The sequence below is a fragment of the Mytilus californianus genome, unplaced genomic scaffold (genome assembly GCF_021869535.1).
Source record: "Mytilus californianus isolate M0D057914Y unplaced genomic scaffold, xbMytCali1.0.p SCAF_52, whole genome shotgun sequence".
Lineage (NCBI taxonomy): Eukaryota > Metazoa > Mollusca > Bivalvia > Mytilida > Mytilidae > Mytilus > Mytilus californianus.
This window is the reverse complement of record NW_026262704.1, coordinates 967410-1111588: the sequence shown is the minus strand read 5'-3', so window position 1 is coordinate 1111588 and position 144179 is coordinate 967410. Positions and strand designations below refer to the sequence as shown.

The window sequence follows — 144179 nt, the reverse complement described above, 5'->3', positions numbered from 1 at the left end:
TACCTAATACCATTTTTCTTTAAAAAAGATAGAGTGATAAACCTCTTATAAAAAAGCAATCAAATGCAGCTGTCAGGTACACCCCCCCCCCCCCCCCCCCCACCAAAAAAAAAAAAACAAACAAAAAAACCTTAGGGTTAATATTATCTACCATTTGGCTATGAACCTTAAGCTTATTGTTTGTATCATGTGACAGCCATATGAACTTCTTTCATACCCCTTTTTTAAACTATAAAACATAAAATTATGTGAAGTTCTTTGAATCTTGTTTTTGAGAGACAAAAATTATAACATGAATGTTGTTTCACGTTTCCTTTCCTTTACCAGATTTGTAAGGTTTTGTACATGATAATCACATCATTTCATATCGGTCCTTATGAAATAAAAAATGTTGCAGCAACATTGCTGCAATGTTGCGGCTGTTGATCAGGTTGCCAGAAAATTGACAAGTGCTGAATGATGCCGCTAACATCATTCTGGCTACATTGCAGCGCTATTTCCTTTCATGACAAAAAGCGCCACAATGTTGCCATAAAGCACACATATAATTTTCTCATTCTTAATCTACTAAAATGATGCCAGAATAGAGCCAGAACATTGATAATGTCATTGATGATGTCACCAGTGTTTGAGCTTTTTACTGTGGTCATGGTGTTGTGATAGAAGTGGACCATATGTTGCTTGAGCTTATGATTTTAGTGAAGAATTGGGTGTTCTGTTATTGTGAAGACTTGTATGTAAACTTAGATTAACATGATTAATTAAATGCATTATATAAAAGTTCATTCTCTCATTTAATTAAATCAAGGAAATTGTCTTCTTCCTGATAGACCTGGAGAGGATTTTCAAAAAATAAGTAACAGGGACGAACTATCATCTAATGGGGCGAATTGGTACCTTCTGAAACATAATTCATGGTTTCTCTTCCCTTTCTCAATTTAACCCTTGCTAAAATTTTACAGAGCATGCTGAAAGAAGTTTGGTCAATTATGTCTTTGTAACCCTCTAAAGACGGCTTGAAAGTGCTATTTGTTTGGAAAAAAATGTAGTATAAACACGAATTTAGATTGCTTATCAGACAAAACACAACACCTTTGACTGAAGTGAAGGGGCTCCTGTTGGGATCATGGAAATTATGTTGGTGTTATTGAAGGTATAGATGTTGCATGTTGACAGTTCATGAGTTACACATTTTAACTTTCCTTTTCCTCAATGTGGGAAAATTAAGTACATTACATATAGGAATAACTTCTGAGGACAGAACTTTACTTTCTTTAAAAATAAAAGTTATAATAATTACCCTGAGCACACAAAAAATCATAACGTTAAATAAAGGAGTTAAAACTTTTTCTCGGTTATACTTAGCACTAAACTTGCTTGGTCAGATGTTACTTTACCTTTTTAGTCAATAATTAAAGGAAGCCAGAATTTAAAGGCATTAGTGGCGCAATAGTGCCAGAAAACTAATTTGCATACAAAATAAAAAAACAATATCTGCATTGAAGCCACAACATGTTGCGGCAACGAAGCCACAGCATTTTCTGGCACCAGTGCCAGAAAACTAATTTGCATATGAAATACGCTAATGCAGCATCATAGCCACAACATGTTGGAGCAATGAAGCCGCAACATAGCCCTAATGTTGTCACAACCACATGTATGCGCCAGAAGGCTTATATTCCGATAAGGGCGCGGCCAGCCTTCTTTTATTCATGTTTACTTGAGATACATGTATGTTTTAAAATTCATGTTTTTATGTACATACATGTACATGTATATAACCAAACAAAAAAGTATGTGGGTTTACTGTACACCTACCTACCCTAATTTCAGTATATGACCCAACAAAAAAGTATGTGGGTTTACTGTACCCCTACTTACCCTAATTTTTGTCCCCTACCCTAAAGTTTTTTTGACTATTATTACTGTTAAAGTCACAATGTTGCTCCCATATGCATAGACTCAATGTAAACAAAAACAAAAATCCCTACCTACCTACCCTTTTTTTTCAGCAAGTGACAGTAAACACACATATTTTTTTTGTTTGGCCTAAATAGTTTTGATAGTGATACACAGAATGAGATCAATTGTGTATGTATTTTCTTTTATATTACAGCAATTTGTAGACTGTGTAGAGAAAAACTATTTGGAAATAACAGTATTGAGCATGTTGAGGAGGTATGTCTTTTCATATACATGTACATGTATAAATATGATTCCCTGTACACATGTATACTCAATAGTCAATAGTGAGTTTATTGTTATGTCATGTATGTATGGGATCCATATTGTAACTACATGTCAAACTGCATATGTACTCAGTTTTACTATGACAAGAATAAGAAGATCTTTCAATTCAGAAATAACATTAAACTTTAAAGTTCCAATTTTGTCTTCATATTCACTAAGCTTTTGCACATTTTATTTGGTAAACTAGTTTCATTATTAAGCATTAGTAAAAAATCTATTAAAATAAAAACCAAGGTTTTAATTGATCTAATTTACATGTACACTTAGGGCCAATAGGGGTTAAACTATGCATTCATGCATGCATAATTGAGGGTAAATTAAGGGTAAATTTCTAAATCATTTGTGTATAAAACATACCTCAACTGAACCCTAACCCATTCATATATTACTAAACCCTCTTAGATAGGTTGGTTTTTGCTTCAATATTGTCATGTGTATTCCAGAATTCATTATTGTTCCAATTTCAATTAGTACCTTGTTTAAAATATTCTTAAAAAGTTTTTCTTTTCTTTTAATTTAGGAGAACACTATTGAGACAAATACAAAGAACAAGATTGCAGAAGCTGAAATACTACCTCCTTAAAGAAAGAGGGTAGGTATAACTGTATATAAAATAGTATCATTGCATACACTTTATAAGATGTCTCATAAATTTGACCTTATAAGATATCTTGTAAAAGTATTTAAGATATCTTGTATAATATCAGATTATTACATGGCATTTTTCATATCGCATGTATTATCAGCCCTAGGTTTAATATCAGCCCAAGAGCCGCATGGCTTGAGGGCTGATATTGGCCGAGGGCTGATAATACATGTGATATGAAAAATGACATGCTATGATCTTTTTATCATATGCTAACAACAATGGAGAAAAATAACAGATTAATATATTGATCTTTTTACGTGGTTCTTAAATAGCAGTTCAAAGAGTGAAATATTATATGTTATATAGTGTGCTAGTGACCTAATACGGTATATATGGGGTCAGTAAATTCCATATGGGGTGAGAGCAAAGCTATGGAATATGGAATATACGTAAATGTAATGCTATTATCATATGGTAATAAAATGCTTCGCTGGGCGCAGCTTGATACGACCGCAGAGGTCGAACCCTGAACAGTTGGGGCAAGTATGGACACAACATTCAAGCTTGATACAGCTCCGAATTTGGATTGTGATTAAATATTTGACACAGCATAGGTTTCTGACACAGAAAGAATGTGGTCTAAGAACTTCAATTTTTTTAATTTACCTATTATGGTCCAATGTCCAAAATCAAAATACATGGTTAGATTCAGCATATCAAAGAACCCCATATATTCAATTTTTGTTGAAATCAAACAAAGTTTAATTTTGGACCCCAACTTGGACAAACTTGAAAACTGGTCCCATAATCAAAAATCTAAACACATGTTTAGATTCAGCATATCAAAGTACCCTAAGAATTCAATTTTTGTTAAAATCAAACTAAGTTTAATTTTGGACCCTTTGGACCTTAATGTAGACCAATTTAAAAAACGGGACCCAAAATTAAAAATCTAAAAACACGGTTAGATTTGGCATATCAAAGAACCCCAATAATTCAATTTTTGATAAAATCAAACAAAGTATAATTTTGGACCCTTTTGACCTCAATATGAACCAATTTGATAGCAGGCCCACAAAATAAAAAATCTAAGTACATGGTAAGATTCAGCATATCAAAGAACCCCATATATTCAATTTTTGTTGAAATCAAACAAAGTTTAATTTTGGACCCCAACTTGGACCAACTTGAAAACTGGTCCCATAATCAAAAATCTAGACACATGTTTAGATTCAGCATATCAAAGAACCCCAAAAATTCAATTTTTGTTAAAATCAAACTAAGTTTAATTTTGGACCCTTTGGACCTTAATGTAGACCAATTTAAAAAACGGGACCCAAAATTAAAAATCTAAATACACGGTTAGATTTGGCATATCAAAGAACCACAATAATTAAATTTTTGATGAAATCAAACAAAGTTTAATTTTGGACCCTTTTGACCTCAATATGAACCAATTTGATAGCGGGCCCACAAATAAAAAATCTAAATACATGGTAAGATTCAGCATATCAAAGAACCCCATATATTCAATTTTTGTTGAAATCAAACAAAGTTTAATTTTGGACCCCAATGTAGACCAACTTGAAAACTGGGCCAAAAATCTAAAATCTAAATACATGTTTAGATTCAGCATATCAAAGAACCCCATATATTCAATTTTTGTTGAAATCAAACAAAGTTTAATTTTGGACCCCAACTTGGACCAACTTGAAAACTGGGCCCATAATCAAAAATCTAAACACATGTTTAGATTCAGCATATCAAAGAACCCCAAGAATTCAATTTTTGTTAAAATCAAACTAAGTTTAATTTTGGGCCCTTTGGACCTTAATGTAGACCAATTTAAAAACGGGACCCAAAATTAAAAATCTAAATACACGGTTAGACTTGGCATATCAAAGAACCCCAATAATTCAATTTTTGATGAAATCAAACAAAGTTTAATTTTGGACCCTTTTGACCTCAATATGAACCAATTTGATAGCGGGTCCACAAATAAAAAATCTAAATACATGGTTAGATTCAGCATATCAAAGAACCCCAAGAATTCAATTTTTGATGAAATCAAACAAAGTTTAATTTTGGACCCTTTTGACCTCAATGTGGACAAAGTTGATAACGGGGCCCAAAAATCAAAAATCTAAATACATGGTTAGATTCAGCATATCAAAGAACCCCATATATTCAATTTTTGTTGAAATCAAACAAAGTTTAATTTTGGACCCCGATTTGGACCAACTTGAAAACTGGGCCCATAATCAAAAATCTAAATACATGTTTAGATGCAGCATATCAAAGTACCCTAAAAATTCAATTTTTGTTAAAATCAAACTAAGTTTAATTTTGGACCCTTTTGACCTTAATGTAGACCAATTTGAAAACGGAACCAAAAATTAAGAATCTAAATACACGGTTAGATTCGGCATATCAAAGAACCCCAATAATTCAATTTTTGATGAAATCAAACAAAGTTAAATTTTGGACCCTTTAGACCTCAATGTGGACCAATTTAAAAACGGGGCCCAAAATCCAAAAACTTAATACACGGTTAGATTCAGCATATTAAAGAACCCCAAGAATTCAAGAATAAAACCCCATTGAAATTGATCAAGAAATAAGCAATTTATACGAAGTATCTTCTTTTGCACAATACTGTGCAATTGAATATTTCTTGCTATTGTGCAATACTGTACAATTGACAATTTCTTGCTATTGCGCAATATTGTGCTATTGGATATTTCTTGCTATTGCGCAATACTGTGCAATTGAATATTTCTTGCTATTGCGCAATACTGTGCAATTGAAGATTTCTTGCAATTGTGCAATACTGTGCAATTGAAAATTTCTTGCTATTGCACAATACTTATTATATAATAATTTACACATCCTGTTTGGTGTGTATCTCCTACCATATCATTATTATTTGCTTTTAAATATTAATCAGAAATAATCAACTTAAAATGGAAAATTTTAAAAGAAAAAAAAAAGGAAAAAAAGAAAAAAAAAGAAAAAACCCCCCCCCCCCCCCCCCAAATTTTTTGAACCCCCTTATGATTCATCACCCCCAAACTCAATCCCAGCCTTCCCTTTGTGGTATGGTACCTTGCAGTACAATTTCAGAGAGATCCATACACTTGAACACAAGTTATTGTCTGGAAACTAGAAAAATGCTTATTTTTGGCCCCTTTTTGGCCCCCAATTCCTAAACGTTTCAGGCAATTACCCCCAAACTCAATTCCAGCTTTCCCTTTGTGATATGGAACCTTGTAGTACAATTTCAGAAATATCCAAACACTTACACACAAGTTATTGTCATGAAACTAGAAAAATGCTTGTTTTTTGCCCCTTTTTTGGCCCCTAATTCCTAAAATTTTGAGGCAATTACCCCCAAAATCAATTACAGCCTTCCCTTTGTGATATGGAACCTTGTGGTACAATGTCAGAGAGATCCATACACTTACACACAAGTTATTGTCTGGAAGTTACAAAAATGCTTATTTTTGGCCCCTTTTTGGGACCTAATTCCTTAACTGTTGGTACCATAACCCCCAAAATCAATCCCCACCTTCCTTTCGTGGTATTGAACCTTATGGTAAAATTTCATGGAGATCCATTCACTTAAACTAAAGTTAGAGTGCGAAAACCAATGTGTCTTCGGACGACGCCGGACGACGCCAGACGACGACGACGACGACGACGACGACGACAACGACGACAACGACGACGCCAACGTCATACCAATATACGACCAAAAAATTTTCAATTTTTGCGGTCGTATAAAAATCATATGTTATTTAGTCTAAGTATATGATAATATATTTTATATCTTTCATGAGATATCTTATAAAGAAGTTTATAAAGATATCTCATAAACTTTAGAAGATATAAGATTTTCAAGATATAAAATTAGGAGCTAACTGTATTGAATTTGCAGATTTGGAGCCATCAATCATGGATTTGATGGTCGCAAATTGAGTTTACTAGTGACACGTTAGCGGAGCCAGTAAACGGATATTTGCGACCATCAAATCATAGATTGATGGCTCCAAATCTTCAGATTGATATATACCCTGAAAATTACGACTTTATCCAATGAAATTTGACATACGTACGTTACAACAAATGTTGCATTAGAATGAATGTTATAGGACATCTGATATAATTTCTAAGATATCTTATAAAACAATGTTATAAGATCTCTTATTGTCCCCCACCGGAGGGGACATAGAAATACCGGTGTCCGTGCAACCGTCCGTCCAAAATCAGTTTCTGGACTGTAACTTTTGAACACCTTCATATAATTTTTTCAAACTTACACAGTTGAATGTTTATTAGGTAAGGAAGATCCCTATTGATTTTGATGTTTATAGGTCAAAGGTCGAGGTCACAGATACTTAATGATGTTGAATTTTCAGCTGACAATCGGTTTCTGGACTGTTACTTTTGAACACCTTCATATTATTTCTTCAAACTTACACAGTTGAATGATATTAGGTAAGGAAGATCCCTATTGATTTTGATGTTTCTAGTCATTCAAAGGTCAAGGTCACAAGTGCTTTATGGAAATATTATATTTTAGCACCAGTGGGGGACCCCGGAGCATCCTCTTGTTTAGTTTATAAGATATCTTATTTATTTTATAAGATATCTCATAAATTAGATATAAGATATTTCATTAACTTTATTTGATATCTTATCTTTTTATTCAGACATAGGAGCCCTATAGTAATCAGCTTTCCGTCTGTCCGTCACAAACAGTTTTCACAAAATAAATCAAAAAGGCTATCACAAATCAATGTGAAAGTTTGATGGCTACCTATCAAAAAGCAGGGATATCACTAGTGAGCAATGACTCACAGCACATCTTGTTTTATATTGTGTCTATCAGAATTCATTTAGTATCCAATTTTTTGTAGGCTCTTGATAAAGTACCAGGGAAGCGTTACAGGGTGAAGGTTGTTGACACAATCCTTGATTTAGATGTAACCAAGAATAAAGAAACAATAACCAATATTACAAGTTTTTATAACTTCAGATTTGAGAGCAGTCATTTGAGAATGTGGCAGACATACAATATCGATGAAGGTATAACTTTTATATTCAACATAAAGAAAAAAACAGATTACAAATAACATATAGTTTTAAACATAACACAACCACTGAAAATACAGGGTCTGGCTTGTACACAGGTGGGTAAAAGAAGTCTATAAGTACTCAACTCTCCTCCTAAATCCTGGTTCAGAGGTTAAAAGTATATAAAGACAATTAAAAGCAATACCAATACTAAATTCAATAAGCTCAGCACTTCATCTTAAAACATAAAAAATTAAATCATCTTAATAAAAAGGTTGCATTGAGCCTATTGATAAAAAGACCACAAACTCCTAGACTAGAATGGATGCTATAAAAATTCACTTAACTTTATATTATAAAGACATAAAAAATCTATAGAGTTTATGATCTTGAAGTTGGTTATTTTTTTTAAACTTCCATATTGATCAATTTAACAAACAATAAAATGAATACAGGTTCTTTAATTACAATTTTCATTTCAGGAAAGCTTGTGACTTTAAAATCAACAAAGATCTGTGCAGTTAAAAGTACTCAATGACTGGACAGAGATGTCTTTTAATGACCTCATTACTGAAGGTAATTTTATAATTATTTCATTTACTAACTGTCATGTACAAAACTTAAGCACACTTGTGAGACAATGATCATTATTATATTTTGTCACAACAACCGAGAAAAACCAACACAAAACTCAATAAACATTGTTATGCATCATTTAAATTCCCTGCTTGTGGGTTACAGGATTATGGGTATGGACAGAATCTTATTATAGATAATCAGGCTGTCCATTGTTGAAAGAGAAATTTATACATGTTGTATCGTTGTCCTTTTTAGGTCACCTGGCCCATTTTGAGTCCGTCTGGCATAAACTTTTTCAAAAATCTTCTGATACAACTGGGCCAATTGGAACTGAACTTGGTTAATGTAGTAAATTTGAATTTTTCTATTTTTTTGGGAAACAATTTTTATTTTATTTATCCTCTTTTTAGGAACAGAACAGGCTTCAAAACAACAGAAGCAGACATTCATTTGTTCTATGGATGGCTGCATTCAAGAGTTCAAGAACCAGATTAGTCTTTATCAACACCTCCTTCAAGGCAGCTGTGAATATAAGCTAGAGAAAGGCCAATTAAAAGATCAGGCAAAAGTTCTATATGCCCAAAAGCTGTCAAATAATGTACATCATTGTCCTGATATGCAAGCAGTCTTACTAGAAAATGCATGTACTACAGACTTGAGTGCCAAAGAAATGTGATGGGTATTGAAAGTGAAAAAGAAAAAGATTTTCTTTAGCCTCAAACAGAAAGAATTCATGACGGATTTATTTTATTTATCTTGAAAGGACGCAAGAAGCAGCCATATTGGATTCAACGACATTATATTTTCCCAATAAAAAAGGCGAAATAGAAAAAAAACACCTACCTTAAACTACTTTTTAATAGCTTTTATCCAAATTTGAAGCATAAACAAAGCCCCAAAACATACTATGTTACAGTTTTACACTTGAAGTATTCATATGACGTCATGATGTTGCTATGAAGTTTATGTGCCAAAGAAGTCAACAACATTTTGTGGAATATTTATTTTAAGCAACTATATGTCCAAATAAAAAACAGAAACAATATCTTTATTGACTATTGCATTAGAATGGATATAACTGTATTGTATTTTAAGGTTTGTGGACGTAAATCGAGATTTTACTGTTGCAATTATCCGTTTACCTAGCTCTGCTAGAGGTCGCTAGGTAAACTCAATTTGCGACAGTAATATCTATGTTTTATGTCCGAAAAGGTTAAAATACAATACAGTTATCTCCTAAATTACCTACACATGATTGCACCAATATGAGTTTAATATAATGAAATTTGCATGTACTTAGAAGGTGTTTTACTTTATTTTAAATATTTAAGTCGGACCAGCATTTTACCCACATTGCTTTATAAATAGCAAACTTTGTTGATCTGTATCAGTTAAAAACTAATATGCACAATCAGTTCTTTCTTCCCTCTGTTTTCAATTACAAAATTAAATCTTTAAAAATGTAAAAATACATACTTAATTTTACAGTCAGAGATATAACTCTATAGGGTTATTACAGAAAATAACTTGCGTGTGTTATTACAGATACTTTCATGACTGGTCTACTCTTTATTCCTTAAATTTTCTAAATCTGTAATAACATATGTTTGTTATTTGTAAAATTATTTCATTTATAGTGGGCTCTAGGGAACTCTTGAGACTTTGGGCAGAAACTAAATGCATAGCCTTGATAACTAATTTTTTAATTAAATTAATTCATTTTTGATTAACCATAGTAAATCAATGAGACGAGGCTATTAAGGGATAAACTTAGCTGTGATAACAAGGCTAGGTTATTAAAGGAATGTAACTTATTATATAAGACACTTGGGAATTACTGAGAAACTTGCGCAGAACCTCATTACATGCTCTGGTCATTATTTCTTACAATAAATTAAAATACATTGTAATTAAGCATGATGTATGTCTGAGCAAATGCTTTGAAGTGATATAGAGAAGCTGTGATAACACCTTTTAGTTATTACAGGCATATTTTTTCTGTAATAACATATAGGTGTACTATGCAAAATTGGCAAACTATGAACTGTTATATCTTTCAATAGTTAAGTATACATATAGACAAAAGTAATATCAATAGAACTTTTATACATTTTAACTAAACTAATGATGTATATTGTCCCTTTGAAACATGTAACATACATATGTTATCACAGTTCTTTGATTTTTTAGTGCACAATAACAAATATATGTTATTTTTCTGTAATAACCCTATAGAGTTATATCCCTGACTGTTTTAGAAAGAAAAAAAAATTGTAAAATTTTCGAAATTCGGTTACCATAGCAACCATTTTTATTAAATTTCATTAAACAAAACTATTTTCTGGACTGAAAAATTTAACTGATGAATTTTGTTAAATTGTAAGAAATTTAATACCATTTTTGTATTGTTTAAATATGGAAATTACTTGGATCATTATTGACTTGTAGAAAAATACAATTTACAGAATTTGAAAATCTTGTGTTTTTCATTCATTAAGAATATTTTTTCAATTATTTGCCCATTGATTTTATTTTATATTCTGGAAGACCTATATTGGTTCTTTCTAAATATACCTAACATTTTACTAGGAGAAGCTGCATTCAAGAAAAAAATTCACTTGAATACCCTGTATTTACGCATTTTTCACTGAAATCCAAATTTGCCATTTTAGCATATCTTTACTAGCTGGTAGCAAAATAACTGATAGTGGTAAAAGTAAAACATATGTGAATTTCAAACAGCTTAAATGTCAGTTATATTATATTATTCAGAAAAAAGGATATGTTACACATAAATCAAGTACTAAACAGTGCAAAATGTCATTTTTTCACTTTTTCAAGAGTTAATTATGACCTTTTATTGCTAAAATCAACGTATGTGGTTTCCATGGCAACCGGAATATTCCGGAACAATTTGTTGCCTGTTATTGCATTTAGGTATGGTACTGACTATTATATAAAAGTTTCATCAAAATCTGAGACCATGTGTGCCAGACCCTATTAGAATTTCTTTGGTGGTTACAGATAATTGCTCTTAAATATTTTAAATTGGACATTCACCTATTATGGTCCAATATCCAAAATCTAAATACATGGTTAGATTCAGCATATCAAAGAACCCCAAGAATTCAATTTTTGATGAAATCAAACAAAGTTTAATTTTGGACCCTTTTGACCTCAATGTGGACAAAGTTGATAATGGGGCCCAAAAATCAAAAATCTAAATACATGGTTAGATTCAGCATATCAAAGAACCCCATATATTCAATTTTTGTTGAAATCAAACAAAGTTTAATTTTGGACCCCGATTTGGACCAACTTGAAAACTGGGCCCATAATCAAAAATCTAAATACATGTTTAGATTCAGCATATCAAAGAACCCTAAAAATTCAATTTTTGTTAAATCAAACTAAGTTTAATTTTGGACCCTTTGGACCTTAATGTAGACCAATTTGAAGACGGAACCAAAAATTAAGAATCTTAATACACGGTTAGATTCGGCATATCAAAGAACCCCAATAATTCAATTTTTAATGAAATCAAACAAAGTTAAATTTTGGACCCTTTGGACCTCAATGTGGACCAATTTAAAAACGGGGCCCAAAATCCAAAAACTTAATACACGGTTAGATTCAGCATATTAAAGAACCCCAAGAATTCAAGAATAAAACCCCATTGAAATTGATCAAGAAATAAGCAATTTATACGAAGTATCTTCTTTTGCACAATACTGTGCAATTGAATATTTCTTGCTATTGTGCAATACTGTACAATTGACAATTTCTTTATATTGCGCAATATTGTGCTATTGGATATTTCTTGCTATTGCACAATACTGTGCAATTGAAGATTTCTTGCTATTGCGCAATACTGTGCCATTGAAGATTTCTTGCTATTGTGCAATACTGTGCAATTGAAAATTTCTTGCTATTGCACAATACTTATTATATAATAATTTACACATCCTGTTTGGTGTGTATCTCCTACCATATCATTATTATTTGCTTTTAAATATTAATCAGAAATAACCAACTTAAAATGGAAAATTTTAAAAGAAAAAAAAAAGGAAAAAAGAAAAAAAAAAAATCCCCCCCCCCAAATTTTTTGAACCCCCTTATGATTCATCACCCCCAAACTCAATCCCAGCCTTCCCTTTGTGGTATGGTACCTTGCAGTACAATTTCAGAGAGATCCATACACTTGAACACAAGTTATTGTCTGGAAACTAGAAAAATGCTTATTTTTGGCCCCTTTTTGGCCCCCAATTCCTAAACGTTTCGGGCAATTACCCCCAAACTCAATTCCAGCTTTCCCTTTGTGATATGGAACCTTGTAGTACAATTTCAGAAATATCCAAACACTTACACACAAGTTATTGTCATGAAACTAGAAAAATGCTTGTTTTTTGCCCCTTTTTTGGCCCCTAATTCCTAAAATTTTGAGGCAATTACCCCCAAAATCAATTACAGCCTTCCCTTTGTGATATGGAACCTTGTGGTACAATGTCAGAGAGATCCATACACTTACATACAAGTTATTGTCTGGAAGTTACAAAAATGCTTATTTTTGGCCCCTTTTTGGCCCCTAATTCCTTAACTGTTGGTACCATAACCCCCAAAATCAATCCCAACCTTCCTTTCGTGGTATTGAACCTTATGGTAAAATTTCATGGAGATCCATTCACTTAAACTAAAGTTAGAGTGCGAAAACCAATGTGTCTTCGGACGACGCCGGACGACGACGACGACGACGACGCCAACGTCATACCAATATACGACCAAAAAATTTTTAATTTTTGCGGTCGTATAAAAATAAATGAAATTTATGCTATTATGTGTTGTTTTCTCTTCTTGTATATGAATTATCAACAACTACCTCATATATCTATATTGCAGTACCCTAGCTGGAGATATATGCCATCTAAAATGGATATCCAAATAAAGTGAAATAAAATGCTCCGCAGGGCGCAGCTTGATACGACCGCAGAGGTCGAACCCTGAACAGTTTGGGCAAGTATGGACACAACATTCAAGCTTGATAGAGCTTTGCATTTGGATTGTGATTAAATATTTGACACAGCATAGGTTTCTGACACAGAATGAATGTGGTCTAAGAACTTAAAAATTTTAAATTGGACATTCACTTATTATGGTCCAATATCCAAAATCTAAATACATGGTTCGATTCAGCATATCAAAGAACCCCAAGAATTCAATTTTTGATGAAATCAAACAAAGTTTAATTTTGGACCCTTTTGACCTCAATGTGGACAAAGTTGATAACGGGGCCCAAAAATCAAAAATCTAAATACATGGTTAGATTCAGCATATCAAAGAACCCCATATATTCCATTTTTGTTGAAATCAAACAAAGCTTAATTTTGGACCCCGATTTGGACCAACTTGAAAACTGGGCCCATAATCAAAAATATAAATACATGTTTAGATTCAGCATATCAAAGAACCCTAAGAATTCAATTTTTGTTAAAATCAAACTAAGTTTAATTTTGGACCCTTTGCCAGTTTGGACCTTAATGTAGACCAATTTGAAAATGGAACCAAAAATTAAGAATCTAAATACACGGTTAGATTCGGCATATCAAAGAACCCCAATAATTCAATTTTTGATGAAATCAAACAAAGTTTAATCTTGGACCCTTTGGACCTCAATGTGGACCAATTTAAAAACGGGGCCCAAAATCCAAAAACTAAATACACGGTTAGATTCAGCATATTAAAGAACCCCAAGAATTCAAGAATAAAACCCCATTGAAATTGGTCAAGAAATAAGCAATTTATACGAAGTATCTTCTTTTGTACAATACTGTGCAATTAAATATTTCTTGCTATTGCGCAATACTGTACAATTGACAATTTCTTGCTATTGCGCAATACTGTGCAATTGAAGATTTCTTGCTATTGCGCAATACTGTGCAATTGAAGATTTCTTGCTATTGTGCAATACTGTGCAATTGAAAATTTCTTGCTATTGCACAATACTTATTATATAATAATTTACACATCCTGTTTGGTGTGTATCTCCTACCATATTATTATTATTTGCTTTTAAATATAAATCAGAAATAACCAACTTAAAATGGAAAATTTTAAAAGAAAAAAAAAAGGAAAAAAAGAAAAAAAAAAGAAAAAAAAAAAATCCCCCCCCAAATTTTTGAACCCCCCTTATGATTCATCACCCCCAAACTCAATCCCAGCCTTCCCTTTGTGGTATGGTACCTTGCAGTACAATTTCAGAGAGATCCATACACTTGAACACAAGTTATTGTCTTGAAACTAGAAAAATGTGTTTTTTGGCCCCTTTTTGGCCCCAAATTCCTAAACGTTTAGAGCAATTACCCCCAAACTCAAACCCAGCTTTCCCTTTGTAATATGGAACCTTGTAGTACAATTTCAGAAAGATCCATACACTTACACACAAGTTATTGTTCTGAAACTAGAAAAATGTTTGTTTTTTGCCCCTTTTTGGCCCCTAATTCCTAAAATATTGAGGCAATTACCCCCAAACTCAATTCCAGCTTCCCCTTTGTGATATGGAACCTTGTAGTACAATTTCAGAAAGATCCATACACTTACACACAAGTTATTGTCATGAAACTAGAAAAATGCTTGTTTTTTGCCCCTTTTTTGGCCCCTAATTCCTAAAATTTTGAGGCAATTACCCCCAAAATCAATCCCAGCATTCCTTTTGTGATATGGAACCTTGTGGTAAAATGTCAGAGAGGTCCATACACTAACACACAAGTTATGTCTGGAAGTTACAAAAATGCTTTTTTTTGGCCCCTTTTTGGCCCCTAATTCCTTTACTGTTGGTACCATAACCCCCAAAATCAATCCCAACCTTCCTTTTGTGGTATTGAACCTTGTGATAAAATTTCATAGAGATCCATTCACTTAAACTAAAGTAAGAGTGCGAAAACCAATGTGTCTTCGGACGACGCCAGACGACGACGACGACGACGCCAACGTCATACCAATATACGACCACAAAAAATTTTTTGCGGTCGTATAAAAATGTCTTGTCCGTAGACATTGCAGGGGTTCAAATTAGCGGTGGTCCGAGGTCCGCGACCTTCCACTTTTGCAATCGGACTTTCGACTTGGTTACTAGCTACGCCCGACGGACCATCGACTTGAAAGAAAATAAAGAAATAACTTTGAAAACCTTTTTACCAAAGTCTCCAAATAAACCAGTGGCGGATCCAGAGGGGGGCGTAGAGGGGGTACGCCCCCCCTTTGCCTGCACTTTTTTTTTTTTTTTTTGTAAAATGATTAATCAGACTAGACTTCGCGAACTTTGCCATTTCCAGTGTATTTAATTTTTATGCGACAATTCTTTACTTATAAAGATATTTTTCGCTCGTATTTACTGTAATATATTATTGATTATGTCAAAGTCATGTGATTCGCTACGGTGGAGTTGACCAGTACGTCGAAAAAAACGTCACTCAGTCATTTTGAAATTCAAATAACAGTAACACATTGCTTAGGCTGAGGATGACAAGCATGACGCCTTCAAAGCGACAAAGTATCGAGCAAGAACGTATTGACTTCTATTTCATAATTCCACCCAACAGAAAGTAATACTCTATTACACTCTCATGAAAAAGAAATTTCCACAGCAATATTATTTACCTACGAAAACATGTTTAACCCCACACGTCCCAGCCCATTAATAATATTGCTGAATAGTGATCCCCAGTCAGTAAGCTCTAGATATAGATTTAAAGTCTAAGGTACGGACCATTTGATTTGAGGGGGCAGTCTGAGATATTTTAGAGACAAAATTCTGACCCTGATTTTTGCCTTAAACAAAAATACTGGCCGTATCTTGAATGAAAACAATAATCTTGTCCACTTTTTTGCAATTAGAAAAAAATATTTTCAACAAAATTATTTAGCATTAAATGAACATGATGAATAAAAAACGGGCGTAATTTATTTTTGGGGGGTTGCATGTGAATCCCATATCTGACCGGAATGTCTGTTTCGCCGAACTGATATACTGAATACTTTTTTCAAGGCCCGACTGCAACATGCCTGCTGGGTGTGGCCTATATGTCTCCATGTGTCGACCGTCATTCACAACTTCATTATCATTTCCGACTCATTCGTAGCCTTCGGTTGATTTAGAACCCCTCACTTCCCTTGTTGGTTAAAACATTTCAACCAAACATTTGGATAAAAAATTGCTTGTTTGTCTTTCTTCGTGTCGGTCGTATTGTAAATTTCATCGAATAGCCGTATATCTTGTTTACAACAAGAAATCTGTGAGGTTATGCTAACTAACCATACAACAAACGAGAATTTTTCATGTCCATTTTTTACTGACAAATACCACATCAAATATATTAATTAGTACATATCTTTAGATCCATCCAATCATTTTATAATAGACAATTAATGGAAAGAATACGGCACCAAAAATGTCCAACCCCTACACTTTAACTATAAAATGCATTTTACACTTATTTTATGTTTTTTAGCCAAAAAAAGGTCCAAAAAATTTTTCGCCTGTCTCCGCTTGCGAACTATAATACTACGCCCCCCCCCCCCCCCCTTTCCAAAATCCTGGATCCGCCCCTGTAAACAATCTCAAAACTTATATCATCTTTATTATTCATGACAGCGATGTTAATTTTGTTCAACCGCTAGCTTTATACAGAAAATCGCCGACAAGTAAGTTCAAGTAAGGTGTAAATTCGAGTAAAATCGTATCTGACTTGACAAAAACAACATTGAAAAACAATGGATGCCATGAAGACAATTACAATATCGGGTCCAATTCCGGAAGCGGATTAGGGTAATTCCGGATTTTGGCGATCAACTACATAAAAAAAAAATTCCAGGCAGGTGACAAAATATATCTATGATTATGAAACATAAACACTAGAATTGAAAACCAAAAGATATATATGGAAAAGAAAGAAAAAGCAGAAAATATTTTATACAGAAACTCAAAATAACTTTTTGGCAAATTTTAATGTCAAAATCCAATACAATGTGACAGTATAAATTTTCTTTATCAGTGATAAATGCTGATAATGCATGTAGATGTTTTTAAAGTGTAAACATATTACTGCAATTTCAAGGGGTAATTTTTTCTCAATTTAAATTTTGAAGGGCCTGTTAAAATAGCTGGAAGTTTCTTACTTTATTTTCACAGATAGTACAACTAGATATGATACCTGAATGTAAGCAAATCAGCATAAGCTCCAGTGGACTTTACAATCGAGCTGAAATAGGTGTGAGCCCTGAGATAATCATGGCATAATTAGCAATTTAATATCAATCGTTGAGACAACACACCCATCCACAGTGACACCTTATCCAATACCAAAAAAAAAGAAAGATTACTTGAATTAATTATATACAAGACAATTACATTTATCGTGAAAAACCGTGAAACAAACAACATGAACAATGAAATAAGCTAACCTTATACCAAAAGCACATTAATTTTGTATCTAACTGAGTTATGAAATATTTTAAGTAAAAGTAGGACCTGGAATTTAGGTTGTGGACCTTTCAGTTTGGAGAGTCAAAGGTCCTGGACCTTCCAGTACCAAATGTTAATTTGAACCCCTGCAGACATGCATTTCCTAGTAAACTGGAAGTGTAATAACATAAATGTTGCATTGATAAGTTCCTACTCTTTTGTAGATATGAAAACACTACAAACATTAATCATGTTAATTTCTACCATCTTTTAATAGAGGAAGAATTTGAAATAAATGTCAGAATGTCTTGTCCGTAGACACATGTCTTGTCCGTAGACATGACTTTATATCAATATTGCTTGGCTTTACGGATCTAAATTGTTCCTATGTGTTGTTTAAACTTAGAAATATATTATTTTTGATTAATTAATGGTTATTCAACTGTTCTCATTTTTTGTAAAATTACTTTACAGGAGTGGATTTTAAAAAGGGGCAAATTGTCAGTCATTAAAAGCATACCTTATTTTACTTCAATATTTTTATTCCAGTTGCTTCATAACTTAAAAGATAAACTTAATTATATCAAATGAAGAAATAGTATTTCTCTCTCTCTGACTTTATCTTTTGCATTTTAGGATTATCAGCAGATGAGGAAGTGTCTACGGACAAGACACTTGTACATAACAAGTATTAAATTCAATTATTTGTCTACTTTGGAACTTAAATCTAATTTATAGGTGATGAAAGTTCTTTGAACACATTAAAACTCAGTATTTTCAACATAAATATAATCAAAATTATTTCTAACAGATTGTTTATTTAACTGAAATTGTCTTGTCCATAGACATTACCACAATCCATTTGTTTCCAATTTCCTTGAGTTCAGCCTCATTTGATAGATAAAATGTATGTTATTTTTTTCAAGAGAACACATTCAACTTTGTCAAAATTGAGTTTTAATAAAAGTTTAATTGTTAAACATTCAGACTTATGGATTTCAGATGAAAGAATGTGTCTTCATTTTTGCTTAGTCAATAAAATTTTGAGATATGTAAAGAATCATGGGTACATTTTTATATTTTCCAAAAATTATAAAACACAGCTTAAAATTAAATGGGTAACTTAATCTTAATTTTAACAATTATCTTTTTAATGCATTTAATTAAATATCAATAAAATGTCTTGTCCGTAGACATTATCACAATGTAAAATGTATTTGTTTCAAATTTCCTCCAGGTTCAGCATCATTTGATAGATAAACATAATAAAATGTATGTTATTTTGTCAAGAGAACATATTCAACTATCAGTCAGGGGTGCTACTTAAACAAGTGATTTCATCATCACTTATTTCAGTGATTTGATAAATTCAGTTATCACCTATTTAAGTGATTTTAGTGTTTTCTTTGATCTTCAAATGCTAATTTCATTGATTTTCCATATTTTCACAATCTTTTCTATAATTTTCTTACATAAATCAATTATCCCTTTTTCTTTGTATATTAATTTCACCAGTGCGCTTGGGCAGTAAGTTAGTGCGCTAAAGCTTTTAAAAGTACCCTTGGGAATTTTTCTGTAATCAAATATTCATTAACTACTCTTACTATCAGACAAAGATCAACAATATTAGGTAACCTGATTGGTTTTCTTTAGAGTTAGAATGATCTACTTCAAGGTTATGACCTGATCTACAAACTATTCCAGTTTTTGCATATTTTAAAAAAACTGTAAAAGTGTCAGGCTTATCAAGCAAAAGACAATTTCTGCATATACATAGTTGTTTTTTCAATGGAATTGTTGTCTTTTTACCAATAAAAAAATCAAGCTTGTGGGAAAAATATCAAGAAAATGTTATAAACACTTATTAAAGTGATTACATTTTAACTTCTAAAATTACTTGTTTCAGTGATTTTAAAAAGTCTGTGTGAAAATTTTTAATATTTCACAGCCAAAATCACTCGAGGGAGTGATTCTGCAATCACTTGTTTAAGTAGTACCCCTGACTGACTATGTCAAAATTAAGTTTTAATGATGCATTTAATTAAATATCAATAAAAAGTCTTGTCCTTAGACAAAACATATAAATTGTATGGCTAACTTTGATTGTTTATTGTAAGAATATGCATCAAGTTATTTTAATGTTCTATACACCAAAAGAAAGGTTTTTTTTTAAGTTTTGTTATTAATAGATTATTTTAGAAATAGTTTGATCAGATCAGAGTAATGATCAAAGAAAGCTACTGTTGTTTGAAATAATTGTGAGTTAAACATGTTCTTGTCATTTTTTTTTTCGATTAAAATGTTTGATATTCAATAATTCTAAACATATTTTGTTGTCATTGTCATTGGCCAAAAATTTGAAACTGGTGACCATGTCTTGAAGGCAACCATTAAAGAAAATTAGACAGTTTTAAAACACCATTTATTTTAATAAAAATATTAAATATTTGATTTTTCTTCCCAAAACTGCATGTAATTATATAAATGCTTCAAGTGTTAGCCTTATGACGGCCATTTTTCATAATTAAAACCATTTCTGTACCAAAATATCAAAAGGGGTTTTGCCTGATGTGATCTTCATTTTTGACTTCATATGAAACACAAAATGTACATCTGATTGTGGCTAGGCCGCTAGAGATTTCCATTGAAAATGATTGGAATTCCTGAATCGTAACTAGCACATACAAGAGAGCAGTAAATATAAGGCTGTTTTTGTTGATAAAAATGCTGCTTTTAGTTTTGTTTACAAAAAAATATCATCGATCGTGGTTTTTAGACTTCGGGAGATGGTAGCTTTCCAGAATCCTAACTTGCTGACGTATTTATTTACTTACTATCTGGCAAATACAAACTTCCCCTGATATTCCAAAATTATAATTTAATGGGTTAAAAGCGTACTTCCGGTAAGCTATTGTTGACGTCGTCCCATAAATATCTCGGCCCAAAGTGGAATTTATTCGTTTACTTGGTGAATGGAATTGGCATGAACTTTTTGGAAACCAAGAATCTTTTCTGCTTCTGATTTTTGACTGCTTCAATTCAGTGGTGAAAACTTCAGTACAGAACAACCAACAGACATTACAAAAACTATCTAATGAATTATGTCATCAGCTAAAGAGATTAAAATTGTTGGAGGGACTCCGAAAACTTGTGTGACATCAACGACCTGTAGTAATTTTTCTTAGTGATCAGTAACTTCAAAACATATATATTATATCTTCAGTTATGAAGGGGATGGCAAGTTATTCTCCTCTTTTTATTCTATAAATTGTATGCCTATAGGACAGTCTGGATGTGGTATACATGGTCACGATACACATGATACAGAATAGAGAATAATGGCAGAAAATAAATGGAGAAAAATGTGCAAAAAATATAAAATATAGAGAATATTTGGGTGCTAAAGAACATGAAGAATACAGAATAACTGTCGAAAATGAAAAATTAGGTAATCAAAACTATTTACAGAAATGAACGAGGTACAGAATAAAGAAATCATATAATTACAGAAAAAAATACCGGTAATAGTAAAATCTCATTTAATCTGGTTCATGAGAATTTCACATCATAAGCGTTATGTTTTAAGATAAAGAAAAGTGCCCTAAAAATCTAAAGAATACAGAAACTAAGGATCCCCATCCAGACCCTCTTATGGTGGTGAGACCAGTTTTAGATTTTAAGGAATTATGGTATTGATCAAATTTGGAAATGAGTGTGTGACACTTGGGTCGTGTATAAATGTATCTCTGAGAGGACCTACGGAGAATCTGTAACTTAATTTTACTGATACAAGACATTTCTTGGTGTTCCTGACCTCAACGGAAGGTTATACAGACAGAAGAAATAGAAGGCAGATATTATGGGTAAAGCCACTCAACAACAGAATGCTTCAAAGCGCATTGGTTGCTATCTTACAAAATTATATAAATTGACCATTTTCAAACATTTATTTGATCCTTTGGCGTGGCATTTTTGCAACCGAAAAAAATACCCGCTGACTAGATTAGAAAAAAAATCAAGAAAGGGCCTAACAATTTATATATGAAGACTATGTCAGGTTGTATGACGAATTACTCATGTTACTTGTACGATCAAATTAAGGTTCCATGCATTAAAATTATAGAAGTATGCGTTACATAGCTATTGAATGTTTTAAAATCATAAATTGCCACCACCATGCATCAAGTACGTATCCAGGATTTTGAAAAGATGGAAGGCTGGAAAGCCAACGTTTGGAGTGATATTTGTGAAAAGTCTATGCATTTATCATATTATTATCATATGAAGCTCCATAAGGGGTTGGCCCCTGAAGAAGAAGAAGAAGAAGAAGAAGAAGAAGAAGAAGAAGAAGAAGAAGAAGAAGAAGAAGAAGAAGGCAACATGATTAAACAACCACACATCTTATTAAATTCATTATACTTCTTTCTGAATACGCATACATCTATATATAGCTCTATATTTTGATCATGCTGAAAGTCTGAGGTTTCCGTCGACAGTAATTTTGTGTAAAGGCTGCTAAAACTTCAACTATGCGTATATATGATTTTTAAAACTGGTAGTACTAGTTATTGAAGCCGTGTCTATCAACACAGTTTAGCTACCGATCTGCAATAATTGCAAAATACACAGACACATACATATCACAGCTATACGCGATGAAAGATACATAGTTTGGACGGGAGAAAGAATAGTATAGTGGTCACTATTAAAATGATCTTTATTTGCCCTTTTCCAAAAAAAAAAGACACTTTGGAGAGATTACCTTTTTTTATTGATAATTCGTACCCTTAGTTTTTTTTAAACCCCTCATTTTTGACTGTATCGTTTAGTACTTAATGACTTTTATGAACATTTTAGGGGTTTCATTGCCTTTTAAGACCAATTTAAAGGGCTGTCACCAGCTTCTTAAAGTACACATACCTTGTATAACAGATGGTCAGTTATGCTAAATCCTATTACAGGTTCGAGTCCCTTTAAGCCTAAACCGTTCTCAATACTAGTTAAAACAACCCAACGAATCTCTGCTTTCTGGTTCCTTCACGTTAAAGTAATAAAGTATGCCTGAGTTATTGTGTGTATGATGCTCTGAAATTAGGAGCACCGTGGTTATCTGCACGTACGACTTGCTATTTGAATATGACAGGAGAACCGGAGTAAGTGCGCAAAAAGGCACACCCCCTTTTTTACAACATACAATATTACAGACGAAAACTGAAAATAATAGAGGACAATGACTACCTATACTAGACTTTAAGACAATAGATTTTTTTTTTATTTGGGGAAAGGGGTGCTTTTCCCTTTCAGAAGTCCCCCCACACACACTTTTCGGTCTACTCCACTGCATGAAGAATAAATTCCTAAAGTTTCTATCCGCGATAAACGCCCACACTGTAAATATAAATAAGAAGATGTGGTATGAGTGCCAATGAGACAACTCTCCATCCAAGTCACTATGTGTAAAAAGTAAACAATTATAGGTTAAATAAAATTGAGAATGGTTATGGGGAATAAAGTACGGCCTTCAACACGGAGCGTTGGCTCACACCGAGTATAAGTATACATAAACTTAAAGAATTTCCGAAGGCAATACAGCTATGCAATTATTGACGCGAACTAAAAGTATACTAGACCGATACTCAAGCAAAACTATATGTGTGTACTTATTGTTTTTATATTATCGATCTATTGAGTTAAGCCATTTGCAACTGATTTCTATAGTTTGTACTTATGTTGTTCTGTTACACCACTGACCAGGTTAAGGGGAGTGTTGAGTGCTCACAAACATGTTTAATTTTTAAATGTCTTTTTGGTCGAGTTAAGCCATTTCAATTGATATTTTATAGTGTGTCCTTTTATGTTGTAATGTTGCACTACTGTCTTAGGTTAGGGTGAACATTGGCGACTGTTAAAACGTTTAAACCCGCTACATTTTTATGCACCTGTCCTAAGTCAGGAGCCTGTTGTTCAGTGATTGTCGTTTGTTGGTGTGGTTAATGGGTGTTTCTCGTTTTTTATATAGATTAGACCGTTGGTTTTCCTGTTTGAATTGTTTTACACTAGTCATTTTGGGGCCCTTCATAGCTTACTGTTCGGTGTGTAAAATTGTTTGTCTTTTCTAGAGCAATGGTGAATTGTATCGTGACATCTGTCCTTCTACTTCGACACATATTATTTTCCGCTTACGATTTCTAAAGTATAGTCGTCCTGAACATGCATGAAATATTTGGCACTGCACGTTCAGCAACTAACAATCAATCAATCTATAATATAATCCAAATATTTGTCAATGAATTTCAGACTGTTCATTTTATGGATAACAAAGAATATCGCTAATGTAACATACATTTTTTTTAACAACAGCTTACCACAATGACTGTAAATACATAATTATGTTTCTTAAATAACTAATTCAACAATTTTTCACGACAGAACACGTACAATTTAGGAAGATGCAATATCTTATTAGTTTCTAGGGATCGTTAGGTCACGATTTTGTTGTGACTAGAAGTTTATTCATTGATTATAATTTAAGTACATTACGGTGATTTATTCTGAAGGAATAGGTAATCATATTTTATATGGTTCTCAAAACAAACATTACAATCGGATCTTTTTGTAATGCCAGGCGCGTAGCTACGTTTACGTCAAAACGCCCGGGCGTACACATGAATTTAGGAGAAAAAATAATTTAATCTAAACAAATAAAAAAAAAAAGCTTAAACCACACGAGTCTTGTTATTCTTTCTTCAATAATAAATTTTAAAAGTCACGAAATTTACTGTTTAATGAAATAGTATCATATTACATTATTTGTTCATTTTCTGTCAAAGTCTGAATGTACTGTGAATTCTACTCAGTTTCCTATTGTTTAAAGCAATTCATTCGATATGTGGTTTGCATTTTTGACGAGCCTTCGACATTTATGTCGCGAAAACGAGACCATGGCTTAGCGTTCCTAGATTCTGTCGGCGTCGTCAACATTTAGGTTTAGTCTGTTGTTAAAGTTATTTTTGATTTTATCAATAACTTTGTCAGACATTCATGGAGTTCTACGGAAGTTAGACAGAATATTTTTATGACCAAATTTAAGACAGTATTCAGAGCAAAATTTTATGAATATTTCTTTTGATTTTTGTCTCGCCTTGACGCCGGGAGTCAAAAAGTGAGACATAGGTTATGTTGTTTCCTGCGTCGTTGTCGGCGGCGGAGTCAACAATTTATAAGTTTGTAATTAGGTCACTTAATGAGGAACCACTAGTGGTAGGCAAATAATATTTGATATGCAGTTGTATTAGCATTGGCACATTTCATTCCCATGGAGATTATTTGAATGTATGACAGAAAGTCACTGGACAAAAAGAAACGGACAAAAAGTCACGGACAAAAAGTCACAGGACAAAAAGTCAATATTCAGTTTTGAGATTATTTTTCTTTGAACAAGAAAATACTAATTTAAAAAGAAATATTTTGGTTTTTTTCTTAAACTATTATTTATAAAGCAACTTTGTAATTAAAATTTATGCAATAAATATTAATAATGATCAAATAATTGCTATGAAAACAAAATGTCAAAGAGGCTTTATCCTTAAATGGCTTCATGGTGCCAAGAAATATATCCTTTGCACGATAAAATTTAATAAATTTTCATTTATCAATGCTTATGAACAATTTCCTAAACTTAAAAATGAATATATGTAATAAAAAGAAAATATTTCAAGATCTTTCTCTTATATATTTAAACAATTGTCAACAAACTATTTTGACTTTTTGTCCTGACTTTTTGTCCTATCAAATTTGTGACTTTATGTCCTGGGACTTTTTGTCCTGTGACTTTCTCTCCGTTTACCGATTATTTGGCCCCGCCCCCTCAGTCATGGTCTATTGACTTTGAAACTTTTGCTTGGTTTACATGCATTAGTTTGTAATAAGTTTGTTTATGGGGAACCACTAGTGTTATGTCAACGATATTTTACTACTAGGGGGTGTTTAACGACCTTGACTACCAATGAGGATCTCGCACGGTCGACTAAAAAGACTTAGTTTTTGTTTACAGTTAATATTTAGATGCCGTACAAGGTTAAAGTGTTTTTCGGACATCAATTAATTTGTCAAACCTTCATGAAATTTTACCTAAGTTGGACACAAACTTTTTATGATCAAAAGTCAGTATCCAGAGCATAATGAAAATATATATTTTTTTTATTTTCCGTATTTTACTAATAAAAGGACTTTGTTGTTTTGTAGTTAATAAGTAGATACATTTTGAGGTTAATTGTTACACATCAATTACTTTGTCAAACTTTCATTCAATTTTATGAACATTTGGCAGAAGATTTTTAATGATTTTAAAAGAGATAATTTTGAATTTTTTTTTTTTTTTTTTTCAGTATTTTACTGACTTATTTTTTTTACAATTAACAGACGGTCTGTTTTTACATGATAAATTTGTAAACCTTCATAGATTGTTATGAACCTTGAAAATAAGCTTATCTTCAAGATAAAGTTTTTTGTCTTAAATCCTGTATTTCACTGATCAATAGATAACTTTTTATAGTCAACATTACACTTTTACACTGACAGAAGTAATCCCAGGCGAGACACAGGGTTCCACGGAACTCTTTACGAATTTTATATTTCATCTGAAAATCTATGAAAATTATTTATTTCATGTGTCTATTTACAGAATTTGCGCATAAAAATTGGTGAAAATTAAGATGAAGTCGAAATAATTAATAGAACAACAACATTGAAATGGAGACTTGCTTTTTTTATTATCTTGATATTTGTAGATCCCACATCTCCTTTTAAACATATTTTAAGTAACTGGTTTGGACATTTTTCTCTAAGACAAATGATCATTGGATTCAAAATCAACACAATGAATAAATAAACCTTAAAAAATAAATAAACTAGACTCTAAATATTAAGCTATTGATGAGTTTTTAATGACAGAAATGGTATCTTTTTCTCGTTAACGCGAGTATCTGGGGCTTCACCCCATCAACCCCCTACCAGGAGGTTCTCTGCCCTGGACCCGCTTTGGTCCCTCAGACACCTCGCCGAGTATCGGGCGTACACTTACAAATGGCCTAGCTACGCCACTGAATGCAGAGTAATAGTACCGTAAATTACAATTAACCTAAACAAGTTCAAGACAATCGATAACATTTCATCGATTACATTTTTTAATTTAAGGTCGATAAAATATGTAAATATATATTTTTTCCATCTAGCTGTTAACATATCAGGTGGTATACATGACTGTAAGTGCAATTCAGGACATTTCGGACAAAGATCACGTTCGGACCAAGCCGATCATTGCGCTCAACACAATCTGACGTATGCATGGCTGTTGAGATTCCCGAATTTAGACATAAAGTCACAATGAAAAATCGTATTGATATTAAAATTCATTACTCTGTATTGTCATTAAAGAACAAACACAAAACGTTTAAGCATTAAAAAAACCATTATGATAATGCATGTTTATTATATTAAACATGTTAAATCAAATCATTATATAAATAACACATAGCTGAAAGGGTGATAGAGCAGATTGTTACCCCGAGAAAACATTGTCAGCTGAGGCGAAGCCAAGGTTGACAATGTCTTTTCGAGGCGTAACAATCTGCTCTATCACCATCTCAGATATGTGTTATTTAATTTGTTATACTGAATGTTCTGTTATTACTGTATATTAAATTTCAAATTCAAAGTAATAAACTATGACGTCTTGTACATAACAACCATCCGTATATAATAAAGCGCACACTTGATCAAGCGTCTCCGTGAAGGGTAATAGAGTATTTACCATAGGATAGAGTAAATTGCCTCCCTCGTATTTACCAATCAAAATCTGGCATTTTGACATGAAGTATAATAAATAGAAAATATCCTATAACACATTTATTAACAGATTTAACACAATAAACATGATATCTGCAAAAGAAAAATCAACATGGGATTTGTAAATAAGTTTGTAACATTATTGCGTACTAACTGATTCTGGGGAAGATTGTTGTGCAACTTTTAGATAAAATCATTACAGTCTTTAATGTCAAGTCGACCCACTGCCTTAATTCGAATGATTCATTGTCAGATTTTTTCTGTTTGAAATATTTATTGATAGTATTCACGCTTGAAAATATTACTTTTAACTGTTATCAAAGAATAATAAACAAGAATGTGTCCATAGTACACGGATGCCCCACTCGCACTATCATTTTCTATGTTCAGTGGACCGTGAAATTGGGGTCAAAACTCTAATTTGGCACTAAAATTAGAAAGATCATATCATAGGGAACATGTGTACCAAGTTTCAAGTTGATTGGACTTCAACTTCATCAAAAACTACCTTAACCTGAAGCGGGACAGACGGACGAACGCACAGACCGAAAAACATAATGCCCCTCTACTATCGTAGGTGGGGCATAAGAAAGGGTTTTCACCTACTTTCGGGAATCTCGCGATCAGTGTCCGAATGGTCTTATTCATTTATCTGCATGGATCACTAGCCTATCAACTATGATGTTGTCAGTTCGAACCAAGGACCTGGACTTCGACCCAAACGGACAAGATTTCCTGACGAAATTTGATAGTTCTCTCTTCCAATATACACAACTAACAAGAATGATATATCCAATGCTATTGGAAGTGGTGTTGAACACCAAGAAACACAACATACAATCTTCTTACATATTTAATATATATGTTATAAGAAAAAAATAAGCATACTAACTACATGATGAACATAGATATGTGGTATAAAATGAAAAGACCAAATTGTTTGTTATACATGAAGGTCTTGATGGGCTTTACATAATAGAGAAGAATGTGCCGAATCTAAAGAAAAATGGATTTAAAAAAATACAGAATATAGAAAAAATAGGACCAAAAACAAAGAACAGAGAATAATGGGATGCCACAATGTAAAGAATAGAGAATTATAAAGGGAAAATACAAATAATAGAGAAAAATTACCTAAAAGATATAAGAAAACAAAAATGAAGGACCCCAACACCCATCCCATCAAATCAAATCAAAAATACAAAAGGTACCGAATGTTTAAGTTGACACTTTTGTTTCGTTGAATTCAGTATGAAAATCAAAGTACTGGCATCCATAAAACACACCCTTTTCTGTTATTGTGCGTTCTGTGTCATCTCCGTAATACAATATGGCAGTGAATGGAATGTTGATATTTCCTTGGGTTAATTTCGATGTCATCGAAACTCTACAATTATAGAAAAAGATATCAATTTCATACAAAAAGATTTGTTAAGCAGGTAAAATTTTAAAAGTTTCTTACTGGCTAAAATTGTGCATGCAGATAGATACTCATATTGAACCAATACCCAAAACTGCAGGCAGTTGTTACCAAAAACAAAAAAAAGTAATAACTTTTTTTATTTTGTTAAGATTTTCTCTTTTGATAGCTAGTCATGGAGAGAACCATTTTGAGATATGCTGTTTCGTACTGAGAACACCTGGACTCATATAAAAATATTTAGAGTACAATGGGAATTCAGACAAAACAAAAATGTTCATTTGCTAACAATTTTCAGCAATTGTCAATAAATTTTGGTATACTTGAATGGCTTTCTTGAAATATTACATCGAGTAAAGGTGTTCTTACGAGGCCCATAGAAAGAAGACGCAAATTAACATTCTATAATTGGGCATTTAATCTATATAGATAGAGCAAAATGGTAACTTCACTGTCAATACAAGGCTTAAGAGACAGTGGTGAATTGGAAAATATTTATATTTTCCATAAAATCGCCCAAAGATTTTTATTTCCGTTTTTTTGAATTAACCCTTGAGAGAATCTTAAATTTATACAAGATAAATTGTTTCAGTTTCACAACCGACACATATAAAATAATATACTTTATTTGTCTGATAAGTGTATCGAATACGATACCAAAAGATGTGAATGCTGTAAAATACTCGTGATGTAGCATACAAGTTACACATTAATTGGATTATAAGGTATACCGTTTGATATTAAACTGTGTCATATGTGAGATCGACTACTTTTACATTTCTGTGTTGAGCTGTGCTTTCTTAGATCAAAAGTAATGTATTGAAATGTTTTATTTTTATGTACTGTTGTGTATTGATTTGTGTGTTTTGTATAATTTATTGCACTTTATTTCATTGCACTTTGTGTAAATTAGTGTTGATGTTGTCTGTTATTCGTTCTTTTTTCATGTATCTTTGTTGATAACTTTGAATAATATAATTATATATGTATTTATTATATAATGATTATAATATACCCTTTTTGTATACTTTCACTGACCCATTCCTTCATACTTTCAACTATACGACTGTGGAATAACCTTAATGTGGTGACCCGCAATATTGACTCTTTATGTAAATTTAAAACCGAATGAAAAAATCTTAAAATGAATTCATATGCCCAAGTACCTAAACATTACCTGAATTTGGCAATCGTAAACTCAACATCATTTTGACTCAACTTAGATGCTCAGCCTCTTTTTTGAATTATGATCTTAACAGAATCTCCGTCTTGTAGCTGTGGTGCTAAGCGTTAAGATTCATATCACGTCTTTTTTGAATGTCCTAATTATGCGAATATAAGAATCAAACTATTTAATAATCTGAACTGGTTACCAGAAAACTCTCCACTAAATTTGAACATCTTAACCTCCGGTGATTCGTCATAAATTAATGATGAAAATTAAAGAATATTAAATAATGTATATGAATTTATTAAAGAGTCAAAGAGGTTTCTAATTGCGTAATATAGTACACTAAAGTGCATATACATGTGTATTGTGTACAACCATTCACATCATCACACATCATCTTTTTACATATCCACAATGTATTGTTTGCATGCATGCTTTGTAAAAATTCTATTGTTATAAATTGTACATGGGAGAAAACTTTATAAGTTTGATTAACTAGTGTCTCATCCCTTTTGCATATTTAAGCAAATAAAATAATAATTTTATGTTTAAACTATGTATTTATTATTCTAAAAGAGAGGCGAAAGATACCTAAGGAACATCCAAACTCATAAGTCGAAAATAAACTAGCAACGCCATGGCAAAAAAAAAGAAGAAAAAGGCCAAAAGACAAACAATAGTACACAAAAAACAACATAGAAAACTAAAGACTGAGCAACACGAACCCCACCAAAATCGGGTGTGATGTTTTACATCATCAAAACAGCCACAATATCTGCGTACGAGTAAATTCATGTTTATGTTAACTAAATTTATACTTTATTTATTGTGCCAACTTATTTATTATGTTTTTATATGCAAAGATGAAAAATTGAACATGAATGTTTATTATATATTATCATTTGTACCATGATATTTATGTATATTGGCTAATTGCGTACAGGAATAGGTAGACATACATTATTATTTTTTTTTATTAAATTATACATACGTGGAATACCGCGGGATTTTTGACGGATACTCTGCAACCCATTTTTCAGTTTTTGACTTTTTTGTTCCTGCAGTACTCCCCATACTAACAGACATCTCAGCGCTAATACTGACTTCTGTTTCACCAACAAACGGAATTCCAACCTTGCCCGTCATTGTTGCTGTAATGAGATATTGTTCCTTGTGCATAGCTCTGATTCCTTGTCCGGATTTTGCTGTCATCTGATCCTTTAGGGGTTTATCAGCTCTTCAATGATTGTATTAGGTTTTTGAAAACGAGCTTCATTGATGTGACATTTATTGTACAAATGTGCATCTAGTTCAATAATATTGGTTCTGTTGATGTTATTTGCATTTTTGTTATTTATCTCAAAATTATAACCAGAAAAATTTGACGAATTATATAACATCACATTGAAAGGTCCTCCTGTTACTGCACCTACTATTTTCTGCAGCTTTTGAAAAGGGCCGGGTAATTTCTTTTCTCAGAAGACACCCTTAGAGCAATTGGCTACGTTTTAAGGGCAGAACCAGAATCACATTTCGACAATCAAAGTTCCTTCAATGATGCTCGAGGTCAAAATATTTGAAAACAAAAGCCTAGTAGTAACGTTTAAGAGCTAAACTATTAGTATAATCGAAAAGGACCAACATAATTGACAAACCCTCACAAGAGATTAGAGCTATGCATTAGGGAGATACATTCAATAATGATTTACTTAGTTTTAAAACAGCAAATTGAAAAAAAAACAATTTTCGTGTTTAAACCAGTGCCGAAGTACCAAGCTGCATCCTTATACCAGGAATACAGGGGTCGTCCTAAATCACATGTATATATTTCCGTATTATCGTAACAGTAACGTTTACAGATTCACATATGATCAATTATCTTACCTCCGATACATTTCTAGGAATATCATGGTCATGGTTAGTAAAGTGGTGTTACGTACTTTTATAAAAACAACACGCCGTTGAGAAAAAATCTGAAACGTTTCGCCCAGACAATAGATGGAGAAATTGATGATGAACGATTAAAAATAAATGCAGAAGACACATCAAAAAAGCTAACAAGTTGTTATTGTTGGCGTTTGCATTTGTATAGACCAATGAAGTAGGTTCTTTATATTGAAATCTTGATATAATTGAAAGGACACTAGTCTAAATACCACATGTTAAGATAGTCGGTAAGATAAATTCGTTACACAGTGTGCTATTGACCTAATATATAAAGGGTCAGTAAATTCCATATGGGGTTCGAGCTTCGCTTCGCCCTTACCCCATATATATCGTATTAGGTCACTAGCACACTGTGTAACTAATATTATTCTGTCTAATTTGAGTTTTTAATCTTTTCATTTGATAGTACTATCTTCTTTTATAGCGATTATACTCGCAAACCTATCACGAGGTTTTTTATTAATTTTTTTTTATTTCCAAATCCCAAATTCCGATCGTCTGCCAGGACAGGTTCAATTTAGGCGACAAATTGTTTTGGCGACATTTTTTTACTATAATGAATATTGCTTTACGATTTTTTTCTTTTCAACAGTCAAACTTATAATTGATCTATCCATCATGCAAGTTCTGTCAATGAATTCTAAAAAATACTCTAATTTCTCTACTGATAAAGAGTCCCAACAATCTTGAGCAAAGTTGACAGTAGTTGTATTTGAATCTTCAATTTATGTCCATTTTGTCATACAGCCCTTCGAGTATTCAAGTATTATAGACTATTAGAAGCGCAACGACGCATCAAATTTATAAAGTGTATTTTTCTTATTTAGGCTGGTGCTCTCCCTTACAACATACGGGTATCTCAGAAACCTTTGTTGTCAGAGCCAAACAGATAAAGGACAGGGAACCAGTCTATTTCCTTATTAAGGATGTTCGGTACTCCTTTTTTCTTTCTTTTTTTCTATAATCGGAATCCTCTAGTTTTATCCATAGTGCCAATAACAATTTTTCCCGCTAACCCTACTTTTCTTTTCATATTTTGATTACATAGAGATTAAAAAGTCATTTTTGAAAATCTTATAAAATCCTTGTTATTTTTCATATTAAATGTATGAACAATCTAGAGAGAACCATTTCACACCAAATTTTTTCTATTGAATATGATTATGATTTTTGACACGGGCCCTTCATTTTTTTCCTGCTTTTTGAGTTTTGTTATTTATATACTATTAATCATGTGTTAATCTATAACAGTCTTTCAAGGCGCTTGTTATTTTGAAAAAGAGGAGCGAACATCCTTTCACTTATATCCTACTTGATACTTTAGCTGCTCTGTCCCATCTGAATTCATATGTATCTTCTCTTGTTATGGTTATTTCGTCTGTTTTTGTTACAGTCTGCTCTACTGAGGTATTATTCACTTGAGTCCAGCTGAACACGGATGTAGGGGTCCTGAGGATATGTGCTTTATCCAAGTCATAATCAATCTGCAGCAGCTTCATCTTAACCCCAGCTGCTGGTTTCTTTAACAATGAAAATGATTGCTAAGAAGTACATGTAACAATGAAGATGGCGAAAGCACCGAATATAAGTAGGTATTAAGAAATGAGTAATATGTTTTTGCATCAAAGTTGTGGAAGGATGTAGTATTTAGAATCAGTTTTGTAATTCTGTGTAATCTACCATATTGTTGGCACAATAGAGATTAATAATCGCGTAAACCAAGTATTCCCTGTTGTTATATTTAATGTTTAATACAATGGTTTCATATCAAGATAAAAAAAAAGAAGTATCGATACGAAACTCGTTCAATTTCACAAGCATTCATCCCGGTTTTTGATGTTTTGTATACTTTTGTTTTTCAGTTTGATTTTCGTTTTTTCTATAATATTGCATATTATCAAACAGTTGTTTTGCTACACAGTTAGCAGCGGAAACAGGTTTTTTTTTAAAGATGGAGAAAAAAAAAACATCTTGAAATTTTTATAATTGTTTATTTGTGACACAAAATACCTTTTTTTTTTTTAAATTTCAGCTCGTGGTTTTTGGTGTTTCTCAAAATGAACTTTTCTGTGTAGAGTTACGACTTGGTCTTTCCTGTATTTTTACGGTTGGTCGTTGTGTTGTCTGTAGTATTCGCGTTGAGTTTTCTTTAGTTTAAAAAAAATATTACTGCGTATAAATGATTGTTACTTTTAAGAATTGAATAAGATGAAACTAATCTAATCTGATAATTACCAAAATTATCTGGCTAAATGACGAAATCCTGTCATCCTTAAATCCGCCTACCTCATTTGGTTTATCAGAAGCTTCATATCTCCCTTTCAGAAACAGAGTTTGATCTCCCTTATAGTTAGGATGTTGATATCCAACCCACCTAGTGAAACAACCAATTATTTATAGACAATAATCATTGTATCATGATACATTTCTGTTGTCGGTAAATGCAGGCTACCTCTTCGGTTGCACCAAATTTATTAAGCATTATTTTCCTTTTGAACTTACTGTTACCTTTTTATCAAAATGATATCATTATTCCTAATTAGTGTTGTTTACCATTACAGAATGCCAATTATATTTTGAAACTGTAAGATCTACATCTTTCCTTACATTTATGTACTTAGGTATTCAACTTCATATACGTACAATTCCCCAAAATTTTATGCATGAAAAAGATAAACAGTAAAAGCCACAATGTGATATAGAGAACAACTTCATCAATGATACGTTTTTATTAACACTATATCGCAAGAGATATCAAGTAATGAATACAGCAAAATTCAAAGTAGAAGTCACAAATATCTTATTGAGCATGTGTCAAATATTTTCATGGGGGCAGTACTAATGGTCAAAGGTGATTACTCATAGTAGAACAGATACTTACGCGCCACTTTTCACCTCAATTGATGATATTTTGTTATCAAATTTGTACCATTTAAGGTTTTCTACATCATCAGTAAATGTCAGAGACCGTCCGCTAAAAGTGTCAGCATAGACTGTACACTCTGGCTCTTCAATGAAATCCTAAAAAAAAAGTATCTTCCATCACATATCTTATATGAGGGTCCGTTATTCTCTATTCTGTAAACCCCATCCAAATCTTCTGATATGACGTAACTATTGTGTCAAGTAATCAAGGTGTTCTACTTCGTCAGTGAAAGTCAGAGACCACCCGGAAAAAATGTATTTTCACTCCCTACACTCAAAGGTTCTTCGGTGAAACCATAAAACAGTAGATCAAATTAGTTATCGTTTGTGATACAACTCTTTTGTCTACTTGTTTATTTGTCTGCAACAGTGAAGTTCATGTACGTTTCAGACATTTTGTCTTTATAGTTTATATTACTCTTGCAATGATTAACGTTCTTTTTGTAATTCTAACACCTTTTTTTTACTCTAAAAACTGAGACGGGTTCATGCAAACTGTGTTTAAGGAATGCTTGTTGAATGTACATATCTTTCTAAAGTAGTTTTTCTGAACACTTGGATTTAGATAAAACAAGATGATTGTATTATCCTGGTATCTTTTTATTTCTTGTGAAACCTAGCTATAGCCATTGTAGCGATCCCCTTCTTCTTCTTGGTGATCTAAGGGATAAGGCAGGATATGCAGATCCTGCTATGGAACCCACATGTTGCACCCATTATTGTGATCATGGCAAGTACAAATTTGGAGAAATGTCTCTTCGGTGATGTCACTATCGAGGACAAGACAACGGATTTGTGGCTACCTCAATTGGAACAATTCCATGGTCATCTGAACAGTCTAGTCCTGATGACCACTTAATTGAACAAGGTGACATATAGTTGCTTAAATCAACGTCAATTTGTCTCCTGTAAAATTTGTGTCGCATTGGCAATCATACCACATCTTATGTTTATCAGGAGACCGCGCATAATTTGGAAAGAAGAGACCACAAATGATCGCTACTTCTAGAAGATAGCTATTATAGCTACTATACTGTTGTTAAATGAATACCACCGTTTGCGAAACGACACTTCTAATAGGTTTCGTGAATTTTCAGCATCTAATTTAATTGAAATCAACAGTATAAATGAGAGGCCAATATATTTTCATATAGTCAGATCATCGGAAGAGAGAACCATGTCAACTACATTAGTTATTTTATCAGGCATTTAGGCTTTGCTGTTAAATTTTGAATGTTTCAAAATATATGTTTATGCAGAGAACATACTGAGACTGTAAAAATGTTTGAAAATGTTCAAAAGTCTGCGTTATGTGTTACCCTGTCAAAGCACTCTCTATGTTAACATGGTTAAGGGGTCTCGGTGGCCGGCTGGTCTAAGTAGTTTAACTGCTGTATCAATAACCTGTCAACACTGAGGTTGTTTGTTTGAATCCCGCATGTGGCAGGTGCGCTCGACTCCAATCTTAATTAACAAGGGTTGTCAGTTTTCCTGTTGAAGGTCGATGATTCTCTCCGTGAACTCCGGCCTCCCTTAACAAATAAAACTGACCGCCACGAAATAGCCAATAGTGCTGCGACTGTAAAAATTTTCAAAAGTCTGCGTTATCAGTTACCCAGTAAAAGCACTGTCTATGTAAATGCATGATTTCACTCAATGAATTCATCCTTATTAGGACATATTCTAGCAAACCATATGTAAATGCCATGTAGGATGCAAAAAGAAAAACACCATATAAGTATTATATAACATATTAGGGAGATAGTGCATTGTAGTTTAACGTTCTTAGTAATCAATCGTGGATATCGTAGATATGATTATTTAAATTTTTGTTTAATATTGTTCAAATCATATAGAAAAATAAGTGTTTGTTGTGTAAAGTACTTAGTATACATACGTTGTCATCTAGCAATTTTAAAGATGACGATCGGTCTTGGAAATACTTTGAGAACTTATCGTAAACCTCTCCTTCTTCTATGACAAATATACGTCCTTTGTAGTTCTTAAACTGATACAGTATCCACCTTTAACATTTAAATAAAACAGAAGATTAATCGAAATTGTATACAAAAGTGGACTACACATCCGATATTTTCTATGTATTTGTGATCTTTTAGCTACAGGAACTAGGGCATATATAGACAATAACTGTTTAGTGTCTTTAAATATCAGCTGAGCCGAGTACAAATACAACTGATATTTAAAGACACTAAACAGTTATTGTCTTTATCCAGCAATCAATTTTGTACATTTTTTACCATAAAATTGAGAATGGAAATGGGGAATATGTCAAGGAGACAATCCCAATCGTTGAATTTGTTTTTGAAAGAAATCGACATGACTTAAACGCGGACCGCAATGACTTTGACGACCCCAAATTGAACTGTGACGTTAACAGTAATTTGACATAACCGTTCACTCGCAACAGAAGCAGGATACCAGAAGACTATATACGTCTAGAATACGTATATCGCTTAGTGTTATTTGTACACCTGTATTAGTAGAAAGGTCGATTGCAGGATGAATAAGTATAGTTTGTACTCTGGTAAAAGTTTGTCATCGCAAACATAGTTCCTTTGAAAAACTAGGTTTTTATTTTCCAGAAATATTTGGTTTATATTTATTGAGTGTTACTAATAATTGTAATCCAATTGACAAATGAAATTTGTATGTGAAAGTTCACTTCAAATATTCTCTGACTGACTTAATCTTTCTAATAGAATAGGCATCTATACATGCTATATATATATGTAAAACTAATACATAATTTGATAGTTAAACATACACTCCTCTTTCGCATTTAACACTCGACGTAATGTCATCGAAGCCAGCGTCAAGCAAATCTGGACATGATTTTGTAAATTCTTTGCTTCTTCCTCCAAATTTCTTGTTTTTGTACAGCGTTATCTACAAGGAAAACAAAAACAATAGTAGAATACTAATTAAGTCCAAACGAAACAAATAGTTTTACACCGTTTTTCATTGCAGCTACATTTTCAGCCGACTACCGTACTGAGTTGTCTAAAAAAAACCTTTACTCCATTACATACTGAAAAGCTACCTCATTCCTTGTTTTGCATACGACCCAACTTTCAAATCTTCACAAAAGTATCTACAATGACGATCAATACACGACTTGAAAAAATAATTTTGCAAAATCGTAGCATGGACATATGTAAAATCGAAAAAAAAGATATAATCCTAAAGAAACGATGGAGAAAAGGGTATCACCCTCACTTAAAAAAACCAACACGCATCCAGCTAAAGATCTGAACTCTCTAAACTCCACTAATTTGTATATGGAAAAGATTCCTTTTTCCCTGTTTTGCGCTTCAACATTACCCCCCCCCCCCCCAAAAAAAAAAAAAAAAAACACACACACACACTCTACTCAAAAGCTATTCCACCACCAATATTTCACCCATATCCGCGACAGTTTTGTCAGTTTGCGATACGCTAAAATGAATTCCTCTCATGTTTGAAGAAAGGGAATTTTTTTGTTTTTAAATGAAAATTTTGTCAATGGTATATAATTGGGCTATTTCGTGGAGGTCAAAGAAAATATGCAACACATTTATTGATTTTAACAAGATATTACAGTTAAACAAAATAAATGGATAAGTGAACTAGTGCTAAGTCAGGAGCCTGTTGTTCAGTGGTTTCGTTTGTTGGTGTGGTTCTTACGTGTTTCTCGTTTCTCGTTTTTTATATAGATTAGACCGTTGGTTTTCCTGTTTGAATTGTTTTACACTAGTCTTTTCGGGGCCCTTGATAACTTGCTGTTCGATGTGAGCCAAGGCTCCGTGTTGAAGGCCGTACTTTGACCTATTATTGTTTACTTTTTATTACACATTGTGACTTGGATGGATAGTTGTCTCATTGGCACTCATACCACATCTTCTTATTTATAGTAAACCCTATAATGTCAAATATAAAATGTGCATGTATTTTATTATTCTTTTACGTATTTTAACCATTTTAGTAATTAAAGTCATGCAGGTTTTTATAGCTATGCACAGTGCAAAAGCATTTTTAATTAAAAAATATATTGTGTATCATAAGCAACGTTATTTACTTCTATGTCCCTCAGACCATGCAAAATGTATTTTGATTTAATATATGATAATAAATATTCACCTTTGGTTCCATTTCACAGCTTCTAAAAAAAATTGAATAATTGCAATTGTGAGATTAAACGGAGCATAAGAACCAATATGTATTTGCTCCAAAATATTTCAAATAAAAATATGTCTAGAACAATGATGTCTTTAAAAACAAAATAATAAAATATATAGATAAGTAATCCATGAGTAAATAACAGTCTGTCGTACAGATGGTCGTGCAACAAATTGAACAAGAATGTGTCCATAGTAAACGGATGCCCCACTTGCACTATCATTTTCTATGTTCAGTGGACTGTAAAATTGGGGGTCAAAACTCTAATTTGGCATTTAAATTAGAAAGATCATACCATAGGGAACATGTGTACTAAGTTTCAAGTTGATTGGACTTCAACTTCATCAAAAACTACCTTGACCAAAAACTTTAACCTGAAGCGGGACAGACGGACGGACGGACGGACGGAAACACGGACGGACGGACGAACGAACGAACGAACGGACGCACAGACCAAAAAACATAATGCCCCTAGGTGGGGTATCAAAAAATTTAAACAAAGGATGTAGTGAGTTTTAACAGGTATTATCTGTCAATTGGCTGATGTTTATAAGTGAGGATGAATTTAAGATTAATTTTTCCTAATAACAAGTCAATAAAACACGAAACAAAATTGAGCTGCGTCGGATGGAAATCGACCTTATGCAAATATATCTGTTAACTTATTTCGGGTTGAAAAATATCTATGTAAAGTCTGTAAATATATGAATATTGAGTTGATATACATGATATAGTAACCCTACAAAACAGACCCAAATTAATCTTTTATTTCGTATTTGAATGTTCCAATATCAATCAAAGTCTTATACATGTACATGTATACGAACACTTGCATAAGGTCAATTTCTATCCGACGCAGCTCAAATATTATTATAATGTTTGAATACACTGATAAAATAGTCATGGTTTTAACGTTACACATGTTACAATGAGTATCATGATCTGACTGGGTATATAATTTTGGTTGGCATTTAAAACTAAATGCACATATTTACTTCTCAATATGGCAAATTATAATCACATAATTGTACAGCAACAATCATTAACATATCGATTCAGTTAATTATGTTAGAAAATAATAATTTGAATGTTATAAAGTTAACATTTAAATAACAGATGATATCATTGACATGTGAGAAATAAATGAAAATAACGTTACACATGGTTTCATTACCTACATTGATAATATTCTGAACATTATTTTCTAATTTTGAATAGGTTCATCTCTACTTGTGAGTAGTATGTCGTCTTTTTTCTACCATGGTGTTGTCCCAAGTCAGGAATATGACATTTGTTTTCCATTTGTTTGATGTGTTTGAGCTTTTGATTTTTTCCATTTGATAAGGGACTTTCCGTTTTGAATTTTTCTTGGAATTCAGTATTTTTGTTATTTCACTTTTTAAGATAAAACTCCCAACATATATTTCAGTATATTTGATTGAGATTAAAACTTATGTTTGTATGGTGTGTCGACTAATTTTAACATTTCAGTGTTTACCAAGGTTTCCAATACTATAGTTTCATCTTTGTATAATAATGTGGGGGCAAATAAAAACAAAAATATAACCCCCGCTCCCCAAAAAGCTTTATATAATACAACCCACCTTCTATACTAATGACATTTTTAATTCCTTAGCGATTAAGTTTCAATTCAAGAAGTATGACCGAAGTCGAGACTACAGAAGTCATTATCACGAATTGGCTGGTCGATACTATGTACGTGCGTCTTAACTCACTTGCGAAATGTTTTTGTGGTCTTAGAACTTTATTTTTGACATTTTTACCTATTATGTCTGTTTGTTTTGTTCACACATTGTTGTCAATATAATGGAATTTTATGCGACTGTTATACAAATGAGAGGTTTAGCTAGCTATACAACCAGGTTTAATCCACCATTTTCTACATAAGGAAATGGCTGTACCAAGTCAGGAATATGACAGTTGTTTTCCATTCGTTTGATGTATTTCAGCTTTTGATTTTGCCATTTGATAAGGGTTTTCCGTATTGAATTTTTCTTGGAGTTCGGTATTTTTGTTATTTTACTTTTTACATACCAAATAAGCATATGAACTGTAATTTAACCTATTGTGTCCTATTCCCGATTGTTACATTTTTTTTTTTTAACTTTTGATTTTTTTATTTCCAACAATTACAACATATACATGACATACATACAATATAATACATATAAGATATATACAATGTCATCTTAATTGGAAATATTTTACAATTTCTATTGAAAAGATAAAAAAAAAATTAAAAAAAAATATATAAAAATTAATAAATAAATAAATAAATAATGATAATTAACAGATTGGAGTTAAGAGTAAAAAAGGAGGGAAAAAAATAAAAATAAAAAAAAACAAAAGGATTATCCAGTTACATCCCTATCTATATTTTGTTACATTTTGACTGAGTGACGATCGTATGGAATAAATAGCAGCAGATGCTTACCCGGTCAGTGCACCCGGTGTCGCACCTTATGGAGTTCATGTGATTCCCTCAGTTTTTATTTGTTCAATTATCCTAATTTGTACTTTTTACATCGATCGATGAGATTTCAACATTGTTTAACTATTTTTGATTAAATTTAGTAAAGCCTTTAAATTCAAATGACGATTTTGCAAACTGAACTACAAAAACAATTAACAATTAGAAATTTGTATGCCGCTGGAATTTGTCTTCAATCTTTTCCCCCTTTTCTGTTGTCTTTTCGAATTTCCAAAGGAGGTATTTCTGACAATGGAACATAAACTGAACTTTGATAATTTGTAAACTATAACTAGTTAAAATCATAATCAGCTGAACAGATATTTTTCATGTTTTTGAATTTTTGCCAGATATTCGGAATCCTCTGGTTTTATCCATGTAGTGCCATTAAAAATTTTGCCCACTAACCCCTACTTTTTTCCATAATTTGATTACATATAGTATAAAAATATCATCTCTGAAAATCTTATAAAATCCTTGTTATTTTATCGTTTTTGAAAGAAAAAAGATGCGTATGTTAAATGTATGAAAAATCTAGAGACAATGATTTCCCGCAAAATTTTCAATGGCTTATATCTCAAAAACATGCACACGGACCTTCATTTTTTTCTTCTCTTTTAGTTTCTTTATCTATATACTATCAATTTATAACAGTCTTTTAAATAGCTTGTTATTTTGAAACAGAGTAGCGAACATCCTTAAAGAATAAAATACGATAGTTTGAAATAAACATTTTAAAGTACTTACATGCGTTTTCGAAAGTTTAACCTACAGTTTTCTAAGTGCTCTACTACTTAGGGTATTTATACAAATTATATTTATTAAATTAAGAAAAACACTATAACAACGCAGAAATAAACTTTGCACACGAAAGAGCAACATTACTTTATAATGATATGCAAATAATCTAGTAATGATAACCGGATCTTTATTGACGAAATAAATCATTTAACTATGTATCTGGGATAATATTACTTTATATGATACACTACAACATAAATATTTGTAAATATTTGTAAACAGTGATGTGTAAATCTGGTACATTGTTGTAATGTTCCAGTTTTGTTTCGTTACAATTTGGGGAAAAAATGTTTGTTTATTTTCCAGCCGCTATGACAGTCATGGAAGGATGATTGCTAAATCTGATAAATAAATTCATCATAGATACAAGGATTAAAATTTCGTACGCGAAAATACAATAGACTCAACAGTGACACTCAAATCATAAAAGTTTAAAAACGCCAAATAAAGCAAGAAGATGAAGAACGTTAAGGATCCACAATCACGAAAGGTTTTGCTAATTACAGCTAAGGTTATCTATTCATGGGGAAGAAAATCCTTTGTATTTCGAAAATCCAAGTTTTGTTAACAGTTAATTCAAATTTATGACCATATATGAATGTTAACTCATGTCGACACAGATTCTGAAGTGCTGACTACTGGGCTGATGATACCCTCGTAACTGTTAGACGTAAGAACAATTGGCATGGCATATGATAAGATTTTGCGGGGGAATTCGATGTTTGCTTAATTTACCATGGTTCACTTAAACGCACTTTATGACAATACCACTGAGTACATCAAAATGACGTTTTTACAGTATTTAAAATTAACAAAAAAAAAATGAGTTTGCTATATATCCGCGTATTATATGTTATAAATTAACACTTTAAGAAGGCGGATTTTCTGTATAAAATGAATAATTTTGTTGACTTTTGAAGCCCAAACTTTCTATTGCTTTAAATGCGCTAAAGATAGATCGAAAATCTATGCCAATTCTGACAAATAGGTTGCGGGAATTTCTCGCTGCATTGAAGACCTGTTGGTGACCTTCTGCTGTTGTCTGTTCTATGGTCGGGTTGTTGTCTCTTTGACACATTCCCCATTTCCATTCTCAATTTTATTTTCCTTCACCTTTATCTGTTTAGCAGTGTGTAATATGTCAGAACGTGAAATTTTATTACGTTACGATAAGAGTTTATGAAAACAGAAGTGACAACTCTTATTCAGAATTTAGAAATTCTATAAGAAATTCTAAAATTAATGTTATTTTGGATTAACAATTATAGTTAGGATTTGAGTCTGTCCTCATTCTATACTAAAATTGAAAGGCGATCACGTTTACTCATTGTTTTTTTTATAAATATGACCAAAAAAAACAATGTTCTTAAACGAGAGTCTGGATAGGGTTACAGACTAGAGAATAATGGAAAAAATAAACAAAGAAAATTTGGGAAACTCTACAGATGATACGTTTTCATTCTTTGAAAAAGTAATCATTTTGAAAAAAAAAACCATTGAAATATATTTGACGCACGTCTACGGAAGGTTAAAAGCTTGTGTGTCTTGACAGAAAATAGCATTTGTCAGTCTTAGTAATGGTTATCATTCCAATTTAATCCAAATAAAAGCCACGGGTAAAGGAAGTTATACTAAAAAAGTATGATCGATTTCCTTTTTAAGAACAGTGAGGACTCCCATTTTGTGGGAACCAACCTCCCTCTTATATGTAATCGGAGATAATGATAGACTAAATTTAAGTGACTTTATTTCAAACGTGTCTTTGTTGCATTTCGATCAATGTTGTTGATATTCTTCTTTTGATTTCTCTTAAGCTATTTAAATTTACGAAGGATATATATGCGTGTTCAAAAGAACAGCCAGTAGAAAAATAAATTGAAGTTGGTACGCGAGGAGTTTATACCAATGTTAATTCTGTTTTTATCTTAGTTTTTTTTTTGTTTCATTATAACTATTTTCCAGAACGCTTTATCTTGAACTTATAATCAATCCGCGCGCAGACATGCAAAACATGAATAGTTCCAATTCTCAGTGTTTATAAATAAAAAGATGTGGTATGAGTGCCAATGAGACAACTCTCCATCCATGTCATAATATATAAAAAGTAAACAGTTATGGGTGAAAGTACGGCCTTCAACACGGAGCCTTGGCTCACACCGAACAGCAAGCTATAAAGGGCCTCAAAATGACTAATGTAAAACAATTCAAATAGGAAAACCAACAGTCTAATCTATACAAAAAACGAGAAACGAGAAACACCTATGAACCACACCAACAAACGACAACCACTATACAACAGGCTCCTGATCGACTTAGGACAGGTGCAAAAAAATGCAGCACGGGATGAAACTGTTTGTTACTACATTATCCACTGGATGCTACAATAAACAATTAACCAAAAGCATATTCATTATTCATTGTTATGTATGGCCGGAAAAAAGAATTTTAGCAGAGAAAAGCTACTTCCGGTCAAGACATTTTTTGCTATTTTCCCGCTAGCTGGAAGAATAGCCACTGCCTATTTTTAAACACCGTGTAATTCCAAAATCCATAGTCTTCAAATTTGTATTCAGTAAACGTTTGATAACGTCTTGTCAGTCCGTCATCATTGTCTTCTAACTGACATCACTTTCGTGTAACTGTTATTGACTCAGCGAGTAGTTGGTCGAGGTCGGTTTCTTAATAAAAAATATTGATTTGTTTTAGGCATTATTGATCGGTTTGACATAATATGTAAATAAAGTCATGATAGATACCAGGATTAAAATTTTACACACATCATGTTCACACGCAGCGATGTTTATTTCAAGAATCATCACAAAAGTTGTTATACACCTTGTGATTCTGTGAAATGTCATCATATGTGATAATTAGCAGCCATAGTTTTAAGATTTACAAATTATTTTACTTATTTGAAAGATTTATTAACGACTTGTCCCATGTCGACTTGTTTGTCTATAGTCTTTTTTGCTTTAAAAGTCAATTGTATCGTCTCTCCTTCGGCATACTTGTTTGTATTTCCCATGACGCTTTTCTTTTTGTCCCTTTAAATTCTTATCCAATTTGCTGTCAATAGAATTCAGACTGTTCATTTTACTTGTTTTAAGGATAAAAAAAAAATATCACCAATATACCAATAAAATCTTTTTATGAATAAATTATCACAACAGTCGTAAATACATTTGTTATTTAATTTACTAAATCAACAATTAACCACAAGAGAACAATTTGTAGTTAGGTGTATTATTTCCTCTGTTTCTACTGTAGTTGTGAGGTTTTGAAACGGTTTTGTTGTGACTTGAAGTTGTAATTGGAACTTTTTGTAATGCAGGGTATTAAATAGTACGGTTAATTTAAATTTCATAATATTTTAACAATCACATGCCAATCAATACAGTAACATTTCATCAGATATTTTTTTTTCCATTCAAGATCAATACAATCTGTTTTTATCCAGGCATCTGTTGACATGTCAGGCAGGGGTACATAAAAAATGAAATTCAGTACAGTTCGGATAAAACCAGTCGGACCAAATCCATGGAGCTCAGTTTGTTCTCAACAAACATGTGAAAAAGTATGCGTGGGTGTAACTGGCTGCTTATTTTCCTGAATGTAGACACAGAGTCACAATCAAAAATCGTTATTGTCACTTAAGAAAAAACACAAGCTGTATTCATGAGGGTCTGGATGGGGTCCCTCATTTCTTTATTCTTTCATTTTTTATATCAGTTTTCTCTATTCTTTATTTATTTTGCTTTTTATTCTCTATTCTTTATTTTTATGTCACACTTTTCTCTATTCTTTATTATTTTGCTCTTTATTCTGCTATATTTGCCCATTATTTTTTATTCTGTAAACCCAATCAAGACCCTCCTATATATCACTCATTGACATCGGAATGTTGCTCGTACTGTTTGGATGCAGTAAAATGTGGTTTATGCCTTTATATTTTACAGGGTTTTGCATGAGAGAGCTGTCTACCGTTAGTTTATTTTATTTTATTTGTCCTATTCCCTTAAATTTATAAGCTTATTTTATCTTTGCCCGTAGTTTGGTTTTACTGATATTTTTCTGTGTTTGTCATATCTTTCATATGTTTTACTCAGGGAGATTTCATTTGATTTTTATGGTGGGGGGAGGGGGTAGTGGGGAAAGGGGGTTGGCTAGGATGAATAATGTTGTCCTGCTTTTTTTAAGTTGTAATCTCTGTCCTGCCTTTTTATTTTTCATTCTATTCGGTCCTGCCTTTTTTATTAGTTTTTTTTACATATATTGTCATCCTGCCTTTTTTTTTTTGCAAAGTTGCTCATCCTGTCTTTTTTCACTCAAAACTCCTGTCCTGCCTTTTTTTTCGAATTTCATCCTAGCCCTTTTCTATGTTCAGTGGACCGTGAAATTGGGGTCAATACTCTAATTTGGCATTAAAATTAGAAAGATCATATCATAGGGAACATGTGTACTAAGTTTCAAGTTGATCGGACTTCAACTTCACCAAAAACTACCTTGACCAAAAACTTTAACCTGAAGCGGAACATGCAGACGGACGAACGGAAGAACAGACGCACAGACCGAAAAACATAATGCCCCTAGGTGGGGCATACAAATACAAACACAATATTAAGTTTATTAAATTCCTGTCACGTGAAACAGTCCAGTAACAATCAAGACAATCAGATAAACAATTTGCTGTCTCTGATGTTGCGTTAGTAACTTGGTGTCTACTATAAAGGCTGTATGCAGTTGTCCGGTTTGAATGAGTACTATGTGTTTAAACTAGATATCATTGAGATGGGAGCCATCTCTGTGGGCCCCGGTGTGAATAACGTGTGGTAAAAAAATTGTATCTTTACCATAGGACATGGGGTTACTGAAACCCAAGTTTTTGACCTTTACCTTTGACCTAGGAAGTTGTACATACATTATGACACACCCTCTAGTGGTGGTTTATTACATGTCAAGTATAAACTTTGAAATCATAACGGTTCTCAAGATATAGAGCGGACACAATCTTTACCATAGGACATGGGTTTGTCAACTGAAACCAAAGTTTTTGACCTTTGACCTAGTAAGTTGTACATACATTATGACACACCCTCTGGTGTTGGTTAATATACATGTCAAGTATAAACTTTGAAATCATAACAGTTCTCAAGATATAAAGCGGACACAATCTTTACCACAGGACATGGGGTTGTCAACTGAAACCAAAGTTTTTGACCTTGACCTTTGACCTAGGAAGTTGTACATACATTATGACACACCCTCTGGTGTTGGTTAATATAACTGTCAAGTATAAACTTTGAAATCATAACGGTTCTCTAGATATAGAGCGGACACAATTTGTTATGGACGGACAGACAGATGTATGGACGGCCGGACGGACGTACAGACTGATCACTATAGGGTGACTCGCCATTCGGTGGCGCCCTAATTATCGGTTGTTGGAAAATTAGTTTACCATTAACGAGAAGCATATAGTACTCTATTTTACGCTGTGTTTGTAACTCATCGGAGAGTTGCTCATTGAATAGGTTAAGTAGCTCTAGGACTGTTTCCCAACAGGTGTATGCCATTCTTTAGAAACCATAGGTTTGATAAGTTGTTTGCACCAAGTTCTATGCAGAGATCTATCATGCTCTTGAAGGTATCAAGTGGTAAGTACTTGCTAATTTATGTGATACATAACCTTGAAAACATCAATAATGGCTTTCTGTGCTGAAGATGTAATGTTGATGGACATGTCATTGACAGCCTGGTTGAGTATTGTTGGTATGCCTAAGGGCACCAGTTGTATCCCTTAAATAGCAGGTTTGCTTCCGTTTTGCCATGAATTACAGTGTATGACCAAAATCAGTTAAGATTCGTCAAAATGGCAGATTTACAGATTACAGAGTCTATAATGTAGTGGCTGTCGTTTGTTAATATTTATCATATTTGTTTTTCGTTTAATCCCTTTATACATACATGATACTGTTAGTGTTTCTCGTTTGAATTGTTTTCCATTTGTCATGTCGGAGCCTTGTGAAGCTTGCTTAACGGTTTGTGTTTTGACCCATAGTTGTTAACTTCTACGCAATGGGTCTCTGATAGAAACATTTCTCATTGAGAGTCATACCACATCTTCTTATTTTAAAATCAATCATATTTAATTCATAAATTTAAAAACACTTACAGCTAACTTGATATTTTTGTTTGAAATAATAATTAATTGTCTAATTGTACTGTAGAAATTTACTCAAGGGAACTAACTTAAAACAACAACAATTGTTCTTTTATATTTAAATATTCCTGTTTCACAGAGGAACCTCTATACAAAAACTTGCGACAAGAGACGATATTTCATTCCCTATTGTGCATTCTAATTTGTTGGCCGATGATATTCTTTTAGTCCATTTTTTTAGTGTTTTTATTTTACAACTTGTTCACTATGCCTGTGTCTGCAATGAAATTGTAGATTTTAACGAACCTAATATATGTATAAATGTTAAGTTATCAAGTCAGAGATTTCATTACCACAGATGAATTCAAACTTCAAATTCTTTCATAGATACAAAGATGTGGGTTGGAAGTTTGGCTGTACCTGTATAATTCATATTATAAACAGGATATATATATCACACCCTAAGTTTTACAGTGATGTTGTTTATAGAGCCCGTAAAGTTAGATACTATCCATGTAAACTCATTGATCATTTAAATAAACTTATGCCAAATGGTTATCAATTTGAACTTTGTAGTGAAATATTTAAATACTGTTTCCATCGGTACTAGCATTTATATTGTTGATTTTTAAATTAAAACATAACTATATATATGTTTTACTATAAATGTACAATCATAAGAACTTATGTTTCTACATCCTGTTGATACTTTTTACTTATGTTTTGGAATTGCACACGGTAGTGTGTTTCTCAGACTGTTTATGTCGTATTTATACTAAATCCATTGGATGTGTACTGATTGATTATTTAGTCTAGGAGATCATGATTTATTTATTAGTTGTAATTGGCTTTGAACAAATTTTCACAACTTTCAGTAACTGCAAGTACTAAGAATAGAAAAATGCTTAGGAATAGTCAATTTCATTCATGGGTGGACCTGGGAGGAAATATTGAAATTCATCTAATTTTTGTGTCTTATGTTTTTAGTTAGTTGTATTTGTGCCTTGTACATGTACCACTCTATTGCATTAAGCCATTTGTATCTGATTGCTTTAATGTTGTGCTGTTACACCACCGTCCAGGTTAGGAAAGGGTTGAATACTCACAAGCATGTTTAATCCAATCACATTTGTTATGTGTCTGTCCCAAGTCAGGAGCCTATACTGATATGGTTGTTATTGGTTCTTGGACGTCATATTTGTTTTTCATAAATTGTATTGTTATACAGTAGGCTGTTAGATTTCTCGTTTGAATTGTTTCACATTTAGTCATATCATGTTTTGATTATTGTTGAAGGCCGTAAGGTGTCCTACAGTTGCTAAAATCCATGTCATTTGAACTCAGATGGATAGTTGTCTCATTGGCAACCATACCACATCTTCTTGTTTTTATACAAACTACTCCAACATTTATTAATCATTGTAATGATATAAGTTCATTAGAATTATATAAATAATTGCTTTCTTGCAGCTGTGTAAGCTACATGTGACTTACATATTTACTGAAGACGTTTTATAAAATTACAAAGAAAACACATATTGCCATTTCATGCACATATCCTTCATTCATACTTAAAAGTATTTTTTTGAAGTCTTTTGTCCTTAGAATGGAGTCATATGCAGTTCATTCTACAACATACAATTTCTTTAAATAAAAAAGATCAACACAAATCAAGATTATACACTGTCCACACTAGGGACTATATTCGTATATGATCAGATATAAGGTATAAAACGGACAGACAAGATTGTTTGCTATAAATATAACATTAAAAATAATACAGAAAATATGGATTGTTATGATGGCTTTGATAATTTTGTTTCGTTGAATTCAGTATGGAAATCAAAGTGCTGGCATCCATAAAACACGCCCTTTTCTGTTATCGTGCGTTCTTTGTCTCCTCTGTAATACAGTGTAGCTGTGAATGGAACGTTGATAGTTCCTTGTGTGAGTTTTGTTGTCATGGTAACTCTACAAGCATACAAAAGGATATAAATTTCATAAAAAAGTTAAGATTTTTAAAGTTTCTAATTGGCTTAAAAATGCGTTAAATCATTAAATAACTCCTTTAAAGAGAATGTTTACTCTACAAGCATATAAAAGGATATACATTTCATACAAAAAGTTAAGATTTTTAAAGTTTCTAATTAGCTTAGAAATGCGTAAAATCATTAAATAACTCCTTTAAAGAGAATTTTAACTCTACAAGTATATAAAAGGATATAAACTTCATACAAAAAGTTAAGATTTTTAAGGTTTCTAATTGGCTTAAAAATGCGTTAAATCATTAAATAACTCCTTTAAAGAGAATTTTAACTCTACAAGCATACAAAAGGATATAAATTTCATAAAAAAAGTTAAAGATTTTTAAAGTTTCTAATTGGCTTAAAAATGCGTTAAATCATTAAATAACTGCTTTAAAGAGAATTTTATTATTATTCAAACAATTTTTTGAAAAATTTTTAATAGATTTTTGTTTTTGCTATCTAGTAACGGAGAATATCGGTTCGAAATGAGCTTTGTTGCTTTGTTCTTGCATCGTAAAAAAAAAACTTGGTGAAAATTAAATAAACCAAACCTTTAACACAGACATATGTCTCGTCTTTTTGCTATTTTGACAGAAAAATGCATATGTTGATATCAAAAATAGCTATACTTCAACGTGAAAATTATGCAAAATATTCAAAGTTAATGAACCATGACTGAAAGTACAGGACCAAACAATCTCCATAGAAATGAGGCATGCCAATGTTAATACAATTGCATACCAAATATCATTGACCTACCACTAGTGGTTCCCCCTAAACTAACCTAATCACAAACGCATACATGTTCATATAAACTAAGCAAAAGTTTCAAAATAAATAGACCATGAATTAAGAGTCTGGGCTAGATAATCTTCATGGAAATGAGTTGTGCCAATGCTTATACAACTGCATACCAAATATCATTGACCTAACCATGTGGTTCTTCATAAAATGACCTAATCACAAACTCATACATCGTACATGTAAACTAATATTTGGCCATATTTGGCCCCTATTATTAAGTTCAATGTTTTAAGATAAAAAATGTTTTAAGTCAATTTAAATAGCATAGCACAAAATATAAATTTGTTATTGCTATTTTTTAAAGAATGGACAAAAATGCAAGATTAATTATTGCGATTTCAAGAAAATTTTATACAGATATATGTATCAGATATCAGAATGTGAGTTCTTATTTTTGGGATACTAAACCAGTAGTTAACATTTTTCACTTAAATAAAAACCACACAATGATTTCTGAATTTACAGTACATGTATTTTATACATACGTAGAATAGGATGGAATTTTTGACGGATACTTTGCAACCCACTTTTCATGTTTTGTCATTTTTGTTCCCACAGCACTCCCAACACTAACAGACATCTCAGCACTAATACTAGCTTCTTTTTTACCAACTAACGTAACTCCAACATTTGCTGTCATTGTTGCTGTAACGAGATATTATGCCATTTTTATGTTCTTGACCAAAATTATATATTAGCAGATAACATCACGATATATATAAAGCAGAGAAAATTGGTAGGGCAATCTTAAATGTGTTATTTGAGATTCTGAACTAATTTAAGATGGGTATAACCAGAGCGAATAAAATTACATCCCTGTATTGCAGAAATAAAGGGCTAGGGCTAATTCACATGTAGAAATTTTTCACGATCTGGATGACAATTAAACTTACTGATTCTATATGGGGATCTGGATGGGGTTTACAAATTTGTAAATAATGGACAAACATAAAGAATAGAGACAAACAGAAAAAAATAAGGATATCAAGGAAACAAGTAACCAAAATGATTGTTGTATGATATTCAAAGAATCATAATAATTGTTATTAATATAGTTTATTGGCTTCAAGCAACTGTGTTCTTGTACCTTAATGTGCATGAAGGAATGTCACAACAAATCACTAAACATTTAACGCTCTTAATTATATAATTCACTATAATAGTTATATTAATTTTGCATTAATTGGGTCAATATCCCTACTGCGCCTCAACTTGAGGAACACAAAAGTTGTGCATAAACAAAAAATCTCTGTGTAGTGATATTGGACGTGTTTCTATTTTTAACAAGTGACTGAGCTTAACCATTTGTGTTAATTTGAAAAGTAGAGGACCATAGAATAAATGTGTAAAAACTATGCAGTTATTAAATGCATGCAAAGTATTAAATTTTCAAAGAACTTATTATGTGAAAAAAAGAGATTTTTACCACCAGGAGCCACATCACGAAAGGATTTTCAGGGTGTGCTAATTTATGGAAAAATGAATAGCACTTCGTACCCCGAAAATTTAACCACATATGTAAAAATATCTCAGCTTCGAAATGAGCCATCATGCATATCAAAGTTTACGATATGGACTGTGCTACAGAGGAAACGTTACCATTACCGCCTATGTAAAATTAATTACGCATATTGCCCCAATTGTATGAAAATCAACTCTATGAAATTTCTAAACTGGACAGTAACAAGCCAATAACAACGCAATCCATTGTGAAATTACTGTCTGCTTAATTCTTTGAGATTCCCATAATGACACATACTGGAAAATATCTTATTTTTCGTGACTTTCCCCATAGAAAAGTAACGTGAATATCAATTGCTGCGATAATGTAAAAGTTGTGTTAATAAATAAATAAAATTTAAAAATTGTGAAAAAAAAAATCGCCACAAAATTGGCTAGAAATTACTAAATGCGAAATAAAGTACAAGTAAAAATAAGTCGGTTTTATAGTTGTTTTACCTGATACTTTGGTTCCTTTGTCCCACCTGAATTCATACGTATTTTCCCTTTGTATCGTTATTTCTTCCGTTTCTGACAGAGTCTGTTCTACTGAGGTATTATTGACCTGAGTCCAGCTGAAGACAGTTGAGGGGGTCCTACTTATTTGTTTCTTATCCAAGTCATAATCAATTTCAGCAACTTCATCTCTCCCGAAGGCTTTTTTAAAAAATGAAAATTATAACAATAAGAAAAATGATGAAAGGTTACAGATGATTGATTTTTGATTGCTTAATGTCCAGTGACAAATATTTCACGCATGTTCAGGACAAGATCAAATTAACAATTAAGATGATAGAAACAGTAAACATAAAAAACATAAGGGCTGTTCCATTAAAACATACATTGTACCCAGGGAAGGCACTTTGAAACTAGAGTGACCACCCATAGAAGCGATTTAAGAGTCCTGCATATATTAAAATCAGTACAACACAATATTTCATACCCACCCATAGTGGCAAATTTATTAAGTTGCCTTCCCTGGGTCCCATGTATACTTTTATGGAACAGCCCTAAGGAAAACACATTAAAAATGAGAATGGTTAAGTCTTACTGAAACATTCAAGTTACGAAAGGAGATATTAATATCTTTTGTCAATCTGTTTCTTTTTTTTTACCGTACTTTTTTTAACACCTTGCAGACATTAACTATTACTATAAGGAATGTAAATCAATGTTAAAAAACAAAATCTAACTTATACAGTGTCTTGTGGTTGCTACCATATTAACTTCAGGACAACACATCAAGACAATCAAAATAGATATTCCATCGACCTATAAAGTGTGCCAAATTACTAAGGGTTATCTTTTTTGACTTTGTGCACATTCTGAAACAATCTTTGTTTTGCCTAAATGTGAATGGTAATTTTGATTGATGAAAAAAATCATGCTGGAATTCATTATTATTATTTTGCAAACATTGCACAGTTCACGTTTTGCTAAATCATGTAAATATTCCTTTCACTTTGTTCTTACCAAGTGGCTGATCCAGGGGATGTTCCTGGTGTTGGAACCCTCCCTTTTCATTTGACAACTAATGCTTTTGTATGGGGATATTTGGTTGGAACCTTATTTTTTATAAGACTTGCATGTGTTAAAATTAGAACCCCCTTTTAAAAAATGGATGGACCCATATCAGTTTCCGCTTATAATGAACTAGTGATTTTGTCCACTTAATATGACATAAAAATACCCTTTCAAAAAGAAAAGACTATTCCATAAAGGAGTAAGTTCGGTAAGGGCCAAATTTGGCCGATTATTAAGTTTCAGGATAAAATGTGTTTTAAGTTGATGAAAAGACATGTGAGAAAGTTATATAGAACTATTTTTGCCAGAGTTTTAATTTTAAGCATTGATTTTGAATAGGTTAAAAATAGAGATTTTTGCGAAATTGGAAAAATCGTCCGGATTTCAACCAAATTAAGACCTAGGAAACATAGAGCGCAGGCGTCGACAAACAAAATATTCAAGTCAGATATGTTATATGTCATAACAAACATTAGGTTTAAATATCTTTGTTGTCAACGCATGCGCTCTATGTTTCCTCTCCAAAAAATCAACGTAAATTTACCCGTTTTCATCGAATTTTCGCGGAAAATTAAAATGAGTGCTATATATTTGTGACGTTATGAATAGAACGCAAAAACATAAATTTACAACATAAAGACGATTTTCCAATCTAGTCATTATATATTACCTATGTTTCCTTGTGACATTGGTCAATAAATCCTAATTTCAAATTTCAGCTAGAATTAGGGCCCATTTTAGGGCCTTATCGAACCTTATACTCCTTTTCAGCCCCAGGTTTGTTATTGTATCTATCCTTTTTTTGGTACAATTTTTTGTGCACTGATGTCTTTCTTTTTGTCTTTGCACTTTTGGTTGTAATGTTGTTGGGCACTCAGGCTTCCGCCACCAATAAAAACTGACAACCACAAAATAGCACAATAGTGCTGAAGGTGGCGTTTTACATCAATCAATGTAACGTTATCATTCTTAGTATCTTAGCTGTCAGTGACTTTTTTTTTATATCTCTTTACTATTTAAAGATATTTTATTTAAATAATTTATTATTCAAATTAGGCTCAGTACTAGATAATATATATATAAAAAAAAAATATTTCCCCCCATTATTTTTCGTAGCGAAGACAGACTGTCATTAATATCTCCACCTTCATCATTTGGAAGATCAGATATAATACAACCCCCACTCAGAAACAGACTTTGTTCTCCTTCATAGTCACAGTCTGTAAATCCAACCCATCTAGTGAGAAAAAAAAACCGTTTTATTTATTGATAAATAATTTAATTTTGGATGTAACACATCTTCTGATTGGCTGAAAGTTTTTTGTCTATCCGCTCACAGACACAATTTTGTCATTTGACCATAAATAATTCAATTTTGGATGTAACAAGTCTTCTCGTTGGCTGAAAGTCTTTTTGTCTATCAGCTCATGGATATAATTTTGTCATGTGACCGTGAGGTGATAAATTTTTTTTCATGATTTACTCTTCAAAAATGGAATTCAGAATTAAACTATAAGGAGAGTTTGTAATATTTTTCCTGTTTAATCAAAATAATTCATAAAATTGGGATGACAACTTAAATTAGGGTGGGGAAACTAAACAAGAGGCTCTCAAGAGCCTGAATCGCTCACCTGTAATTTTTTGCTTAAATCTTTCATCAATGATTATTTTTGCTTTTCAATATATATTAATGAGTGGCTTAAAAATGCCATTTAAATGTTCTTTGTATCTGTAATATTTTCTTCAAAAGCAAAACAATGCATTTTACCCCTATGTTCCATTTTAGCCACGATAGTGGCTATGTTTCTTGACGTACAAGTAAATAAAATACAGAATTTATACTAGATACTCTGAAACTCATTCAGCCCAGGTTTGGCTGAAATTGATTCAGCAGTTTCAAAGGGGGCTAGGATGAAATTTGAAAAAAAGGCAGGACAGGAGTTTTGGGTTAAAAAAAAAGGCACGATGAGCAACTTTGCAAGAAAGAAAAACCAGGATGACAATTTATATAAAAAAAAGTCAGGATAAACTAATAAAAAAAAGGCAGGACTGCACAGAGTTAAAAACAGGCAGGACAGAGATTACAACTAAATAAAAAATGCAGGACAGAATTTTTCATTCTCGCCCCCCCCCCCCCCCCCCCCACATAAAAATCAAATGGTAGCTCCCTAAGGGAAATATAAAAACTGTCATACAAGTGGGATGTTGAGTTAGGTATAAAACCAGTCTTTTCGTTATCGTTTGTTGCTGCGTTACATTATTTTGTGCATAAATTAGACTGTTAGTTTTTTCATTTGAATTGTTTTATATTTGTCATTTTGGGGCCTTTTATAAAGCTGGCTATGCGGTTGAGGGCTGTACGGTGACCTATAGTTGTTAATTTTTGTGTCATTTGGTCTCTTGTAGAGAGTTGTCTCATTGGCAATCAGACCACCAGACTGTACCAAGTTAGGAATATGGCAGTTGTTTTTCACTAGTTTGGTTGATTGATAGCATATGATTTTGTCAGTTTTTATGGACTTCCCATGAATTTGCCTAGGAGTTCGTTTTGCTTGTTGTACTTTTTTATCTGAAGGAGTTTAAACCTTAGTTTCTTATTAATTTCTAAATTTATCAACTAAGAATTTGAAACTTATCTTACCTAGATGTAAAAGAGAACGAGGTAAATATTACGCACACGTTTTCAGGTCAAAGGGTAGATTGATCATAGTACTAAAGATACTCACGCACCACTATAATTGTACAATTTCAGGTTTGGTACATCTTCACGTAAAGTCAGAGAACGCCCTAAAAAATTATTGTCTTTGTATATTGTACACTTCGACTCTTCAGTAAAATCCTAAAATAGAATCTTCAACTAGATATATTTATGGCATTATGTTATTTTCTACTCACATTCTATTTACTATTTAAGCTTTCAAGATGATATTTGTAAATGTTTTTCATCAATAAAAAAAAATGAATACAAAAAAAACCAAGCATTCTGAGAGTATTGCATGGCAATACATAGTCCCCTACCGGTCAAAAAATCATTGTACTGGAACAAAATGCTAACTTGATCTATAACTTGTCATGGTGTAAACTATAGACCAATTATCAAATCAATATCTTCAAGCATGACGAAAAAAAGAGCGGAAAACTGATTATATTTGAGTGAATTTTCTAAGTCTAAGGACCACAACTCTGCACAAAATCATCATACCGGAACAAAATTCGAACTTGATCTGTAACTTGTCATGATAAAACTATTTAACAAATATCAAGTCAATATCTTAAAGCATGACGAAAAAAGTGTGGAAAACTGATTATTTAAGTGAATTTTCCAAGTCCAAGGACCATAACTCTGCACAAAATCATCATACCGGAACAAAATTCGAACTTGATCTGTAACTTGTCATGATTAAACAATACACCAAATATCAAATCAATATATTCCATGGGACACAGATGATGCCCCTGCTTGCATATCATATAAAATTATAAACAGACATAACTGAAGAAAGGTAAAAGTGACCCTACCCAAATTTGAACTTGATCTGAGTTTTGTGGTAATAAGTATTGTGTATATTAAGCTTCATAACATTTAGTTGAGGCAAACTAAAGTTAGAGAACGGAAACAAAAAATTCAGCAATTTTTCCCTTTGTAAAGGGGCATAACTTTAGAACAGTTAAAGTGACACCACCATAATTCAAACTTGATCTGTATTTTGTTGTAATGAGCATTGTGTATAAGTTTCATAACATTTGGTTGAGGCAAACTAAAGTTAGAGAACGGAAACGAAAAATTCAGCAATTTTTCCATTTGTAAAGGGGCATAACCCTAGAAAGGTTAAAGTGACACCACTAAAATTCAAACTTGGTCTGTGTTTTGTAGTAATAAGCATTGTGTATAAGTTTCATAGCATTTGATTGGGGCAAACTAAAGTTAGAGAACGGAAACGAAAAATTCAGCAATTTTTCCCTTTGTAAAGGGGAATACTCTACAACGGTTAAAGTGACACCACTAAAATTCAAATTTGATCTGTATTTTGTGGTGATAAGCATTTTGTATAAGTTTCATAGCATTTGGTTGAGGCAAACTAAAGTTAAGAGAATGGAAATAAAAAATTCAGCAATTTTTCCATTTGTAAAGGGGCATAACTCTAGAATGGTTAAAGTGACGCCACCAAAATTCAAACTTGATCTGTGTTTTGTGGTAATAAGCATTTTGTATAAGTTTCATAACATTTGGTTGAGGCAAACTAAAGTTAGAGAATGGAAACCAACTTTGGGACGTACGTACGTACAGACGGACAAGGGTAAAACTTAATGCCCCCTCCGCTACGGTGGGGGCATAAAAAAGTGTGAAAAACTGATTTGACGGATTGACGGATGAACAGACAGATGGAGTGCAAACCTAAAGTCCCCTTCGACTTCGTCGGTAGGGGACTAATTAATCAGGTACTCCTTATCTTGTAAATGATGCAATCTCATTTAAGGGCTAAATACTGGTTTTCTTAAACAGTTAACTTGTCACATAGCAGCATAAACAGCATGAAAACACACAGTTAAAATTGAGAATGGAAATGGGGAATGTGTCAAAGAGACAACAACCCGACCATAGAGCAGACAACAGCTGAAGGCCACCAATGGGTCTTCAATGCAGCGAGAAACTCCCGCACCCGGAGGCGTCCTTCAGCTGGCCCCTAAACAAATATGTATACTAGTTCAGTGATAATGGACGTCATACTAAACTCCAAATTATACACAAGAAACTAAAATTAGAAATTATACAAGACTAACAAAGGCCAGAGGCTCCTGACTTGGGACAGGCGCAAAAATGCAGCGGGGTTAAACATGTTTTTTGAGATCTCAACCCCCCCTATACCTCTAGCCAATGTAGAAAAAAAAACGTACAACAGTACGCACAGTAAAACTCAGTTTAAGAGAAGTCCGAGTCCGATGTCAGAATAGGAAACAAAAGAAAATAAACAAAATAACAATAATACATAAATAACAACAGACTACTAGCAGTTACTGACATGCCAGCTCCAGACCTCAATTAAACTGATTGGAAGAATATGTCTTCATCATATGAATATCAGGTACAATCCCTCCTGTTAGGGGTTTAGTATTATACCGTCATAAAATATACGAGAAGAACATAACCCGTGTCATGCCAACAACTGGTTTTACAATAAATATGTTTAATTCCGATGCAAAGATCCTATAAGTGAATCAATATTAAAGCCAAAATATGCAATCTTTAATGACCTGACAACAGTATCGTAACTATATCCCTTCTTAATAAGTCTGTTTAAAGGTTTTGTTAGCTTTTGAGGTGAATACTGACATTTTTGTGCTTTGTAAAGAATATTACCATAAAAGATTGGATGTGAAATACCCGAACATATAAGATGTCTGCATGTTGAGTTATATTTACGAATGATGTCCTTATACCAATGATAAAATTTAGTAAAACCCTGGTGTAATAATTTTTCAGTAATATATAAATTTCTCTCGCTAAAATCTAATACGTTGTTATATACACGAGCGAATCGTACAAGTTGAGATATATAAACACCATAAGATGGTGACAAGGGAACGTCACCATCTAAAAATGGATAATTAACGATAGGAAATGAAAAATCATCTCTTTTATCATAAATTTTTGTATTAAGCTTCCCGTTAATGATATAGATATCAAGATCGAGGAAAGGACAGCGGTCATTGTTAGTATTAGCTTTATTTAAAGTAAGTTCAACAGGATAAATTTCTTTACTGAAGTTGTCATTATTGAGAGCCAATATATCATCCAAATATCTAAAAGTATTGTTAAATTTTTGTATCAGATGTTGTTTCGATGGGTCTTTGCTGATTTTAGTCATAAATTGTAACTCATAACAATACAAAAACAGGTCCGCAATAAGTGGTGCACAGTTAATCCCCATTGGAATTCCGATAACTTGACGATATACGGAATCTCCAAACAGTTGTTCAGATTTCGGTACAAATTTCTCTTCTGACAGCTATTGCAACAATTGGGAACAGATCTGATCATTTATCATATTATTATAATTCCGATAAGGACGACATTGTTATTATTTCATTTTCTAAAGCTTTGCATCTAATTTCTCAATATTATGAGTGTTACGGCGGATACCACATGTGGAGCGGGATCTGCTTACCCTTTCGGAGAACCCTAAGATCCCCCTTTTTGTGGAATTCATGTTGCTCTTTTGTTTTCTTAGTTGTGTTATGTATACTGTTGTTTGTGCTTTGGTCCATTTCTTTTTTTGCCATGGCATTGTCAGTTTATTTTTAGGCTTATGAGTTTGAATGTCCCTCTGGTATCTTTCGCCTCTCTTTTAAAAATTGTAGATAAAATAATTTCTGAACTCTAAACTTACAAAATTATCTAGCAATCTCAAAGATGATGCTTTGTCGTTGAAATTATCGCAGAGCTTCTCATTATAATCTTCGCCATCCTGTACGACGAATATTTTTCCTTGGTAATATTTTTCCGAGTAAAGTATCCACCTTAATAAACAGTGAATAGAAACTGACAAATAAAGGTAAATCAGAAAAACTCCTATGAGGAATGATTACATTGAATCATGTGATCCACAAACAACAAAACAAAACATATGGGATATATTGTCACGAAATAGAAGATCCTTTATAATATCAGTTTCAAATGGAAAAAGTATTCTGGAATATTATTTCCAGTGGAATAAATATTACGTACAGTATATGTTCCTAACGGAATAAATGGTATAGAATATTTGTTCCAACATTGAAACAGATATTATGACATTGTTTATAACAAAGTTTCTAGTGGAACATCTGTAAGGCGGAACAAATATACGTTGACACCATCCTATAACAAAACAAATTACAATTTTTTATTTAGAAATTTTTTTTCTATGACCAGTAAGTTTTTTTTATATAAGATTATAACTCATAATTGCTAATATAAAACTGTAATTCCATTAAAAATTATATGTGTTTAAAAATATTGTCTCTGTTTGTTTTGTTTTCTTTTCTTCACTGACTTCTCTCTAATTTATAAAATATACAGAAAAATCTGCATAAGAGATAATCTGTATTAAAAAAAGAAAGTTATACGCGCGGCCATAGTAAATATTGTGTCAAAATTTTATGAAAATTAAACGAGCTAAATTAATTTTAGTGAAGGTGTTTGGGACCACCTTAATAGACCATTAATTTAAGGTCCGTTTGTACGCATTTCATGTAGATTGAATCTGCATTAAGAGACATTAAGTGGTCTCTTTAAACAACTTTCTCTGTATTAGTCTTGGTATGGCATTTGAAAAATCAAACTGCTTGTGAGCAATGAAGTGTAAAGGTAATTGCTTTCATTTAGCAACTTTGTCAATTTAAAAATAAAACATTGAATTGTAATTATAAATTTATAAATTATAAAAATATGCAAATTATAAATTTTTATTTGAGTTGAAATTACCTCTCTTTGTTCATGATTGCACATTTGTAGTTGAGTCTTTTTCTATAACAGATTCGTTCACGCAATTTTCGATAAAAGTTTTGTTGACAATATAAAAAAGAAGATGTGGTATGATTGCCAATGAGACAATTCTTCACAAGAGACCGAATGACACAGAAATTAGCAACTATAGGTCACCGTACGGCCTTCAACAATGAGCAAAGCCCATACAGTATAGTCAGCTATAATAGGCACCGTATATTTGGTAATTCAACTACACATCATATTGTAACTTGAATATCTAAGTATAACATATCATTTATAAATTGCATGAAATTAACTGGATATTAAAGATTTAAAGAAGGATCACTTCACACTACTATTTTCTTTGAACTATCAAAGGTAGTACATAACAAACCTTAGGGGATTTAGATATCAAGTCCGTATCATAGGGTTATAGGGGCAGATCCTGCAATTTTTAAAAGAAGGGGGTTCCAAGCCCATGATAAAGGGGGGTTCCAACTATATTTCCCCTATCAAATGCATTGATCGTCAAAAAAAAGTGTGTGTGGCGGGGTTTAGGGGGTTGGATCCGCTACTGGGGTTTTCATGTAATCTTTACTCAAAAAACAAACTTGATTTTGAAAGCAATACTTACACCCCTTTTTTGCATTTGGCACTTGATGTGATGTCATCAAAGTCATACTCATCTAAATCCGGACAGGATTCTGTAAAATCTTGGCTTCTTCCACCATAACAGATGTGTTCGAACAGTGTTATCTTGTTGTACAATTTCAGGTTTGGTACATCATCACGGAAAGTCAGAGAGCGCCCTAAAAAATTTTTGTCTTTGTATATTGTGCACTTCGACTCTTCAGTAAAATCCTAAAAAAAGAAACTTCAACCAGATATATTTATGACATTATGTTATTTCCAGTCTACTCCCATTCTATTTATACTTGACCTGTTAGAATGTTAAAATCCTTGTTATAGGTACTTCTGATGGCAGTGGAAATTAACTATATTATGTACTATTAAAAGAAAGCCTGAGGCATATTATTAAGTATTACACGGATGTAAGTTGCAACAATCATAAATTTAGTTGATATATGATATCGAAAGACAAATTTGATAGTAAAAAAACACCAAAAGCAAAGCATAATGATTATAATTAATATGCTTCTATAAATGTCAGCTAGTCATAAAATAGACAACTTTCGAGTACGATGCATTTCCGTCAAAAACTTTGGTTTTAGTAAACATCATTTGTGCGTTTAGGGGCATCGTCACTTGCGTTCCCATGTTGAGCGAGTGGTTGGAAAAATATGATCCTATATTGCACGAATTATTTGGCAAATTAAATTCTTAAAATTGACAATCAGCACTGCTATCATTAGGGCAAGCATAATTGACGATTTTTTTTCGATGAAGGACATAACTCGAAAGTGGATATTCTTATCAGTAAATAGATGCCAACTTGACAAAAGCAGGAAGTCATGTACTACAGATAATTACTTATATGAGTTATGATGAGTGTTAGAACAGGTGCCACATGTGAAGCAGGATCTGCTTACCCTTTAAGATCACCTGAGATCACCACCCTTTTTTGTGGAGTTTGTGTTGCTCAGTCTATATGTGTCTATGTTGTGTTTTGTAAACTGTTGTTTGACTGTTTGTGTTTGGTCTTTTTCTTTTTTTGCCATGGGGTTGTCAGTTTATTTTCGGCCTATGAGGGTTATGAGTTTGAATGTCCCTCTTATCTTCTGCCTTTTTTTTTTTATTATTTATCTATAGATAAAACTATTTCAATCTTATTCTGGTTGAAAGTCTATATACTTACAAAGTTGTCTAGTAATTTCAAAGATGATGCTTTATCATTGAAATCATTGCAGAGCTTCTCACTATAATCTTCCCCATCCTGTACAACAAATACTTTTCCTTGATAATATTTTTTCGAGTAAAGCATCCATCTTAAAAATTGAATTAAAAACGGCAAATGAAGGTAAATCAGAAAACTCTAATGAAGATTGACTACATAGAATTACAGTGTGAGCCCTAAACAACAAAACTAATGGGATATATGCTATAACAAAACGATTTTTATATAACTAGTCAGTTTTTATATCCCACCTAGGGGCATTATGTTTTTCGGTCTGTGCATCAGTTCATCCGTCTGTCCCGCTTCAGGTTGAAGTTTTTGGTCTAGGTAGTTTTTGATGAAGTTGATGTCCCAATTTCACTGTCCACTGAGCATAGAAAATGATAGTGCGAGTGGGCCATCCGTGTTCTATGGACACATTCTTGTTTTATATAAAATTGTAAATTACATGTGTTTAAAAATATCATCTTTGTTCTTTTTTTTTCTTAACTTCTTCTTTCTAATTCATAACATATACAGTAAAATCTGCTTCTTTGTATAAGGCAATCGGCCTAAACATGCATGGAGTATTTGCCACTGGACATCAAGCAACCAGCAATCAATCATGTATTAAGCAAAAACTTTAAAACCTGTGTTATAAGACCATTAGTTTTACATCCATCTGTACTGTAGTGCATTTCATATAGACTGAACCTGTATTAAAAGACCACCTGTCTTATGAGACCACTAGTTTGTTCTCCATTAAGACGTCTCTTAAAACAGCTATAACTGTACATATTAATCTTGAAATGACTATTTGAAAAAAAATAAAATGCTCCGCTGGGCGCAGCTTGATACGACCGCAGAGGTCGAACCCTGAACAGTTGGGGCAAGTATGGATACAACATTCAAGCTTGATAAGCACTGAATTTGGATTGTGATTAAATATGTGACACAGCATAGGTTTCTGACACAGAATGAATGTGGTCTAAGAACTTAAAAATTTTTAATTTACCTATTCAAACCATATCATTATTATTTGCTTTTATATATAAATCAGAAATAACCAATTTAAAATGGAAAATTTTAAAGAAAAAAAAGGAAAAAAAGGAACCCCCCCCCCCCCAAATTTGTTGAACCCCCTTATGATTCATCACCCCAAAACTCAATTCCAGCCTTCCCTTTGTGGTATGGTATCTTGCAGTACAATTTCAGAGAGATCCATAAACTTGAACACAAGTTATTGTCTGGAAACTAGAAAAATGCTTATTTTTGGCCCCTTTTTGGCCCCTTGTTCCTAAACGTTTTGGGCAATTACCCCCAAACTCAAACCCAGCTTTCCCTTTGTGATATGGAACCTTGTAGTACAATTTCATAAAGATCCATACACTTACACACAACTTATTGTCCTGAAATTAGAAAAATGCTTGTTTTTTTCCCCTTTTTGGCCCCTAATTTCTAAAATTTTAAGGCAATTACCCCAAAATCAATCCCAGCCTTCCCTTTGTGGTATGGTACCTTGCAGTACAATTTCAGAGAGATCCATACACTTGAACACAAGTTATTGTCTGGAAACTAGAAAAATGAGTGTTTTTTTCCCCTTTTTGGCCCCTAATTTCTAAAATTTTAAGGCAATTACCCCAAAATCAATCCCAGCCTTCCCTTTGTGGTATGGTACCTTGCAGTACAATTTCAGAGAGATCCATACACTTGAACACAAGTTATTGTCTGGAAACTAGAAAAATGCGTGTTTTTTGCCCCTTTTTTGGCCCCTAATTCCTAAAGTTTTGAGACAATTACCCCCAAAATCAATTCCAGCATTCCCTTTGTGATATGGAACCTTGTGGTACAATGTCAGAGAGATCCATACACTAACACACAAGTTATGTCTGGAAGTTACAAAAATGCTTATTTTTGGCCCCTTTTGGGCCCCTAATTCCTTAACTGTTGGTACCATAACCCCTAAAATCAATCCCAACCTTCCTTTTGTGGTATTGAACCTTATGGTAAAATTTCATAGAGATCCATTCACTTAAACTAAAGTTAGAGTGCGAAAACCAATGTGTCTTCGGAGGACGACGACGACGCCAACGTCATACCAATATACGACCACAAAATTTTTTTTGCGGTCGTATAAAAATGGGGAATGTGTCCATGGGACACAGATGATGCCCCCACTTGCATTTAACATTAAAATTGGCATAACTCGAGAAAAGTAAAAGTGACGCCACCCAAATTCCAAATTGATCTGTGTTTTGTGGCAATATTAAGCATTGTGAATAAGTTTCATAACATTTGGTTGAGGCAAACTAAAGTTAGAGAATGGAAACCAATTACGGACGTAGACAGACAAAGGAGGGTTTACTTAATGCCCCTTTGCCAAGTGATGGGGGGGGGGGCATAAAAAACTTGATTTTGATAGCAATACTTACACCCCTTTTTGGCATTTGGCACTTGATGTGATGTCATCAAAGTCATACTCATCTAAATCTGGACAGGATTCTGTAAAATTTTGGCTCCTCCCACCATAACAAATGTGTTCGTACAGTGTTATCTTCAAAGAAAACAAAGACAAATAAATAGACATCTTTGAGATGGGAGCCATCTGTACAGGCCCTGCTGTAAATTACGTGTGGTAAACAATTTGTATGGATAAGCTGATATGAAGCACTTTTTCAGATATTAAAATTGAGAATGGAAATGGGGAATGTGTCAAAGAGACAACAACCCGACCATAGAACAGACAACAGCAGAAGGTTACCAACAGGTCTTCAATGCAGCGAGAAATTCCCGCACCCGAAGGCGTCCTTCTGCTGGCCCCTAAACAAATATATATACTAGTTCAGTGATAATGAACGCCATACTAAACTCCAAATTGTACACAAGAAACTAAAATTAAAAATAATACAAGACTAACAAAGGCTAGAGGCTCCTGACTTGGGACAGGCGCAAAAATGCGGCGGGGTTAAACATGTTTATGAGATCTCAACCCTCCCCCTATACCTCTAGCCAATGTAGAAAAGTAAACGCATAACAATACGCACATTAGAATTCAGTTCAAGAGAAGTCCGAGTCTGATGTCAGAAGATGTAACCAAAGAAAATAAACAAAATGACAATAATACATAAATAACAACAGACTACCAGCAGTTAACTGACATGCCAGCTCCAGACTTCAATTAAACTGATTGAAAGATTATGTCTTCATCATATGAATATCAGGTACAATCCTTCCCGTTAGGGGTTTAGTATCATACCATCATAACATATATGAGAAGAACATAACCCGTGTCATGCCAACAACTGGTTTTTAAATAAATGTGTTTAGTGCCGATGCAAAGACCCTATAAGTGAATCAATATTAACGCCAAAATATGCAATCTTAAATGACCTGACAACAGTATCGTAACTATATCCCTTCTTAATAAGTCTATTTAAAGGTTTTGTTAGCTTCAGAGGTGAATACTGACATTCTTGTGCTTTATAAAGAATATTTCCATAATAAATTGGATGTGAAATACCTGAACGTATAAGAAGTCTGCATGTTGAGCTATATTTACGAATGATGTCCTTATACCGATGATAAAATTTAGTAAATGTTTTGACTAGTTTGTGATATCGAAAACCCTGGTGTAATAATTTTTCAGTAATACATAAATTTCTCTCGTTAAAATCTAAAACATTGTTACATACACGAGCGAATCGTACAAGTTGAGATATATAAACACCGTAAGATGGTGACAAGGGAACGTCACCATCTAAAAATGGATAATTAACGATAGGAAATGAAAAATCATCTTTTTTATCATATATTTTAATATTAAGCTTTCCGTTAATGATATAGATATCAAGATCGAGGAAAGGGCAGTGGTCATTGTTAGTATTAGCTTTATTTAAAGTAAGTTCAACAGAATAAATTTCTTTAGTATACATACTGAAGTCGTCATTATTGAGAGCCAAAATATCATCCAAATATCTAAAAGTATTATTAAATTTGTGTATCAGATGTTGTTTCGATGGGTCTTTGCTGATTTTTGTCATAAATTGTAACTCATAGCAATACAAAAAAAGGTCCGCAATAAGTGGTGCACAGTTAGTCCCCATGTGAATTCCGATAACCTGACGATATACGGAATCTCCATTACATACATTGTTTGTTTTTTTGTTTTTTTTTTGTAAGTCTCGTTATGTGCTAAAAGAGATTTTAGTTGAAGTGTTATATTTGGCGTAGGAAGTTGTACGAGATATAGAGCAGACATGATCTGCACCATAGGACATGGGGTTGTCAACTGAAACCAAAGTTTTTGACCTTGACCTTTAACCTACGAAGTTGTACCTACATTATTACACACCCTCTGGTGTTGGTTAATATGCATGTCAAGTATAAAGTATGAAATCATAATGGTTCTCTAGATATAGAGCGGACACAATTGGTTACGGACGAACGGACAGACCAACTGAAACCAAAGTTTTTAACCATGAACTTTGACCTAGGAAGTTGTACAAAACATTATGACACACCCTCTGGTGTTGGTTAATATACATGTCAAGTATAAAGTATGAAGTCATAACGGTTCTTTTTACATAGAGCAAACACAATTTGTTACGGACGGATGGACGAACGGACGGACGGGCGGTCGGACAGACTGATCACTATAGGGAGACCCGCCACTAGGCGGGACCCTAATAAACAAGGGTGCACATGCTTAAACGTCTCGCCTACTTTTCTGAACATTGACTTTTGTCACAGGAGAGAACAAGCAGTTGTGTTCTTCATGTTCTTGTAAATTCTTAGTAAAACTTTCACTCCATGTGCCGTTGAAAGATGGGAAACAGGGCTTCATTCACTTAGGCGTCCTTCACGCACATACACTTTTACAAAAAAAACAAAAAACAAACAATTGATGCTGGCTTACGAATTCAGGTGTCTTTGCGAAAAAGCCACTTCTTTCCATATAGAAAACAGCTAGTTACATATTGCTTTCCTTATTTTGACCTTAACTTTCTTAAAAAGATTTTTTTTACCGTCAGTGATAATGACGGGGGGGGGGGGGGGGGGGGTGGGGGGGGGGGGGGGGAGGTTGGAGGGGGAGGGGGGTCCTTCAGTTTTGTATTTTTAGGCCATTTTCTCTATTCTTTATACTTTTTACCCATTATTCCCTATTCTTTATATTTTAGCTTCATATTCTATATTTTTTTCCATGGTTATGAAACCTATCAGTTTACAATATACACCTGTCATGCGATTCTATAGTTGAGGTAAATAAAATTAAAAATTAAAAAAATACACTTATAAAATCAGTCTATATTGACAAAAACATCTGGTGGTTTCATGATAGTGTGTTCCCCCCTAGTGCAGGAGGTTGCAAGTTTGATCTCTGATCCATTTAAAACTATTACTTGAAAATCAATTTTTGATGCTTCTCCACTAAACACAGGACATTTAGGGGTACGCCAAAAATACTAATAGACTCGGAGTCCTGAGGTAGGATAGCACTGATTCATGTTGAATGTTTAAAACCTTGGGAACTACTGTTAGCCCATTAAAATATCCGGCAAACAGTGTCTGTCTAGATAGTACAATCCACTGTTCATATTCAAATCGTATTATCATGTTTGCGCCCTTATACGCATGAAATATTTGCCACTGACCGTTAAACTACAATCTTCATCATCAACTATGAATGCGCTTTTTCTAATGTGTTGCATTGTCAAATGTTAATTGAAGGTTTAAATAGGTATGAAAGATGGTTATTAAAGATACTGTAAATTCAGAAATTATTGCGTGCATTTATAATTGCAATTTTGTCATTTTAGAGTAAAATGCGATTTTTATTTTTGCGATATTGAGAAAAATCAGGTTTAATTCATATAAAAATTTCAAAATTTTTTGCAATTATAACCCTCAGGGATTCAAATTAACATTTGGTACTGGAAGGTCCAGGACCTTTGACTCTCCAAACTGAAAGGTCCACAACCTTAATTCCAGGTCCTACTTTTACTTAAAATATTTCATAACTCAGTTAGATACAAAATTAATGTGCTTTTGGTATAAGGTTAGCTTATTTCATTGTTTGTTTCACGATAAATGTAATTGTCTTGTATATAATTAATTCAAGTAATCTTTTTTTTTTTTGGTATTGGGGAAGGTGTCACTGTGGATGGGTGTGTTGTCTCAACGATTGATATTAAATTGCTAATTATGCCATGATTATCTCAGGGCTCACACGTATTTCAGCTCGATTGTAAAGTCCACTGGAGCTTATGCTGATTTGCTTACATCCAGGTATCATATCTAGTTGTAATATCTGTTAAAATAAAGTAAGAAACTTCCAGCTATTTTAACAGGCCCTTCAAAATTTATATTGAGAAAAAATTACCCCTTGAAATTGCAGTAATATGTTTACACTTTAAAAACATCTACATGCATTATCAACATTTATCACTGATAAAGAAAATTTATACTGTCACATTGTATTGGATTTTGACATTAAAATTTGCCAAAAAGTTATTTTGAGTTTCTGTATAAAATATTTTCTGCTTTTTCTTTCTTTTCCATATATCTTTTGGTTTTCAATTCTAGTGTTTATATTTCATAATCATAGATATATTTTGTCACCTGCCTGGAATTTTTTTTTATGTAGTTGATCGCCAAAATCCGGAATTACCCTAATCCGCTTCCGGAATTGGACCCGATATTGCAATTGTCTTCATGGCATCCATTGTTTTTCAATGTTGTTTTTGTCAAGTCAGATACGATTTTACTCGAATTTACACCTTACTTGAACTTACTTGTCGGCGATTTTCTGTATAAAGCTAGCGGTTGAACAAAATTAACATCGCTGTCATGAATAATAAAGATGATATAAGTTTTGAGATCGTTTATTTGGAGACTTTGATAAAAAGGTTTTCAAAGTTATTTCTTTATTTATTTTTAAGTCGATGGTCCGTCGGGCGTAGCTAGTAACCAAGTCGAAAGTCCGATTGCAAAAGTGGAAGGTCGCGGACCTCGGACCACCGCTAATTTGAACCCCTGAACCCTGTCGATTTTTTCGCAATAATAAAAACATCGCAATAATTTCTGAATTTACAGTAGATCAGGAGTCTAAATGTTCCACGACAGATTTTTCTTAAACTTCTAGATGAGGGGGTGGACAGCTTTTGAGGGAGGTGGGAGACAAAAAATAGGTGGGAGAGAAAAAAAGATTCTAAAAGTGGGAGTGGGAGATAGGGGCGGAAGGTGGGAGAAGAGTACCTCCCTGTCTACCCCCTCCTAGATCTGTTAAAGACTTCTGGGTTAATGTACATTCAAAGTTCAATAGAAAAACTTGGGGTCACAGATATAGTTTTTTTTCGTTAAAATGGTATATTTGATAATATGGCCATCCTTAAAAAAACCTTTGTTTGATGTTGTCTACCCGTGGCTTTTTGAGGGTTTGGAAGGTACATGTAGGTAAGGATTTTATTATTTTAACAACAAAAGTTACACATTTTAGACAAGAAAACAATGTTAAATCAGGAAAAAATCTTTCAAAAGAAATTTTGAAGTGATTTTTTTCATAACATTTTTCGGGAAGACTGCTTTTTTAATAGGTGTTTAGGAAGGTTAAATCAAACAATACTAATTTCATTTTTGGTCTATCAAGTTTTAGCTTTTACTTTTGGTTCCATTTTTTCAGCTTCTGAAATGCAAAAGTAAACTATAGAATAATATGTCAGACAAGCAAGAACTGGCATTTATGTACTTAGATTATTTATAAAGCAATATCCGTCTGAAAAGATGTGGACCTAATAAAATAAGTCTATCTTCTTATAAATAATTGTCATTTAACTTTGTTTAAAGAAGCAGGAAGGATAGTCATATAGTATTTAAACTATCTATAAGCCACAAATAAACAAGGGTCTGGATGGGGGTCCTTTAATTCTGTATTCTTTATTCTTCTCTATTCTTTATAAATTTTACCTGTTATTCTCTATTCCTAATAGATTACAACATGTACAATATAGCACTCCATTATTCTCTATTCCTTATATTTTAGCACCCCATTATTCTCTATTCCTTTTAATTTAGTAACCCGTTATTCTCTATTCCTTATATTTTAGCACTCCCTTATTCTCTATTCCTTATAATTTAGCACCCCATTATTCTCTATTCCTTATATTTTAGCACTCCATTATTCTCTATTCCTTATATTTTAGCACTCCATTATTCTCTATTCCTTATAATTTAGCACTCCATTATTCTCTATTCCTTATATTTTAGCACTCCATTATTCTCTATTCCTTATATTTTAGCACTCCATTATTCTCTATTCCTTATAATTTAGCACCCCATTATTCTCTATTCCTTATAATTTAGCACGCCGTTATTCTCTATTCCTTATATTTTAGCACTCCATTATTCTCTATTCCTTATAATTGAGCACCCCATTATTCTCTATTCCTTATATTTTAGCACTCCATTATTCTCTATTCCTTATATGTTAGCACTCCATTATTCTCTATTCCTTATAATTTAGCACTCCATTATTCTCTATTCCTTATATTTTAGCACTCCATTATTCTCTATTCCTTATATTTTAGCACTCCATTATTCTCTATTCCTTATAATTTAGCACCCCATTATTCTCTATTCCTTATAATTTAGCACTCCATTATTCTCTATTCCTTTTAATTTAGCACACTGTTATTCTCCATTCCTTATACATGTTGAATGTCTGAAAGTACCTAACAGCCACGTTTGCCTATTCTCCAGGACCCAACACATCGTGTTTCTGCAGTACAGAATAGGACAAACTCTACAATATTCCGTGGCTCATATGAAGGGTGGGTGCTTCATCAGGGGTCCTGACCCAATCCTTGTATAGAAGTGACACCTAACATCCACGTATTCCAACATCAATCCGAATTCCGATAGCAAAAAATCTTATTCTGAAGACTCCGTATACATACTATAAGTATTTGATTGTAATTATATTACAAAATATTAATCACATGATGCTAGTATTACTAGACTTGCAATTGCTTTACATCAATCCGACACTAATTTAGTGTTTCGGCGGTTTTTGTATTATATGCTAATGATAAATGTATAACATTTATGAATGGGTTTAAGCATTGTAGGCCCGCCATCATCAGGGATTTACCTATCAATTTATTTTAATGTTGTCGCTGTCAATAGATCTGCTATATTTTTATGCTTTTTATAAGCTATTATTGGTTTGCTTGAAAATATTTCGTTGCAAACCGCATCCTGTTTTAGTAGATCCAAATGTTTACTAATGCATTGTTTTAATTTATGAATGCATTGATTGAATTTCGTTGCCAATACTAACGGAATTTCCTTTGTGTGTTTTGGGGCTTTTTTTCTGATTAAATCAGATCTATTACATGATGATGCCTCATTTAGGTACTTTTCGATTTCAATATCCTTGTATCCTCTATTTATTAAGTTCAATCTGAACTGTAACAAAATATATTGTAAATCAACATCATTATTTGTTGTTCTAATGTTTCTGATAACTTCGCCCTTGATAAACCCTGCAAACACGTGTTGACTGTGACAGCTTTTACGATCTAGATAAAGGAAGGCATTTGTCGGTTTAAATTGTGTTTTCACATCCAAGATATTTTCATTAGAAAACCTAGTTCCTTTGAAAATATTAACATCAAGAAATATTATTTCTTTAGATGAAAATTCTAGTGTGAATTTCAGGAACGAATGATGATTATTTGCTAACTCTAACAAATCCTTTATTTCCTTCAAATCGCCGTGATATATTAATATAATATCATCACGATACCTTCCATAGAAAAAGATATTTTTTCTATGTTCAAACTTAGAAATAATTTCTTTCATAATTTTATACATGAGTATATCACAGATTTCCGGGCTTGGCACTGCTCCTATCGCGGCTCCTATTTTTTGCCTATAAAGCTGTCCATTAAAATCAAAAATGTTGTTCTCTAAAATTGATCTGAGGAGATAGATTAAATCATCCGTAGGTGGGCATTTGATTTTGTAATCTGATTTATCAAACTGATCATACGAAATTCTAACTGCCGATAATAATTCATTAATCGGGCAATTAGTGTACATTGATACTACATCAACGCTACACAGCCAGCAATCTGGATTAGGCTTGATCCTTTCCAACTTGTATATTAGATCAGACGTATCCTTTATATGAGTGTGTTGTTTTGGTACCATAGGTACTAAAAAATAGTCGATATAGCGTCCAACAAATTCTGTGACAGTACCAATCTGAAAATGATTGGCCGACATGGCGGCATTATGTTATCAATGTTAAACCCATATTTATTGATTTTTACTAATTCCGATTCATTTAATCGGTGTATTTTAGGCAAGATCTACATATACCCAGGCCCATAATCAATTTGATTACCATTATTAAGGTAATTAAATGTGGAGTAATCTATAACACCTTTGGTGTACATGCCTTTGACATATGTATTGATATTACATCTAAGTGCTTTTAGGTAAAAGTTTTCCAATTTGGTGTAATGTTGTGTATTTAATTGGCGATCGCCTTCAAGAAGGTAATTGACCTTATCTAAAATAACAACATTATTACTTTTATCGGCTTTCTTAATGATTAGTGATTCATCATTTAACAGATGCCGGACCTCTGTGAAACACTTAGATTGTTTCGAAATTTTCGAATTTGCATTGAAGGTAGTTCGTGCTTTGTATTAAACAGGTAATTTTCAAGGGTGTTGCAGGTTAAAGGTGGCGTGTGTCCAGATTTAACTCTGAAGGGATGAATTTCATCCAAGTTACCATGATATAAGTAACGACATCTCATTTTTCTGGCTAATTCATCGAAATCAAGTAATAAATCCTGCTTTGCCCTTTTGACTGACGGTGAAGGAATGAATTTCAAACCTCTGGATAATACCAAATACTCGTCATCAGTTAATTTTCTATGCGAAAGATTAGCAACCTGTTTTCTAGCTTGTGATAGCATAAATTTTAGCTTACTTTGCTGCATTGCAGCTTTATTTTTCAGCCTTCGTTTATGTTTATTTCTTTTAGCATATTTCTTATAATGTCTAGCCATATCTGTGATCACAGAGACTAGTATCTGAAAGACTATTATCAATACAATATCAACAAAACGAAATGGTAGGAGGCGTGGTGTATTTGCCTAAACTGATTTTCATTGGCTCAGTTACTTCTGTAATTATGTTAAGAGTAATAAGTACTTCAATACATACCACTTTAATAAAAAATATAAATTCCAAAATTACATTATAAATAAAAACAATAAATATTATTGTTTTTCATCACTAGGTATCAAGTGCCAAGCAATAGTTATTTCAAATAAACCAATAAAATATTTATTGTTTTCCTAATTCTGATCACGAGAAAATGCAAAAATATCTTTCGATTTATATGTCCTAATCATCAAACGTTTCGTTGGAAAAAGTTTCCTGTGTGCTTTAGATTTCCAAAGATTTCACATGAGGAATATCCTCAGTGTTTCTCTTTAAACGTGATAATATATGCATTTTCTTCAGAATCTGTTTTCAACAACAATATGTTTGAAATACTAATGTTACAGTCAAACTTTGTATAAAAGTGACACCTAACATCCACGTATTCCAACATCAATCCGAATTCCGACAGCAAAAAATCTTATTCTGAAGACTCCGTATACATACTATAAGTATGTGATTGTAATTAAATTACAAAATATTAATCACATGATGCTAGTATTACTAGACTTGCAATTGCTTTACCCTTCTGTCACCTGAATATGAGATGCACCCCTGATCTGGGCAATGTTGAAATGAACAATTTGTTTAGGGATGAAATGAAGAACATCACAGAAGAAACAAGAAATACTTTCACGGACAGAATTATCCGAACATTAGACGGTTTCCTGGAAGAAAAAAAGGAAGCAATAACAACTATAAGAAGAGAGGCGAAGGAAAAAATTGGAATTACAAGTAAAAGTGCAGGTACAGCAAGGTCAATAATGTACAAAAAATTAGGAGAACTGAAAGACCATAATGACAGTAAGCTAGCCGAATTCAAAGCAGCAATCCGTTACAAACAATCCGAAAAACACAATGGGCCATATGACCAAAGGAAAAGACACAGAGACAATTCATATAATTACTAATTATAATACTATGGAAATTTTTTATGTTGTCATTGGATTTTTCTATTTCTTGTTTAATAAAACAAGTGTTAATCTGTCATCTTAATTGGATTTTAATGTTCTTAATACAGATAAGTGGAGTTATGCATGTTAATTAAGGTATCAATATATTGGATAAAATATGTTTACTTTCCAACCACTGACATATTGGGTCAGCTGAGGTCAACATCATGATTTATTATTAAATAGATGTACGATAAAATGTGTGCATTCAGTTTCCATTTGTCTGTGATTGCAGACAGCTGGTTTTCCCATTGTGGTTTGTTTTAGGCGTAAAGGTTATAACTGTGATCGCAATTATAACTATCAGAATTGCTATCGTCAATATTAAGAATGGCTCGCAGATTTAAAAAGAAAGTAAAAACTGTTAAACAAAAAATAAGAAAACTCGATCGGGTTTCTAGAAAGAAAAGACAAAAAAAAAACACAGGTATATAAAGCTAAACAATATGTATATAACTTAGCCAACTGTCAATTGACAGACGAACAATACATAGTTCTAGGTAGGGGTAAAAAATTTATACCTATGCCTAAGAAGTGTAATATAGGCAGAACTGTAATGGCAGATTTCAATGAATTTGCCAGAAAACTTAGATGTCGTTTTTATTTTGGCAATGCAGAAAGTCGGGGAATGCATCCGTTCCGACAGAAATCATTTTATGAACCAACACCTGCTTGCTTTGAACTTGAAAATTATCTAGATCTAACAAAGTTTGAATTATCTAATCTTGATTTACGAAATAACTACTACAATTTCACTAAAGAACAACAGCTAGGATTACGATCTTTGAGAAACATGCATGATATTATTTTCTCTAAAAGCGACAAGGGAGGCGCAATTGTAATATCTAAAAAGACACACTACATTAAAGAAGGGTTAAGGCAGTTAAACTCTATCCATTACACGGAGATACAAGAACCTAATCTATTACTGATTAAAAATAATATACAAACACAAATCAGCAGGATGTTTGACAATGGTGAGATTGATGTGATAACTCTTGATTTTCTCCGTGGCTCATCGAAAGAGGGACCCAGATTGGGTCGTCTTTTTCTCCTTCCTAAACTTCACAAATTAAGTGAACTTGTTATTCAAGGGATAAAAAAACAAACGATGGCAGTAAATGAATTGCCCCCAAGCAGACCAATTATTTCTCAATGTAACTCTGTCACCGAAAGGGTTAGCAAATTTATTGATTACTTTTTGATACCTATAGTTAAAAGACAGACCAGTTACATTAGAGATAGTGGGGATTTCATAAATAAAATAGAAAGTTTAAGGCCTGATCGGGATTGCCTTTTAATCTCTTTTGACTGCACCAGCATGTATACAAACATGGAGTTCAATGAACTCATTCAATCTGTTGGACGGGCTTATAGCAGTGCAGTAAAAGAAGATTATCCGATAAAATTACCTAGCTGTGAAACAATAAAATCGTTAGTAGCCACAGTGTTGAAAAACAATTATTTTGAATTTATAATGACCGATACTTTGTACAGAAAATAGGCGCTAGTATGGGAAGTAAATGCAGCCCAGAAATTTGTGATATTAGAGCATTCGAAGTTATCAATGAAATTATTGAAAAATATAAGTATAAAAATAAGATCTTATTTTACGGAAGGTATAGAGATGATGCGTTTATAATAGCTCATTCATCACGAGAAGAAGTTGAGGAGTTTTTTAAAAAAGCAAATGATCATCACCCTTTATTAAAGTTTACTTATGAAATTTCAAACGAAGAAATTATTTTTCTCGATACAGTCGTACATAAAGGGTTGAGGTTCAGGAACACAGGTATCCTTGATATAAAGAGCTACATCAAACCTACTAATACATTTCAATATTTAGATAGGACGTCTATGCATAACCCGACAGTCTTCTCTGGATTTATAAAAGGGGAAGCTATTCGCCACCACCGAAACAACAGCAACACGCAGAATTTAAAAGATACAATTTGTAAATTCAAAGGCCATCTTAAGCAAAGGGGATACAAGGAGCATGAAATACATCATAACTGTGAATCGGCTCTCAATATTGAACGATCAGAGTTACTCCGCTTTAAACAAGAATCTGACAAGCAGATACCACTAGTATTTGAAACTAAATATCACTTTTCGTTAGGAAATATAAATAAAGCTTTGCGAAAACATTATAAAAAACTACTTTGCAATGCGAAATGTAGGGAGCTATTTCCAAAACCACCAATGGTGGCGTATAGTAGACATCGGAACCTAAAAGAAATACTGACTAGCTCGATAGCCAAAGCTTAGTACAACATGAAGGATTGGGTCAGGACCCCTGATGAAGCACCCACCCTTCATATGAGCCACGGAATATTGTAGAGTTTGTCCAATTCTGTACTGAAGAAACACGATGTGTTGGGTCCTGGAGAATAGGCAAACGTGGCTGTTAGGTACTTTCAGACATTCAACATGTTATATTTTAGCACTCCATTATTCTCTATTCCTTATAATTTAGCACCCCATTATTCTCTATTCCTTATAATTGAGCACCCCATTATTCTCTATTCCTTATATTTTAGCACTCCATTATTCTCTATTCCTTATATGTTAGCACTCCATTATTCTCTTTTCCTTATAATTTAGCACTCCATTATTCTCTATTCCTTATATTTTAGCACTCCATTATTCTCTATTCCTTATATTTTAGCACTCCATTATTCTCTATTCCTTATAATTTAGCACCCCATTATTTTCTATTCCTTTTAATTTAGCACCCCATTATTCTCTATTCCTTTTAATTTAGCACGCCGTTATTCTCTATTCCTTATATTTTAGCACTCCATTATTCTCTATTCCTTATATTTTAGCACCCCTTTATTCTCTATTCCTTATATTTTAGCACTCAATTATTCTCTATTCTTTATATTCTAGCACCCTATAATTCTCTATTCCTTATATTTTAGCACCCCATTATTCTCTATTCCTTATAATTTAGCACCCCATTATTCTCTATTCCTTATATTTTAGCACCCCTTTATTCTCTATTCCTTATATTTTAGCACTCCATTATTCTCTATTCCTTATAATTTAGCACCCCATTATTCTCTATTCCTTATAATTTAGCACTCCATTATTCTCTATACCTTTTAATTTAGCACGCCGTTATTCTCTATTCCTTATATTTTAGCACTCCATTATTCTCTATTCCTTATATTTTAGCACTCCATTATTCTCTATTCCTTACAATTTAGCACCCCATTATTCTCTATTCCTTATAATTTAGCACTTCATTATTCTCTCTTCCTTATAATTTAGCACGCCGTTATTCTCTATTCCTTATATTTTAGCACTCCATTATTCTCTATTCCTTATATTTTAGCACTCCATTATTCTCTATTCCTTATAATTTAGCACCCCATTATTCTCTATTCCTTATATTTTAGCACTCCATTATTCTCTATTCCTTATATTTTAGCACTCCATTATTCTCTATTCCTTATAATTTAGCACCCCATTATTCTCTATTCCTTATAATTTAGCACTCCATTATTCTCTATTCCTTTTAAATTAGGTAGCACCCCTTTATTCTCGATTCCTTATATTTTAGCACTCCATTATTCTCTATTCCTTATATTTTAGCACCCCATTATTCCCTATTCCTTATAATTTAGCACCCCATTATTCTCTATTCCTTATATTTTAGCACCCCATTATTCTCTGTTCCTTATATTTTAGCACTCCATTATTCTCTATTCCTTATAATTTAGCACCCCATTATTCTTTATTCCTTATATTTTAGCACCCCATTATTCTCTATTCCTTATAATGTAGCACCCCATTATTCTCTATTCCTTATAATTTAGCACCTCATTATTCTCTATTCCTTATATTTACGCACCCCATTATTCTCTATTCCTTATAATTTAGCACCCCATTGTTCTCTATTCCTTATAATTTAGCACGCCGTTATTCTCTATTCCTTTTAATTTAGCACCCCTTTATTCTCTATTCCTTATATTTTAGCACTCAATTATTCTCTATTCCTTATAATTTAGCACCCCATCATTCTCTATTTTTTTTTTTTACCTACTTTCCTCTATTCTTTGGGTTTTTTTGCCCTTAGATAATAGGCTTTATCATGTTTATTCTGCATGTTTTGTCCATTATTTTCTACTCTATAAACCTCACCCAGACCCTCATAAACTGCATGTTTGAAACTCAATGACTTAATTTGCTTAAATTAGGAATGCTCTGTAAGTTAACTTTGCTCAACGGAAGAAAGTAGGGAAACCACTCTTTGTTCATCTAAACAACAAGTTCTCGAACAATATTTAAAATACGTGAATACACAGTAAACATGGTAAAGATAGCAGCTGTTTTTATAGTAAATATATGTGTCAAAAAAAAACTGCCACTACAATTTGTATCTAATCATGCTAATTTTGAACATACATTCATATCTGGTTTTTAAGGATGTACTTAGGTGAAATTTAAAAAATCTAGAATTTAAAATTGATACTTTAAGTCAGAAGAGCATTAGTTAAGGAACAAAATAAGCTAAAAATATTGATAGGTTATGGAGCTCCTTTTAGAGAATTTTTTTTTTTTAAATGGCGGGAAAAGGCTGACTCTGACTTATACCTTATATTTGCATTGGTATTATTTGGGTCTCAAATCTAAAGAAAAGAAATCTAGAACCTGCTTAAATTTTGATACGTGACCTTTTATGAGCTATTGAAGTTTTATATGAAAAGAAAAATGGGTGTTTTACCCTGTATCGTAGGAAAAAAACAAGGAGTCCGAACATTTGACAAAAATTCCTAAACCTCACCTAAGTACATCCTTAAAACCATATATTCGCATTCATGTTTTGATTCCAATCGTTTTGATATTGTGAAGCTTTTTTTTTTACGATGAACTTTTTCAAGCATGTGTTTGCCATGACATCTACGTTGAGAAATGGGAGGGATATCTTTATTGGAATAATTCACATACTGCGATTGAGATAAAAGTGATAAATGTGGCGTTGAATAATATGCATAAGGAGCATGTTGGACTTTCTCTGTGTGTTGAAGACCCATTCAAGGCACGGCATAATGTATTTTATGGAGTGGAGTGTTAGAGTGGAGTATTGAAGTGGAGTGTTGGAGTGAAATTTTGGAGTGATATGTTGGAGTTAATTTTTGGAGAATATAGTTTAGTATTTCAGCACGTGTAGAATGTTAGGGAGTTGAATGTTTTGTTTAGTCAGTATCTTGGCATATTTGTATCTTATCTGAAAAGCTACAGAAAAAAGTGTAAAGTAGATGTTATTTATTTGGAAAATACAAATATGGCCACAAACAGAGGAAAGAAAGCCTCTAAAGCTACACAAGGAATGAAGGGTGTTGCAAATAAAAGCAGTACTGAACTACATGAATATGTTGAAAAAGAACCTTCAACTCAGGATCAACCATTTCATCTGACATTTTATGCTGCTTTGATTCGTAAATGTTATGTTTGTAACCAAGAATTCTAAAAAAAGCATAGAAAGTCGCCACATGATTTTATTTTAAAAAGGTACAACTTCAGATTATACTTCAGCCCCAAGTCGAATTGTCAAATAAACTGTTGACACAGAGATATGTCTCGTCTGTCGGCATAAAATTAAAAAAAAGACGATCTGATGGACAACAATATTGCTAATTAATTCAAAGTCGCTGGACCAACTAGTGGGTAATGCTTTGAAATGGTTGACAAACTGAGATGTACAAACTGTGAAACAGCATTGTAACTTTATAGAAACTATTGCTTATTGTAAGTAGTTCCTATCAAACTAACTTAATTATAAAATTTAACATAGATTAACGCAGGAGCTTAAAATAGTCGTCAAACTGATATGTACTGATAGTAATGCAACTTTATAGAAAATATCATTGATCTATCACAAGTAGTTCATATCAAACTATAAACTTAAGCAGAAAACTTATCATTGAAAATGGCTAATTAATTGAAAGTCACTGAACCATCCCTAAGGGGCAGGGGCTCAAAATATTCATCAAACTTATATGTACTGATAGTAATGCAACTTCATACAAAATATCATTGATCCATGCAAAAGTTCTTCATACCAAACTTACTTAAGCAGAAAACTTAACATTGAAAATGGCTAATTAAATCAAAGTCACTGGACCATGGCCTAGGGAGCAGGTCCTCAAAATTGTTGTCAAACTGATATGTAATGATAGTAATACAACTTCATACAACATATCATTGATCTATCACAAGTAGTTCCTATCAAACTAGCTTAAGCAGAAAACTTAACATTTGTCGACGCCGTCATCACAGCCGTCACCCTAAAAGCAACCCCTATCTCTCGCTTTCCGAGACTTTAGTCATAGGCGAGACAAAAAACTCTAAGAACATGCATACATACGTTCACCTTAGTGCAGAATGTGCACGTCGACTTGTAGCAAGTTTCGAAATGAAGCATATTATTGTACACGACGAAATTAAAGACCAATTGAAAGAAGGCCACAAAGAAATTCTAGATCAGCATGATCAGTACAGCATTAAATACTAACATTTTTTTACAATCCCTTTTCTTGGGTAGACAAACATTGATAGCAAACAAATTTTAACATATCCTATCATAGTTTTTCTTTTAGGTGCTACATCAAAAGTTATATGTAGGATTAAAAAAAATCGAACCCGACCCAACCCACTACAAAAAAGTTTATTGCCAGAGGGCTAATCTAGAAATAAATGTAATGGATGATTGGAAGGCATTTTTTGCATAAATTAGTCATGTGTTAGTGATGATAGGTCCACAAATTTGTTTGTGCCGAAGTTACACTTTCGTGCAATTAAAAAACAATCTGCAAGGAACAATCACAACCCCATTTTTGTATCTGAAATCAAACTCCCCATCATGGTGAGGATGCACTTTTCAATGAGACTGGGAAATCACAATGCTGTCCGTAAAAGTAATAATAAAGTATGCCAAACTCTTAGTTATGCATCAGTAGATCAGGGGAATTAAAAATTGTTGTAAAGGACTTGGTTGATATGAGGTCATTCACTTCACAGTTTGCGTATTAAGGTTCACTGCATGTAGATTTTTTTTATTTCCATTGCAGTATAGTTTGCAGGTAAAGTGCATTATTCACTCCAAAATCTCACTCCAACACTCCACTCCAATACTCCACTCTAACACTCCACTCCATAAAATACATTATGCCTCAAGGCATTGGTGGACTTGGGCTGTTTTCTACTCTTTGGTCAGGCTGTTGTCTCTTTGACTCATTCCCATTTTCTTTTCTCTATTCTTGAAGTAGCCTGTAATTCGGTGGTTGTTGTTTTTGCTGTGTATTGTAGTCACAGTGTTTTCCACCATTTGACAGAACGTATTTATATAACAATTCTTAATGTCTCAAGTAGTGGTCAATAACATGTGAAATAAACAATTAATTACAATTAATTACTTTTCTGAACTACTGCTACTAAAGACACTAAAATCAGCATCTGCTGTTTACTACTAAAATCTAAACATGCAAATTCTTATCTTTATAAACTCTCATCATTTAAATAAAGAACATACTGGAAATTATTTAAAATATTACTTTTCAAATTGTCATGTAAATTTACTCTACTATTGTATCATATTTGTTTATCGTCTACTGTTTTACACTTAATTCATACTGTCATGACTGTGTCATTATCTTACTGAATTGTTTTCCATAAAATTTGTCAATTCAGGGCCTTCTATAGCTTACTATGTGATATGGGTTTTTCGCTATTCTTTATATTGATGTATCCCATTACTTTCTATTCTTTATTTTTTTCTCTATTCTTTATATGTTTTGCCCTTGATTCTGCACTTTTTACCAATTATTCTCTGTTTTGTAAACCCCATCAAGACCCTTGAAAAAGAGTTTTTTTGGTAAATGATATGAATCAAGCATTTTATCATTACATTAAGGATGTTTGCTACTCTTGTTTTGACTTTTTTTTGTCAGATTTTTGGAATCCTCGAGTTTCATCAATGTAGTGCCATTAAAATATTTTGCCCTTCAACCCCTACTTTTCTTTCCATAATTTTATTGCTCATAATAGTTTAAAAAAAGCCGTTTTTGAAGACCTTATAAAATCCTCAATATTTGTTCATAGTTTTTGAAAGAAAAAAATGCTAATGCAAATCTTGAGAGAATCATTTCTTGCCAAATTTTCAATTGCATATATCTTAAAAAAAAAGGACAGTGAGCTTTCACTTTTTCTGCTTTCTAAGAACTTTCTGTTATTTATATGTTATCAATTTAAAATAGCCTTTAAAAAAGCTTGTTTATTTGAAACAGAGGAGCACACATTCTTAATAGCATAAAAGAATTACATTGATTCATAGAAGTTTAAATTTTCTAGAATTAAACAGGCAAATGCAGTACATGTGTAATCAAACTGAAGACTACCGGTATAAACATTTTTTTCTAGAATGTCAATTTTAAATAAAATTGAGAATGGAAATGGGAAATGTGTCAAAGAGACAACAACCCGACCAAATGGTCTTCAACACTAGAAAATTCCGCACCCGGAGGCCCCTAAACAAAAGTAAAGTCTTTTGGGAAAAAATAAAAACACTGTTAAAAAAGCTAAAATTGGTCAGCATGATATCTTAACATTCAGAAATCTTATAATAGGTTTTAAAATTTGGTACAGCACCTACATGTATTACGATATCAATCTGTTGATCTTTTAATATAAACAATTGTTTGGTTCATATGTTGTGGCTTATCATTTGATCCCTTGATTTTGTGATGTTGCGTTCTTCATGATCACAGGTATTTAGTGTTGGACCTCCCTTTTTGGGCCTCAATGAAAAAAAAATAAAAAAAATTTTCTCTTTTAAATTGCTGTTAATATCATATTTGTTTTTTATACATTGTTTTGTACATAAATCAGGCCGTTAGTTGTCTCTTTTGTTTTATATTTGTCATTTCAGGGCCTTTTATAGCTGACTATGGCATATTGTATGTGTCTCACTCATTGTTGAAGGACGTATTTGACCTATAGTTAACTTCTATATGTCATTTGGTCACTTGTCATGCTTGTGGAGTTGACTCATTGGAAATCATATCATACCACATCTTTTTTTTAGATGCATAACAAGTCTCAAAGACCCATAACTAGCCCATTACAATAGCCTGTCTTCTATTATATAACACGTTCACCAAGTTCAGGGGTAATACTTACACAAGTCATGTTTATTTACTTGAAGATGTAAGTAATATTTACCATGTTTACTTTTATTCATAAATCATGTAAATATATAAAAGTAAAATTTTTTAAAAGAATTTTACTTTATTTTCAAGGTTGGAATAATCTCCCCTTAAACTTTGTTTTTATACAACTCCTTATAGTCTTGAGTTTGGATGTTCAAAACATGCTGTAAAAAATTTTGCTGGTTTGCTTAAATTTTATTTTTTAATTTAGATTTCAACCTTTAATCAGATAATGTCTCGAAAAGTAAACACAGAGATCTATTGCACACAGATGTTAAGTAACTGGTAACTGTACAAGGTTTTCACAATGTTTCAGAAATTGCTCCATGGAGGCATGTAAATGAGCAGTATTTTTGAAGATTTTCATTTGTTAATGAAGTTATACTTTTATGAAAGAAAACTATTAATGACCAAAGGCGGATTTAGAGGGGGTTGGAGTGCCGGCCCCCACCTTATGGGGCTACATTTATGGTGAATCAAAACCTCTCTAAACTTTGTCTAGTTTGGAGGCCCCCGGTCCCCCCTCAACCCCTTTTTTCAATATCCTGGATCCGTATCTGATGACAGACAATAAAACACTCTATTATGCAATATAATCAAAAGAAATTCAAGAAAAGAATAAAATAAGACTGATTTACATACATTTTTTTGTACATAGTAAAAAGAATCTGAATGTCTCAGATATATAACTCCACCTCCCAAATAATGTGCCTGTCATGTCTGTATCAGTAAATAAAAAATACTTGTATATTTAAAGTATTACACCTGACTGATCATCTGATAGTAGAAAAGGTATTGTAATTTGCTAGTAATGGCTTTACCAGACTTGTTATGTGTCTAAACAATTTAAAAAAAAAACTAGAGGCTCTAAAGAGCCTGTGTCGCTCACCTTGGTCTATGTGCATATTAAACAAAGGACACAGATGGGTTCATGACAAAATTGTGTTTTGGTGATGGTGATGTGTTTGTAGATTTTACTTTACTGAACATTCTTGCTGCTTACAATTATCTCTATCTATAATGAACTTGGCCCAATAGTTACAGTGGAAAATTGTAAAAAATTGACTATAAAGGGCAATAACTCCTTAAGGGGTCAATTGACAATTTTGGTCATGTTGACTTATTTGTAGATCTTACTTTGCTGTACATTATTGCTTATTACAGTTTATCTCTATCTATAATAATATTCAAGATAATAACCAAAAGCTGCAAAATTTTCTTAAAATTACCAATTCAGGGGCAGCAACCCAACAACGTGTTGCCTGATTGGTCTGAACATTTCAGGGCAGATAGATCTTGACCTAACGAACAATTTTATCATCGTCAGATTTGCTCTAAATGCTTTGGTTTCAGAGATATGAGCCAAAAACTGCATTTTACCCTATGTACTATTTTTTAGCCATGTCCGCCATCTTGGTTCGCGGGCGGGGTCATCGGACACATTTTTTAAACTAGATATCCTAATGATGATTGTGGACAAGTTTGGTTAAATTTGTCTTAGTAGTTTCAAAGGAGAAGATTTTTGTAAAAGATTACAAAAATTTACGAAAAATGGTTAAAAATTGAATATAAAGGGCAATAACTCCTTAAGGGGTCAACTGACCATTTTGGTTAAGTTGACTTATTTGTAGATCTTACTTTGCTGAACATTATTGCTGTTTACAGTTTATCTCTATCTACAATAATATTCAAGATAATAACCAAAAACGGCAAAATTTCCTTAAAATTACCAATTCAGGGGCAGCCAAACCAACAATGGGTTGTCTGATTCATCTGAAAATTTCAGGGCAGATAGATCTTGACCTGATAAACAATTTTACCCATGTCAGATTTGCTCTAAATGCTTTGGTTTCAGAGATATAAGCCAAAATCTACAGTTTACCCCTATGTTCTATTTTTAGCTATGGTGGCCATCTTGATTGGTTGGCCGGGTCACCGGACACATTTTTAAACTAGATACCCCAATGATGATTGTGGCCAAGTTTGGTTAAATTTAGCCAAGTAGTTTCAGAGGAGAAGATTTTTGTAAAAGTTAACGACGACGGATGACGGATGCCAAGTGATGAGAAAAGCTCACTTGGCCCTTTGGGCCAGGTGAGCTAAAAAATACATTGGAGCACAAAAAGGACAAATGAAGGAGGAGAAGGTGTCACTGTCCATGTGCCATGACATGTTCGATTATAAAATATTAAACCCTACATATCTAAACATCTTTCTTTTGATCACCTAAATAAAAAAAAAATATATGCATATAAACTTTAAAATTCACATTAACGTACAAATACTTACAACAAAAATTGCCTCGATAATATCGTATGTAGTCTGTATAATAAGTACGTTTGTACTACCAGTCAGCCAGGGGGCATCTAGGGCCATGACCAGGTCAACTATTCTACGTTTTTACAATAGATAAATTCTTGTCAAATTGCCAAATGATTGGATGGAGGGTCGTGACCAGATCAACTAACAGTAAATTTATAATATACACTGGTCACTGTAAAGTTTAGTGTGGCGTTCATTTCGCTGAACTACGTATTATATATTATTGCTAAGGGCCAGCTGAAGTCCACCTCCGGGTGCGGGATCTTCTCGATGCGTTGAAGACCCATTGGAGGCCTTGAGCTTTTTTCTGCTCCTTTGTTTTTTTCCATTCCCCGTTCCCATTCTCTATTCTAAAGTCAAATCGGTGAAAGTATTTTTTTTCCGGAAAATACATTCCGTAGTAATGAGAGGGGCAAGGGGGTTCCAATAACAGCAAAACAGCAAATTGATTTGGCTTATAACTGATAACAAGGAATTGAAAAGGAATAAAAACAGATAACAGTAAATGAATGATTAAAATCAGTCGGGTCCAGGACAAATCCAGTATATATCTTATTATAATCCATTGTAATGAATTCCATTTTCTATGAACATGTTTTTAGAGTGTTATATATCTAGAATTGGTTTACTCAATGTATGATAATATTTTTTTGTTATGGAATACTTTTTTCAGCATTTATTTTTGTACTTTTAAAGAAGCTCACACATGCTTGTAATTTAAATAGCGAGTGTATTCTTAGAAAAGAATCACAGAGCTGAGTCTGTGTTCCTTATTATATAAAAAGTGTTTAGGTTAACTGGTCGTATGGAACTAGGACTTAATTGCCATCCTCATCAGGTTTCCCTGGCCATATGTTTTCCTTTTTGTCGAGTCTGCGACTTTTGTCGCAAAAGCGAGACCTAGCAGGGGCGTAGCTAGACCTAAATGATGTGTACGCCTACAAATGTATCTACCGAAATTTTTTGGACCATGTTATGCAGAAAATAATATTGTTTTTGGTTTTCGGTCATAGGCGGGTTAAAAGAGGTGCTCAGTGACATAAAACTTATAGACAATTCATGAATGCAAAACTATTCAGAATTCTTTTGAATAGGGTAAATCATGTTAAATTGAATACATAAGCAAAACATTTTTGTTAGACAGAATTTACTCAAAATTGTCCAAAATCTGCTCATCGGGTCTTAGCAGAAACGAGATTCTCCTTTACTTTGTCAATATTCACACTGAAATCCCGATGAATATGCATTATTGCAAGCGATGAAAACCTATCGTTATTCATGGTTGATCGTACATATGTTTTCAACCGACGTAGTACACTGATAGTTCTCTCCGCGGTAGCACTTGTTATCGGCATTGTCAACATAATACTCAAAAGAGTATCTACAGAAGGATACAGCACTCTGGGTTACGATAAATTTGGGTTCAAACGTTGTAATTTACACAATCTATAGTATAATAATAATTTGGGTCTGTTATTAACAATTTAATTTAGGACGTGTGTACTTTTCCAAAGGGTAGGGATTTTCATAAACACATTTTTTTTTTGCCGGTATACTTTTGACTCAGACATGATTTCTACTAATGAATTGGACACAATTTTAAAGTCATTTCCGCATACCCCATTAATCCAAAGTTTTCGCCTGGCATATGCTATTCCATGATTTTGGGAAACGTTATACACACTTAAAGTGACTTCGGTGTTCCTGTTGTTCATTTGTTTTCCTCTTATAGTTGATGTGTTTCCCTCGGTTTTGGTTTGTAACCCGGATTTGTTTTCTCTCAATCGATTTATGACTTTTGAACACCGGTATACTACTGTTGCCTTCATTTGGAAGAATTAAAAAAAAGATACCTCGCCGGGAAGTCAAAATTACTGACATCTCTCCAGTTGGATGTAAGTAATTGCATCTTAACATCTGTCATCTGCAAATTGGAATCGTGCAGACTTGACATGTCTAGGTACAGAGGGGTGTTGGCTTTGGAGGTGCATGACGATCGAAACTGGTCTGGAGCTTGCGGTTGCATTTTCACAATCATGATTTATTTTCTCAGACTTTGGCAAGGATTGTTGGGAAATGGGTTCCTCTTAAGAACCTTTCGTTTCTGTTGAAAACGGGTTTAGTAAAAAAAAAAAAACTGTCAATAGTTTTCCATTCAGCCTTTTCACCTTTTTCGTTACGTTTCGACGTCGTGTCGTGTTCATCGCCGGACATGTTATGTGTGTATACATACATATCAGAAACGTCATGATTTAAATAAAACTTTCAATTTGAAACCAAATGCCGTTATTTATTGACATTTCATCAATTAAAAAAGCGACAACATATATGTGTTTCATTTAAACATTTTATTCATATATTTTTTCCCCTTTTAATTTTTTTTTCTGCATGCCGAAGTGCACGTAGCTGCGTGTTGGCGTATAGGGAGCTACGCGCCTGCCTAGTGATCACACATTCCGCCGGCGGCGTCGTCGTCAGGGGCATCCACACATATTCACTCTGTGGTTAATGTTTTTAAAATTTGAATAACTTTCTTAAAATATCCAGGATTTCTACCAAACTTTGACAGAAGCTTGTTTATGATCATAAAATAGTATCCAGAAGTAAATTTTGTAAAAAAAATAATCCTATTGATCCGTATTTTACTTATAAATGGACTTTTTCTGCCAGTTTACATTACATTCACTCTGTGGTTTTTAAAGTTTTAAAAATTTTAATAACTTTCTTAAACTATCCTGGATTTTTACCAAACTTGGACCAAAGCTTGTTTAATATGATCAAAAGCTAGTATCTAGAAAGAAATTTTGTAAAAATGTATTTCTTGTATTCCCATATTTTACTTATAACATGAATGTATAAATGGACTTTAATAAGTTTTTCTTTCTGTTAACATTACACAGAGTCTGCAGTTAAAGTTTTTAAAATATTTATTAGATTCATAAACCATCCTGGATTTTTACCAAACTTGGACAGAAGCTTCTTACAATCAAAAGATAGTATCTAGAGGAAATTTGTATGCTCCCGCCGTAGCTGAGGGGGCATTAAGTTTTACCCTTGTCCGTCTGTACATACGTCCGTCCGTCGCAAAGTTGGTTTCCGTTCTGTAACTTCAGTTTGCCTCAACCAAATGTAATGAAACATATACAAAATGCGTATTACTAAAAAATACAGATCAAGTTTGAATATTTGGGGCGTCACTTTAACCGTTCTAAAGTTAACTTATGCCTCTTCACAAATGGAAAAATTGCTGAATTTTTTATTTCCGTTCTCTAACTTTAGTTTGCCTCAACCAAATGCTATGAAACTTGTACACAATGCTTATTACCACAAAAAACAGCTCAAGTTTGAATTTTGGGGTTGTCACTAAATTTTTTACAGTTACGCCCCTTTACAAAGGGAAAAAATTGATGAATTTTTCGTTTCCGTTCTCCAAGGAAATTAAGTTTGCATCAACCAAATTTTATGAAACTTATACACAATACGTATTACCACAAAACTCAGATCAAGTACAAATGTGGGTAGGGTCACTTTTACTGTTCTTCGGTTATGTCCCTTTATAACTGTATATGATATATGCAAGCGGGGGCATCATCTGTGTCCCATGGACACATTCCCCATTTACTTAATAACTTTTTACCCATTTTGTTGAGCCTGCGACTAACATCAAAAGTAGGCGAGACACTAGTACTGGTTTTCCGCGGAACCTTTACGAATTTTTGTAATATTTTAAAAGAATTCTTCGAATTTAATATGCACATACAGGGAAACAAGGATCGTTATCCCTATACGTAAAAATCAAGATAATTCTTAATACATGTTCAATGAAAAAGGAATTTATTACAAAGGATAATGTAATGGTCCTGAACCCAACTAATATCAAAATGTTTATGTGATGATCTGTGATTAAATATAAGAAGATGTGGTATGAGTGCCAATGAGACAACTCTCCATCGAAGTCAGAATTTGTAAAAGTAAACCATTAATATAGGTCAAAGTACGGTCTTCAACACGGAGCCTTGGCTCACACCGAACAGCAAGCCATAAAGGGCCCCAGAAATGACTCGTGTACTGTAAACCCATTCAAATGTCTATATGTTAATTGAATCCTTCTCCGAATATACGGGACCACCATGTTACTAGTGGAAAGATCCCAATTCAATTTTTACTGAAGATTGGCTGTCAAAATGCTATCATTCCAATTTTCAATAACAGTTAACAGCAAATACATTCTCACAATAACAGATAACAAAAATACTAATAGTTCAATAACAGCTAACAAGGAATAAGACAATAACAGCTAACAGCAAACAAATTTTCAGAATAACAGATAACAAAGAATTAAATTGTCCCAAAACAGCATAACAGTTAAACCCCTTGCCCCCCTCAGTAATAAGTACCAGATATGATCGAGGGTCTGAATGGGGGTTACAGAATAGAGAAACAAGACCAAAAAATCATGAATAGAGAATAATGTGGTGCTAAATCATAAGGTATAGAGAAAAAAAGCTAAATGATAATTATAAAGAATCAGTAGAGAATAATCAGCAAAAATATAAATTGAGAAAAATCGTCTATATAAATTAAAGAATAGAGAAATGAAAGACCATCCATCCAGACCCCAGACATCTATACCACTTAAATAATGAGTTCCAATTTGTTAGCCGGCATGACACAAAAACGTTCGATAAAGAAAGATTTTGATAGCAGGGAAAACTGTACGTGCACCTTATAATCAGCATGACTTTATCAAATGACAATACGAATAATAAATATCCCGGCTAAAAATAAGGCGTAGGTACTTTAATTCAGTCACAGACCCGCGCGAGTGTGTTCTAGAATATGTGTAAAACTAACTCCTGATCGTTGTTTACTAAACAATTTCCCTGTTTGTTCAGCAGAAAAGCCCTAAAAATTTAAAGAATACAGAATTTATGGACCCTGTCACGAAATAGAAGTTCCTTCATAATATAGGCTCCAAATGGAAAAAAATATTCTGGAATATTATTTCCACAGGAATAAGTATTACAGTATAATTATGTTCCTAACGGAATAAATAGTATAGAATACACCTTCATAAAGTGCAATAAACTCGGTTTTAGAGAGAGAAATAAATAACTGAGCATGAAATTCCTTTCACTGAGATTTCGTGCAAATTTTGAAATCTTGTGGAAACCAGAATTAGCAGTTGTTGAAATTTATTCATAGTCGTCGTCAAATAGTGGAAAGTCGAGGGTCTGGATGGGGGTCCTTCATTTCTATATTCTTTAATCATGTTAATAGTAACTGTTGAAAGTCGATATACTTACTTTGCAATCCTTGTTACAAGTTGTTCAATGAATGTTTCATTGAAGTCTTTAACTACATTAACGATTGATTGATTGATTGTTGGTTGCTTAACGTCCAGTGGCAAATATTTCAAGCATGTTCAGGACGAGAACAAGTTAACAATAAATACAAATGGTTAGGTCTTACAATAGAGGCCGTCCGGGATGAAGGTCGGGGAAATTGCGACTGCCACGGGAAAATGAGGGCATATTGGATATGGACAGAAATTTTACCTTGCAACAGGCCACCTACGGACCACTCAAAGAGTTGTTGCAAGGGTTCTTAACGTGCAAAAAGCGTGGCACTCTCTCTACACGAGGCATCGGATTTAACGTCCCCATTCTAACCGGACGTGGCTGCAAACTTAATACATCCCGCACAGCCAAACGGACGCCCCACTTTGGCAAGGGTTTTACTGCCGGTCGGAGGAAGACCAATGGGGACCATATTTCTATTCCCCAGTCACCCTTGGGGGTCCGGCAATTAACGATTGAATAACTGGGTCAATTTAGTTCAGTCAGCGTCACATTAGCCTGCCATCCTGACCCAATCTAATACTTCGTCGATAGGGCCAGGCGTAATACAATCCACGTGACCAACAAGATGCATCATTCTAACATCCAATTGACGGAACCATGTTGTTGTATTCCACCTGGCTCTACTGTCAAGCAGTTGGCCAGGATCCCAGGCTAAGCGTCACATATCAAACTTAGTAAGACATCACGTGACTTTGGTGACGTATAGCGAGCCGCCATTATTTTGTCCCATTTAAATTGCATAGGTGCTTCAATATAGTTCAATTTTCTCATTAATCTGACCCTTTTTTTAACTTTTGCAAATCAATTCTTGATATTCAAACATATTTCTACCAAACAATGTTGGTCCTGACAGTTTAATTTTTTTTAATTAAATTACGTCCCTGGAGAATCGTAAAAAATGCACTTTTGTTGTCATTTCCCCGTTGACTCAATGTTAAATCTACCGATACCCATGTCTACTTAAAAATTGTACATCAAATTAAGAAATTCCGTAAATAAAAGTCAAACTTTGCAAATCGATTGAGTATATTTAAACATATATCTAGCGAAATATTCTAATTAAAAAAACAGTTTAATTTTAGAGCAAATTATGTCCCACATCGATTTAAAAAAGTGATTTTTCGGGATTTTTCAAAATGGCGGATGTGTTTGGAAATGTCGCATTAATTTCATCGTGTATTTTTATGCAGAATCTGTGCTGTTTCTGTCATTTTCCTTAATGATATTTCGATATGATTGATTTCAAAATTTCTTGATGAAAAATAAATTATTTCAAGTGTGAAGTGTAAAAAATAACACGGGAACATTTATTTTGACAGATATCCAAGATATACTGTTCCCAGAAAGTAATTAACACTGAAATTTATAATAAAATTATTTTTCGCTCCCTTTTTTAAGGTATTTTCCCTGTTTTATGTTTAACTTATCTTTATTTAGAAATATATCTATATATTCCTTTTAGAAAAAAAAATGTTTTTGTCACAAGAGAAATAAATAATGCCCAACAATTATTAAAGATAAATATTGTGTACCTTTAAAAACTAATGTCCCTTGACGAACACGTGAACTCTGACTTAGGTTATAATGTTACATAACAATATAAATCCGGTAGTGTAAAAGAATCGTGTCAAACCAAAAGCTACCAGGTGACATTAACATCCTGTGTACACATGTATTTCCAGAGTTTAGATTTTGTGATATACAAAAGTTTTCATAATCGTACAAATAAATATTTTCTCTTCCCATGTACACAACAGAAGAAATATATATCATAAAGAACTTTATGAAAATATGAATATTATGAAAAATTCTTTGATAAGTTGATTTTTGCTTTAAAAAATTAGCAAATATTAATGTTTCACGATAATTTTTATAAAGAAATATTCTGATTCAAATCTTTTATTAAATAGATTTTTTTTTATTTCATAGAAAATTATACGAGATTTCATTTATTTTATTAATTCAATATTTTAAGCAAAATCCAGGCACTAAAAAAATCGATATTGAAATATTAACTTGTGTACAAAAAGATGTTATTGTATACATTTCAACAACATTATTTACCCGCCAATATTTATCGTCAGAGTTATCGGTCCTGAGCAGAGCACATGGATGTTGTCACAATCAATTCTTTTTCCGTCGTCTTTAATCTTAAACTATAAACGTGTGTAACTGTTTGAAAACTTCCTTTGGCTATTTACAAATATGTGGTGTAATTTTAGGGGAAAATGCGTAAAATTTGACGAAATGGGAAGGTTGAAATCATCATGTTTTTAAAACAATTTGACTGAAAACTCTAGTAAATTGATGAGATAAAAGTTATTTACCCTGAAAATTCAACATGCAAGGTGTTTCTCTCTATATATGGTAGTGTGTAAATTTTGATATTTTTAATTTTGTGATGTTGTGATATTATATATTTGATGAGTGTAATAGTTTTAATTTTAAGTACTTATTGAGTGGTTATGCTTTAGTGGTTATGTTTATGGTAAGATTTCTTCATGGCTCAGTGAGTTTTGATATATTGGTTATTTATTTACTCTCTGGGTTTTACTAGTTTGTGTTCTGAAAACTTTCTCTTCTAGTGTTTTACTCGTGCATTGGGATAAAATAGTAATTTGCATGTTAAATCATATTCTAGAATATTCATTGATTGGAAAATTCAATACGATAAAATATAAACACAAATGGTTATGTTAATATTTTTATGACAGATGTTGAACCATATACTGTTCGAATATTACGTAGAAGTAGGACGGTACCATAGATTCCATATATAGTTGTTTTGTATACTATAATTCCATATATAGCTGTTTTGAGGTACATAGGTCCTGAAGTTCATGACCTATGTACCTCATACATGGTAGGTTTTGTATTATGTTTGTATGTGTGTTTTTGTGATTAACATATGTTTTAAGAATGGCTATGATATATGTTTAACAAACTTACTGTGTTATGTTACTGTACGCTTTGCTTTATGTGAACTAATATAATGTTGTTATTAATTTTATGGGAATGATTTGTAAATGACTATAAGAAGAATATTTGATAAAATTCAATAAATTAAATACCAAGATGTGTAATTTATAATGTGAACATTATTTCTCTGTATAGATTAATAAGTCAACTTCATGGAAATCCATAGTTGTCCAGTAGGAAATATTTGAGTACTGTATTTTGGATATTGTCATCTAAAGTGAATAGAGTTATCTTTCTTTGTACTGACTATTTGTATAAATTTGTATTGCAGGGTCAAAGCTAATACTTACAATGAACACTGCCCTTTCCTGGATCTTGATATCTTGATCTTTAACGGGAAGCTTAATACCAAAATTTACGATAAAAGAGATGATTTTTCATTTCCTATTGTTAATTATCCATTTTTAGATGGTGACGTTCCCTTGTCGCCATCTTATGGTGTTTATATATCTCAACTTGTTCGATTCGCCCGTGTATGTAACAACGTATTTGATTTCAACGAAAGAAATCTCTGTATTACTGAAAAATTATTACACCATGGTTTTCGATATCACAAACTAGTCAAAATATTTACTAAATTTTATCATCGGTACAAGGACATCATTCGTAAATATAAATCAACATGCAGACATTTTATACGTTCAGGTATTTCACATCCAATATTTTATGGTAATATTCTTTACAAAGAACAAAAATGTCGGCATTCACCTCAAAAGCTAACCAAACCTTTAAACAGACTTATTCGGAAAGGATATAGTTACGATACTGTTGTCAAGTCATTAAGGATTGCATATTTTGGTATTAATATTGATTCACTCATAGGGTCTTTGCATCGGAAATAAACACATTTATTCTAAAACCAGTTGTTGGCATGATACGGGTTATGTTCTTCTCATATATTTTATGATGGTATGATACTAAACCCCTAACGGGAGGGATTGTACTTGATTTTCATATGATGAAGACATAATCTTTCAATCAGTTTAATTGAGGTCTGGAGCTGGCATGTCAGTAAATGCTAGTAGTCCTTTGTTCATTTATGTATCATTGTCATTTTGCTTAGTTTCTTTTGTTACCTATTCTGACATCAGACTCGGACTTCTTTTAAACTGAGTTTCACTGTTCGTATTGCTATGTGTTTCTTTATTCTACATTGGCTAGAAGTATAGGGGAGGGTTGAGATCTCACTAAACATGTTTAACCCCGCCGCATTTTTGCGCCTGTCCCAAGTCAGGAGCCTCTGGCCTTTGTTAGTCTTGTATGTTTTTTAATTTTAGTTCATTTATATGTTTTGGAGTTTAGTGTGACGTCCATTTTCACTGAACAAGTACACAATTTTATCTAGGGGCCAGCTGAGGACCACCTCCAGGTGCGGGATTTTCTCGCTGTGTTGAAGACCCATTGGTGACTGTTGTCTGCTCTTTGGTCGGGTTGTTGTCTCTATGACATATTCCCCATTTCCATTCTCAATTTTAGCATTTTAATATATCAGTATTACTTATCCATTGACCATATGGTGTTTATTTTAATATATGACCTGAACAACCTAGTTACACCCATATAAGAACAAACCATGACAAATCCCTTCTTGTATCTTCATTTCTAGTTTGACGAGAGGGACAGGGGAATGAGGGGCGGTAAACTAGAGTCAGGTAGTGGGAACAGGGGTGAAAAGGGGGAGTAAACATAGGGACATTTTTGGAAAAAAAATGTTGACTGATTTTCGTCTAGGAGAAGGGGGAGAGGGAATAGGGAGTAGAGGAGGGAAATGGGAGTTGAGGGGTATGGAAGTGGGAATCAGATACCCCCTGTTTGTCGCCTCTATTACAGCAATTAAACAACGGTTATTTCTGTTTTCAAACTGTGACTTAAGAATTGGCATATTTGCATATTCATTTTTGGGGCATGTATACTCGTATTGTAATGATATAGTACTAGTAGTCAAGATAAGATAATATGGCCGCTATGCAACTAAGCAAAACACTCCACATTTTGCCATTATGCAGACAAACTCATTCTAAATTTTTATTTCTAAATTGGGCTTTGAGTAGGTTTTTGTCAAGTTTGTTGCCGGAATAGATCATAAGTGTTCTTTGAACATATTTATGTCCAATCAAATTTAAACATACACCTTTATCTGATACTTTTTAACGTGTTTTCTGTTTTATATAATTATTGGGGTTGTTTTAACCAGAAAACATTTGACCTACTTGAACTTGAAATTCAAACTGTTTTGTAGTAGTCAACCTTTTCCGTATTACAAAATGTAATTATGATGTTCTGCTCTTTTATAAGACATTAAGAAATTCCATAACGAAATTAAAGATATTTAACTGGCTAGTCTTTAGTAATGGTCGACATTAATTGTTGTCACTTCGATAATATCATTCTATATTTTCGGAAAATGTAAGGACTCTACTTTATTTGGCCTTTATTTAAATGTTTTGATTCGAACATCGATGTTCAAATCTCGTAAATCGAATTTAACCAAACTTGGCCACAATCATCATTAGGGTATCAACATTTTAAAATGTGTGAGATGACCCTTCATGCTAACGAACCTGGCCGATATGGCTAAAATAGAACATAGCGGTAAAAAGCAAGTTTCGTCTATTATCTTAAAAACCGCTTTAAATATAAAAAATCTGACAGGGACAAAATGGTAAAAATGTTGTCCATGTATTTCCTTTGAAACTGTCAAACGACTTCGTATTGGAGTTAATACCCTTAACTGCCGAAATTTACCAATTGTTTTCATTTTTGCCAATTATCTTGAAAACTATAATAAATGGAGAGAAACGTTAATTGGCAAAACTAATAAGCAACAAGATCCACAAATAAGCTAACATGGCCGAAATTGTCAGCTGACTGCTTATTGGTGTTTTTTTACCCTTTCAAAAAAATTTTACCAAATTTTTGCATTTTTTGTCCAACTAATAAAAAGTATAATAGATAGCTAGAAATTAAAAAAAGCAAAAATGACCAGCAAGACAATACCTACAAATAAGACAACACTGCTGAAATCGTCCGAAGACTCAAATCGATAAAAATACTAGGTTAATTGAAAGAATATCTTTTTTTATTGTTTTTGTCCTTTTTTTCCGTTTCGAGAGTACCCAATTTCTGATGGCGATGATACACAGTGTATATGGTTGATGTATAGACTTTTAACACGTTCCACTCCTTACACTGTCTTTCTGGGGAGGCAACTTCAAAATCATGGAGCTGCACCTAATAGTAATTGCCGTATATGAATATTACTACATGTGTATATAGTAGTTCATTGGATTGATAAAAACTATTGTCTGTATGTTTGTTATACTAACCACATTAATGTGGCACATAACACTACAGGGAAATAACTCTGTAAAAATAAGCTAAACGTTTTAATCACGTTCTATTGTTAAGTAAATATTAAGCTTCTCAATGATCAAAATTAGTGTTTGTCAAACTGGTATATATCCAATGAATTTTTACCAATGAATTGTGTGGTTCAAGTTTTTGGAAATTTGTATATTTTTGTCAATGGGTCAAAGTAAATAATTTGTTAAAATTCTATGAAAATTAAACGAGCCAAAATAATTTAGTGTTTTTTTGGTACCATCTTTAAAAACGACATTTTTCTTACTGTGAATGTAAATCATTGGTAAATAAACTCATCATAAATTAACTTTAATTTTTGATTTGACTTTCATCCTTTATTTCATCTTTTTAGACGGAGAGATTCTAGCTTCTTTGGTGAAATTGGGGAAATAACGCCTGTATTCTATTATTGAATGTTTATTCAAACAATTTGTATGTCTGATGACAAGGGCGGCACATGTCTCTTCAATGTCTGTTAATTTTTTTTCTCGGATGCCTCCGTAATGTACTCATTTATTTATAGTTTTTAATCAATCAATCAATGTTTTCACTTAAAGTACTAGGCTGGATTTGGCCATGCTGACTATAGTCTGTAGAGGATAAATGGATGTCTATTTAATATCCAGTGGCAAATCAAATGCATATTGAGGACGAGAACATGTTAATTTAAGATGAATATTAACCCTGCTTTGTACTAGACCGACACGCTGAGTTGGATTTTTAACGTGCTAATTCAAAAGGCATCGTTCCATAGGAAGACATATCACCCTACCCGGACACATTATTTTGACTCCAAGCCGACCAGTCTTTGTTCTTACTCCTTAAGGCTTTATGCCGCGTCCTTAGCAGAAGCAGCAGATACCAATTTTAAAGTCTTTCGTTTGACTCGGACTGGGTTTGAACTCATGAACTCCCGTACTCGAGGCGAACACACTACCACAAGACCATGCACAGAGTCGGTTCCCAGAGAAATTATTATGTATCTGATATGGAAGGTATCATAAAAAAAAGTCATTGTTATGTGTTTTTTTAAACAGATTAGATGAAAGCTGTTTAAATGACTGCACCTCATATTTCTTTCAAGTGCAACGAAATAACCGTTAAACTAGGACCATAAATACAATACATTTCTCACATTTTTGCTATGTAAGTGTACAGTGTTAAAGAATGAGCAATACACGTGAATATATATAATTTTATTTGTGAACTACACCCAAATGAGCCAAGCAAAAACACAAAATATAAGCATAGAAACTCAAACATATGAAATATCAAAACGTTAAAATTTTTCAGATTGAAAGTCAGTATTACACTTATACAAGGTTTTTAAATGGCTATAAAACATTTTTTTGCGCATAAATTATAATACGAAAAGGAGATATTTTAAATTAAAATTTATCAAATAAAGGAGGAAATCATGTTGCCAAATTGTAGTTTCTATAGTTACTGAATGAATGCATTTCTTATATAAAAAAAAAAAACAAAACAAAACAAAACAAATCAACATGTGCTTTTACTATAGTTTTCCCTTCGAAATCCTGTAATTCTCTCTTCCAATATATAATTGATGTATCCAATGACGTTAAAATTGGTGTTGAACACCAGGAAAACAAACAAACAAACTTCTACCTGCAAGTAGCTTTATCCTTTATGTCCTACATACAAGATTGATTGATTGATTGGTGTTTTAACGCCACTTCCAACACTACTGTGCTATTTCGTGGTATTCGCTTTTTATTGGTGGGGAAGCCGGAGTGCCGAGAAAAAAATACATAAAAGTTATATGAACATAGATATGTGGTATTAAATGAAAAGATTAAATTGTTTGCTATACATGTACCATTTCAAAAATACAGAAGATACGGAATTTTTATGTTGGCTTCGGCAGTTTTGTTTCGTTGAATTCGGTATGGAAATCAAAGTATTGACATCCATAAAACACACCCTTTTCTGTAACTGTGTGTTCTGTGTCGTCTCCGTAACACAATATGGCTGTGAATGGCATGTTAAACTTTCCTTGTGTAAGTTTTGATGTCACCGTAACTCTACAATTATATAAAAGAATAATAATTTCACACGAAAATTTTAAATGTTTTTAATAAGCTCGACAATGCGTCAAATCGGAAAATAACTCCTTAAAAGTAAATGTTACTATAAGAATTTAAAAAAAATTGTATAGATTTTGTTTTTTAATTGCGAGTAAAGTAGAATATTGGTTTGTTATGAGCTATGTCTGACAACACTCTTTATTATAAAAAAAAGATAGCTAGGTGAAATGATAAATTTCTAAGTATTGTCAACAAATATTAAAAGACTTGACTGTCTTGCGATTCTACAACTGACAAACTTCTTGATGTATCTTGAGTGTATTCACAGGTGTAATTCGGTATATCGAGAACAATGATCGCAAAAAAATAACTAACGGTGATCAAGCATCTTGAAAGATCTGGTATCGGATCGTGAGAGCAATTAAGTGTAAACTACTTCAAGATCTGCGAAAAATCTGCTGTAATTTAAAAAGGTGGAACAAATCAGAAAAAAGAAATATGCCTGTCAAAATGATTCATCTTCCTTAATTATACTGTGCACTGAGTTAAGGAAAAAAAGGAGCGTAAATTGTCGAAAGTAAATATTTTTGTATAAATAATGCTAAATGCATCCACGAATGAGTGAAACGAGAAGGGGTCTGTTGGTCTTCCCCTGGAAATATCTTGATGTGTACTTTTTCGTAATGGTTAGATCAAAGAAGCTATATCATTTACATTTACATACACATTATACAGGTGTATTTGAGATGTTCTTTCCATTAACAATACAAAATTTTCTGATTAAGTCCCATTAATAATTAATGAAACAGATGCTACAAAAAAAACATATACAGCTTCCTAAGCCTCATTTTAGACATATAACACGAATTTGACTATCCCAATACTAGAGTCTAAGACAAACGAAATGATTTTAATTTTGAAATTATGAATTTTCATCACCTGAGCAGCATATTACTAACTGCATCCGCGTATTGAGTATACATTTCTCAACTCATACGATTTTCAGGAGCTTGCCGCTGCTACTCAGAGTTTGTAAAACGTCATCAGTGTCTGAGCAAAAACGTAATGAACCAGGGTTGTGTGCTGAACGTCTCGTCCTTTTACCCCTCTAAAGTTCATTGGAAAGTACCAAGACCTGATAGATACAGATTCAGTGTCTACTTATCAAATAATACAGGATGGTCTTGAGTTATAGATTGAAGGTGCTGACCTTGTATAGAATTTTATCTACTTTACAGTTTTTTTGTCTTTGTTCTATTATGTTACATTTCAATCGTAAGCTTTCGGGTTTTTGGCTGTGGTCGTTCGTTATGTGGGTGGGTCCAGACATGCGATTCGGTCACATGAGGTTTTTATAGTGTAGTTTTCATTTTGTATACTCTTGTATTTATAATTTACTTATTTTATTTTGTATTTTATCAAGAATGTGTATCTTTCATTATGTACGAAGCCTCTTAAGTGCTATGTAAATATATTTCGTTTGGCTGAGATTTAATCTGGTGCGCGCTAGTTTGAAAAGTCGTGCACGCCTTGGAAACTCATGCGCAGGAATTTTAATCTAATGCGTACGACTTTTAATCTCCTGCGCACGACATTTAAAAACAGACGCGCACGACATTCAAAAACAGGTGCGCACGACTTTTAAACCATGATATCACATTATACATACGTAGAATACGGTGGAATTTTTGACGGATACTCAGCAACCCATTTCTCAGTTTTTGACGTTTTTGTGCCTGCAGTACTCCCCATACTAGCGGATATCTCAGCACTAATACTGACTTTTGCTCCAGTAACTAATGGAAGTCCAACATTTGCTGTCATTGTTGCTGTAATGATATATTTTTCACTTGTTTCGCATATGTATAACCAGTACTGTTGACCAATAAGAATGCATCCTAAGTGTAGATATAATGAGGTCTTGATAATTCACATGTAGTCATTGTAGTATTAGAATGATAGTTAAACTTATAGATTCGGTGTAGACAGACTTGTGAATAATGAATTATATATAAAGAATATAGAAAAATGAGCAAAAATAAGGAAACTGAATTATGGAGTTCTATGATAGAGAAAATTGGCAAACAATATAATTAAAGAAGAAAAATTGACAACCCCCCCCCCCCCCCCCCCCCCCCCCCCCCCCCCCCCCTCCCCCCGAAAGCATGCAGAAATGAATACCCTGAATCATGAACCGTCGCATATTTATAATTTGATGTTCTTCATCATGACAATTGCTGATAATAGTGTATCAGTCAATTTACGTCTTCTTTTAGCAGACCTTTTTCCCCAGGTCTAATTTTTGGCTTCTCTTGTCCCTATTTCTGACCGTCAAATTTAACCGAAGAGGTATTTTCCGATCTTTACCGAAAATAAATCCAGCAAATATTGTTTCGTCTATTTTAAATAAAAAGAAACCATAATGGTAGCTGTATAATATTTAAAGAATCCAAGTCATAGTTACCAATAGTCAATAAATATCAAACAAGTGTGTTTTTGTACCTAAATATGCAATATGAGGTGTTAAGGTAAGATTTGCCCCCCCCCCCCCCCCCCCTCACGACTTTTATCATTATAATATTGTGGTAATTTGATATATCAATTTGTTCACCATGAGGACCTCTAAAATCGCTCGTCCAGTTTTTTGGTAAGAGATTCTAAAAATTTTGATTTTTGATAGTTTTATCAAAACCTATTCATTCAACTATTTTTTAATGAATAATTATTCATTAGAAAATAGTTGAATAAATAATTTATGTAAATATCAAAACTATTTATTTTTTGAATGAAAATTGTTCAAATGATTATGTTCTAAACAGTGACTATAAAACTTGCCGGAAAAGTTATGAAAAAATCACGAAAACACAAGATTTTATCATTTCCTTACCAAAATAGAAACGTTTCCACAAAAATGTCCTGTTTCCAGGTCCAACGATTTCAAGAAAAAGTGAGAATCCATTGATGATATATTTCCATTATTTCAAAAATGATAAAATTCGTATGTCCCCTTTCTCGTTTCTATGGAAATGGATGCTACATTTACCCCTCTTACACACATACGTACAGTATTTTTCACGTTTTATAAGAAAACCAATCTAGAAGTTCTTTTGAGTGCATAATTATTTCCCTCCAATGCACATTTGATATATGATCATAAGGTAAAGGAGGAACCAGTGTTTTACAAATATTACAATTCCTTGTATGCTTTATCTAGCGGAGGCTGGGAGGACACATGATATAGTTTGCATTAATTCGGACAACTCCAAGAACATGACGAAATTTGTACATCAGATTAATGAGCCAACAGTAAATTGATGCGTCGTGAAATTACTGTTTTGTTAATTCTTTAAAATTCATATAACTAAACATAGTTTTTTACCTGACACTTTAGCTCCTACGTCCCATCTGAATTCATATGTATCTTCTCTTGTTATATTTACTTCGTCCGTTTTTGATCGAGACTGCTCTACTGAGGTATTATTCACCTGAGCCCAGCTGAAGACAGATGAGGGGATCGTGAGGATGTTTTTCTTACCCAAGTCATAATAAATACTTAGCAACTTTATCTGACCGACAGGTTTCTTCAACAATGAAAAGATAGCAGTGAGGGTATGGTTGAAGAGTATATAAGAATATAAATAAATATGAAAATTATGTAGTCTGAATTGGTTTCAATAAATTAATCATTTTGGCTAATAGTCACGCAACTTTTTTTTTTAAAGCAATGGAGACTACTAAATAAAATTTTAATCTCAGGTTTTTAATGTGTTTCAATAGTTTTATGCGTACTCTTTTGTGCATGGTCTGTTTTAGTACTGTTAATAACTTTTTAAGTTTTTGAACATATATCTGTATGAAAATAATGGTTAACAATAAGTATTAGACAAAGTAAAACAAAAATATTTACCATCACGATTTTGCTAAACGATGACATCTGGTCATTTTCAAATCCACCTTCATCATGTGGATTATCAGAAAATTTGTAAGTCCCTTTCAGAAACAGACTTTGTATCCTTCGTAATCTGGATCTGTATATCCAACCCACCTATTGCAATAACATTTTTTGAATTTGTTAATAAACTATCGAGGCTTTATGATAGAGAATTAAATGTTTAACACCGTTACTGTCAAAAAAAAAAAGAAACGCATAGCTTGAATTTTTCAAAATGAAATATATATATATTTATTTTACAAGGTAAAACGAGACAGTAAATTGTCAGAGAACGCCCAGAATAAAAGTCTTTGTATACTGTACACACCGGCTCTTCATAGAAATCCTTAAAAAAGAGCTTATATCAGATATCATTGAACAGGCGTTATAACTCTTGTCCAATAATCACTTGTCCAATAATCACTTGTCCAATAATCACTTGTCCAATAATCACTTGTCCAATAATCACTTGTCCAATAATCACTTGTCCAATAATCACTTGTCCAATAATCACTTGTCCAATAATCACTTTCCAATAATCACTTGTCCAATAATCACTTGTCCAATAATCACTTGTCCAATAATCACTTGTCCAATAATCACTTTCCAATAATCACTTGTCCAATAATCACTTGTCCAATAATCACTTGTCCAATAATCACTTGTCCAATAATCACTTGTCCAATAATCACTTGTCCAATAATCACTTGTCCAATAATCATAATAATCTTTTTTTAAACGATGTACATGTAGTTGATCTGTTTGAATTGAAATTGAATTTACACATATTATTTTCATCGTTTCATAATTTTGTTCTTAAACCCTATACAGAACAGAGCCCACTTTGCTTTACATTGCCATCTTATGATCATGACCTTTTCACTCTTTATACTACACTTCCACACACTCTTGTCAAACTAAAGATTTACTATTTAATCAATTGGTCGTTTTAATCTAATTGCAAATGTATTTGCTGCTACTCATATAAATTTTTTTTCTCAAATTTTATATACTCCAGAACTATCTAAATATACTGCTGAAATTCACCCAAAAAGAACTTACTTTAATTGAATATAATATTAACAGCAATAACTGTCCTTTCCTGGATTAGAATATTTCAGTGTTACAGCAAAAAGTCTCTACAAAAAATTACGACAAGAGGGATGAGTTTTCGTTACCTATTGTTAATTTTCCTTTTTTGAACGTTGATGATCCTTTGTCAATAAAAAAAAAAGTTAATTCACAAAAATACCGAACTCCGAGGAAAATTCAAAACGGAAAGTCTCTTATCAAATGTCAAAAATCAAAAGCTCAAACACATCAAATGAGCGTTTTACTATTAAGATTTTTGATATATATATATATTTGATTCACACATATGTACTTTCACGGTACTACAATCTGTCGATAGCTATATTTTTGCATTGCGCAATGTCATGTTTCTATCTGACTGCTCATGATGTCTTTATACTAAATCCGTTGGGTGTCGGATGCGTACTGATTGATATTTTCGTGTTTGATACACGATTTTATTTATTGGTTGTTATTGGCTTTGAACTAGCTGTCAGTAACTGCAAGTACTCTCAGAATTGTACTTGGCTTCTTTCTTGTTGTTAAAGATGAGGGATGGAAAAATACCCTGCCTCGTCAAATTTTTTATGTGCCTTTAGCTCAGTGGTTGTCGTCGGATCATGTCTGTCATATTTGTTTTGTTATGAATTAGGCTGTTAGTTTTCTCAATTTAATTGTTTCATATTTTTCATGTCGGGGCCATTTATAGCCGACTATACGGGATGAGGTTTTTCTCATTGTTGAAGGCCGTAAGGTACCCTATAGTTGGTTACATCCACATCATTTGAAATTTAGTGGATACTGGTAGCATTGACAATCATACCACATCTCCTTTTTTTATATAACATGCTTTAGTGGAGTTTTCAATGAAAGTTTGGAGATTGAATATTTTATCGAAACTTTGAGAACACCACGTCTTTGATGTTGTTTTTGTTAACATATTTTTCAGTTAAGTTGAAACGAAATAATTTTTAAAATGAATTTAATGATAATTTCTTTCAAATGTAAGGAACATTTTAGAATGATTGATTGTTTTGGTCATTTACAGGAATAACAATTACATAACTCCATCAACGTTTATGGATAGGCGACATACTCAAATAAACTAAAATAAAAAAGACAACACCATGATCAGAAAAAAACGAGCAACATGAACAAAACCACATTGCACATATCGATTACTCAAGGTTGGCTGACAGCTATCGTGTTAACGTTTGTAGACAAACAACATATGATGTCATAATCATGATCTAGACGACATTGTTATAACAGATTTTTAATCATGTTTTTTGTATCAATTTATATATATCAGCTGATTGGCATAAGCATTAACTGTGGTATATAAAGTTAATACACCGACGTTATTCAATTTATTTTCAATTAAGGTATTAATAAACAAATGTAGTTGTAGAAACCAAACGACACTATCATTGATTTTGTTTTGTGTTATTCAATCCATAACAAAAAATGTGTTCATATACAGTTATGAACACGATCCTTCTTCCTGTCGATACTTGCGAAATTCGTTTTTTTCCGTATACGTCATTGGGTCTTTGATAGAGTTGTCTCATGGGTAATCATACACCATATTATTTTATACAGAACAACGGTAACGTATGCATGTAAACAATTCATAGACCTACCCCGTAGCAGATGAAACTAGACAGAAAGTGGCATTTCTGTCACATGAACCATAGCAATATGATCTGTAACTGATTAAATATTAGTGTACCTGGTTTTTGCTGCTTAAGAGCATCGACGGTCACAAATTTGGTAAAACGTTTTTTATATTACAGTTTTCAATATTCTACAACTCCATACTTGATTTAATTTTTCACCTGTTTTGATATGATCGTCACTGATGACGAAATGATTCCTGCAATCAATATAATTATTTGGCAGGTGTTATTGGTAACACATTTCTTGTGTTTTTTTTCCAATTTGTATTGATTTAATTGATTTTAAACTTTATTTAGATTAAGAAAAGTAAAATTTATAATGAATATAAACGAAGATTTATTAGTATAATTCCTTCATGGCTGAAAGGTATATAGTAAAATAAAGTTCGAAATGAATACATATATTATATTTGCCTTTGGGTTTATATGATCCGTTCATCATATTTCGACTCTTTAAAATTCAAGAGTCTATCTTAAATTGAGGTAAATTATATAGCGATTCCTAACAACACAGAAGAGACATTAATTATCCGGATATGTTGTACAAAAAATTGATTCTGAATGAACATTACTCTATACTTACACTGCAGCGGAGCAATTTCAAAGAAGACACTGGTCTAGGTAGGGCTATAATAGATATATCTATGGACGGCAACTTAACAAGCTTATAATATTCACCATCCTCTATGACTTTTATCAATCCTTTGTATTCTTTGTGACTGTATAGTATCCAACTTAAACATTAACAAATGAAAATGAGCAACGATTTGATTCATGTATTTATGATCCCCAAACATCAATTTTTTTTAAAGCTTGTACACTTTTCTGATCATCCTTAATTTTTTTTTCACGATAATATCCTATGAGATTTTTTTCCCACAGATTTGCTTTATTTTATTTATATATACATGTACAAGTGTCATACAATTGAAATATATATAGAACGTATATCTAATCTATCAAATATGCTAGAGGTATAGGTGCAGGGTTGAGATCTCAAAACACATGTTCAACCCCGCCACATTTTTGCGCCTGTCCCAAGTCAGGAGCCTCTGGCCTTTGTTAGTCTTGTATGATTTTAAATTTTAGTTTCTTTTATATATTTCGGAGTTTAGTATGACGTCCGTTATCACTGAACTAGTATACATTTTTATTTAGGGGCCATCTGAAGGACGCCTCCGGGTGCGGGATTATCTCGTTGCATTGAAGGACCATTGGTGGCCTTCGGCTGTTGTGTGCTCGTTGGTCGGGTTGTTGTCTCTTTGACACATTCCCTATTTCTATTCTCAATTTTATTTCTTTTTTAACAAGTTTTCTTTGAATTAGAATTTAAAAAAATATACAGGATTTGGATAACTATACATACACCTCTCTTTTGCTTTCTACACTCAATTCATACATGGTCGAACTATCGAAGCCAGCGTCAAGTAAATTTGGACAGGAATTTGTAAAGTCTTTGCTTCTGCCTTTGAAGTTAGGATGTTCGTACAAAGTCATCTTCAACAAATACGAAAAAATATTCAAATATTCAAATAACATTCACATGTTCCCTTCCTGATATGCATATTATTAATTACATAGTGTGCTAGTGACCTAATACGGTATATATGGGGTCAGTAAATTCCATATGGAATTTACTGACCCCATATATACCGTATTAGGTCACTAGCACACTATGTAACGAATTTATCTTACCGACTTTCTTAACGTGTGAAATTTAGACTAGTGACCTATCAAATGAGCAAGTCTTCAATACTGTTAGCATTAAGAAACTACTTCCATAGATCATACAAAAACAGATACCAACAATAACAACTTGTTAGGTTTAAATGAGTTTTATGAATTAATTTCAATCTTAATCATCACTTTCTTCGTCTGTTGAAACCTTTACAATTTTTTCTCAGTACCGTTTTGTTTTTATAAAGGGACGTAACACCACTACTAACCGTGTATGAGATAAGCCCCGCCTCCCTACTAACCTAATATGAAATATACACGGTCTCCACGAGGGCGCTTTTAACCAATCACATTCCTAGAAATGTATAGGAGGTAAGATAAACTATATTCTTCATCATCAACACTCTCATTGAATTTAAAAATAAGAAGATATTACTGCTAATGACACAACTTATTGAATGATTTTGTTAATTGTGTTAAAGATACAATTCGATCAGAATATGAAAAAGAGATATAATTGCATGCTTATGTCCTTGCACTGTAAAATATTGATTAATAATTTAAATAGTTATGCATGTTGCAAAAGCTTTTAATATCTCTAAGACTCAATATAAAAATAAGAAGATGTGCTATTACTGTCATCGAGACAAACATTCCACCAGAGATCAAATGATAAATAATTTTAAAACAACTATAAGTCACCGTACTGCACTCAACAATGATCAAAACAAGTACCGCACAGTCAATAAAAAAGGCCCCGAATTTCGAAATGTAAAACAATTCGAACGTGAAAAAAGAAGAATATTTATAGAGTTAAAACGGTTATATACTTATTTACGTCTTGCATCATACACAATCAACATTTATTTTTATAATATGAAAGTTTACCTTTGATTCCATTTTGATGGCTTCTGAAATTAAATATGAACCAATCATAGTTATTTGATCATATGGCGAACAAGAACTAAGTACATATATTAAAAGCATAATATGTCGAGAAAATGAAAATAAAAATAAATTAATTTCGTGAAACCCGTAACTCTTTTCTTGGTAAACCTTCATCTGGAACACTAACAACCAAAATTTTTAAACACCTACGATGATAAATACTTAAGGACGCCAAGTGACAAGGATAAATTTTTATATACCCGTATATACGTGTATATGTAAAAAAGACAAAGTAAGATGTGGTCATACTACTATATTTTTAAATTTAAGTCTACAAATTCTTATATCAATTATTTTGAATTATGATGAAGTTAAAGATGCACTTCATATTGGTTATAAAACGATTTAGTTGCTTAAATTAAGATTGGTACTAAAGAATAACACATAAACGCAGTAAATGATTCAATATATTAAAATTGTTCTCCCAGATAATATCATTAAAACATTAACGAGAGGCTTTAAACATCATTTTTTGACAAAGCATGCAATATTATCATTTTGGTAACGTTGTTGTTCTTATAGTTTTCGACTTTTCATTCGACCTTTCAACTGTTGTTTTCGAACGTCACCAGTGAGTCTTTGTAGACATTAAAGATTTAAGAGTTCCGCACTTAAAACTGGGCACACACACTTCTGACCATTGTCATTGTTTTCATATCTTAAAAAGTCATCAGTTTTTTATTGCTTTAACAAATCAGAAACTATGGTTTACTTTCTCTTAATGTTGGCTCTTCATATCCGAAAGTTCTTGAAAACATATGCTAAATATCCAACTGTTGCCGCTAAACGAAAATCCACTAGTTGCGTCATATGTGATGTATTTCTGACATCTCAAATGTTAGGGAATTTCGTTAAAGCCGGATTTGTTGCATTATGTGGTATAAATAAAAACACAGTAGTGCTGTCTCTTCTCTTCAAAATATATATGCTGAAATATTATGCCATATTTTTTACTTATTAAATCGAAATGTCAGTGGGCGAGTGGTGACCCCACATACCAAATCATGACAAAAGGTGAAAAAGGTGACAATTATCTATACTAATGGTCTAAAATGAAACATACATATTCAGTTTCTTTTTTATGCTTTCAAAAGTAAAACATTTTAGCATACATACAATATAAATTTCTAAAACAACTATTTAATTGATTGATTGATTAAAAGTATTTAACTTCTCTTTTAGTACTATTAGCTAATTCGTAGCCGTCAGTTGGTATTGGTGGAGGAAGCTTGTGTGCACGGAGTTATCAACGACCTTCGGCAGGAAACTGACAATCGAAGTCATTTAAGATTGGAGTCGGCCGCACCTGCCGCGGACGGGATTCTTAATTTATTTTTCTTGCTACAAACACGCATGATTCCAATCGTTTTCATTCGAGATAGATGTAACTGCAATGTTTCCTTGTTATCATCGTCTTTTTTTTAATTCCATTGATGATTCGGTTTACAGAAGAATTATAAACAGACAACTGAAGCTCAACTATTTTAACTAGTAAAACGAACCAAAGTAAACATTAAAACTATTGAAAAATGTGAGTATTCATTTAGTTATAGCAGATACACATTTGCAATGTACTTACATGCTTTATGATAGTTCAGAGTTCTGTTTTTTAAATGCTTTATTGATGAGTATGTTTATTTTATAAATGGTTTTAGTTCCCAGGGAAGAGTTATATTACAACGGATAAACAAACAGCACAAATATATTTATATATATATATATATATATATATATATATATATATATATAAGCGCTTCCTTGACTTTAAATTACGTGTTTTATTAGAATAATTCAGAAATGTATATTTAACCTGTGCTGCTTTCTTGAACAAATACACACTACAATTGTTCCATGACACTGAGTTATTAGCTGTGAAAGGATATAATACCTGGGACAACGATTACAGCTTTTAATCATTTAAACAAATATCGTTAAAGAGGGCCAGTTTAGAAAAAAATATATATAATAGAGTTTCCTTGTGTATTACTGATATTTTTTCCTGATGATAAATCAGAAATGGTATCCGGATCTGTGTTGCTTTGTTGAACACAATACTATCATTGTACCATTTAATTAAGTAAATAAAAACAAAATGATATACTTCAATATAACTTGCATACTACTCGGTAATTAATCTCGATGCACCCTTTATGTACATATTTATCCGTCTGATCGGTTAAGAAACGTAACACGTTAACAATTGAGTAAATTATTATGACAATAATACGTCATCCCGGTTCCTGTGTCATCTTTTATCCGGATGCAGATGAGATGTTTGTGCGAATGGGTATCTTCAGTGAGAAGCTTTATTTTAGAGAGGGCGGACGTTGTCTGTCTTGTACATCAAGCTATAAATATGCAATGAATTATTAAAATAACTATAAGGAAATTTATTTTTGTTAAGTTTATTAAATCGAGGGTTTTTTAATCTTATTTTACGTATGTTGTTCATTTGCTGGTATTTTTTAAAATATATTTTTTAAGAGGCATTAGCTGTCAAAATCATATTCACCGATTTGAATCAAATTATCATATTTGATTGATAATGTAATAAAACAAACGTATATCCAAATTATAATCAGTCTGAAATGAACAGTTAACATTACATGTCTTTGATTAAACATATAAGAACTTCGTGTGCATTTTAATATGGACGACATGTAATTAACTATCGAGATGACCCCGAAGACTGCCGGCGGTTGCAAAACCCGATATAAACATAAATATGAGTAAGATAGCGACCTCGTGAAATTTGATTTTTCCATGTCTGTCTGATTTCATGTTAGAGGTAAAAAAAACTGTATAAGAATTTTGTTTGTGGATCGATTCACCTTTGTTTCACTTTCAATGTTGACATTATTTACCTTTTAATGACTGAACATGACTAATACATAAGTAACCAATCTCTAGCTAATTGATTAAATGGAAGGGCAACATGAATACAGTTTTAATGTGGTCGAATTATGCACTTGCAAGTGAATAATTTATCAGCGATGTTTCTTCGCCTATTTTGACAAAATTGAACCAAATAAGATGCTAAAAGCGAATTATTTTTTCATTATTTCACTTTTATTAATGATTGAACCAAACTAAAATATATTTTATTTTTTTCATATCTCGAAGCTAATGCTCCTTTAGATGGGATTTTTGTTATGGTTTTCATGCAAACTGTTGCATCAAAACCGCCATGTCAACAACCTGATCAACATCATTGTTTTTTTAAATTGGTCTGTCAGAATTAATGATTGCCTGATCTGTTTTGAATAACTTTTTAAAACACTGTTATAATCTGATAGTATATAAACATGATAAATAACGAAACTAAAAGAGCAGAAAAGAAAGGCAAGTGTCTTTGTTTAAGAAATATAAACCATTGAAAACTTGGCGACAAATTATTCTTTCTGGATTTTCCCCACATTTCACATTGCCAGCCTGTCTTTCAAAAACTATGTCAGAACAAAAATCCAAGACTTTATAAAAGTTTAAAAAAATGCTTGTTTAACTATTTGTAATAAAATTATAAAAAAAGCAAATTAAGGGCTACATGGCATAATTGTAAATGACACTACATGGAATATAAAACAAGAAGATTCCGAAAATATCTGACAAAAAGTCAAAATCATGATCAGCGGACATCGTTTATCCATATCCAAAATAATCTCTCCATATATTTTCTATAAAATTTAAATAAAGAAAAGATAATTTTCAAGATAGAGTGCAAATTATTAATAATCATGAAATTGAAATCAGAAAAGCTGATTCAAAATATGAATTTCTATTGGGGTTAGAAGTAAGCTTTGTGGCATCTAGGCCGAAATGTTGGAAACTCGTGTTTCCATACAGCATTTCTGTCAAAGATGGGTAATAATGGCTGTGTAGTATCAGATGAAAGATTCCAATATGTAATTTCTCAGAGGGTTTCATGCCAAACTATAGCTATGCGTATACAATGCTATCATATTTGGGGCCCAGATGAAAATGAAATGAAGATCGTCGTCATGGTTGTAGAGTATGGTTTGTACAGTATCCACGCTCAAAATATATCGCCTCGAAGTTTCACATATTGTAAGATTTAATAAACTAGCTTAAAAAGAATCAAAAGTGGTTTTGTCAGAAAGGGAGCATATAGTTTATCAAGGAAGTACATTGTACCGTACATCAATTCTGCCAAATTTGAAAAAAAATATTTGATTATAAAAAATTAAAAAAAAAATGAATGATTTTCGGACGACAACTTCCGCCAAGTGATTGCAATCAAAAAGATAAATGATGTTAAAAGGAGCGGTTTGTAAAAATACAAGTATCAGAGGTAGACAAAGAGTGGCATACGTGTATTTTTCTTTGTTAATGTTTATAACGGTCTAGTGCATGAAGACTTTTTCTCTTTTTTTTTACCTTGATGAAATCTAGCAAAAACTATTAGTTGTTAGTGCATTGGGTTATTTTGGGATAAAAACAATACATCGTCACTCATACTAGTTAAGTGGTTAGGTAATCGCCCCAAATGATGTCGGCTGTGTGTTCGATCATCGAATGGGCCGACCGGACTCAAAATTAGTTGCTCCCGGCTGGAATCTAAATTCAAATTTAAAAGAGGTCGTCTCGGAGTCAGAAGAAATGAGCCATCACGACTAGGGCGACATGTCCTTTCGGAATGTTACAGTTGATCAAACAAGTTAATAATTAGATTTAGTATGTCAATCTTAAACACTACATGGTAAATTCATATCGCATTGTCATCGAGTCTGCCTGGATATACATGTAATATTAGCCAGTTCGTGTTAAGGATGTTCACCTCTGAGAAGCCAACAATTTCTAGAATTAAACCTTTTTTCTTAACCTGATTTCTTGATTTCAAAGTCTGTTAAAAATATAATTGGTGAAGAAAAATAATATAGTGGTGCACTTCATTTGCTGCTACGGTCATTTGAAATTTCCAAATTCTGATGATTTCCCCATTTTGGGGCTATTTTCATGAAAAAATATCAGTTTGACAGTTAAACTTTTTATCATACTTTTAATAATGACGAAGTGAACTAATCTAAAAAAACTTAAACTTAAAAAAAATATATAGGTAGGTCTTAATATAAAACAGCTATATAAAATTCTGTTGCTTTTGCATGTCAAATTTAAAAGGCTTTAAATTTTGTAAATTTGGGATTTTTCTGAATAAAATAAGAGCGAAAGCATATCATTTCAACTTTTTTGTTATAAATGATAAAAAATTACATATCTAAGAAATTTGAAAAAAAAATAAGATGGGATGCACAAGTTTCTGGTAGAATCATTTCTTCTAGCCCCCCCCCCCCCCCCCCCCCCCCCCCCCCCCCCCCGAATAAAATGTAATAAATACAGAAACTCAAAAAGAGGCAAAAAAGCTCAGAATGTGAAGGTTATTTTCAATTTAGAAGATTCCTTAATAGATTTATTGACATTTAACTATATGATAAAATGTTCGTGAAACAGCAGCTCACAATAAAACACTAACACAAATACAGATGAACTTATTGCTGTTCCATTGACCTATTCGCCAAATCACCTTGATGCATACCTTATAAGATTTTGTTAGACATTTCTTTGTCAGTTTTAATTAGAATGTATTATAGAAAATTCCGAATGATGGGTCGTTTTAGTTTCAGCAACTTGATTTTCGAATTCTTTTAGGAAGATGATATATAAATGCAAACATGAGACAATTTCAAATAATTTATATCTAATAGATGTGAAAGTCTTTTCCTTTAAATCAGTCTGACAAAAAATTCAGGGTGTGTACTTATAGATGTTATGTTTTGACATGGCACAATACAATGTTTTGACGTCTTAATGCAAAATTGTCGGAATTGTACTAATTGATATTTTGATATGGGATAAACATGAATTTTCATTTAGTAAAAAATTGTTTTTGAACTATCTGTATGCAGTTGTAAATACTCTTACGTTGATAGGTTAATTCTTTTGTCGTGCTATTTGTTGTTTTTGTGTCTAGTACCTTTAAAATGAATCTATCCTTTATAAACAAAGTTTATTTGTTGTTATAGTGTACTAGTACCCACAACCTTCTTATGTAAAAAGAGAAAGATTTGACTTCTAACAAACATGTTGAACATCGCATTATTGCTTATAGACTTGTTCCAAACCGTGAACCAGTAGTTCTGTGATTTTTGTTGGGTACTTCCCGCCATAATTGGTTTTGGTTAATTTTCTAGGCGTTTATTATGTTTTTTAATCAATTTTTATAGCCATACGATAATTTGCAGATGTAAACATCCTTATCATTTAAACTTTGGAGGATATTTGATATATTTTTAGTACCGACATCTATGGCAAGGTTTTACTATTTATTCGAGCTGCAAAATATCTCATATAACATACATGATATCTTATAAAATATATATGATATCTCTAATGATATATACCATATCTTATATAATCTAGTTTTTATAAAACACCTTATAAACTTCATAAGATATGTTATAAACTTTATAAGATATCTAATAAACTTTATCAGATATATCGTATACTTTATAAGATATCTGATTAACGTTGTTAGATATCTTCTAAAGCACATAATATATCTTATAAACAATTCTAATATAAGATATCTTATATACTATTTTTTACAAATCTTATTCAGGTATTGACCAAGAGCGCTCTAAGAAATTATGAAAACAAAACGAAAAAGAACAAAATGTGTGTACTTATTTATTTGTAATAAGATTTTACAGCTACATATACAATTTTTGGAATCTGACGTCATGTATAAACAAGTTTCAGAGTTAGTTGACAGTTTAAAAACATCTGGCTCATTTTTGACATTGGATTTTAACTGGACCAAACTATTTTTTAAACAGATATTCACAACATAGATTTTTCAAGTAGTGTTTTTTTAAAAATTCAGTACTTGCTATTTTAATGATAAAAGTTAGTCCTCTAAGAACAACTATGAACAAACAAACAAAACTCAAAATACTTTATTTCATTCGCAAAGGAGTGCATGTTGTGTTCTCGGCACGACTATTTATTTTGGTACCTAGCTAACACTTGACTAAAATTAATTCGGCTCGTTTAATTTTCATAATATTTTTACAAAATATTTGGTTTGAACCTTTGACAAAAATATCAAAATTTCAAAAAACTTGAACCAGACACATTATCAGAAAAACATGGTTGGTTATATTTGACATACACTAATTTTGATCATTGAGAAGCTTAATATTCCCTTAACAAAACAACGTGATTAAAACGTTTAGCTGATTTTACAGAGTTATCTCCCTGTAGTGGTAGGTACCACCTTATATAACATGTACGTACATATAACTATATGATTATATATAACTACTCTTTTATAATATATAAACATGATAAAACGAAGAGGTAACATTGTTTCATTTATAAAAATATGCACATAAAAACACCATACTATATTAACTATTTATGCTTGCTATGGCAGTTTTGTTTCGTTGAAATCAATATGGAAATCAAAGTACTGGCATCCATAAAACACACCCTTTTCTGTTATTGTGCGTTCTGTGTCGTTTCTATAACACAGTATAGCAATGAATGGGATACTGATATTTCCTTGAGTAAATTTTGATGTCATAGTCACTCTACAATTGTACCAAAAAAATCTAATATACTGTGGATTCATTTATTTTCGTGGACCACCAATTTTCGTGGATAGATGAAAACTTGCATATTCGTGGATAGTTGAATTCGTGGTTTTGGCATGCATACTTTCTATGTAGAAAACTTGTATTTTGTTGAACATTTAAGTTCGAGGTTCCCCAGTACCCACGAAATCCACGAAAATTGGTATCCAACGAATACTAATGAATCCACAGTATTATATTCTGTAGCAGATGTCAACATACAATTATTATAATCGATTTTTTTTTCAAATGTCTAACTGGCTATAAAAAATGCCAGAAATGATAAATGTCTGCATTAAAACAGTGAATAACTCGAAAATATGTTATTATTAGAAAGTTATTACATTTTATGATTACACATGATGTAAACACAAAGCTACTACAATCAAACTATATGATATAATCATATCGATTTCGAGTTACCACTAGTCTTTACATCTAGAAATTGACAATTAGGGTAGGATGAAAACAAAACATTACGACAAAAGAAATGATTTCAGCTTCCCAATTGTGAACTTTCCATTTCTATGTAGCCACATTCCAGCAATGCCTGCATACGGAGTATATATCTCCCAATTGATACGATACTCTCGGACTTGTATTCCTATCATGATTTCCTTGATAGAGGGTTGATGCTCTCAAGGAAGTTACTAAAAGAAAAGTGTCAAATGGTGAAGTTGAAATCATCCCTTCGTAAATATTACGGATGCCATCACGAATTGGTTGACCGTTATGGAATAACCGTTTCATAGATGATCTCGGATATGTTCGTTATGTCGTAACTACGTACTTTTCCCTGTTCACGAATGTGACCTACCGAATTAGACTATTTACTGGGTTTGTAATAACATGAGCAACATGACGGGTGCCACATGTGGAGCAGACTCTGCTTACCCTTCATGTGCACCTGAGATCACCCAAGTGTTTGGTGGTGTTCGTGTTGCTTAGTCTTTAGTTGTCTATGTTGTGCTTTGTTTATTTGTATTATTTGTCTGTTTGTCTATTTCATTTTTAACCATGGCGTTTTCAGTTTATTTTCTATCTATGAATTTGACTCATATATCTGGTATCTTTCGTACCTCTTTTACAAAAGCACAATTATTTGTACTGCAGTCCCAGTGGTGTTCCATATTTATTTTCTCGCCGACTACACAATTCAGGAAGAAATGGGTAGCAGTTCCTGTTATTAAAAATGTCAGTATTGCATATAAGGAACTAAAAAATATGCGGTCATGCAGCAAACATTTACATGCATTTAAAATGCAGTTGAAAAACATCGTTCATTTTGTTTTTTCTTAATGGAAACGTTTGTAATGGCTCCAACGTATAGATATGGAAGATATTTTCTTTACCTTGTGGAATGTGAATTTGATTTTCTGGATTTTTTAAACCTTATTAGATGAAAGCTTTCAATGGAAAGTAATTCAAATACTGTATCATTTAATTGAAGCCTTGCACAGTTCTATTTAGATTACTATCTTATAAGATTTGGCCAATAATATGTAAAAAAATAATTGCGCCTATTAGTATTAGTTTTGATAGTTTGATATTTAATTACGTAACATTTCTTTATATTAATACTCTTAGGTTAAATTACATTTTGATAGATTGCATTTCAATAGGGTACCACCCGCTAAATTTTCCTTTGAATGGTATACATCTAAGTTAATTAAGTTCACTGTCCGGTATATCTTTAGAACATCCAAGTACGCTATCTTTGGAACCGTCGGGGTATCGCCTATAATTTAGTATATATAAAGTGCGAGAGATATCGGACAGAGGGGATATATATAGTAGTTAGTGAGATGGTTATACATTTTATTATGTAAGAGAAAGTATTTTATTGAAGGAATTTTTTAAGTAAAGGAATTGTTCAGATATATTATGTTAAGCTGATGTTCTATTTATAACATTGTGATTTTATTTAAAACTTTGCTTCCTTTGTGCCATCGATTTTATGTAACTGCCGCTATCCAATAAAAAATAATCCATATAAACGACACGATACACTTAAAAAAAACATATTTCTTTGATTAAATGTATACCCGTTTTACTTTTAGAAATCAGAAACATGGCTTAAAAATTTGTAAGGGTTCCGCGGAACCCAGTGTCTCGCCTACTTTTGCTGTAAATCGCAGGCCCAATAAAAATGAGGAAAAAAATCAATAAAATTATTCCTCTTGATACTATCTTTTGATTGTAAAAAGCTTCTGTCAAAGTTTGGTAAAAATCCAGGATAGTTTATGAATCTAATAAATGTTTTAAAAACTTTAACTGCAGACTGTATGTAATTTTAACTGGAAGAAAAACTAAGTCCATTTAAAATACAGATACACAGGTACAAAATTTTAATAAAATGTCCTTCTAGAAACTAGCTTTTGATCATAAACAAGCTTCTGTCCAAGTTTGGTACAAATCCAAAATAGTATAAGAAAGTTATTAAAATTTTAAAAACTTTAACCACAGAGTGAATGTGTTGTTTCCTGGCAGAAAATCTAAGTCCATTTAAAAGTAAAATACGGAAAAAATGGAATTTTATTTTTACAAAATTTACTTCTGGATACTATTTTATAATCATAAACAAGCTTCTGTCCAAGTTTGGTACAAACCCAGGATAGTTTAAGAAAGTTATTAAAATTTTAAAAACTTTAACCACAGAGTGAATGTTATGTTTCCCGACAGAAAAACTAAGTCCATTTATAAGTAAAATACGGAAAAAATGAAGTTTTATTTTTACAAAATTTACTTCTGGATACTATGTTATGATCATAAACAAGCTTCTGTCCAAGTTTGGTAGAAATCCAGTGTAGTTGAAGAAAGTTATTAAAATTTCAAAAACTTTAACCACAGAGTGAATATTTGTGGACGCCGCCGCCGACGACGACGACGTCGACAGAATGTAGGATCGCTATGTCTTGCTTTTTCGACTAAGTCGAAGGCTCGACAAAAATGAAGGGAGGTATTTCTGATTTAATTTAACTCATGATTTTTACACACTATAAGAAGAAATATGTGCAAAATGTGATGTAATATGAAGAGAATAATTATGTCTTTCACTGAATTATATAATAACTGAGCAATACAAATGAATTTAAATAATTTTATTAGCAAATTACACCCACAAAACACGTCATATAAGCATAGAAACATAGATAGTGTATATGAAATATCCAAACTATAAAACACACATTTAATTGAGAGCCATGTTTCTACTTATGTAAACATTTTAAATGACTGAATTTATAATGCGAAAAGGAAAAGTGGTATCTAATGTTAAATCAACTCATTGCATTCTAGTCATTGTCAGAGCTGTTCTGTTTGTAATATTAATTAGTCTTCTTATTATTTGATAGTTTTTCTGATGAAATTTGATTCTTTTTTCTTCCGATGTGTTAAACTAGCCAACATGTTATGTCCGAATTAATTGAAAGTGGTGCCGAAGACCAAGAAACAAAACCTATATATACCGACTTGCGGAAATATGGATTCCACCACTGTAACACATGTGATACTATATTTCTCCACTCGAAACAGTTAAATTTGATTTTCAAAGCGCGAGACTTGCCGAGCATTTTAAATAATGAAAATTAAACTGTTGAGAGTGGAGAAATATCGTAATATATAAGTTATAGTGGTTGAATCTGTTTCTTTTATTTTCTTATCCTTCCTTTTCAGATTTGCAGAAAGGTGTTTTTCATATGTGACGTCATCAGCATGGTCGCCTTTTTTCACGATGTCACAATAGGTCAAATCAGAAGAAACCAAGAAAATTTTACGTCATAATAAAATATCGACCAATCATTTGCGTAGAACAGTTTTTTCACTAGTGAGGAGAAATATGTTTCTCTGACCGAGAAAATAGCTCAAAATAAAAAAAAGCGGGTAATCCTTTATGTCGTGAATACAAAAAACCCCGCATAATTACTACATGCACATAGATATGTGGTATACAATGAAAAGATAAGATTGTTTTTTTTTACATGTTACATTGCAAATACAGAAGATACGGAATGTTTATGTTGGCTTTGGTAATTTCGTTTCGTTGAATTCGGTATGGAAATCAAAGAAGTTACATCCATAAAACACGCCCTTTTCTACAAATGTGTGTTCAGTGTCGTCGCCGTAATACAATATGGCGGTGAATGGCATGTTGGTTTTTCCTTCGGTTAATGTCGATGTCACTGTAACACTACAATTACACAAAACAATATCAATGTCATACAACAAGTGTGTTATGTTTGGAATGATGAATACCTTTGTTTGTCTGATTGAAAAAAATGTAATACAGAGAATCGTAGAGCTTTTCTGTTTCGTTCCGAAATACCCTATTATCAAAAAAACAAATTGGGCGAATTGGAAATTATTAAACCATTAGAGTTGTCAATTGCAAACAAAAGGTCAACAAATCTTGCCAGACTTTTCTTACAGTTTTCTAGTTTGACAAAATAATCAGTATTTTTGTTGTGAGAATATTGAACATGAATAAAGTATATTATGCTGACAATATTTGAGACACACTATCGTACTCAGAAAATATCTTAAATTGAAATAATGTGCAAAACTGTCCTTCTCTGTGAAAGTTTGTCAAATTCGTGTCTGATCAGTAGTTCACAAGAAAAAAGGACACCAGTCAGTATTTTTGTTTGATTTGATTTAGTAATTGAGAGTTGCGATACAATTTAGGATGTTATCTGAATCCAAGAAATATTGTGTCGATGCAGACATAATATAACTTTTGATAATCTTTTTTAACGAGACAGATTTTAAGATATATATATCAGGTTTTCTATAAAACAAATTCCATAAGCATATGTATAAGTTCGTTCAGATGTAAAATTGTCGGTCTCTCTACACTATTTCATACGGGCCCATAATAGACCGATAGATTAACATCAAATTTTGTATTAGTGGACACTATTAAATTGACGATATCTTGCTTCAAATATAAAAATAGCCAAATAAAAATGAATAAAATTACAAACAGTAGAAAAGAAAGGACAACAATTAATTGTCCAAACTCCTTTTATTATATTAGATAATAACGTATAGAAATAGTAGTAGGCATAATAAAGTATATAATATTATACATACGTGGAATACCGTGGAATTTTTGAAAAATACTCCCCAAACCATTTGTCAGTTTTAGACTTTTGTGTCCCTGCAGTCCTCCCCATACTGACCAACATCTGAGGACTCAAGCTGACTCCTGCGGAACCATTACACGGAATACTAACATTTGCTTTTAAGGTTGCTGAAATGAGATATTTTGCACTTATTCAAAAAATTAATGTAAAACCAGAGAATTCAAGTTTCATCTTCATAAACGGGGAAATAAATAGATCTAGTTCATATGTAGACATTAAATTATTATGGGGAATTTATGCTTCATATATTAAGGTCTGAATTTAGAATATGTATAAATGAGTCGAAAAAGAGGAAACGAGTCAAAAAGATTCTTATATAATGTCCTTTTTCGCTTTATAAACACATCCATGCTCTAACATTGTAGGCGAATATCAATAGAACATGGAATGCTCTCGATTTTTCAAATTTTAGCAAATATATTTGCAATTTCACAATAACAAAGAGAAAGAAACCATCTTATTTCAGTAATTGACGAACTCCGCTTGTAAATGTCCATATTCAAACATAGCAAATTGCCATGATATAACGATGTGTCGTTTAATACATGTAAAAAAAAACAAAAAAAAAAAACAAACAAAAATAAATGAGCACAGCGTGTGATTTTTTAAAAAGTCGACCTAAGCAATAGTTAATGTTTTGAATCAATTGTGGTTTTTACCTGAATAACAGTATGAAATGTAATACCAATTCTTCATAAATTTATGATACTGAAATATAATACTAATGAGATGTGGCATGATTGCCAATGAGACACTATTAGGCAGAGTTTAAATGTCTACGATATAGGCAATAATAAGTCACTGTACAACAAAGAGTCAGCTTTAAAAGGCCACGATACAATAAATGTAAACCAAATCAAACATAGCTATTTTAAAAGGATCGATTTACTATATTTCACATTATTTGTGACAACTGTGAACATTGGATAGCATATTAAATATATCTCAATACTTTGTGTAACTACTTTGGTAATTTCTTGCGAAATTCCTCTAATTTGGAATTATTTTTACCTGGTATTTTAGAGGCTTTGTCCCACCTGAACTCATATGTATCGTCCCTTTCTGTTGGAACGTCGGTTTTTGTAAGAGTCTGCTCTACTGATGTATTATTCTCTTGAGCCCAACTGAAGACAGTTGAGGAGGTATTTTGGATTTTACTTTTTTTCAAGTCATAATCAATACTCTTCAGCTTAATCTTACCCGCAGGTTTCTTTAACACAGAATAAGATAGTTGTTAGTGGGTTGAAGATGACGAATATAAAAGAATAATTATATGAAAAATTATAATTATCTTGTCTAAATGTCATAATATTTTATCTGTAGGGGGTGGTTATCGATTACAACAAATTTAAATAGCTTGTTAAGTTGTGTCTCAAAATGTGTTTTTTTTTTGTTTAAAGAAAATACGACTTCATAAATATTCAGCTTGAGGTTTTTATAGTGTTTCAACCTTTAGTTTTCTGTGTACTGTTTTGTGCACGGGTGTTTGATCTTGTTTGTTTCATCTGGGGTTAGTGTTGTCTGTTTTAGTCCTGATGATAACTTTTTTCTGTATATAAGTTTTGTACATATGTTTATATTTGATGACATTATGTATATAACAGAAATAATATATATAATGTCTACAAATAGCAACAATCAACATTCAATCTATTTAGACGTGGATCAGTTTGTGAAAATAAACCGATACAATTAAAATTATATATATGTCTAAGAATATAATTTAAACACCCTTATTAATACATTTAAAAGTTCTATTAGATTTTAAATAGAAATACGCAATATTTCGCTAAACAGATTAGCTTCATCACGCTTGTGCATCTCTCAAGGTGAAATCGGATGCATGAGAAAAAAAATATTTTTGTAGTTTGAACTACACAAAATTTGAGTAAAAGTTTAACATATTTATTGATGTGCTATAAAAAATATATGTTTGTAGATACAACTATATATTGGAGTAAAAGTTTAACATATTTATTGATGTTCGATAAATTGTATGAATTTCTTTTAAAAAATGTGTATGATTTCAAGAATATTATTTAGATTTGTTTTGATATCTTTTTCGTCTCTCTCATTGAGTACATCAGGTTCAAGAATTGGTAACTGGTGCATCCAAAATCCTTCTCTCTTTTGTCTTCCTTGTGTATCCCAAGTTTGGTTTTTCTCAATGATTTGACATGTGACGTTTTCAAAATCATGCCTTGCTCTTAAAAGATGTCTTGTGATTGGGCAGTTTCTTTCTTTAGTGAAAAAATGATCGATGGTTATTAAGTCGGATTTTTTCTGTTTCTGTTTCACCAACTTATTGCAACTTGCAAGTTCCACACGTTAGAACATAAATACAATTTTGCGTTTTGCAATTTGATGTTATAAATATATTGTATTTTGTCTTTGTGACTGGGTTTTGATGTTGGCGGCTTCGCAGCACTTACAATTATTAACATATGCACAGAAATAATATATATACCAATCTTTTATGGTAATATTCTTAATAAAGCACAAAAATGTCAGTATTCACCTTAAAAGCTAACAAAACCTTTAAACAGACTTATTAAGAAGGGATATAGTTACGATACTGTTGTCAGGTTATTAAAGATTGCATATTTGGCTTTAATATTGATTCACTTATAAGGTCTTTGCATGGAAATTAAACACATTTATTTTGGTATAATACTAAAGGGATTGTGCTTGATATTCATATGATGAAGACACAATCTTTCAATCAGTTTAATTGAGGTCTGGAGCTGGCATGTCAGTAACTGCTAGTAGTCCTTTGTTAATTTATGTATTATTGTCTCTTTTGTTACTTATTCTGACATCGGACTCAAACTTCTCTTAAACTGAGTTTTACTGTGCGTATAGTTGTGTGTTTGTTTTTTCTAAATTGGCCAGAGGTACAGGGGGAGGGTTGAGATCTCAAAAAACATGTTTAACCCCGCCGCATTTTTGCGCCTGTCCCAAGTAAGGAGCCTCTGGCCTTTTCTAGTCTTCTATGATCTTTAATTTAGTTTCTAGTGTATAACTCGGAGTTTAGTATGACGTCCATTATCACTGAACTAGTATACATATTTGTTTAGGGGCCAGCTGAAGGACTCCTCCGGGTGCGGGAGTTTCTCGCTGCATTGAAGACCCATTGGTGGCCTTCGGCTGTTGTCTGCTCTATGTTCGGGTTGTTGTCTCTTTGACACATTCCCCATTTCCATTCTCAATTATATATATATTTACCAAGACGATTTTGCTAAACGAATACAGGCTGTCATTGCAAAATCCTCCGTTATCTCTTGGTAAGCCATCAGACATTTTATAAAACCCTTTCCGAAACAGAGTTTGCTCTCCCTTGTAAACAGGTGCTGTATATCCAACCCACCTATTGAAATAACATGTTTGTTTAAATTAGTGAAATGTGGATGTTTTATATGATTATGACGTTCTGTACGTGATTTCTCTTGCATTAGAAAAAAATGGAGTCTAAAACTAAGACAAAAAGTTCCACATGTAACTTTGACAATATGCCTGATTTAAAGTCTGTACTGTTATATTTTAAGATTCAAGTGTTTAATATAAGAACGATTGGATGTACATATAATAATTGAAACACAAATTTAACCAGAATTTATTATTATTTTTTTGTTATGAGGAACAATCAACATATTCTATATTAAAACAATCAGTTGCTAATTGAAAACTGTAGCAGTAATATAGTATAATTATTATGTGTATATTTCCGTTTTTTTTAGCAGTATGAAAATAAATTTCTTGAAACCAAAATTTTTTTCTGGTTGTACCAACATCTGGAAAACCAAAACCTTAAAATTTGAAAGCAAAGGATGTTTGCTTATTTCAATCCTTAAGGATCATTATAACAAAAAGTAACAAAAAGAGTAGCCAAATCCAATTCTGGTTACCTTTGCCTGAGGGAGTTGAAACCTTTTTTTCCTAATAATTATATTTATTTTCAGAGATCAGTTTAAAACTTATTTGATCTCGGTGCAGTGAAGATCGAGGTTACTATTACTTACATCTTTTCATGTAAAAGGATAGATTTTTTTATAGTAGGAAAGATACTTACGCACCACTTTGCACCTCAATTGAAGACATTTGTTTGTCAAAGTTATAGAGTTCCAGGTTTTGTACATCGTCAGTGAAAGTCAGCGACTGCCCTGAAAAACAGTCTTGGTACACTGTACACTTCGGCTCTTCTGTGAAATCCTAAAAATGGAGCTTCAATAAGAAATCTATAAACTGTCATTATTATTTGGTCTACTCTCATCTTAATAATCATCCTAGCTTTTTGTAAAGACCAATTAAGAACTTGAAACCTTTAGAATTATATCCCTGTTGTGAATCCACAATTTTTATTCGCATGGTTTTCTTATTTTTTTTCTTTAGCTCTGAAAACAAACTTATAGCACACTTCGCTTAAAGAATGTCATTTCGTGATAATATTTTGCTAAAATGGAGTTTTCCGTAAAACTTTGGAAAATATATTGATAAAGTACTTTTTTCTTATGTTGGCACAATTCATATTTAAGCCATTGAGTAAATAATTTCTCTCATATTTTTGTTTAATTAAAAACGAGGGTGGGGTCGGGGAGGCAATCGAGTCGGGTAAGGTGCGTTCAACCTTTCTTAACTGACGAGGATTATTAATTGATGTCGAAGATATTTTTTTGTCGGGTACTACGGCTTCCTCTTAAAATAAAAACTGACAGCAAAGCTATAGCCAAGAGTGCTAAAATGAGCGTTAAACATCAACTAATTATATCAATAATAGCTATTTTTGTTAAGTTCTTTAGCACATTTTTTTTCAAGTGAATTTTAGGATAATTTCTTTATTTGTTCCTATAAATCTAAGTGAAATGTCAGAAGAACAGATTTTTTAAATTTTGATTTGTCAAATGTTAGAAAACGTTTACTACCTACCGACTTCGGAAAGCACAGACGTGTAAAACATAGAAGACATATACAAAAAAATTATCAATATAAAGGAAAACAATTTTGGCCAATAGTAACTTATTGTCGTATGCAGGATACAATATTATATTCTAATTTAAGGGTAAGTGATTATGCTTAGAAAGTGATAAGGGACAATCAAAATTACAAGTCTAATAATAGAGATAACAGTATGGCCAAACAAACATGACAAACATGGATAATTTAGCAACACGAAACACTGGTCGTAAAGGGGCATGAACAAAACCACACCGTTAAATGGATTTTGAGAAAGACAAATTATCTTTTAACAGCTATTGCACTCAAATTTAATTCCGATCAGGACAATATCGTAAATTATTCTTCCATTACTATTCTTATGTCAAATTCTTATACAGATTTAAAAAAAACCAATTGATCTTTTATCACATAATTCTAGATCTTTAGATATTAGCTGAATGGATATACTTTAAATGTAATGTTCCGAGTAGAGCATATCTAGAAAATTTACCAACGTGAATTGAAATATCCTAAATTCAGGTAAGAACAGAAACAGGCGGGATAAGATAAATATAATATGTGCTGACAGCTGACATTGATTTTAATTATAATATATTAAACGTCAATATTAAATATGTATTCATATACAGTTATGAACACTTATAGTCCTACTTCCTGTCGATAATTATAGTTTGGCATTCGGAAATAAAGTCATCTTTTACGCTTAATCTAATAAGTGTGTTATAGTCGATATTTTTGGGTCTGGGGACATGATGTATTCTTTAATTGTAATGCGTGTTGAATGAGTTAACAGAAAATACGAATATTCTTATATCGGTACCTTTTGTCGTGATACTTTTTATTATTTGGTTTTTGTCCTTTGTTTCGATATGGCGAGTCACACCCTTTTCAATGCTTTTACAGTTTGTTCTTATGTTTTGCTGTTACGCCGTTTCATAGATACGGGAGTAGAATGCTGGTGAACATGTTTAATCTGGCCACACCACTTAGTGTATGTACATATTTCAAGTTAGAAGCATGTAAGCTGTAGTCTTTATATAATATAATATTGTAGGACGTCGGTTTTTGTTTTTGAATTATTTTATATTTTATCTTGGTAGGATCTTTATAAATGAGTTACTATACGGTATGTGTGTTTCTAATTTCCAATCCTGCACGGTGACCTTTAGTTGTTAATATCGAGGTTATTTGGTACATGATGAAGACATTGGCAATCATACCACATCTCCTTATTCTATACAAAATAGAAATGATCTACTAACGCATGTTTCTCCTCATTATACACTTTTCTAGTCTTAACCCATAACAGATGACATTTTTGACAAAAGTTTGTAGGAATGGTGGTCGTACCTGATTTATAACTCAGTTAATATATAGAAGTAAGAAGATGTGGCATGAGTGCCAATGAGACAACTCTCCATCCAAGTCATAATTTGTAAAAAGTGAGGAATTATAGGTCCAAGTACGACCTTCAACTCGGAGCCTTGGCTCATACCGAACAGCAAGCTATTAAGTCCCCCCCTCCCCCCAAATGACTAGTGTTAAACATTTCAAGCAGGAAAATCAACGGTCTTATCTATATATATAAAAAAAAAAAAACGAGAAACACTTATGAAAAACATAAACAAACGACTACCACCAAACAGGTTCCTGACTTAGGAAAGGTGCAAACAAATGGAGCGAGTTTAAACGTTTTACCAGTCGCCAACCTTCACCCTTAAGTGAAACAGTTGTTAAACATAACAACATAGAAAGACACACTGTAAAATAGCAATTAAAAGGGCTTAACTCGATCAAAAAGGCATATTTACAAAAACAATTAAACATACACTGAACGAATAAATTTGATCTATAACCAGATGGCGTTAAATAAAATAACGTACATAGGTAAATTTAAATATAACAATTTTGTTGTTTAGAAAACGGAAATATTTCCCAAATAATACATAAATTGGTTGTTCATAATACGAGAACAGAAAGAGGGGCAAAAGATACCAGAGGGACAGCCAACCTCATAGATCGAAAATAAACTGACAACGACATGGCTAAAATGAAAAAGACAAACAGACAAACAATAGTACACATGACACAACATAGAAAACTTAAGAATAAGCAACACGAACCCCACCAAAAACAAATCCGATAAATAGTCTAATTCGGTAGGTCACATTCATGAAAGGGAAGGGGATTGTAGTTACGACGTAAGGAACATATCCGATATCATCTGTGAAACGGTTATTCCATAACGGTCAACCTTGATGGCGTCCGTAAAATTTACGAAGAGATGATTTCAACTTCACTATTTGGAACTCTTGGTTAAATAGCTTTTTTGTGAGCAGCAACCCTCTATCAAGAAAATCATGATAGGAAATACAAGCACGGGATTATCGTATCAATTGGGAGATATATACCCCGTATGCAGGTGCTGCTGGAATGTTGCTACTTAGAAATGGTAAGTTCACAATTGGAAAGCTGAAATCATATCTTTTGTCGTAGAGTTTTGTTTTTAACCGACCCTCATTGTCAATTTCTAGATGTAAGTCAAGATATGAGGCCGACTTAACTGTATCTGTTGTATCCTTTTTCTCTAGTTCGATGGGATAGATGCGTTCAACATAGTCACCAAATTTTAAATTATTTAGTGAGAGAACATCATCTATATAGCGGAAAGTAAAGTTAAAGGATATTGCTAACTTCTTATCTTTCTTCCTAAGAAGTTCCTGTATGAAGTCAGCCTCATAATAATAAAGAAACATTGGAATGCCGACGGTCTGTTGAAAAATACGTCCTCCGAACGTAACAAATATGTTGTCAATCCAGAAATCAAGCATCTTGATAATGTCAGTATTAGAGAATTTTTTGTTTGAATCAGAGTGATCCTTTACAAAGTAGGATTATCCCTCCCTAAGACAAGATACTTGTATCTACGTTGGCTATTCTTTTTTATGAAACAAAGCAATACCAACTCTTTCAATTTGTCTTTTTGTTTGGAATGTGGAATACTTGTGTAAAGTGTAGAAAAGTCAAATGTTTTAATACTATTACAAGATGAAAGAGAGTTAGGTGGTATGTACTCTCAAAGATCTTTGGAATTTTTTAGTATCCACATCTGATTCACGCCACCTCTAGAATAGGCAGTTTCACAATAACTTTGAAGCCCGGCTTTGATTGCTGATAAAATAGATGTTAATAATTTAGAAAGAGGTTTCGTGGAGCACTTGGAAGACCCAGCAATATACCGTTGTTTGTAAGGACACTTATGTAGTTTAGGTATCCAATACAGTGATGGAAGATCCAGTTCTTCATCTTTGGTTGAAATTCCAAAGGAACATAGAACAGACCTATGATTATCCAAGATTTCCTCTTTGGTAAGTGTCGTGAGGGTATATGTTGAGTTTCCAAGTGAATTGTCAATACCTAATTCGTTTATCAAGCAGTTTATGTAATGAGTTTTACACACAAAAACGATGTTGTTTGGGGCTTTATCGTTATCTCAGAAGTGATAATTTATCGTCATACTAAATACTATGACTGTAGTTGGTTTTTCATCACAATGGTATAGATGATGTCAGCCAGATTTGGAACAACGTATCCAAATTGTTGTGTTTGATGTTAATTATTTAATCTTACAACTGTTTTGATTTCAGCTCCATTGATAACATTTAAGTAGACGAAATGTGCGTTTGGCATTTTATATTTTAAGCCTATTAGTGGATTGGAAAATACTGATTTTTTGGGAACATCTGTGTTCACTTTCGTATTTTTTATGGTTTGTTTCAATCCTTCCTTTGTCTTTTCTGGCAATGTTATGTTAATTTTCGAAGACATACGGATTTTTATTACCCTCCTGTATCTAATAAAATTCGAGAAATTGAAAAGTAATTGTTCTAATTTGGTGATTAAATATATATTTTATCGTCAAACATTTTGTTTTTTTCTTGTTTACACCTTTTTGCTTGCGATTTGTATTGATTAAGTTGACAATAACCCTTTTCACATGAAGAAAAAAGAAGAATTAATAAAAAATATGAACGATCATATGTATTATACTAAAATGATGTGTTCTATGACATGCTGGACAGAAAAGTGCAAATCGAAGTTTAAATGAAAATTTTATTTTTAGCAATGGTCAATTGAAATAAACGAGACCGGAGTGTATTGATTGAAACTGAACTATTTACATTCAGGTTCTGGTTGATAGTAACTCTATACTTACTTTGTAGTCCAGCAATTTTAAAGACAACGCACCGCAGGTGGCAAAATGATCTGAAGGATTGTGCGTCTCTCCAAACAATATACTATTATGTTGGTCTCCATCATCTACGACGAATATATATCCTTTGTAATCTTTTTCACTGTATAATATCCACCTTGAACATAAAAAAGAAACAGAAAAATGAAGGTTAATCGTAAATCTTCTATTACATGTATTAGAATTGACTACACACAGGAATTTATTCATGTATTTATGATCTCTAAACCAAAAAACTATGTGATATTGTAGACACTTGTTTGATAGCTGTTATTAAAGAGACGAAATATATCAATCTTATCAACTGGGCGATATACACATCTAAATTATATATACAATTCTAATTCTATTGGAAATGATAATGATGTGTTTGTTACAGCCACCTTCGATTTTTCTCTTCTTCACCACTGATGTCTTGATTATATTATATGTTCATTTTTTTTAAACAATTTTTAATAAACTGACATTTAAAAAACGTATATATAAATCGCTATACTTACACCCCTCCTGTGCATTTGACACTCCATCCACACGTGGTGATGTCGTCAATTCCAGCGTCAAGTAAATCAGGGCATGATTTTGTGAAATCTTTGCTTCTTCCTTTGAAATCCCGTAATACGTAGAAAGTTATCTTCAATGAAAAATCATCATCATCATCATCATCATCATCATCATCATCATCATCATCATCATCATCATCATCATCATCATCATCATCATCATCATCATCATCATCATCATCATCATCATCATCATCATCATCATCATCATCATCATCATCATCATCACAATCATCATCATCATCATTATCATCATCTTTGTCGTTGTCTTCATCATCAAATGTGTACAAATGTGTTCAAGATAAGTATTAAATTTGCCTTGGTTGAAATACGTAAAGGGACATTTAGGCATATACACTTTTATATTAGTTGATGCTTGAAATATATTTATATGACTCACAAACATTTAATTATAATTAAGAACATGTGTTGCCTAAAAACGGGTATGTAATTTTAAGCTAGTGCCTTACATAATCCAAAACCTGCGTAACATTTTTAATAAGAAACGTTTACCTTTGGTTCCATTTTTACAGCTTTTCATACGAACTAACATACAATGGGAGCTGTTAGATTATATGTCGAGCAAGAACTGTTATGTCTGCGCGTCAATGATGTATAAATCAATATCCGTCTAGAAAGATGTAGACCTGTTAAAATAACTTAAAAAGTCTACAAGTTCTTATATTAATCACTGTTTTTTAAAGAAGCAGTTATAAAAGTGATACAGCATTTCATTCACAGATGAAGTGTATATTTGCTACCAAAGGACTGATTTTGCTTTAATGAAGAATGTTATAAGTCTGTTAATTTCGATTCACCTAAAAGAGTAAAACATCTTTTGTTCAATTATATAACGACTCGACAACACACCATATGTTTTAAAATATACAAATTACAGATAGTAACTGTTTTATAGTTATTATATAAATCATTTTATTTTGTATCTATTTTCGGGTACAATTACATGACTTTTTATAAATGTTACCTGAATATCATTCCATAATTGTTTTTTATCAGTTTGTCATTTGAACATTGCTTTATAAAAATAACGCATTGTTTCTATACTTTAACGAACTTTTGCATCTACAGCGCTGGACTTAACATCTTTAGCGCTGGCATCTTTATAAACAGCGCTGAATTTTATATCTTCAGCACTGGACTTTACATCTCCTTCGCAAGATTTTATATCTTCAGCGCTGTACTATTATTTCCATCAGTTGATGCTTAATCCGAAGCGCTGGACTATATATCTTTATTGCTGGATTTTGCTTCTCCAGCGCTGTACAGTTTACAGTAAGGACTTAACATCTTCAAAGTTGCTTTGCATCGCCAGGAATAGACATAAGATATACTGCACTGGAATTGATTGATACAGCGCTTGACTTTATATCAACATCGCTGGTCTGTATATCTACAATACCCCACTTTATATCCACAGCGCTCAGACACTAGACTTTTCATCTACAGCGCTATATTTGGAAATTCAGCATGGCTCATTAAAACATACAAAACTTATTCACGTTACATGTGTTTTTCATGTTTTATTTCAAACTTAAACTTTAAAGCAATACCCAGTTACTAAATAAAATGTTCTTTACAAACATAGTCCAGAGCACGTTAAACCCGAGTGAAAAAGATATAGTAATATGTATACAATGGTCATTCTAAAGAAAAACTCTGTAAATAAGGAAGGACAAGTACAATTTCTTTTTAGAAATTGTTATTTTAATTTGAGTGTATATGTAGCCCGGCCTCATTTTATTGATATACTACTATGTTACCTGCATGTGCCATGGAAAAACCAATATATAAAGTCCCTTCATTTGGACCACAGTGTTACAATGAATCGCGTCTAAATGGAAAAATGTAATTTTAGCTTCACCAGAGATATATTTAAAGAAATTCTCCAGTGACGGATGCAGCATTTTGAAAAAGGGGAGGATCAGAGTGACCCTTCATAAAATATATTTAGATTTTCGAATATCTAACATCACACTACCCAAAATGCACCGAGTACTCAATTTGTACCAATTTTGCAAAAAACAGCGACGGATATCATAAATGCTTTCTTAGAGACTAAATACTTCTTATTTTGATCATTTGTTTCATACATCTTTGAACAAAGTTAATACATTCGAAGATACACAAAACGGTCATATCATACATCAAAAGATAAAGTCGTTAGTGAAAAATAGCATGCGACGTTAACAACAAGTCGACTTTTGAAAATGAACATTTAGATTATATCCTCCATTGATGCATTTTTAGTTAAGCATAATTGCAATTAAGTACTCTTGGATCATTTTGAGGATGGCTCATAATCATCTTTCCATAATCCAGTACTGATTCAAAATCAAATTTGCTAAATTATACAGTAAATAAGGATACAAACTAAACACAGACAAGAAACATTTGTCTGAGTCTTAAATAAACCAAGGTGACAAAAACTGTCAAAAAGATATAATGCTTGTACCCATAAGTTAGGGCTTTGCTGATTTCCCCAAATTCAAACAATTCAATTCGGTTGAAGAAAATATAAAGCGTCATATGTAAATATAATTAAATAATCATTGTTATGTGTTTTTGAAGAGATAAAATCATTTTATCAAACTTTACGATTTTTACGAAAACATGCCTTGACGTATTTTGTATATATTTATATACATTATACATCTTTGTAGGTACAGAGTTTAAAAAAATGAGCAATTTAAGTAAATCATGAATACATGAATACATGAAACTAAAAATGTAAAAACATTTTAGATTGAAAGTCAGTGTGCCAATCATGCAAACAACAGTAATGGTTTTGACTTTTTGTCAGGCATATAGTGCGAACAGGAGATATTCATATAAATATGAAAATTCTTAATTTTCGAATTTTGCTATGCTTAAGCTTCTACAATGTCATCTTATGCATTTATTTTCTCGTAGAATAAATTTCATTTAGAAAAAATCAAATTCAACATACGATTTTTACATCATTCACCACTTTTGGCGAAATTTATAACAAATGTCAATACAATCTTCCTGCTCCTTCTAAAGTAATTCTAATGTGTTTAAATACACTGAACCGTTTTGACAGATAGAAAATGCATCAGTTTTACGTTTTCTCTGTGTGTTGTGTGTTATGTTGTTTGTCGTTTGGTCGTTGTTTGATTATGCCATTACATTGTCAGTCTGTTTTTGACTTATGATTTAGTTTACTGGTGAATATCAAAAGGCAACCGAAAATCAATTTAAATAACTGGTTAAACAAATACCTAGTCGAAATTATTATCAGTTAAAATATTTTTTATTAAAAAAAGTTTTGATACTACCTCAGTTAGTGTTAAAAGCTTTTTTAATGTACTTACATGCCTTTTTAGACAGCTCAACGTACTGTGTTTTCAATGGTTTACTACAGAGGGTATTTATACATAAGTTTAGTTCCCAAGGAAGAGCTATGTAACAACGGATAAACAAACATGACATATGAAGAGCTTCCCTTGTTTTAAATGATGTTTAAGAATTATTCAATAATGATAACCGGATCTGTGTTGCTTTGTTGTAGAAAGACACATGACCATTGTACCATGCATAAACAACAATATAAATAGAAGTAAATATTGATAAATGGATGAATAAAATATATATGTTTTTGAATTGTTAAAATTGTTTTCTCTACGATTTGAAAATATGATCGATAATTTTCATGATGCTATGACAGTCTCATTCGGGCGAAAAATAAATTTTGTAAGCTTTACTGTAATCCCACGATTCATCTTTCATCTTTTGATCATTTTTTTCGTCTTTATGATGCATTATCGTAATTACATTTAAGATTCAGTCGACGTGGGATTATCAAAAAGCAACCGAAAAACAGTTAGTATAATTGGTTAAACAATCACCTAGTCGAAACTATTATCAGTTAAAATATTTTTTATTAAAAAAAGTTTTGATACTACTTCAGTTAGTGTTAAAAGCTTTTTAATGTACTTACATGTCTTTTTAGACAGCTCAACGTAGTGTTTTCAATGGTTTACTACAGAGGGTATTTATACATAAGTTTAGTTCCCAAGGAAGAGCTATGTAACAACGGATAAACAAACATGACATATGAAGAGCTTCCCGTGTTTTAAATGATATTTAAGAATTATTCAATAACGATAACCGGATCTGTGTTGCTTTGTTGTAGAAAGGCACATGACCATTGTACCATCCATAAACAAAAATATAAATGGAAGTAAATATTGATAAATGGATGAATAAAATGTATATTTTTTTGAATTGTTAAAATTGTTTTCTCTACGATTTGAAAATATGGTCGATAATTTTCATGATGCTATGACAGTCTCATTAGGGCGAAAAATACGTTTTGTAAGCTTTACTGTAATCCCACGATTCAAATAATTAGATAATCGTTATGTTACTGGGTAATGATACATATTATAATAGGCAGATACTTTGACGAAAAAGTGGAGAGATGCAAGGGAACAATTAGAAAACAACAAAATGAAATACAGGCAACACCATTTCATGGCAGAAAATAGACAAAATTTTACATAAAGATTGAGTTAAAAGCACGTACCCCACCATCAAAAGGGTAAATTCAGGTTCATTCTACAAAAAGAGTTACCTTTATCGACTTAATAAAAGTAAATCATTTAATCGATGTTTATTATAGTTTAATTACCGTAAATGCAACTATTAAAAAGATTAAACAAATGATACTACTGATGTGCGTACAACACAGTCATGTGAATAATCTTCGTTAACAACACTCACGACTGAAATATGTTATAAACCAATGACGTTGAAAGGTTTTGAAAATCAAACCAAAGGACATTAATTGAAAAGCAAGCATGTCTTGGGTAACTTTAACTGAGAGAGTTTTAGTCTAGAATTGCTAACTTCAATTTGATTGATATATATAGTCTAAAGCAAAACAGATAATATTGTTTTGATTCTGAATATACAAATTAAGTAAAAAGAACTTCTGAGGAAATTGTGTGATCTCCAAAAGGACCGAAACCCGGTGCACTGGTAGAGTAAGCCAATCCTGTTATGCATTCATCAATTGCAATGAAACTCCACACCCTATCGTTCGACATTTAATTCGTTTTAAATCAGTTTTGACGGCACCATAAATAATAAACTGTTTCATTTATCATATGCAGTTCAATCAATGTAAAATGTTTATTTTCTTCAGATCTCAACGTATCAACTTAAACATTGTGAAACTGTACAACTACTACTACTACATATAATATGAAAGACTGTCGGTATAGAGTAGGCATTGATAAATAATGTCAAGGAATTAATCTATGATAAAACCAAAATGTACATGGTCAGTCTGATTCTAATTATAATAGCGGAATCGTTTTTAAACACATCGAAAAGATTTGTTTGTGTAGCATTATCATGACCCAATAATAAATTCAAATTCTGTGTTAAACTACTATATCATTAACCTATCAACGTTAACACTGAGGTTATTGAGTTTGAATCCCGCACGTGGCAGATGCGCTTGATTCAAATCTTAATTGACAAGGATTGTCAGTTTTCCTAATGAAGGTCGCTGGTTCTCTCCGGTCACTCAGGCTTCCTCCACCAATAAAACCTGACCGCTACGAAATAGCACAATAGTGCTAAAAGTAGCGTTAAAAACCAATCAATCAATCAAAAAATCAGTCAATCGCACTTAAAAGAAAGCAAAATGAATATGCTAATCTGCGTCTAAAAAGTCACTTTTAGAAGAAAGAGAATAACTCACAAGTCATTGCAAGATTGAGACGATCCAACCAGTTGTTTAATCAGATATTTTCCTAGTTGATGATAACATTTCACCTGTGTGACGACTGACATTGAATGGGAATACATTAATCAAAAGAAGACTATATCTGGCGAAGACATCTAATTAACACCTTCATTTTAAAGCACTGAGCAAAAGAAACCTTCGGATGATTAAGAAGCATATCAACGTATTTGTTAGATGAGTATAAAAAGGGAAAAAAGTCGAAAGGAACACACGAAGAAGAAAATGTATAAGAAAACTATAATCTATGAACGTATATACTTACGTAAATAAATACGAAGAATGCTTTTACGGCTTCCAAAGAGCATGCGAGGAAACTATCAACGTGTTATTAGAGAAGGAATATACATTTCAATTCTGGTTGTTGAAATTAATTACGTATGCTTATTTATTTGCAAAACAACATATAGTTCTGGCGTGATGTCCTTGTAATATAAATCACACCGAGCTTAAACTATGAAATATGATAATTAGATATTCAGTATGTGTGTTTACAAGAATCCTTATTTGCAATAGGTATTTGGAAGAAAAGTATTTTGCAATGAAATTGATACTCAAATACTCAGAAATATGAGATTTAATTGATAGACATTTCGATGAAGAATAATTACAATAACATTACATATTTACATTCATGACGAAGGAATCATTTTGTTCAAAAATATTTTGCTCTAATATAGTTTAGAAACTACTGTAGAATAATTGAAAAGATTTTTTTCGAAATTGAAACTGAAAAAATATAGCTTTTGTTCATAGGCAGGAAACAACATAATAAAATTATTTGAAAGAGACATTGAGTCTTGCATTTTATTATAAGTTACATGGTGTGCTATTGACCTATTACGAGATATATGGGGTGAGAATAAACTCATCATATATACCAGGATTAAAATTTTGTATTTGTGCCAGACACACGTTTCGTCTACAAAAGACTTATCAGTGACGCTCGAATAAAAAAAGGTAAAAAGGCCAGTACGAAGTTAAAGAGCATTGAGGCCCGAAAATTCCTAAAGGCTTTGCCAAATACAGCTAAGGTAATCTATTCCTGAGGTAGAAAAGCCTTGGTAATTCAAAAATTCTAAGTTTTGTAAACAGTTAATTTATAATTATAACCATATCAATGATAATGCATGTCAACAAAGAAGTGCTGACTACTGGGCTGGTGATACCCCGGGGGAATAAAAACTCCACCAGCAGTGGCATCGACCCAGTGGCATCATAGATACCAGGATTGAAGAAGCTCGAACCCCATATGATATTTATTGACCCCTTATATCTCGTATGATGTCACTAGCTCACTATGTAACTAATTTATTTTACCGACTATCTTAACACGTGGCATTTAAACTAGTGGTCTGTGAAAGTGATCGAGGCTTCCATATAAAGACCAAATGACGACAATGACGAAGTTTTAGCTTTTAACGTGTTTTCTGCATGTATGTCAATCGTACACCATCAATATCTTCATCTGTTGTCCGAGTGAAACGTTTCAGACTTTTCCTTACCGCCGTGTTGTTTCTATAATGAGACATAACACCGCTATTGACCGTGTATTCAAATAAACCACACCTACTAACCCCATATAAAAAATATACACGGTCCAGGCGGTCGCCTTTAACCAAAGATATTCCTAGAAATGTATAGGAGGTAAGATGTAAAAGGATATTCGAAGTAAACGTCATGCAGAAAGCTTAATTTTTTTTAAGGATGTTAGCTACCCTGTTTCAAAATAACAAGCTTTTTAAAAGACTGTTATAAATAAAGGAAATAAAAAACAGAAAAAATGAAGGGTCCGTGTGCTACGAAAAAATAACAAGGATTTTATGAGATTTTGAAAAATGGCTTTTTAAACAATATGTAATAAAATTATGAAAAGAAAAGTAAAGGTTATCAGGCAAAATTTTTTTTGGCAATAACATGGATAAAACTTGAGGAATCCGAATATCTGACAAAGATTCAAAAACAAGAGTAGCTAACATCCTTAACGTTGAATTCATTTATATTTGTTAGTACTAATTTTCGTGGATTGAGGAAAAATTGTCTTTTAGTAGGTATTTAAATTTATGTTTTTGCCAAGGTCTTTTGTCGAATATATTGATTCATAGTTCACCTTCACCACGAAATCCAAGAACATCGGTTACCCGCAAATGATAATAAATCCACGTTATGCTTGCAGAATAACGTTGTTTTTTGTTGTCTAACTGGATTTTAAAACTCAAATTGAAGAACAAAAACAAGCATAATATATCAATACAAATCAGGATAACAAATAAAAACAAACTGGGAATTGCATGAACTCTAAAAGGAGCATCGACAGAGTAAGTGTCTCCTTCTAAGAATGCGTCACTCAACTTGAGAAATCTCACTCAGTCGAATAGTCACATTAGGGATAAAGACACAATCGACAAAATTACAGATCAAACCACTATTCCGCTGTTTATAGATGCGCGACTGCAGTAACTTGTCGTTAGTTAGTTGAGACACAACCATCTGTTATTGGTCAACTTATTTGAAACAGTGACCGTAAACCTGATGTATTGCGGATTTCAGTCGTTCTTCCTCATAAATCTGTTTGAACAGTTTTTGTGTTATGTACGCACCCGGTTAACGTTTTCCGTATAGTGTGAAAATGAACTAGCATAACTTATCAATTGTGATATGCTAACGCCATACAGTGTGACAGAGAGTCTGTTAATACTGTCAAATTGGGTTACTGTTAAAATTGGAATGTTAAAATCATCACATGTTTCATAAATTCTAGTTTGTAGTCATCCTTTTATGTCAATATCGAAGAAAAGATCAATATGTGAAACATACTTTCTAGTGTCAGTAGTAATTGTTGTCTTAAGTTCACTGGAAAAATAAATTGCAAGCATCTACTGGAATGTCGGTTCATGACTGACAGGATACATGTATCATCAATATATCTAATTATCAAAGAATTTTACAAGTTTTTGTTCTTTCTTTTTTGCTTTTAGAAGGTCTTGTATGAATTGTGCTTCGTAGAGATACAAAAATATGTCAGCCGACAGGAGTGAACATTAAGTACTTATGTGAATATTGACTGTGATGAAATAGCTATCCACTTATCTAAAAAAAATATGTAATCGACCAAAAAGTACTAGTCGAAGAGAAATTGACAATGCTTTGAAACCGGATGACAAACAATTCAACAAAGGACGGAATACATTGAAAACTAATGCAACACGAGCCTAAAACACAACTGTGATGACCTCATGTGTTTTGGAAGGGTAAGCAGACTCTGCTCCACTATCGCCATTAAACATGTTATTAATAATGAGTAGACATTCGTTGATAAGTCTCATTCGGTAATGTAACAATCGAGAAATAGTTGTATGGTTTTCTTTAATGAGTAAGCTTTAATGCATACCGTTCAGTTCTTAAATTGTCCTTGATCAGTCTAATGCTAGTGACAAAAGAGAAGTTTTTGTTAGGAACTATAAAACGAACTTTGTTATAGCATAATCAAAACTCATTAGTTAATTAATGATAATGTTTAACTGGTACTCTTAATCAAAGGATCAAGTGGATAGTGGTTTATATTTGCTAGACCCCTGAGACAAATTTTAAATGCAGAAGTTGAGGTCGTCGGTCTGTTATACGACAGAACCTTTAATAGCTTTTTTAAATGAATAAAGGGTATGGTATTTCTTTCGTTGCATTTTCGAGAGTGTCAATAAAAAGGAAACTATGCTACTACTGCTTTTAGATATTCAACAAACTGCACAACTAACAAGTCATTGAACATCTAAGACGATCCTATCAGTTGTTTTACATGATTTACGTCCGAGATGATGATACGACGTCTACTGTGCGTTGACGATTGAAAATAGAATGGGAACAGACTTTTATTCTACAAAGACATCTAATAAGCACCGTTATGTTAAAGCACTGAACAAATGAAACCTTCGGATGATTAAGAAGCATATCACATATTTTTTATTTGGTAGATGAGTATAAAAGGTTAAAAAGGTGAGAGGAACAAACGAAGAAGTACATGTATAAGAAATCTACAATAACTATAATCTATGAAAGTATATACTTAAATACGAAGCATGTTTTATTGCCTCCAAAGAGCCCGCAAGGAAACTATCAACGTGGTATTAGAGAAGGATATATATGTCAATTATATTTGTTTAAAATAATAACGTATGCTAATTTATTTGCAAAACAACTTATAGTTCTTGCCTCATGTCCTGGTAATATAAATCACACCAAGCTTAAACTATGAAACATGATAATTAGATATTCAGTATGTTTGTTACTAAAATCCTTATTTACAATATGTATTTGGAAGAAAAGTTATTTGCAAATGAAAGTGATACTCAAATACTCAGATAAATGAGACTTAATTGACAGACATTTCGATAAAGAATAATTGAACAAAGCGGATTGTTCTATTTGTATTTATTTTTAACCTCGACAATAACATTACATATTTATATTCATGACACCTCATGTCCTGGTAATATAATCACACCAAGCTTAACCTATAAAATATTATAATAAGAAATTTAGATATTCAGTAATACGAATCCCTTTTTACAATATGCATTGTAACTAAAATCATTTTTGTAAATGAAACTTGTTTTTAAATATACAGTTTGATGAGATTTAATGAAATGACATTTCAATGGAGAATAATTCCACTGAACGTTATGATTTAGGAATAATTTCGTTCCGAAGTCTTTTGTCGTCTAATTCACGTACCCTGCTTTAGGTGATGACTCTAGAATAAGTGATTATGTGTTTTTTAGTTAAAAATTAAAAACTTATAATTTCTAAAGAAAGTAAAATACAACTCAATAAATTTATATGAAAAAGACACCAATTTAAAATAAGTAGATTTATGATTGCCAATGAGACATCTATCAACCAGAGTTCAAACGAAGAGGATGTAAGTATGATAGACAACCAAAAAAGCACTCAACAATGAGTAAAACCCAAACTGTATAGTCGGCTTTAAAACCAACGA

At 32.4% G+C, this 144179-nt stretch overlaps 1 protein-coding gene and 2 long non-coding RNA genes across 7 annotated transcripts; 1 reads left to right on the top strand and 2 right to left on the bottom strand.

Moving 5' to 3' along the window:
* The first annotated feature begins 1068 nt into the window (after nucleotides 1-1068).
* LOC127703845 (uncharacterized) lies at nucleotides 1069-2835 on the top strand. The gene is made up of 3 exons (XR_007983080.1): nucleotides 1069-1153; nucleotides 2117-2178; nucleotides 2771-2835. It is a non-coding gene; the product is annotated as an uncharacterized LOC127703845 (long non-coding RNA).
* A 25722-nt stretch (nucleotides 2836-28557) lies between these two features.
* Nucleotides 28558-137507, bottom strand: LOC127703831 (epidermal differentiation-specific protein-like). Of its 5 annotated transcripts, none has more exons than XM_052207924.1 (9): nucleotides 136743-136859; nucleotides 133903-134036; nucleotides 38046-38167; nucleotides 37158-37284; nucleotides 35217-35356; nucleotides 34571-34709; nucleotides 33648-33855; nucleotides 31380-31539; nucleotides 28558-29184 (listed from the first exon to the last, which is right to left on the bottom strand). In XM_052207924.1, exons 2-9 carry the CDS (start codon nucleotides 133912-133914, stop codon nucleotides 29016-29018), a joined length of 1077 nt encoding a protein of 358 aa, XP_052063884.1. In that variant the 5' UTR covers nucleotides 133915-134036; nucleotides 136743-136859; the 3' UTR covers nucleotides 28558-29015. The 5 variants fall into 5 exon arrangements, with proteins under 5 accessions (XP_052063884.1, XP_052063882.1, XP_052063883.1 ...); XM_052207922.1 differs by lacking the exons at nucleotides 133903-134036; nucleotides 136743-136859 and adding exons at nucleotides 39398-39419; nucleotides 42675-42711; XM_052207923.1 differs by lacking the exons at nucleotides 133903-134036; nucleotides 136743-136859 and adding exons at nucleotides 39398-39416; nucleotides 42675-42710.
* LOC127703849 (uncharacterized) lies at nucleotides 57480-66588 on the bottom strand. Its single transcript, XR_007983083.1, has 3 exons — nucleotides 66478-66588; nucleotides 61133-61262; nucleotides 57480-57582 (listed from the first exon to the last, which is right to left on the bottom strand). It is a non-coding gene; the product is annotated as an uncharacterized LOC127703849 (long non-coding RNA).
* Nucleotides 137508-144179: the final 6672 nt, after the last annotated feature.

Coding starts and splice junctions, on each gene's coding strand:
- LOC127703831 (XM_052207921.1), bottom strand. Junction 126,992..127,693: donor ATTGAGGTGCAAAGTGGTGC/GTAAGTATCTTT, acceptor TTATTTCAATAG/GTGGGTTGGATATACAGCAC. Junction 123,732..124,635: donor CAAAGCCTCTAAAATACCAG/GTAAAAATAATT, acceptor ATCTCATTTCAG/CAACCTTAAAAGCAAATGTT.